At 39.9% G+C, this 143,475-nt stretch overlaps 3 protein-coding genes and 1 long non-coding RNA gene across 6 annotated transcripts; 2 read left to right on the plus strand and 2 right to left on the minus strand.

The window, feature by feature from the left end:
* The first annotated feature begins 28,033 nt into the window (after positions 1–28,033).
* Positions 28,034–66,338, plus strand: eif2b3 (eukaryotic translation initiation factor 2B, subunit 3 gamma). The gene is made up of 12 exons (XM_027133255.2): positions 28,034–28,305; positions 28,486–28,642; positions 37,095–37,252; positions 44,038–44,197; positions 48,207–48,318; positions 57,403–57,492; positions 58,440–58,573; positions 59,463–59,653; positions 60,545–60,607; positions 60,717–60,865; positions 63,829–63,932; positions 66,160–66,338. Exons 2-12 carry the CDS (start codon positions 28,495–28,497, stop codon positions 66,210–66,212), a joined length of 1,362 nt encoding a protein of 453 aa, XP_026989056.1. The 5' UTR covers positions 28,034–28,305; positions 28,486–28,494; the 3' UTR covers positions 66,213–66,338.
* Positions 66,339–73,870: 7,532 nt separating this feature from the next.
* On the plus strand, positions 73,871–100,297 carry ptch2 (patched 2). Its single transcript, XM_027133743.2, has 22 exons — positions 73,871–74,477; positions 76,012–76,204; positions 83,677–83,866; positions 83,984–84,053; positions 84,210–84,301; positions 86,392–86,587; positions 86,677–86,798; positions 87,165–87,312; positions 88,033–88,164; positions 88,282–88,437; positions 88,529–88,621; positions 88,765–88,890; positions 89,592–89,710; positions 89,884–90,635; positions 91,484–91,626; positions 91,734–91,914; positions 92,030–92,310; positions 92,977–93,114; positions 93,228–93,370; positions 97,140–97,530; positions 97,619–98,141; positions 98,264–100,297. The coding sequence occupies exons 1-22, from the start codon at positions 74,340–74,342 to the stop codon at positions 98,296–98,298; spliced, it is 4,362 nt and encodes a 1,453-aa protein (XP_026989544.1). The 5' UTR covers positions 73,871–74,339; the 3' UTR covers positions 98,299–100,297.
* An 8,986-nt stretch (positions 100,298–109,283) lies between these two features.
* kif2c (kinesin family member 2C) lies at positions 109,284–118,709 on the minus strand. 3 transcript variants are annotated; one of them, XM_027133389.2, is made up of 22 exons: positions 118,507–118,709; positions 117,671–117,765; positions 117,437–117,559; positions 116,135–116,180; positions 115,994–116,023; positions 114,348–114,476; positions 114,002–114,115; positions 113,682–113,776; positions 113,511–113,606; positions 113,343–113,397; positions 113,056–113,218; positions 112,542–112,632; positions 112,404–112,467; positions 112,224–112,309; positions 111,517–111,659; positions 111,044–111,248; positions 110,665–110,775; positions 110,234–110,301; positions 110,039–110,120; positions 109,808–109,882; positions 109,574–109,667; positions 109,284–109,476 (listed from the first exon to the last, which is right to left on the minus strand). In XM_027133389.2, exons 1-22 carry the CDS (start codon positions 118,565–118,567, stop codon positions 109,412–109,414), a joined length of 2,091 nt encoding a protein of 696 aa, XP_026989190.1. In that variant the 5' UTR covers positions 118,568–118,709; the 3' UTR covers positions 109,284–109,411. The 3 variants fall into 3 exon arrangements, with proteins under 3 accessions (XP_026989190.1, XP_026989182.1, XP_026989198.1); XM_027133381.2 differs by having other exon boundaries at positions 115,994–116,026; XM_027133397.2 differs by lacking the exon at positions 115,994–116,023.
* Positions 118,710–135,272: 16,563 nt separating this feature from the next.
* On the minus strand, positions 135,273–141,541 carry LOC113663621. Its single transcript, XR_007144431.1, has 2 exons — positions 141,311–141,541; positions 135,273–135,662 (listed from the first exon to the last, which is right to left on the minus strand). It is a non-coding gene; the product is annotated as an uncharacterized LOC113663621 (long non-coding RNA).
* Between the last annotated feature and the right edge of the window lie 1,934 nt (positions 141,542–143,475).

The raw sequence follows: 143,475 nt of genomic DNA on the forward strand, positions 1-143,475 counted from the left end.
GGACTTTGTAACAAGCACATCACTTAGTCAGAATCAGCAACCACACCTCCAGCATTGTACCCCAACCCAAACCCCCACCCCTCAAGGCAGTTCATTAAGTCTTATGCTCTGATGAGCAAGCTTTTATAACACCTCCATGGTTGTTGACTGGGCAATCCACTTTTCAGTGGGTTTGTTTTCATCAGACTCTTGCAAACGTTCAACAATGAGATTATTTACTTATTAGCTCACAGTGCATTACTGTGTAAAATTGTTCAATCTTCCACATTCGAGGTTGTGGAACTGACTGGAACTGGATGTCTGAGATGTGTATTTGGTCATTTGTTTACACGTTCCTGTTTTATAGTGTAAAGACTTTCTCACCCGTTTTCAATAACCTCTTTATGATGGTCATGAAAAAGCCACAGATTCTCTTCGAGATCACTGGAAAACGCAGTGTCGATACGATTAAATTCCCCATTCATGTTTCCTTCAATGATACGTGACACTTTTTCTAGGGAGGCTGTCAAATATGAACTAGATTTGTAAAGTTTGTCATGAAAAACTTTGATGTTGGCTTCGACGATGCAAGTATTCGCAAAGGACGGTGGACATAAGGGTCAGTGTTACTTTTGGAGGCAAGTGGACAGAAAGCTAGGGTGCCAAAACATTTTGAGGTAAGTGGAGACAAGCATGTGACATCATCAGAATACACATGAGGAAGTTCCCCTCATTGTTCTGAGTGTTTTTATATGTCACATGTTCATGTTGTAAAAAGTTTTTTTGATTTTGCATATTTTGGGGGCGGGGCTGCAGGACAACTGAAAGGCCAGTCAGTACACCAATTTAAAACTTTGTTCAGAGTATCACTCTAAAGGAGCTGGCCGAGTTTGGTGTATATAGTTCAAAAGCACTGAGAAGCCAGCAGTCAGAAGCAACCAGCACTGCTCGACTGGTTCCACCATCTCTCAGGGTAAGAGGCAAGTATACTACAAGACTCTTCTCTGTACTGGCACCAAGGTGGTGGAATGAACTTCCCCTAGAGGTCCGGACAGCTGAGTCACTGGCTATTTTCAAGCGGCGGTTGAAGACCTACTTATTCAGGAAGCACTTCAACTAGCACTTCTTTCCTTATCCTTTGCATTTAAAAAAAAAAACAAAAAAAAACCTTTGACACTTTTTCATTGTAACTTTGAACAAATGTTTTAAACTCATGGTATCTTAAGTATGTAACCTAGGGAACCAGCATTAATGTATTCAGTGTTAGAGATTTAAGCACTTATGTACGTCGCTCTGGATAAGGGCGTCTGCCAAATGCTGTAAATGTAAATGTAAATGTAAAAGCTTGCCGAGTTATAAACCTCCAAATTTATAATGGGAGTCTATGGGAAAAAAGGCCAATTTGAGACCCAGTACCGGAAGTACCAGTACTCGCATCACTTAGAAAAATAACAGCAACAAACTTCAGACCAGGGTCTACAACATATCTGAATTTGGTGCATGTGGCTCGAAAGCCCTAGGAGGAGTTACAAAGCCAACATAATAAACGTTGATGATGGGATCATATCAGCAGCCCTTCTTTCCCCAAACATGACATGAATTATTGCTAAATAGTTTTTGACTTTTGTTCCAAAAGCATTTTGATTTGCAATTCCTATAGTAGGAATGGAAATGATTGTGGTGTGGTTTTGATTATTGTTCTTTGCTGCTTTCAGGTTGTCCTGCAACTTTTTTTCTTCTGACTGCTGGCTTCTCTCTTACCTTCCTTATAAAGCAGGCATAAGGCAGGGATATCCAATCTTATCCGCAGTCTTATCATTCCAATCAAGCATGAGCCACGCCTTATAAAGTAAGGACAAGCACAAGACAATGTTAAAATACAAAAATCGATATATGTAATGGTATTTATCTCTGTATATATCTAAGGATGTACATATGTTTATATACTAAGTGTCCAGTGCATGGACTCTTGCTTAGTTTCTTCTCACTTCTGTTGCGAAGACCCTTGGTTGGCTGCAATCTTTTACCTTCACCGTGAATGCTATTTGTCGTTGTGAAGATTTCCCAACAAATGACATCATCGTCCAGTTACTCGAGTTACAGTAACGTAGTTTTCCAATCAGCTCTTACCACTCTGGCCTCTGACAGCTCTCAACCTTAAGGCTTTTCTGCCAGCTAAACAACTCATTGGATTGAGTGTCTTTGAGCATTGTGTCAGTGTCACATGATTGACTAATTGTGTAATTGATTAAGTGAGTGTGTGTACATGTGTTCCATTTGAAGTGTCTGCTGAGTGCACGTATTTTTTAAAAAATGAATACGATAATCAAATTGTAAATGCTGCCCAGAAGCACAACACTTTCCCCCATAAAGAGAGGAACAGTGTTGTGACATTAATGATTAAGTGAATATGTAGGAGCAGCATTCAGATGTCTCTGCTATAACCTGGAAAAACAACAGGCACTAGAGGCAGAGACGGTTAATCACCGTCAGTGACTATTAATCAATGCATTTTATATCATCAGTATGTTAATGAAGTCAAATAGATGTTTCACCATATTCAGAGACAATTATTTATCTGCATAGATCAGTTTGTAGATCAATTTCACTTCACATAATTAAATTGAATTCAGTTTTGAATTGAATTTTTTTTTTCTGTCACAAAGCAGACAATTATATATAGAAACCCTTGAAGCACAGGAAGACTCCGTGCACACGTGAGGGCAGGAATCGACCCCCAAAGGTGCAAGGCAAATGTTTCAGCCACTGAGGCATATATTGTAACCCCGTCGCTCTGTCACTAGTTACCCCTTCTTGGAGCACCTTTGTTAGTCTCTAATCACTACATAACAGAAACACCCCACATGACCTGCGGTATTAGAGATGCTATGACCTAGTTGTCTAGCAAGAGTTTTGGCTCTAGTCAGAGTAGAAAAGATCCTCATGCTTACCCATGTTTCCTGCCTGGCCACTGTAATAAGATACATAACACTGTCATGGCTGACACAGAGACAATAACCTGAGCTCAGGATTAAACCACGGACTCTTGACCTGCCAGTGACTTTACTGCTGGTAGAATTCATATACACATTATGTGTTTATTAGGACAGCATTCAAAGTAACATTATATTATTCTTTTCAAAAATGGCCTAATTCTATTTTTTACGTAATAATTCTTCATTTGGTTTCATTTTTCTTATTTACAAATAAATAAATGAATAAATCACTCACTCATTTTCTACCGTTTATCCGAACTTCTCGGGTCACGGGAAGCCTGTGCCTATCAATAAATCAATGAATAAATAAATCAAAAAATCATTATTCTTTTCATTAATTGTTATTTCATTTCATAATCAGTTTGTTATATGAAAGCTAGGCCTCACCCAGTCTTCAGTCATTCTGTAGTTCGCTGGTCTAACTTCAGTGAAGTCATTTTTATTTAACCCTTTTAATTATATCGTACTGTTTATCCTACTGATATACTGTATGTCATTTGGATTATAAATCTATTTCTAAATATACATAAGGATTGTTAAAGGCTCCTGAGCTCCAATCTGAATGAGAAACCTTTTACTGGGTTAAACATCGCACCTTTACGGGTTCTCACAGAGAGACAAACCGAAGAACGCCAGAGTGACAGATGGAGCCTTTTTTTGTTCCTTTAAAAATTCTACAAATTTTCAGGAATATGATCAGCTATTTTTATAGAAAGCTTTGGAAAAGGGGGGATAAAGAGCTTGGCAGTGAGTATTTTAATACTTGGTTGTTTGCTCTGCATGAAACACATTACTGCTGACACGTATTTCGCCCGGCTTTTCTGTTTTCGTTGTAGTCTGTATCATTTCTTTGTGGTTCTGTCTGTGTGTGAATAACACTCTTATAGGCCTGTATTCTTCTATCCTTCAATGGAATGTTTACAGAGCGGTTTACGAGCTCAGCCATGCCTGTTCTCTCTCTCTCTCTCTCTCTCTCTCTCTCTCTCTCTCTCTCTCTCTCTCTCTCTCTCTCTCTCTCTCTCTCTCTCTCTCTCAGCTCCCGGGCCTCTTGTAAAGATATCTTATTCAGCCCTTTTGTGGAATGTTGGAGTGTGTGAGTGTGTTTGCGGTTGGTGGCCCCCGTGCTGCACTATAGGAGCCATTTCAGACACAGTCATAAGGGAAACAGCAGCACACCGTTAAGGGAAACAAACCCGCCATGCCTGCGGCTCGTATCGCCCTTGAGCCCTCCGTAGCTATCAGTATTTCATTTCCACCAAGGAATACACATTTTCCACCACATTTTGACTTGTTGGTCTTATTATCTTTATCTATGACTTGATTCAATAACTTTAACTAATATTTTAAGAGCAGTTTAGTTTATATTTAATAGTGGATCAGATAAACGCTAAACGATAATCGGAATAGAAATAGTAATAAATCCACACACAAACTATTTAAAAGATGATGACCTGTTTAGAAACAAACTTTATTTCCATTTATTGTGTGTACATATAAAAACTGAGAATGATTCACTGTGCAGTTTCAAAAAGAAGAAAATGGTTTTTGCTCCACAAAACGAGCACAAGCGCACAGGGAGCATGGAAAGCCTTCTACTCAATGCCCACTCTGGCTTTGTAGTGCTGCCAGCGCACCAGTCTTGTGTTGTTTTGGAAAGGGGGCACATGGTGGGGGTCAGACTGTAAACTCCAGGCTGAAATATTCCCTCACGGCCACATGCATGCCTCCAAACACAGAGGCGTGTGTGTACACGTTTGAAAGCAGCTGAGTCGAAACATGTCAACACGGCCGCGTAGCCCCTGCTTTCATCTCATGCTGACCCACGACGACGTGCCCACATAAACACCACCCACACAAACCCACGTCACTACACACACCACACTTGTTAGAAGGTCTGCTCAGGTTCATATCTCAGGCTCTGTTTGTGTGTGTGTGTGTGTGTGTTTTGTTGTAAACTTTATCTTCCCTCCCAAACACACACACACCAAACCCCTTCCCCTGCCCAAATCTTCCTCCCTCCCCCCCCTCCTGGGAAAACAGCGACAACAAATTAGCCTTCTTTTATGTCACGGACCAAGGACGACACTTGGACAGGCCCGAGATTGTCCTCGCGGGTTCCCATGAACCTCTCTAACCTTCTCCTTTCAGCGCTGAAGGAAGCGGCCATTGTGCCAGCACCTGTTTCTGTGGAAATTGGTAAAATGATGGCTTTGTTAGGCATCACCCAGGCAACCAGGAGAAAGGGGAAAGGGGGGTGGTGGAGGAGGTGGAGGTGGAGGAGACAGAGGAGGGGTTTGGGGCCATGTGCTGAACCTTAAGAGTCCTTGCCAAGGGTGGGGAGATATAGGATTGTGTCTTGCTGCTCCAGCAGGGAATTATGGGATTGCAGCTTGATTTTCCAGGAGTTTAGTCAATTATCAGATGTGTGCTTGCTTACCGTTGTTATTTCTTTTGCTAGTCAAGCTTGAGTCATGCATTCACAACAGACAGGAATAACTCACTCAGACTGGACCAGCGCTCTCTTCAGTTGCACATTTTTACCATTCAAATCAAAAAAAGTTTGCTTTGACTAGAAATCCAGACATTAAAATATACAGGTCAAAATATTTTGGTATCATTTCTTATGATATTGAACACCTGTATGTACAGAATGCTCCTGCATGTGGGTCAGTGTTACTGCTCCTAAGCCTCCAGCTGTTATATATATATATATATATATATATATATATATATATTCTGGATTCACTGTGAAGTTCTGAATCTCCCAGCAGATGGCAATCATTTCTCAGTAGTGGCAGAGCCAGGACAAATCATCCATCTTAGAACTTCCCTCCACACTGGACATGTAGTACTGATGAGGACGAGTGTCAGAGGTTGAAGATTTTGGTTTTGAAAATTTGTATTTCAATAACAGCCACCTTGTGGTTCAGGTATTATCATCTAGAGCAAAAAAAAAAAAATTACACCATAAACATCTCTCATGATGCAAAAGGTAAACCTAAATATCCAAAATAGTAATCTATGAAAATTAATAACAGAGAGGAAACTAAAGGTAGTCATAAAAGTGTGTGCTGAAACGACCAATATTTATATATTTATTTATATTATAACAATACAAATATATCAGAGTGTGATTTCTGATGAAGTTCATATTTAGATTGAAATTTCTTACAAGTTTTATTTACAGCATTTTGCAGAAAGCCTTAACAAGAGCAACTTGCATTTATCTCATTTGTATAGCTGAGCAATTGAGGGTTAAGGGTCTTGCTCAGGGGCCGAGGAGTGGCTGCTTGGTGGATCTGGGATTTGAACTCACAACCTTCCGATCTGTAGTCCAAACTTTTTAGTCATTTCTGATTAATCCATTTATCATCTGATTAAATCTGATGTACATTTGGACAATAAAGCTTTTCCAGTATACAAAATCTCTATCTATTTGGGCCGCAAGGTGACGGCAGAACTGATGGATCCGACGCTTGGGTCACATGTCTGCATGGGTTTCCAACAGGTTCTCCGATTTCCTGTCACCGTGACATTAGGTATATCGATAAATTATCCTAGGTTTGATTGAATGTATCTGTGCATGGTGCTCAGTCATGGACAGGTGATCCTATGAATGAATAAAAATAATAATTCAATGCTATTTTATTTCTAACTATCTTACTTCCCAAATGAAACATTAAAACTGACTGAAGATGAATAAGTATGTCGCATTATGATATATTCATCGTTCCCAATATTATGAAGAGAGCTACAATGTTCAACAGAATAACACAGTAGAATTCTATATAAGGTCACTTTAATCAGCCACAGGCATAAAAACATACACAAAAGTACAGTGATGGAAAGTCCCTAGCGCTTCTCTGGCTATATGTAGGTTCATCTTTGTGTGCTGACCATAAGGACAGAGGCATCGCTTGTATCATTTCAAGCAGAGATGTCTGTAAAATCACAGCACAGTCAGCTGAAATCAGACTGCTTAAAAGCATGAACCTCCGTCGCTCACCGGATTTGGGGCGAGCACTCAGTTGCCTACGGTATATTTAAATCGTACGAAAAAATAGCAGTAAAAACATAGCTCACTAAAAAAAAAAACTTAATAACCAAGCGTGGACCTTGAAAAAAAAATCTTGGTTCTGTCCCAAAAGTCTAGAAGTCAGGTTTTCTTAGTGTTATTACAGTGTTATATATGTCAGCCATTTTAAACAACATCCCAAATAGTAGAATTTCTACACTAAACATTATTCTATATACTGGTTATAGAGTCAGACCATATGTATTCCTTTACAGTCATATTCAGGGTTGAATTAAACACAATTACTGTAGTGTTAAAAGCAAAATCCGTGATATTCCGCACTCAGGTGTAACTATGGACCGGGGCCGGAGTCATATGTGTCATAAAGTAGCCTTCATCCTGGGCATATATTATATTATTTTTAACTTTATTACGTTGCATGCAATAAATCTTTGGTACATGAGCTAAAATAAAGTGTAAAATAATATGGATTCAGCGCTATTTTAAAAGTGGGTTAAACAAAATTCATGTAGAAAACTTCTATTGTCTATGTCACTAGTCAAGAAATATATGGAAACGTTGTACATAGAGGCATGAAGGTCACACGTGATTTTGTTAATCTGAGAAAGAAGCCCAGAAAATTAATTGTAGCCATAGCAATAAAACCTAACATAGCAATCAAACTACTCGCAAACCGAGAAATAGCTCGTGTAAGCAGTGCATAGTAGACAGAAGGTGTTTAGCTAGCTAATAATGTGTGACGATTATGCAAATCTGTTCCTCTTTGTGGTGCAATATCTGTACACATTCAATCAAAACATATGTATGTTTGGTAATGGCTACAATAGACACTACAAAACATATATATGTTTTGATTGAATGTGTTCATTTTCTACCGCTTATCCGAACTTCTCGGGTCACGGGAGCCTGTGCCTATCTCAGGCGTCATTGGGCATCGAGGCAGGATACACCCTGGACGGAGTGCCAACCCATCACAGGGCACACACACACACACTCTCATTCACTCACACACTACGGACAATTTACAAGAGATGCCAATCAACCTACCATGCATGTCTTTGGACCGGGGAGGAAACCGGAGTACCTGGAGGAAGAACATGCAAACTCCACACACACAAGACGGAGGCGGGAATCGAACCCCCAACCCTGGAGGTGTGAGGCGAACATGCTAACAACTAAGCCACCATGCCCCCCTCAAAACCTAGCATTTCAATTCAATTCAATTTTATTTGTTTAGCTTTATTAAAAATGGACATTGTGTTGAAGCAGCTTTACCGATAGGTCAAAATTCCACATAGAAATGACAAAGTTTAGAATTGAATTTCTATTTATCGTAAAAATGTATAGTATCATTACCTGAAGAACAAACCTGAAGCAGTGGTGGTGAGGAAATAATGAGGAAGAAACCTTGAGAGGAACCAGACTCAAAAGGAAAGCCATCCTCATCTGGGAGACAGCAGAGAGTGTGATTAGAAATAATGTTCAAATTCATCATGGAATTCATGTCAAAAAGACAGGAAGATGTTTCATTATTCCAGAATGAATACATTTGAAAGAACCCGTCAAAAGGTGACCGAATATTCATTAAGAAGGTGTACAATTTGCTAAAAGATTCATCATAATCTAAAATATGAAAATAAATAAAATAAATAACACCCCTCATATGAATGAGTAGATATATTGATAGGATATACAGGCTTTATCTATTCAGGTTAATCCTGAAAAATTCAAATTCAAATTCCTTTTGTTTTTCTATCAGAAAGTAGGGACAATGGTATCTCAGTGGTAATGCTGGAAATTTGTGAATCCCAGGGCCACTTCTGAGAAACATCATTACCTCGTAAAGTGCACGGCTGGATCGTATTGTAACATGGTTTGGATAAAAGAATCTGCTGTAGAAATTTCATGTCATCAATTTAAATTCATAATTCCTTTTGCAATAAAAAAAAAAGTGCTGTTTTATGTGGGAGTTGCCCTCGCTTGAGACTTGAGTGTGCAATGTGGTCTTTTGGGCTTAATGAAAGAAGAACACACTGGGCATCTCAGAGAGCAGCTACAGGGTGGTCTTTCAGCGTGGCATGGGCACGGGAACAAGGCCAGGGAGAAACCAGGAGTTAGTTAGCATGCAGGAGACAGAGAGAGAGAGAGAGAGAGAGAGAGAGAGAGAGAGAGAGAGAGAGAGAGAGAGAGAGAGAGAGAGAGAGAGAGAGAGAGAGACTGGCACTGGTTGGAATATTATGTCAATCTGAGAGATACCAACTTGGAACATAATTATATAAATACACAACCCACTATCATGGCTTTCACTAGAGCACAATTTTAAAGCTAATTACTTCAACTAACGTTAACCACAGCAGCGACAGCCCAAGCTTTAAACGATTCACTTATTAAAATATATCCTCTTAAACTCTCAGCTACACATATTCTTTAATACGAATCAGAGCTAGAAGATACTTGTGTTATTGTACTTTTTTACTATATATCGGGCATATTATTTTGGCATATTTATAATTTACTTGAACTAAAAATCTCATATTTAGACTTGATTTAATGCCTTTAGTTACAAAGCACAAATGTTGCTTCTTTTCTCACCGACCCAAATGACTGTACGTCACTGTACTCAGGCTCCGTTTAGTCTCCAAGCATTTCATGGATTTTAGCAAACAAACAAACAAAAACCCTCAAGTACTGTGCCAATTTGTCATCTGCTGCGATCTTCTCATGCTACATAATGTAGTTATTGTAAAGCTATTGGACTGCAGGGTGGAACTTGAGATGGAGTGCCCCTGGCCTTGCTGTGTTTCAGTATGCTGGAGGAAGCAAAGACTCCTATGAACTGAGTCATACTGTTTGCCTTCCTAGAAAGTTTCTTTATTAATAAAAATGTTTCTGTCATTTACTAACATTAACCTGGTATACATAACTATTAATAATTTAGCCTGTTTTCTTTGCTAAGGCTTAGTTAAACTAGCAGAAATTTCAGTCCCATGCACAAATTAGCTCAGAAGTAAGATCATTCTAGCTCATTGTTCATCCGTAGCGTTTGTCCTACACAGGGTTCGGGGAGCCTGGAGAATATCCCAGTGGACTCTGGGCACAAGGCAGGGGACACCGTGTACAGGCTCAGCAGGGAATAATTACAATCTAGTGCCACTAATTAACCTACAACACATGTCTTTGGACTGTGAGAGGACACTGGAGTACCCAAAGGAAGCACCTGAAGCACAGGGAGAACATGCACACAGATGCAGGAATCAAACCCCTAATCCCAGAGGTACGAGACAATCATGCTAACCACATGCTAAGTCACCTGCATCTAGCTCTACTTTTAGAGATGATGTTTTCAGACACCGGTTTAATTACTTTAACACAAAAAGTTCTAATGAGCAAGCCGGAGGTGACGGTGACAAGGAAAAACTCCCTGAGACGATATGAGGAAGAAACCTTGAGAGGAACCAGACACAGAATGAACCTCATCTTCATGTCAGTGACACTGGAAAGGAAATAATGTAAAGGAAAATAATGTCCTTTCTACAACAGTTTGTAGTCGAGTGGAATTAAACAACAAAGAGCTCCCAGGGAACCTACAGTAACAGGTCTGTGTAATTTCAGAAAAACACTTTTTTTCTACGTCCGTTCCCTAGAAAATCCCACAGTGCACCACAATAACCAGGGAACATCTTACTGGAAGTGATGTAATGTTTTCTGACTCTCAGCCAACTTCATCTATAAATATAAGTATTCTATATATAATACAATATAAGCTTTTTATTGTTGTTGTAGCTCTCACATGCAAATACTGATGTTATTAGAAGTTCTGTATACAAGTGTTTAATGAAAGAACCAAAAATCCACCAGTGAGCCTACACTCCAGCTTGAAGAATCAGGACAGAAACTTTCCAGTGACCAGAAATCGGAAACTGTCTTCCAGTGTGTACTGATTTAGGGTCTTTACCTATTCGTGCACATAAACTACTGATTGAGGACCCAGGGAGCTAGTGAGCTGATTGGAACACAGCCCATGTCTTACCTAGTGTTTATACATTGTGTATAGCAGTAAACGTAGTACAATACAGTAGGATCGAGGCTTTAAAACAAGAGCCTTAAAGCAGCCACATGTTCTGTTATTCGGTCTGTACTCAGCAATTAATTTACCTGTGTGATGGTAGAGCAGTAGGTGTGTGTATGTGTGTGTATTTAGGTACGTTCTTGTATCTTTATAGGGGTCATATTTCTGCAGAGTGATAGGAATATATGACATAGTGTTGATACTGTTTTATAGTTTGTTTGTTTTTGTTTTGTTTTGTTTTTTTATACAGTATAAGTTAAATATATATATATATATCTCCTATATGAGCATAAAGCTTAAGTTAGTGGTTAGACTTGGGTGTAGGAGTACATTTATTTGCTGAATTAATAATAAACTGAATTAAGCCAAGGGAAGGTTCTAATAAGTATAGTAAGACGAAAGTGTGTGTGTGTGTGTGTGTGTGTGTGTGTGTGTGTGTGTGTGTGTGTGTGTGTGTGTGTGTGTGTGTGTGTGTGTGTGTGTGTGTGTGTGTGTCTGTGTGTGTGTGTGTTTGTGTGTGCTTTTTGTATATTGCAAAAACACCTCAGTAGGAATTGTACGGATGATTGCAGGCTTTTGAAAGCTACTAAAAATGTCGTCACCAATGTAACGCATGTGTTATTTATCCCTTATGTGTGAGACTGTACTTTTCTCAGTATGACTGAGAGAGAGAGAGAAAGAGAGAGAGAGAGAGAGAGAGAGAGAGAGAGAGAGAGAGAGAGAGAGAGAGAGAGAGAGAGAGAGAGAGAGCATCTGGAGTAGTCTTTTTGCTCCCTGTTTCTGTGAATTACTTCTGCACAGGAGGGGAATATTGTCCCAGGGAGTGGAGTTAAAGATGGATCCAGCTGTGCACACAATCTCTAACACATACGCACTGATACATACACACACACACACACACTTATAAGGCATGCCATACATGGGTACTCAGACTGCACACCAAAGCACATACACAAAGACGCTCAGAGTGGTTAAGGCCCCTGGACACACAGAGCTATGCACACAAACATGTAGACACACACACACACGCACACACATACACCACATGTGGTGTGCAAAGGGGCTAGTTAAGCATGATTTATCTCCGCTTGGGGATTCACAGGATGGCTCCGGTTGAACCGATTTCCCCGACCAAGCGGAAGCGGCTACCAGCCGTATCAGGCAGGAATTCTCATCCCTAAGCCCTCCTGGGTGAGAAGCCACATGAACTAGGGAAGAACCTAAAGAAATCCACTAATCCCCTACTTCCATGCCTGTTACTCATCATCCAGGTATTTTAAATACTCTCAATTTATAACCTGGCCACCAGGAGGCGCAGCACAAACAGGAAATCACCAAAGACACAACAGAAGCCTTTGAGACCAGGAAACATCTGCAAAGCAAGAATTCATGTCTAATTAGTGCTGTGGAAAGAGAGCTTTTTTATGAAATACATAGTACACAGAATCCATTCTAATGTGGTTTCATGGTAGCGATGTTATTTTTCCGGCTAAGCAAACGTGCATTATTATAATCCGATACAGATTTACATCACAGTGTGTCTACCAAGTAAAAATAAAAATAATAATAATAATAATAATAATAATAATAATAATAATAATAATAATAATAATAATAATTAATTATAACCACTCTTTTTTTTTTACTACTTACAGCTTGTAATAAACCTTGAGTAGTCTTACATTTTGAATTAGAAATATTTAGACCACAGCGATATCAGATTCTGACTTTGCCCAGCGCTCTTCAATCTAAAACGAATAACAGATGGAACAGATGGAAAAATCAGTCAGTCTGATATGGTGCAGTTTTCTGTAAGATGTTTATTTTTGCTATTATGGAAGGAGTCTCTAGTGTCAGAGTCTCATAACAGTCAAAATAGAAAGGTTTACACCATTATGTTTAATTCCTTACAAAGTACAAAGATGCTGAGATTAACATCAGTTACCCATCACATTATACACGATATTTTATAGCACAATAATATTTTACAGCATATTATATTTCGAATAGTTGTATCATTTTTGCAACTTTGATTAAATCCACTTAAATCCATTTAAAGCTTAATTAATGGCTGTCTGTCTCTCAGTCGCAAAATCCTCCCAGTGCACTGGAACTTCCGCTCTGTAAAAAAAAAAAAATCCCACAATGCACCACAATAACAAGGGAACATCTGGCTGGAAGTGACGTAATGTTTTCTCACCCTCAGCAAATTTAATTTACAAATATAAGTAGCTTCTTATTGTTGTTGTAGCTCTCACATGCAAATACCGATGTTACTTTTTGTTTGTTTGAGTCGAACGACTTTTAAGTGTTTAATCGATGAACCAAAAATCCACCACCAGTGACACTAGGACAGAAACCAGCCTTGACCAGCCTTGAAAAGAAGAAAAACTTGAAGACAGATATGTAGATTGTGTAAAAGTTGTAGAAACAGTTTCCCGCTCAGCTAGAGGTGTATTTTTTTGGATTTGTCTATACACCGTAACTCTTGCTGTCTTGCTCAAAGCACTAACTAAGAGAAAAGAGAGAACTGTGGCCTTTTCTACCATATGGAAGTAACTAAGAGCTAATGTTTGATCAAAGATTTCTCTTTCTAATTCAGGCTAGCAAATAGTTAGTTCTTCTCTCTCTCTCTCTCTCTCTCTCTCTCTCTCTCTCTCTCTCTCTCTCTCTCTCTCTCTCTCTCTTAACTTTTAATATAGTCTTCTTCTCATCCATCCAGTTATTTCCACACATCTTTATAATGTTTGCAGTTCCAGTCTCTGAGGAAACACTCACTTTCCTGTGTGGCTACCTGGCCAACTGACCATGCGGGATAAATCTCTATTACTGAGATATCTCCTGCTGAGTGCGTAGCGTCGATATATATACAAGGAGAGCACAAATCAACTTGCACTGAAAACCTTGGACACTCCATGTTTTCATTTTCTCTTCTATACCCAGCTGACCGTTTGAAATATTTCGAAGACACATTGAGAAAGGGAAAAAAAACAACAACCCGGTGTTGAGCTTTTTAGCAGATGGATCCTTATTATAAGAAAAGTTTGAAACGGAACCTCATTTTGTAATATTGTCTTCAAATAGGAAAGGCTGCCAGATTTGCTGAGGCCCAGGACATTTTTTTTTCCTTAAACACCGTACATAGAAATATATTATCAGGATTTATGGCATTGTGGATTAATGTGACTATTGGGACAGAAGGAAACTTCAGAATACACACAGCTGCGAGCACAGACACTGACACGCCACAGCACACGCAGGTAAACGGAGCATGGACAAAGACACACACCTTTACAAGATGTCGGGCCTTACTGGGTGCTGACAGGACCACACATATGGTCTCGTACAAAACGGCTGGAATGCTATAAACATTTATTTCAGCAGCGACCTACATGGTTCCATTTCAAACAGTCCTGGGGAAACATGCTAGTCTACCTGAACACAATAATAAACAGAGAAAGCCTGGATTCCCACTAGAAAAAACAGACAAATATTTCTGGGGGGCCTTCATTATGGCGTGCAGATGAATAGTTTTGAGGTGGACAGGGGATTTAACATGGCATGAATTCGCAGGACTGAATCAGGAAGTAACACCAACCAGGTGTCTGATATACGAGTCAAATGAAAACAGTTCAATTCAAATCCGAATAAAAATTTTATTGCACACGTAGGCAGTCATGCAAAGTACAGTAGAATGTTGTGCGATAGGATTTTTGACTGGGATAAAATAGTAAATAAGTACAAAAAAAATGTTTAAATAAAAAAGTAAATAAAATCAAATAGAAAAAAAAACAAAGAAAATGATTTACAATAAAAATAAAATTAAGCTCTACCGGCAAGAAAGGAAGAAAATGTATAAAAATATTAAATATTAAAAATATTTGTTAAAAAAGTAAAAAAAGAATATGAAAATGTACTTTTGTAGGATTTTCTATTCATTATAGTCATTTATTTATATTGTTGTGTATGACTCGCTTTCTCTTCATACATTAAAATGTATTTTAATTAATTGTTTTTTGTTTTTTGTAAATAATAATTTAAAAAAATATTTTATAGAATTATATTTAATAAATGTAATTTTTTTTACTTTTCATATCAGTTCACGATAAATTTCTGAAGAAAGATCTCATTATTATTTACTTGAACATCACAAAGTCGTTATTTTTCTTTCTTAAATAAATACATTTACTTGTGGACTCTTTTTAACTATCACTTAAATATAATTCGGGAGGCTACGTTTACTTTAACTATACATACGTATGTCTTTATTTTCTATTTGTCTTTTTTTTGTCTGTGTGCAACATAAGAAGGAATTGGGAAATAAGTGCACTGTTCCTCTTCTGGTGTCCTGGTTTAGACGGGAATCAAACACCAGCCATCTTTAAACCCAGATTTAAAACATTTTCATTCTCTCTGTGTTTTTGATTAAATCCGTATGGTAAAACACAGTGCATATGAAATGTGCTATACTTATAAGCCATTTCTAACCATTTCTAAGCATTTCATTTCTTTTTTTTTCAAAAGAGCAATAAAAAAAATCATCACATGTATTAAACAACATTCAAAAAGTCATTTAAAAAGAGAAAATCCTGACACACTGAAAATCTAAATACTGAGTTGAAGCTTATCATAATGAAAACTGAACAAAACGCACAACTTAATCTTCATTTTTTGGGATTTTGTAGTTTTGGATTCTTCTCTATTCAGTATTCACAGAGCATAAAATCATGGGAGAGCTGATCAACGATAACAGATGCCTCAAGCACTGACATGAAACAGACTCCAGACTATATAACGTGAAGAAAAAAAGACATCTACGCCACAAAAGGAGTTTTCTGCTCCCGCTCCTAATTAAATGAGAAATTGGGAGATAAGTGTTAGGTTGAGAGATAAAGTGTAAAATGAAGCATTGACTCAAGACATGAGTCAGTCTGAGCCCTGCCTTCATTAGTCTTCTAAGCACAAGTGTGGTTTTGTGTGTGTGTGTGTGTGTGTGTGTGTGTGTGTGTGTGTGTGTGTGTGTGTGTGTGTGTGTGTGTGTGTGTGCTGGAAGTGTGTGTCTGTGTGTGGCGAGCGGTCCCACCCATGTTTGTTCTGCCAGCAGTCTACTCTTGCTGTGAAGTCAGACCTCACACAGCGCTCAGCTCCTCTGAGCCTCCACACTCACACTGAGATCAGCATCCGCTTCAACACAGCCTTTGCATGTTAACCCTCATGTTATGTTCACTAGTTAACACTAGCTATCCCGTTGTACCCTTGCACCTCCTGGGTCACGTTCGAAAAAGCCAAGTTCTAGTCAGAGGTCTGGAGATCGTCTCGTCTCTGTAACTGAAGTCTGTAACTTCACAATTTTTTCTGGATGATTCATATAGGAATTTTGGATTGTACTTTTAAAAAAATCTTTGAAATGAGTAAGAACATTCTGGGATTAGCTTGTGTTGTAGACACTGTTGATGATGAGTCTGTTACATCATTACATCCGTTTCTGTATATTAGATGTACATACAATGCACATTAATGCATACATCTGCACTATATATATATATATATATATATATATATATATATATATATATATATATATATATATATATAGACATTTTATAAAAAAAAAATAACAGAAATTTGTTACACATGTTTCTCTAAACAAATTCTGTCCTAAACGTTGAGGCACTTATACAATCTTCATTCAATTTTTGTTAAAAGTTTTAAAAAAAAAGTGTAAAAAAAAAAGAGTGTAAATTCTTAAATTTACTCTAAACTATAAATGTTAATTAGCATGCTAATACCTGTTTTTAAATAATACTATATTTAATGCTAATATCTAGCTGCCACAATGCAAAAATTAATTAATTAATTAGATTATCTATCTATCTATCTATCTATCTATCTATCTATCTATCTATCTATCTATCTATCTATCTATCTATCTATCTATCGATTTATTTATTTGTTTGTTTGTCTGTCTATTTATTTGTTTGTTTGTTTATAATTTTTTTGCTGTTAGATTCGCTTATATTTAGATTGGTTTAGTTTGGTTTGAAACTGTCACTGTACTGTGTGCCTTGTGATTGTTGTAGCTAAAAACGTGCAATTTTGAAATTTGCAACTTGAGGAGTATTTTGTGCTTGTTTTGTTTAAATTGGCAAAAAATTGCAAGCACAGGATTCATCTTTTAATCTTGTACAAGTGAAGACACATACAGTATGTAATGACTCTGCTGGTATCTACATGCTTAAACCGAAGAGGACTTTGGCTGGATGTGTATTGTGATGACATCACATGACATGTCTTGGGCCAAATCCGTGGAAAAATTTTTAGTAATTCGAAAAATTTCCTCTGAATTTTGCAGTTTTTGCTTCGAAATTTGTGAACCTAAAATCAGGTATTGTTTAAATACAGTTGCTGTGGTGCCGTTATTTTTTGTAGAACAAGGCATGATTATGGACGCCCTCGATGCCTTATTCCTTGTTTATTCTCTGAGGGCAGTGAGAAACAAATAAAGCACAACATCATGTTTCTTCCTCTTAGATCGTCTACCTTCACTCGTGATGTACAAATGAAATCAAACTCGATTTCTACTGTTAGGATTCCAGCCACTGGTGGAGTTTTACAGGCATTAGCGTAGGAAAAAACTTTTCCTTAACAGGCAATATAGCGACGGTGTACCAGCAACAGTTCGTTTTATTCGCTCCCCAAATATTTTACACTCATGAAATTTGATTCAAATCCAGACTGACGCTAGGGCAGGTTGCTCTACCAATACAATTAGATTTGAATCACATGTACCGTGCACAGATCCTGAAGCCACACAAGTATACCGTGAGTGAGGTTTGGCACAGACTCGGCAAGCTATTCCTTGCCTTGTCGACTGGGAATAAATCAAATCTTTATAAATCTGTTTAAGGATTTTTATATTTCCTCTTTTGGCTCAAGGCCTGGGTTTTGCTCACTGTACTAGGCAGACCAGGACCAGCTGGACAGCACTAAAACCTCAGGGACAGACATCCGGCGCAGGTTCTATCATTCCGTATAAAGTTATACACAATCCTTATTCCAAGATAGAAAAAAAAGAGTATATATTCCTTTAAATTAAAATTTGTTCCCAAAATTCGAGTTAGCAGGTAGACGGGTAGAACAAATCCAGAAATTCTCAGATAATTAATACGAGTGTGGTAGTGATGGGTTCTGTAAGGACAGACTCCCCACTGAGAGAGACAGAGTGAGAGTGAGACAGACAGAAAGACAACACAAGGGTTTTTTTTTTTAACAACGAGGGGTCTGTGTGTGGTTAGAAGACCTCACAGTCAGATGGGTTTGGGGCAAACAGTCAGTGCAGACACACACAAAGATCACAAGAACCAACCAGTGTGTGTGTGTGTGTGTGTGTGTGTGTGTGTGTGTGTGTGTGTGTGTGTGTGTGTGTGTGTGTGTGTGTGTGTGTGTGTGTGTGTGTGTGTGTGTGGCATGCATGTAACCATTTTTGTGCACTCCTGTGGCTTATCCTCCAGAATTCTCCAAAACACACTTTAGTCTTGGCAGTAAAACATACAAACTTTCACACCTGTATGCCGTGCTGTGCGGATGTTCTTACCGAATTAAATAGAGTCCAGTATTTATGCTTAAATGCAAATGTGTGCCGGGAATTAGCACACAGCAAGCACTCAGAGAAGGGTATTTCAGCTGGAATGAGTGCAACTTTCTTGTTTAGGTGCTATAATAATAAAATTTAAAAAAAGAAAAGAAAAGAAAAAAAAAAAACGCTACATATTCAATTTTCCACTCTCACGGCCATGTTTATACAGATTTGTACTCAAACACCAGATATTACCTCTGGGCCTCTCTCTCTCTCTCTCTCTCTCTCTCTCTCTCTCTCTCTCTCTCTCTCTCTCTCTCTCTCTCTCTCTATACCATCTCTATTTCATTATCCAATTTCTGGCCCACTGTGCCCACTTGAATCTCTGCCACCCTGCAAGTTATGGCAATCATTAACCAGAGGAGAGATGAGGGAAGCCAAACCGAGCGTGTGAAGCAGCCAGAGGCTCAGATTTTCAGAAACACAGAGTCTATCTAATGTCCGAGCAACGAAAGGTCCGGTTAGTTCGCCTTTACAAGGCCAGGAGTGAATTTTATGAAGTGTCACTCTGCAAAGCCTGTGTTTAAAGCTACAGGGGAGTAAATGGGAACTCTCAGAGCAGTTATCACACATTACCAAGCCTGAGGGGATGCGTACGTTCTCTGCAATGCAAAGTCGACGTCAGCGCAGTGGCAGCTGTAACTCAGTACCGTTAGTAAAAATTACGAGGGGAAAAAGAAATAGTTGTGAGAAAATGATTGCTAGAAGTTTTTTTTTCTGGGAAATTAGATTTCTCCTTCGTGAGAGACATGGGCAAGGATGAAGGTTTGTATTTTGGAAGTGTTGAACGCACTTCTAGGCCTCACAAGTCGTCTGCTCTTACGTGCATTGTAAATCCAATACAAGAAAAATTGGCATGCATTATGATAGAATAAAGGAGGCCAATCTGTCTTTGTTTTGCATCTTAAATGGAGCAGAGAAAGGCAGGAAAATGAAAAATGTTATGCATGTTACGCACTATTTAACTTTTCGTCTGATCTAACTCGATGGAGCAACAAAATACTACAACATATTCACTTACTGGGAACTGAAGGGATGGGAACTGGAGAACATTACTCTAGAATGAATGGAAATAAGCTAAAATGTTCCTCTAACAAAAATCAGTCTCAATTTAGTTTGAGATCAGTGATCTTTAGGGGCCCAAGCACCACTTCAGTTATATTACCAATTACTCGCACATGGTGCTGGATATGACAATTACTGTAAAGAATCATTCATGGATCTCATCTGGATATCATACTGTATAACTGCATGATGATAATGTCTGACTGAAAGCCTTAAAAGAAGTATTGAAAGACCAGCTTTTAAGTGTGCAGCGTTTGGGTACAACGTAAACATGCACAGGGAATACACTACATGTATATAAAACCTTTCGTCCGTTTCATTCATCTTCACTATCTGCTCCATCCTCTGAGCATTTGGCGAGAATGGATGAGAATTCAGTCCATTTGGCTACCAGACTGTTTCCTTCATACAATAACTAAAATGTTTTCATTTCTGCTCGTCCAGCTCGTAGCAGAACATTTTTACATTTAAAAACTCTCTTCATCATACACTGTAACAGCACACAGACAGTTAAAGTCTTCTCGTAACAAAGGATCATCCTGACTAACTATTCTATTCAATTTCAATTTTATTTGTAGAGCACTTATTACAATGGATGTTGTCTCAAAGTAGCTTTACAGAACATAAAAAATATAATACAACAGGTTCAAGATTAATATTAAACCTATATTTAAATGTGTTTGTATTTATCCCCAATGAACAAGCTGGAGGTAACTAAGATTAGATTAGATTAGATTAGATTAGATTAGATTAGATTAGATTAGATTAGATTAGATTAGATTAGATTAGATTCGATTCGATTCGATTAGATTAGATTAGATTCAGACTTTATTGTCATTATACATGTACAAGTACAATGGAAATGCAGTTTAGGTCTAACCAGAGTGCAATAGCAGTAAGTGCAGGATATACAGTTTGCACAGGGTTTATAAGTTAAATAAAATGGTAATATAGGAGTAATTTACAGATGTGTGTGTACTATGAGCATAATATACAGATGGCTATAATTATAACTGAAATTTACAGAAGGATGTAACAAAATATGGCTATTGCTATGAACAGTAATTTACAGATGTGTATGTACTATGAACATAATTTACAGATGAATATATGTACTATGAACATAATATACAGATGTGTATGTACTATGAACATAATATACAGATGAATATATGTACTATGAACATAATATACAGATGTGTATGTACTATGAACATAATATACAGATGTGTATGTACTATGAACATAATATACAGATGAATATATATGTACTATGAACATAATATACAGATGAGTACGTACTATGAACATAATATACAGATGAATATATGCACTATGAACATAATATACAGATGAATATATATGTACTAAAAATATAATATGCAGATGGTTATTATTATAAACTGAAATTTACAGAACTAAGGCGAATGTGGTGAGGAAAAACTCCTTTAGATGGAAGAGGAAGAAACCTTGAGAGGAACCAGACTCAAAAGGAAACCTCATCCTCATTTGGGTGACTCTGGACGGTGTGATTATAAATGTACAGTCTGACAATTGTGTATTGATGAGGAGGTTGTTGTCCTGAAAGACAACATGTATTTTGCATCTCCTCTTTAAAAGTCTGAATACTTCATGAAGCGGAACACAACTGGAGCTGATACATCTCTAGATGACTCGGGATGGATAGAATAAAGAGAAGCAAGTGGAGAGGAAATGGATGTGGATCCTGTATATCATTTAAATATTATAATGCTATTTCTGTCAACTGGATTATGGCAGATGGACGTCAGAGCCAGAGCGAAAATCACCTACAGTAAAGTATGTATAATACATAAGCAGAGTATTAAAGCAAGCCTTTTGTAAAGGAATCATAAATGATAGACATAGACAAATTACAAAATAAATTATAGACAACATTGAGATTTATTTGTGCGTGTATTTTGTGTGTGTTTTGTGGGAAAAGAACTGGAAACTGAAAACAGTGACATTGTGTAGTGCGACTCAGTGAACAATTAGATCGCTCCTCTTTAAAAATAAAAACTGTTTTGTATTCCACTTTGCAGCTGGCAGATCATAAAACCTGCTGTATGAGACACACACAGTGCTCTCTCTTAAACATCCACATCTTCACAACTTTTGTGAGTGAATGGCGACGGGCTATAAAAACAAATTCGTAATTGCTTGATTCATAAAACAAGGTCATAAATACTTTCCCATCCATAGACGACGGTTATTTTGCACCCCGAAGCTCTTCTCGATCCTAACCTGATGACACACTGAATACCTTCTCCATTACCTGCTTTTGCTATTTAGGACATTTACAAAAACGGTACGGTTGTGTGGTCGTGATTTACGTCGCTTTATCGGTTGCTAATGGCACTGCGAATGTGTATTCTTGCAGCACAGCCTTCATGTCAATGAGAACTCGCTGGGGGAGAACCTGCCTTAATGGAAACCATGTGCTTAAACCTAGCCTAATTCCTTTTCCTTTCTCCTCCGTGTAGGGCGGAAACGTATCATCTATTCCTTTATCGATGTTTTGCTCTTGTTTCTTTATGTTCAGACATTTTTCACGGATTTATAACGCAGGACATATTGTGTCTAAACAAAACAACACAGAGCTAAAGACTCCCAGTGTATCATGGGACATTATGGGAGCCGGCAGTCACCGACAATACACTTCGGCAGGCGTGCGTTATTGAAGGAGTTATTATCAGAAAGTCTTTACATGTTAGATTCGATCAGCTCTGTTTGGTTATGTGGCTGATTCTGTACTGTAGTAAAACTGCTTCTAGCATTTAGTACATAGCTGGTGTCTGTAAGCCATGCAAATGCCGGATATTGTTTTCCATTTTCAGATAAAGTAAAAGGAGTGTTTTGAGACGTAGGAGGGCGTGTAGTCCTGCAGAGCTCAGTGTGTTTATCTATGTCACAGTCTATCAGCGGCTGACCGTGAATAAGGAAGGGGAGAAGGGGGGGGTGTTTTTGTTTCCAAGGCCCCCACTTTTCTGTCTCTTTTCTATTTCCCTCACACACACACACACACACACACACACACACACACACACACACACACACACACACACACACACACACACACACACAAACAAACCACACGAAGCATGTTGTGCTCTCGGCGGTCAGAGGCCTCCCTGTGGGTGGTCTGGCCCCGGCGCATGTTTATGATCTAAACCGACCTAATCCGGGTGGCTTGTTTAAGGGAATTGAGAATGATTTATAAGAGCTGCTTGGGCCAAGGCACAGGAAATCAGAAGGAAATCGAGCCCGAGCTTCGAGTCTGTGGTAGCTGTGCGAATTCTGTGGCTCGATCCATCCAGCTCACTTTTCTGTACTCCTTCGTGACAGTTGCGTTGGCTTCCTTTCAAACCCATGGCTTTAGTGAATTTGTAATGGCTGCGCTGGTCCGCATTTGCATAGTTATAATCGTATTTCAGACTAGATTGGAGCAGTGGGAGATTTTGCCATGTCGAGCAAAAAATGATTAGTCACTTGGAGGTTCAGGTTCTTTGCTAGAGACGGAGAAAAATCAGAGTTGAAATGCTAACGCTGTCAAAAAGAGCCACTGTTTGGCTCCTGAGCAAGTCCCCTTGTCCAAATGGTTCCTTGAATAAAAGCACTTGCCACTTCATGAATCTAAAATATATTTATGATAATCTTCCACACACCACACCACTTACATCCGACTCTATATGGTGAACTATGTCTATAGACGTGCGCGTGTGTGTGTGTGTGTGTGTGTGTGTGTGTGTGTGTGTGTGTGTGTGTGTGTGTGTGTGTGTGTGTGTGTGTGTGTGTGTGTGAAGCGAGACCCACCGCGCAGGCAGTTTTTCAGAAACACTCATTTAAATTAGGGACTGCTACAAAAGACTTGCAGGTCCTCCATGTTAGTGAATCTCTTTGGACACTTTAGAGACTGTGGTTCATTTCCCAGCACCTGGACCACATTTCCCCACTACACCCCCACCGCTGCATGTCGTCATTAAGAGAATCGACAAGAAGTTGTGTCTATTCTTTTCTCCTTTGCCCTGCAGATCATGTCGTGGCCACAGGGTTAGTGTTTTAAAAGAGCAGCTAATCAGTGCAGAAGTGTCTGTGTCATGTGCTGACATTTATGATGGTCCTGCTTTGAATCACAATCCACCTTCTAATGGCCAAAAAAAATTATGCCACCAGGAGGCAGATGACAACTTGGTAATAAAGAAGAACTGAAGGATATTAGAACATAACGTTTTTCTTATTGCATGGCTGCAAAAATGACGGTTGCCAGACCCTCATGGCCTCACACGAGTCTTATAAAACATAGAGGTCGATTTTTTATTGGACGCTGCTTCTTATTCTACATTTACATTTCCTTCTTATTTTTCTCATTGAAGTTTACTTCTGTTTTTTCCCCCATTTTGTATTTTATTACCACATAGCTTGTTATTATATTTACATAGCTTTATTATTATTATTATTATTATTATTATTATTATTATTATTATTATTATTGTTGTTGTTGTTGTTGTTGTTGTTGTTGTTATTATTATTATTATTATTATTATTATTATTATTATTATTATTATTATTATTATTATTATGTGATGTTATGTAATGCAATTTACTTGAACAGATGCATTTTATACGAACAGAAGTAGCTTGTAGGTAGTTAATCGACTTTATACCAAAGTACAGACGAGTTATAGAGTCCGCCTCACATCAGAAGCGATGGGTTTGTTTTCTATAACAGAAGCTCTGGTGGAGTGAATGACTGCAAATATACCATAATAACATGAAGTTAGCACCAAACTGACGAAATTTAAAGGTTTTCTGTAAGGAGTCTGTAGTTGCCATTTGTGGAAGGAGTCTCCAGTACTGCCACTTCGTTACTGTTAAATAAATACAGATTGTGGTTAATCATTGATGTTTTTTTCTGACTCCAGAAAACCGACATAAAAGAGGGTCCTGTGGTTTCTTATTAATGTGACACTCTTCCTTTTGTCTTATTAACTTTGAGAGAGCGAGAGAGACGGAGAGAATGAGATGTAACATTCTAAGGTAAATGATGATGATGATGATGATGATGATAATAATAATAATAATAATAATAATAATAATAATAATAATAATAATAATAATAATAATAATAATAATAATTGGGGTTGTAGCTCTTTGAGTACATTCTAAAAAAGATATTATATATTAATTATGACACTTACTGAGTTTCACTTCACTACCTTTGTAAAATAAGGTACACAAAACACAAAACATCTGATACCCAAGATATCTGACATAGTAACAGTATCATCTGACTCAGCATGTTTAAATATACTAGTTCCATGAATTTAGGACAAATTAAACAGGAGTTTTAAAGAAAAATAGCTTGTGACCAGTAAGTTGTGAAACCGCTCATGTATCCTCAGGTCATCAGTTGATCATCATCTAGTTTGTAGTCAATACACCATAATATATAATGTATATATAATATATATACCTCAATCCTTTTGCTGTGATCACCATCATATTCGTTGATGTACTATACACGAACGGTTCGATCTCTCATAACTCTTTAAATAACCTTTGGTCTTGATTATGTGAAGAAGATCTGAGCAAGACTTGAAGAGTCTAGAAGGAAGAATTCCTGAAAGAATTCTTAAAAAGAAAATGATTCATGACAGAAATGGAGATAGAACAGGAGATATTTTTATTCGTCTTAAGCCAAAGATTCTACCGATATAGGACACTAGAGTCTGTGACAAATGGTCAAAACTACAGCTAATTTTTCATACATTTATTTAGCATTGTAGCACCATCTTGTAGCCGGTCAGGGTGAAAATGTGCTGTTGTGGGCTGGTGGAGTACACAATCCCTCAAAGATTCATGTCTCTATGCCTGATGGTTTGATGTGCACTAAAGTTTAAGTGCAGAAAAGAAAGAAAGAAAGAAAGAAAGAAGAAGAAGAAGAAGAAGAAGAAGAAGATGAAGAAGAAGAAGAAGAAGAAGAAGAAGAAGAAGAAGAAGAAGAAGAAGAAGAAGAAGAAGAAGAAGAAGAAGAAGATATAGAGAGCCATAGAGTGTATTTAGCAGCACCTCGAACTGAACTCATATGCAAACAAAGCAGTGATGTTTCTTATGGAGGAACGCCACAGCGGCGACTCCGAGTCAAACAAATTCAACTCACTTTAATTTGTCCAAATGCCAGAGGTGATGGCAGTGAGGTAAAACTCCCTGCGACAATATGAGGAAAATCTTGAGAGGAACCAGATTCAAAAGGGAAGCCATCTTCATCTGGGTGACACCAGAGAGTGATTATAATTATTATCATTTCTTTTTAATTGTACACTATGTGTAACCAGGAGCTTTGGAGTAACTTTTAGAGTAAATTCTTAATTTTAACATACAAAAAATTTTAACATACATTCCTTTCTGCCGAAGCCATCAAATGTTTCATGATGGAGACCCGAGTGCAAAGCCGACCATGAAAACAACAGTTCAAAGCCGGCGCCATCGTCTTCAAGTGGTTCTCTCCACACTATTTATAGAAGAGTTGTAAATCATAGACCATGTGGCATCAAGGTCATTAAGTCCTTATTTTTGTATATGTTACTATAGGACATTTATATAGTTTGCTTAACACAGAGCATAAATTTTAGAAAAGATCAAATGCAATTTCTGATATATAAAAAGCTATAACCTATATATGTTGGGCTTTATCAGAAGTCTAGATAGCATCATGTATATTTTAGTATATTATAGTGTTTATTGTTTTTGGCTTGTAGACGTGCGTACTGTTTGTTAAAGACATACACAAAGCAGGCCGCCACACACGTCTCCGTAAACCCCTGGTGTGAGGTTTAATCTGATGCACGTCCTCAACATCATTTACCATCATTACCTTTACATGGTCAGATGAAAAGAAAGTTTGGGTGTTAAGCTGGGTACAACATTTAAATGGTAGCTGTGCTTGTTTTTTCCTCTCGGCTTGCTTATGATTACGAAGGCGATGTCTTTTGGATGCTCGTGGCGAGTGCGTAACGGGCAGAGTGTGTTCAGTAAACTGTGGTTGCGACATCGTGCAGAATTTTCCGGGTGGTCTAAAGCGACTCTTGCTGTTTCGTCGGTTCAAAGGAAGGAATGTCAAGGTGACCAAATAAACCTTTTCGAAAGGCTGCTTTTCAGAGCGCGTGTTCCGCGTGTTATGGAAACACACACAAAGATACATGTTTGCACAACATACTGGGTGGTGAAATGAAATGCTTTTCAGACGCTTCATAATCTCTATTCACTATCTTTTGACTTAATCTTTCAGTGTGGCTTAAGGTCTTTTACAAAAGGGGGTGCTGCAGCCTGCCCTGTTATTCCAGGGTTCCCTCTGCAGGCAGCAACCAACGAAGCTCATCTCCCCGTCCAGAGAAAACAAAGCCGAGCCACATTCCCAAAGTTCAATTTGCTGTTACATTGCAGGGCTGTGGATTGGGGTTTGAGCCATGTCTGTTGACTGAAGGAGAGCTGTGTGAAGGCTGATGTGCAGCAGTGTGGAGAAGTTTCTCCTGCAGCACCTACCATTTGCGATAAAGTGGAGATTGTTTTCAATTTATCGCACACAAAATTAAACTGGAACGTGATATTAAATGATAAAAAGGCTACGTAGACACACTTCTCTGTCATGACTACTGCTTAGTTAACAGTTTATGTTTTCAAAGGAATGAAATATTAGCTAAAAGTTACCCTTTTTTCCTGCTTCTTAACAAGACTAACAATCGCAGCAAAACACCAAGCACCACGATCAACAATTAAAACGAATTTAAGGATTAAATTCTATATTTGTCTTTATATTCTCTTCTTTTCTTCTTAATACATATAATAGTAATAACAACTGATACATAAATATCAATTACATGAATATAAATTCATATAGGATCATATATTAATTAATTATAATTGGTTTGATTAAATACTAGTAATGATAATAAGAATTAATAAATAATAATATAAATTATATTATATATATTATGATGCTTACTATGAATGGCATTAACAACAGCAATAATTGTTAATATCTCTCCAGATTTTAAGTCTAAAAAAAATTCAATAGTATATACAGAATGGTAGGTATATAATCAGTTAATAGTGAGAACAATCAATAAATATTAGGCATATAAATATATAAAGTATAATAACAATAAAAAAATGTACCTATTTTTTTTAGTGGTATAACGATCTAAGCACTAGGAACGAAAGTTTCTGGTTGATGTTTCCTTCCGGGATTTTTGAAAATAACGGCACCGGTGTCATCATGTTAGCTACATTGCTAACTAGTGAGATTTTCTCAAGCTGAAAAAAATCCTTAACGTTATTGCAGAGTCGTGAACATTTGCTGCATATTTCCTTAATATTTCGTCATTACTGCTCCACGGTTTATTCCTAAAACTTACTCTGGAATTATTCCACAGCAGCCGGTGAGCTAAGTGCTAACAGCTAAGTGCTAACAGCGCAGCGGTTTGCATGCGTTACTGCTAAACAGGTAAGTTAGCCGGCTAGCACATTGTTATTGTATACTTTAAATCATCTATAGCATAAAGTGGCTAACGTTTGTGTTTGTCTTAACATTTGTTTACTTGTGTGTGTGTGAACGGAACTGGTTCTGCTTAATGACACATGACTAAATGAAGGACGTGTGTGTTGATGTTCTTCTACATGGCAGTGGATTAAGATGGAGCTGCAGGCGGTGCTGATGGCCGCTGGTGGTGGGTCGCGTATGATGGACCTGACCTACAACACGCCTAAACCTTTACTGCCTGTGGGCAACAAGCCGCTCATCTGGTACCCACTCAGCCTGCTGGAGAGAGCTGGCTTTGAAGGTAAACTAACACAGTCACAGTCTGTGGTGTGTGCGGTAGCCTAGTACAGTATATCTAATTTATGATAAATTCATTATTTTATAAAAAGTCATAAAGCTGGGGCCCCCTGGTACCATCTCAGGGCCACTGGCCTAGACTACTTGTTCTGAGCAGGTGTTGTCAGTGAACCGGGGCCCCCTGGCACCATCTCAGGGCCCCCAGTTTGAGAACCACTGGCTTAGACTACTTGTTCTGAGCAGGTGATGTCAAGAGTCGAGTCAAGAAGCTTTTATTGTCATTTCAACCATATATAGCTGTTGCAGTACACAGTGAAATGAGACAACGTTTCTCCAGGATCAAGGTGAACAGGCTCCAGTGAACAGGCTGTAAAACTGTTGGCTAAGTTACAGACACTCGTGAAAAACATGCTGATTATCTGGGAAACTTTCTCTAACAGAAGTCAAAATGTCATTGTTTGTGTCAAACAAGTTGTGAATTTGTTGTAGCATTAAAACAGGAGATCATAGCTCACAGCTCCAGTGGTTTGCTCTGTGGGTGAACTAGGATGATGATGAACGATTCCAGGATATTCTTTTTTTTCATTGGTTGTTGCGTTAAATCTTACCCAGATACAATAGTGCTATTTTCTGATTGGCTATTGTGTAGCCTCTTTTTTTTTTGATTGGCTGAAAAGTGTCAGGCTCGACTAAGAACTGAGACGTGCTTGATTCCTGCCCAGTTCCATAGAGACAGCGGTGTGGACTGATATAAATACATATATGCTAAATAGTCAAAAAGTTTTTCTGCGTGAGAAACACAATGTGTGGCAGGAGAGCGTGACAAAAGACCGAAATGAGTGACTGTCACTCTCAATGTGTAGCACTTGACAGCCATGCTAGTGGTTAAGGAGTTGGGCTGCCAATCAGAAGGTCATGAGTTTGAATCCCAGCTCCACCAAGCTGCCACTGTTTTGGCCCCTGAGCAAGGCCCTTAAATATTTGTGAAACTCTTTATATTTATTTGTGGATCATAGTATATTTTTTCAGAATAACGAAACAATTCTGACCCCATATATGTAGGGTCAACTAACATAACACACGTTCATGGTGTCGTCTTATTAATATCCAGTGCTTCAGCAACATCATCCAAACACTGATACTTGGTACTGGATTAAAAGATTCTTAGTAATCGTCACGTTTTAGAAATTAAATATATACCGTGATATATTTGTCATATTATATATATACCTTAATACCATGAATCCCAGATGCTCTCTCAGCTCTTTCAATCTGAGTTATGACTATTTATGCGTGCTGCTTCTTTGCCGTGCTTTTACCTTGCCGTGATTGATGACTTGTTTAGTTGCAGCTCACTCGGTTTATCCTACGCATGTTTCTGCATGGTAACAGCAGCTATATACATACGGACATGTATATACAGTGTCGTCACATGGCCACTGTACACACGCTGACAGTCACCCTGGAGTTGGCTTTTAAGAACTGATGGCTCAATGGAAACACCTGAAGCTTTAAGTAAATAGCATCTCAGCAACATTCAGCCTTAACATTAAACCCACCGAGAGGAGACGTGAATAACATGAGTTACAGCGGAACCTCAGTATTTGAACGGCTTGCCTTACGAATTTTCCAATTATTAATTGAAATTTTGCAAGAAATTTGCATCGGCATAGAAAGTATTTTTGGCATAAGTTCGAACCGAACGCCAGCTAAGTTGCAGAATCTGGGAGAAATTGCACGGTGTAGCTGAGAGATATCATTCCGGTAAGGGCTTAGCCAGTAATGTTTAATGACATTGTCGTGGGCCATTATAGGAAAGTGTTAAGACGCAATAAAAAAAAGTAAACATTAGATAGTTTCATTGTGTCTCAACCTGGTCAGTGTGCCAGAAGGGAGAAAACCCCTGAATATCTGCCAGACGTTCCTCTTCCAAACAGTAACCCCTCTCCTACTCCCCCACCTCCTCATCATCATCATCTTCCATATACCAAGAGGAATCATAATTTAAGGTAAAGAGAAGCTTAATTTCTGTTTATTTAATATTTTACTTTATTTACATTTCTTTTCTTTAAATGTTTTGTTTTGCCGTAAGGACTCGCCTCCAGAACAGAGAAAATCCGTATGCCGAGGTTCCACTGTGTCTCATTACACCTGCACCTGTCGATACCAGAATCAGAACCAGAATCAGAAAGAGCTTTGTCAGGCATGTTTTACACATGAGAGGAATTTGTTCTAGTGACAGAAGCTCCACAGTGTAGCAGAATGACATGTACAGTATAGACAAATTGTATGTACACATGTACAAGTGTGAAATGAGCAATTGAAATATACATAGTACAGTGATACCTCGAGATATGAGTGCTTTGACATCCAAATTTTTTTGAGATACGAGCTGTGATTCGACCAAATTTCTGCCGTGAGATACGAGCAAATTTTTGAGATACGATCATCAGAGCCACAGCCGAAACAAAGATCCCCAACAACCACGTGTGCTCTGTTTCCCCCACCTCAGCTTCCCGCGTCTCACTCGGTTAAAGCCGCCTTCACACTGCACACGACAAACGACGGCCGATACAACGGAAGTCATTCATTTCCCATGTAGAGTCGCAAAGGCGCTGCGTGAGGTGCCGACCATCTGCGAATCCGTCATTTTCGGATCCGTTTTGAGCGTTGGATCTGTTAAAATATTTGAGCTTGTGCAACTTCACTGCATCTGAAATGCCGGCCAGACGGGTTTTTATTAAAACGACCGGCAGATGTTAGTGAGGAAAGAGTGACAAAAAAGACATAAAACAAGTGAAGAGAAAAGCGATGAAGAAAATTAAGCAAAATTAATGTAAAGAAAACAGAAATTGTAGCAATTAATTTTAGTTAAGAGAATTTCAGTTAAGTTTGTTAATTTTAGTGAAGTTTAGTTAAGTTCCATTTAAGTGTAAAGTAACATTAAGCGTGTACAGTAGCGAGTAAGTGAACATGTAAAAAAAAATGTGAAAGTGTAATTCCTCCTAACTCCTCCGCCTGTTTACTCCTCCCTCAACCTCCATGCGCATCTTCTGTAAAGTAAAACCAGTTTATTTTTTTATCATTCTCTTTTATTACTGTATGTTTTTATACAACATTTGTCATTTATAAATACAGGTACTGAACATTTTTCATATTCAAAACACATAAACAAAACAACTGGAGTGGAATTTTGCGAGCTGGAACAGATTAATGGGATTTCAATTCATTTAAATGGGGAAAATTGTTTTGAGATACGAGCAAGGTCACGGAATAAATTAAACTCATATATCGAGGCATCACTGTATTTGTTTTACATTAAATAGTGTGTGAGAATACTTCTCTTTACCTTAAATTATGATTTTAAATTATTTAAATTTTATTTAAATTAAATTTAAATTATTTAAATTATTTAAATTTATTAAATTTTAAATTATTTAAATTATTACCTTAAATTATGATTCCTGGGATGTGGTAGCTCAGTGGATAAGGTGTTGGGCTACTGATCGGAAGGTCATGGGTTCGAACCCCAGGTCCACTAAGCTGCCACTGCTGGGCCCCTGAGCAAGGCCCTTAACCCTCAGTTGCTCAGTTGTAAGTCACTCTGGATAAGGGTGTCTGCTAAATGCCGTAAATGTAAATGTAAATGTAGAATAGTGTGTGTTCCGTGTATGTTAAGTGTTTATTACATGGGATATATTTGGCAGAAAGTAAACGAAAAAGGTGAACAATATCTTTATAGCAAGTGGCAAAACATTCTTTCTGTTCATTTAGACATCGTGACCAACATCCGGACGAAAGTAGACCCAAATCACCGCAATCAACCGCAATCAACTTTCAGTCCTCATGTCGTCTGCGATGTTATTCTGGTTAAGACGGAAAGATAAACCTCCTTCTCCATATCTCGCTAGTTTGCTAAGCTACTGCAACAAGGAAGGAAAATGTTTCAACATACAGAATCACCACGGCGTTTACGGCGTTTAAGGTGTGACAATTCTGGGATACGGCATCTGTACTGTATTACAGCTACTTATGAAGCTAATGTTAAACACCAAGAAATAACAGACATGAAAGATTCCAGGGATCTTTTGGGTTCTAGGGAATAACTGAGCCTGATACTGAGGAAAGGGGGGAAAAAACATGAAGTAAAAGATCTTTCACAATGCCTTAGCCAATCATCAACGCAGTTTGTTAAACGGAGGCGGTGCTGACAGAATAGACAAGTACGGTACATAAAGAATGTTTAGAGAACACCCACCATGTGAAGTCAAATGTTTGGTCTGTAATTTTAAAAGTCATCGCCTTAGGATGTATAGTGTGGTGCATGATGTATAGTATTAGACAATTTAAGCAGCCCACACACCGTTATCATTTCATATTTTAGACTGACATCCAGAAGCGAGCGGCAGACAAGTTTATACTCGCATATATTTTTCTGAGAGAGCGTACTGTGCCGTCTGTGTGCTGCGCAAAAATCCAGCCTCTGATTTTAACACTTACTCTAATCACTAACAGCCGTTTGCAGAGCCGAGTTACGCACGCATAATGAGGGATTAATACCGCAACTCGGACATAGCTACAGGCTTAAACACCGCTGAACCGGCGTCGCGGGATTTACGTGTGTGCGCGACGTTTGTTAAAATCACAAACACTATTTTTGGTCGTGTAGACAGGAGAACATATCAGTTTAAACAAAGCATCCGAGCTTTGAATAGTAGTTTTTATATTCGTTTTGAATTCTAGTAATTCAACAAAGCTGTCATGTTGATTCGATTGGGTTAAATGTTTTACCTCCTATACTGCGTCCACATATAAGACCAGATGTCGGTTAAATATCCTACACTTAGAGCCAGAGTGAATACTTTTTACAATCGTCCAAATAAAATTTAGAGCTTGTGGCAACTCGTTTAGGATGTGTTCACATCCTCGCGCTAATAATGTATTCAACATGGCTTCTTTTACTTCCCTCATTACTCTGCTGTGCGATTCACCTACACTTGAAATGGCCACCTGCAGCATGAGGGTACAATTATATACTGTAACACTGTCTCTGTTCAATACAAGAGGTGAACAACAAAAGAAAAAATACATCGGGTTAATCGCAAAATTGTTTTCTCTTTCAGTATGTTTTCAAAGTCCAAATGCTGCTTGTCTAATTATTTCACCCTCCCTGGACTTTCTTAACAAGGACACGATCAACATATAGTCGGTCTTCATCTATATAATATTAAAACAGCTCCTGTTTTCCAGAAAAAAAAACATCTCTATCAGTGACAAGAACGTCAGTCTGAAGGAAGGAACTGAAAATGAAAAGTAAAGACTATTCTATACAAGAAAGGTTAAATGATTTAGGTGTAAAGTGGTAGGCAGTGGTGGCTCATCTGGTTAAGGCTTTGGGTTGTTGATCGGAGGATCAGGGTTCAAGGCCCAGCACAGCCAAGCTGCCACTGCTGGGCCCTTGAACAAGGCCCTTAACCCTCCCTGCTCCAGGGGCGCTGCATCATAGCTGCCTCTGCACTCTGACCCCAACCTCCATGAAAAAGACGCTGTCAGAACTGAGCAGTAAATCCAGATGGAGACGGTTTAGGGAAGCCACATGCTGGTCATTTTGAAGCAGTAAGAGACGAGTATAGTGATGAGAGAGAGCTTTGCATAATATGAGAGGGTCTGTAGGAACGAACTGTTGCACAAGAAGTGCCGTAAGTAAGCAGGTGTGCGGCCCAGTGAAGATCAGACCAAGATAGAGATACTGCATTTTGGCAAGTTTCAACATGCTGTGTGGGGTGCAAACCAACTCAATTATCTCATTATGGTTTTGGCTGCATCGAGCTCTGGGATGTTTTTCATTTTTAATCTTAACTGTCAGCAATATACAGGGGAATATTTCAATAGAACTAAAAACAAAACCAAAGCTTCCACCTTTCAGCAGGACAATGGTCCAAGACACAATTTGTTAAAACCCACAATTTGTTAAAAGCATAAAGGTGGAAGTCCCACAAAGATTTGACTCTTTTAAGAGATTGAGAATCTGTGATGCAGACAACAAGTACACCATCAAACCATCCTGAATAACGAGGAGCAAGTCTGATAGGAAGTATAGGTGTAAATCACTCTCTCTGTGTGCATGGCTGGCAGGATCATACCCCAATGGACATTTGCTGCTTAGGGGGTCTAGAGCGATGAACATTGATGCCTCCATCTAATGCACGTCTAAAGGCCAAAAAACCTCGGTTACGTTACAGAGTGTCTACTAGTTCTGTTGACAATGTCTCAAAACAGAAGTATAGAAGCAGAAAGGTGACAAGGAAAAACTCCCTGAGACGACATGAGGAAGAAACCTTGAGACTTAAGCCCTATTCGGACGGGATCAGTTTAACGTGGGGACGTGGGGGTAAAGTAATTATTACCAGAGCTTCTCGGTGATTTTAGTCCCGTCCGAATGCGCCATCTCGGTAATCATTACGGACAATGGCAGTAAAGATTACGGCGACTTTTAGCTTCTGTAAAAAGGTCCGGAAAAATTACCTCAGGTAATACTAATCCCGTCTGAATCGACCCGCTGTAAATATGTACGGTAAAATTCCATCATTTCCTGTTTAAAAGTAGTTTTTGGCATGTTTTTCAAGCATGGAGTCGCCATGTTGTCTGTTTGCGCATGTGATAACAGGAAGCGACGTCATACGCACATGACGACAAGGAGGTTACTGTGGTGCATAAAGCGAGTTACCCCTCCCACTTCTGCTAGTTTTACTGAGATGTCTTGTCCCGTGCGAATTGGCCAATTAATATTACAGACGTCCTGAGGTAAAATTGCATTACTCCACATCCCCATGTCAAACTAGTCCCGTCCGAATAGTGCTTTAGAAGGGAACCTCATCCTCGTATTGGTGACACTGGACAGGAAATAATGTCAATGTAAATAACGTCCTTTCTACAACAGTTTGTAGTCGAGTGGAATTAAGCAACCAAGAGCTAATGAGGAAACTAACAGGTCTGTCTGAACCTCTTAATGATACTCAATTTAATATGACATCCTTCATTGTGAAAAACTGACCCTAAATAACGAGGCTTCGGCTTCACATCTGAGCGTTCTTGTTCTAGGGTCAGTTTTTCACAATGAAGTAGCCTATGTATTTATTTATTTAATTTAATTTAAGCAAAGAGAACGAATGCGAAACCTCCCACAAACCGGCAGGGTTAAAGATCCATCGGCTAAAGTCGGATTAGAAAACGCTTCAGCATCAGTTCCTAAAGGTTTACGTTGGAAATAAACTGCGATGTTGACTCAGTCACTCAAACCTTCAAGAATTTCCTGATTTAATGTAGTCTTGGTGACAGCCTGCACCAGGGGGAGTTATGAAGAAAGTAATCAGAAGACGAGGAGAAAGAGGAGAGGAGAGGAGCACCTGGTTATTCTCTGACTGACACCGACTCGCTCGATACCATCGTGTGATGATCCAGATCCTCGGCGTGACCCGGTTTACATGAACTATCCCTGAAAGCTCTGCTGTTATTTCAGTTTAATTCTCCACATAGCATGATTTCTCGCTGGGAAACTGTTCACTAATTACACAGCAGAAAGAAATTGCAGTTTAGGATGGAAAAAAAAAAACGAAACCTGTTTTTAAAGCCAAGTAGGGATAAGGAGGCATACATGCTTACGGACCGAGTTTTATGGTATTAATGATAATTAAATGTTTATTCTTTACACCTAGCTGATATTGACTAATCCTGCTGGTATGAAGTTTGCGGCCATGGCCTCGTGCCTGGGAGGCTGCACAGTGTGTACCTTTATTTGTAGCACAGTACGCCCTGTGAGCAGCCGAAAGCGCGGCCAGCAACAGCCTGCATTAGCGTTTACGCAGTACTAACTACAGTATGTAAGCAACTTTGCAAGAAAACGTTTGTGCACTTAAGCAGGACTCTAGGAAAGGCTTTACCGCTTGGCCCAAACACAGGGACTTCTGGCAAGTAATTAACAATGAACGTATTTGAAATGGGTCTGAACATTTTTCTAATTAGCACCAACTCTACCTCTGTCTATCTGTATTTGTCTCTCTTAAAGCTTGTTCTCTACACCATTAAACACAGTGATACTTGTGTTTCAGGGCTAAAGCAACAGCTGTAGGTGTGACTTAGTACTCCTCTGTTTAATTAATGACTTGAGAAAGAATATCCAGAATTAATGAAGACATATTTCACCAGTTTGGATCTTGATAAATATTATATGTAAGCTCACACATCGGTTTGAAATTTCTTTCTGACTGGGAGCTTGAATCTGTTGCATTTCTCAGATCCGGGATTAAATTTGCCCTGATTTATTTGCTTCAATCATAGTACACTTTTTTTTTTTTTTTTTTTTTTTTTTAAACTCAAAGAACGACTTGGTATCTGTGCTTTGAATTAAGCTTTAAATTTGCCAAGGGTGTAATCATTAATGTTTCTCCCTGTACCAGAGGTCATAGTGATCACCACGAAAGAGGTGCAGAAAGCACTGAGCGCCGAGCAGCGAGTGAAGCTGGACGTGAAGATGAAGCTGGACGTGGTCTGCATCCAGGAGGAAGCGGACATGGGGACCGCCGACGCCCTGCGACACATTCAGCAGAAAATCAAGGCAAGAGTTGCACAGACCATAATAATGACATTGTAAACAGTCCTTCCCGTAATAGAAACTCTATCCCAGTAAGACACCTACAAGACACTTGGGCTTGTGCTGTGGTAGGAAAATAATCCGAACTGGTGTGCAGTATGACGACGTGACCACTATGAAGTGGATTATGCTCCAATAGCAGCGTTTTATTCCCCTCAGGACGCAGCAGTTTGTTGCTTAGGAAGCGCTTATTAGATTTTTATCTGTTTCGAGTCGCATTTCATTTCTGAAGCTAATAGTTTCTAATCTTCTCAAGTTTCTAGTTTCTTTTCTCTACCTTGAAGTTAGAAACCAGAAAGCAGAAAAAAACCCTAAACTTTCCATCTAACTGTTCGTCTGTTGCCATAGACGTTAGATAAACATCAGGATTATTTCGATCGGTTTGTGTGGAGTATGTGATAGAACTTTACTCTGTGCTGTTGTCTTTAAGGATTTATAAAACATTTGCAAGAAGAATATTGTTCTGAAAGATCTCTGGTTTGTTTTTAACTGCACATCAGAGTAGGGCTGAAACAATTCCTCGAGTAACTTGATTACAAAAATTTATCGAGGCAAATTCCTCTGCCTCGAAGCCTCTTTTAATTCATTTTAAAGCTCATGTCACGTTCTTGTGCGATTATTGTGTGTGTGTGTGACAACACGCTTATGTCAAAGTGGAAGGAGACGTGAGGAGTTAGCAGTCTTTTGATTTGAGGGTGTGGGCGCGTGCAGGCTGCAAAATGTAAGGCCGCGATAACAATGGCAATGAGCAAAGAGAACAAACAAACGACAGAAAATGCCCAAGGTTTGGGATCATTTCAAATTGAAAAGTAAAGAAAACTCTCGGACTTGAGTTACGTGACTCAGATGGGGGACTTGACTTACGTGACTCAGAGATGGGGGACTTGACTTGACTCAGACTTAAGTTGCAAACTTGAGACCTGCTTGACAAATATTAAAAAAAGACTCGACTTGACTTTGACTTGACATTCATGACTTGAGGCTTACTTGTGACTTGCACATGTGTGACTTACCCCCTCCTCTTATTTATTTATTTGTTTGTTTGTTTGTTTGTTTGTTTGTTTGTTTGTATGCCATAGTTTTGATAATTTGAAAGTAATTAATTTTTTTGTTTTTACATCTCAGAAAAGGGTTCATTTAAAGCCCAGAATGTTTGGCACTTAAATCTACTCAACTTTGTCAACAGTACAAGTACAGACAGAGAAACAACGGGTATCTAAATGTTTATTTTTGATAGAAACTATTGTTGTATGCATTGCATATTATGCTTTTAAAAAATAAAAGTTACATTTTTCTAAAAAAAAAGTAAACCATTTAGTCGTTCATTTTAAAAGACCCGTTTTATTTTCTCCTGTATATTTAATATCGCTCTTTAATTATCTGATTAATCCATGAATTGTTCGGTAGAATACTCGATTACTAAAATATTTGATAGCTACAGCCCTACATCAGAGTAGCGCATGTGAACAGAGATGATTGCGATGCAGTTCGTTGCCTTGTTTTCCCTGTATTTCTGTTGTTCCTGCTGCTTTCAGGTCGTCCTGCAACTCATTTCGAGTCGCCTCTTTCTTCCGTCTTCCTTTCCTTATCGTTAGTTTGAGAGAAAGCGAAATCTCCCGTGGCACAGCTGTCCAGGTGTGGCTCCATGAACTTTCCACGGGGCTGTTTAAGCTCTGTGCTATGGCTCTTTAGCTCTCTTCAGGCAGCCGTTGGTTAACAATGTAGTTTCCTATACGTTTATGAATATATAATTTACAAAGTCAGAAGCCATTAAATAGACATAAGCACTGGGAGTATATCAATTACCCCTCACTGCATTTGGAAAGTATGTTCAGCCCACATTGAACTCTGAGGAACTGTGTACATGCCTGAAGCTCACACCAAGTAGAAACCTCAGTCAGAAAGCCAGATCCTGGCTTTGCTTCCTGTTTCTGCCATTTGTTCTCAAAAATGGTTTAAATCCAATCTTCTATGTTGTTATGTTTGATTCTGCATAAATCAGGCAAGACATTGCAGCGCTTGTATTTAAAAAGTGCTTATTTTGGAAGGTATACCTTTAACAGAAACTAGGTCCATTGTTCATTTTAAGTGTGGTGTTGAAGGAGTAGCCAGATGTGAAGCGGAACAATCTCGATCATTATCATTATGCTTGTACTCATGCTTAAATGTATACACTTGAGGAAACGCAGGCTTGGGAGGTGTGAATATTACCCAGAATATATTTGTGTGTGTGTGTGTGTGTGTGTGTGTGTGTGTGTGTGTGTGTGTGTGTGTGTGTGTGTGTGTGTGTGTGTGTGTGTGTGTGTGTGTGTGTTTGTGTGTGTGTGGCCTCTCCTGGCTTTCACATGACCGGCATGTGACATGCGGACCTCTGTTACCCCACGATCCGTGACTTGACAAGCCGCCTCATTTCACCTGCTGAAAACCTTCACTGCCTCATGGTTTCAGCAGTGGCGAGCCTGCCTCCTGAATCCTCAGACCTGGCGTCCACACGTGTGACAGTTTCCACGTGAACAGGCAGGACAGGTGGTGCTGGCTCGTGTGGGTTGCAATCATGCGCTGTGAGTTATTAGGGAGTTAGGAGGTGTCATCACATCTGGGCTGGCCAGATTTTCCTCTCTCTCTCTTTTTTTTTTTCCCTTTTCAAATTTCTCTGCTTTTGTCATTCCAGGATCAGGATAACATATCATTTACAGCCCATCTTTTGTGTATGTGTGTGTCCTAAGGTCCATTTCATTCCTCGCCGTGCATGGCTTCCATGAAAATGTGGGAGTTTGAGGGAGGGATGGTAAAAACATGTGCTCCTCACAAGAGATTAACTCCGCCATAATAAACCCTGATGCGCTGGAAAGGGAACGTTCCAGAGGAGGGCCTGCTCTAGCACGCTAGGCCGCACAGATGCGTTTATTGCTAATCCCAGGGAGAAAAACGAGAGATTAAATGCATTGAGCGGCAGAGGAGTCCACTGCACGAACAGTCCGCTAAGTGTTGAGAGATGACAGCTGGCAGCAGGGGCTTCAAAATCCCTGTTTATTGTACGGACAATACACACTGCATTCTCGTCCGCCCTTAGCAAATAACACCCGCATAATGGTGGAATCTTAGTGTCCTTGTTAAAGCGCTCTTTCATTATCCAGTGTTTGGGCCTTAAGTCAATGTTTAGGCAGAAATGGAATAATCGTGTCTTATGGAGATTTCTGCCAGGTCTTGTCAGGAATGGGGTTAGAGGTTTCTCTCATATACACGAAAGCGTGTAGAGAAAAAAAACGTCTCCGCTTAACGTCCTTTCTAAATCCGAGAACCGACAGCTGCTAATATCACACGGAGTTATTATTAATGGTTCTAGTTGTACTTCATTCCCGTCCTTTAATTTGAGCAAGACCAAATGATTGTCTACATGAGGACGTCTCTATCATATTTAAAGAAAAAGGACCTGCGAGCCGTGCGATCGCAACGTCACGCAAGCAGCAGTCGAGCGATCACGTGGCTTATCGAACTAATTCTATTAGCCGTAAATGTTGATATTGGTAGAATTTATTTGTTTGTTTGTTTATTTATTTATATTATGAGCACCTGGCGTTTCTTACAGTGTAATCATTACTTTTCCCACAGACCAAACAAAACAGGATAGCAATTAAATTAGGAAGCCAAAATCTTCCTGGAACCGATTAACCGCTTAAATCTTTAGTATGACTCAAAGTGTGGTGTTAAAGCCTGTAGATAAACGGTAGTGTTAAGTGTCAAACGTAGGTATCCGTGTGAATAAATGTAAGATTTCCCAGTTACTAAACATTCACCTTGACCTGTCTTGAAATAGTGTAATCTCCGATCTGCTTAACGATGGCCGGGGGGGGTAACGTTAGGATATGGCGGGATAAATAAATCTGAAAAGGTTATCGTGGTAACATTTTTTTTCTCCTCCGGTATTATTATGTAGCAGTTCAAACAGTTACAGTTTCATTAAATCACATTCTCCGATTTATAACACCGATATTTATTTATTTATTTATTTATTTAGTTAGTGATTTCTTCTCCTTCTGTTCCCTCCTGTTCATTTTTTCACTCACTTTACAGCATTCAAGTCAACACATAATACAGCCTCTTTCTTCCCAGCTTTAGTTTTGTCTGTGTTTTCCTTGTCGCCTCCTTCACTTGTGCTGCACTCCTCTTTCTCCACCCTCTTCCTCTCTCCTCTCCTTCTGGGTGGTCTCACCTGGCAGCGCCCCGGGCATGGGGGGTTTAGTCAGGCAGAACTACAGCAGCGTGTGGGTGGCCTGACCTCCTACCCCCTCTTTCCTCTCTTCTCCTCTCCTCTTCTCTCCTCTACCCATCCCCCTCTCCTCGCTCTCGGAGACGTGTTTTCCGAGCCTCACAGCGGTGTTCTGGGTTTGAATGCTTCTTTTCTCTGGTTCCTGCTGCCTTGTGTCCCCATGACCAGGGCACAGCGGGGTAAAGGAGGATGCACGCCTGCACTTCCACCAGTTCGTCCACCCTGCAGCGTGTGAGACTCGGGCTCTCTCGGCCAGTTGTCATGTCCCGGGGGAAAAAAAATATATAGTGTAGCTATGCCGTGTTAAGTGGTCAGTTCTGCTGTGACACTGATTGAGTGGATTTGCATTTGTTGCATATTTGGGGGCATTTAAACACACGTGTGCTGCTCCTGTGGGCAGATGTGATCGTATGTCATTTTGCCCCCTGTCATTCAGCATTTTTAAATAGTTTTGGGGGGGAAAATATAATTGTTTTATGGAACTTGTTTGAGTGGATTTTTAGATTCAGTCGTTTTGATTAGTTTCTTCCTTTAGCTCATACTCCCACTCCTCCATCTCTCTCTCACACACACACACACACACACACACACACACACACACACACACACACATAAAACATGCTTGCACATGTGTTCCAAAATGAAATTCAAAGCCAAAAATGAACACTATGACCGATTATGTAAACATTAAAACACGACGGCTGCAGTAATAAGAAAATAATGACAGGGTGAGTGATTATTTTCCTAGAGAAGCACGGCCTATAGAGTTTTTTCTCCTCTACCGCAATTTAGCTCAAAAATGAGTTCATAATAAAACCTATGGGTGTTTTTTAATATTATTACCTGTGTACATTAATATACAGTACATCTACGATTCCCATAACGAAGTGATCTGTCCTTAAGATCGCCACTCTTATCACTTACGTTATATAACAGTCGTTCCCTCACCAGCCTCTCATTTTTACACCTCTTTCAAGTGCTGATCACACGATACCATTATATATAGAATCATTTCAACATCCTGGGTCTAACCCAGTGTTTATTTCAGTAGGCCACTGTCCAGGAAGGCTTTTAAAACGAAGGCGTTTCCCATCAGATTTTCTTTTATTTATTTCGGATTTGTTTCCATATTGAAGGAAGTCCTTATTCCTCAAGAACGTCGTCCATTCATCGTCGTATATTACTCAAGAACTCTAAAAGAAGACTTAAAAATGAGCCTCTTTTCACCACCGTCATTATTTTCATGTTCTGTACGGCCATGTGGAAGACTCGCACCGCAACATGTTGAGCTTCTGCGTAAACCCTGCTGACTAAACCTCCAGACTTGAGCTCACGGCGAATAGTCAGGCTTCTGTCCATCTTTATCTTTATCTGTTGAGCATGTGTCCTCGGGTCGGCCGTTTGCCCAGAGGGAGAGGGAAAGAAAGGAGGGAGAGAACCGGAGCTGGAGTGTCACGCCAGGGCCTCCCCAATGAGGCATGCAGCTCTCACAGAGCCAGGCGCTCTCTTACAGGCTCTTTTTTCGCCACTCGTTCTCCCCCGTTTATTTATCCACAGGCTCGAGATGGGCAGACCAGATGGGAACCAGACAACTTAAACAGAAACAATGGCAAAGGCGAGCAGGATTTATCGTCAGGTTCTCCTCCGCGCCTGCGCTCGCTCACACACATATACAAATATGCACTCACAGATGAAGGCAAGGCCAGAGCAGAGTGTTTATGGAGGCAGCTCGACCCCCTGCTCTTTCGCCGCAGCTCCCACGTCATCCGCCGCCGTAATGTTAGAAACCTGACTTTTGTTGTGACTGTCGTCAAGAGAAATACAGGGGGGCTTTTCATACAGCGACGAGTCTTTATGAAGCGTCAAAACTGGCGCAGAAGGATGCGTACGTGTACACGGTTCTTTGTTCTTAATGTACTTCGTACTTGCATCAGTAGAACCCGAGTCTCGAGCTACAGACACGGCTCTTGTGATGGGACAGTTATTCTCAACCCTTACACCAAATCTACAAATTTTTCCAGTTCAGAACCCCGAATGTTACGGAGCGCTCAGTCACGCGTACCTCGTGTAGTAGTAGTAGTAGTCATCTCCTACATCTGGACAGTACAAGTCGACCTATGAAGTTTTTCCATCCAACAAGCCAATATATTTTATAATCTTTGGGTTCTCTACTTCAGTCCACTCCAGTTTTTCCTATTGCTGACACACGAAGGACTTGAGACTTAGACACTCAGCTGGTTCTAATGTGTTGGCTGGAAGGAAAAGCTACAAATGTGCAAGCAGAGACTCAGCAGCGAAGATCAGTCTAGTAATATTCAATCCTTTAGAGAATTTAATCAGACTCGCAGTTGAGATATCTTGATATTTAGCGCCTTCAGCCTTAGAAATATTCTTCACAGCTATTTATTATACGGAAATACATTCATTTTTGGAAAGGACAGTCCAGTCTCACACACACGTTTCTGTTGTTTGCTTTCAGACAGACATCCTGGTGGTGAGCTGCGACCTGATTACAGACGTGGCGCTGAACGAGGTGGTGGATCTTTTCCGAGCCCACAATGCCACGCTTTCCATGCTCATGAGCAAAGTGCATGAGTTCACCGAGACCGTCCCCGGGCAGAAAGGAAAGAAGAAAGCAGGTACTTTTACTCGTGCCATGATGCGTCATCTAAACGCTCCCTAGTTTATTCTTTTATAAAAAATTCTTTTTTAAATCCATCGTGTCTTCTTTCCTCCTTAAAGCTTTATTCAGATTAGATGTTAGTTAATGTTGTCCCGAATATTTTGGAGGGTTTGTTGGAGAATTAGTTTTTTTTTCCAGTCATTCAGATTTTTGGATTTTCACTTTGCCAAGTAATAACTGATCTCAGTAAACCTTAAAAAAAAAGAAAAAAATCCAGCTTCCAAACATACTCTGTTGGTCCACAGTTGGATGCAAGTTTCTCAATCCAGACGTTTCCAATTATTTTGTCAATAAACGCAGCCAAGAACCACCAACTTTCACAGAAAGAAGTCATTAAGAAGCAGATGCCTTTTCCTCTGGTCTGTCAGCAAACATGCGTGATCACTCAGTGTTTAAGAAAAAAAAACAAAACAAAAAAAACGCTGTTTAATACGTTCACCAACTGGAGTCTTTAAACTTTTTTTTTTTTTTTAAACTCCAGTGACTATATTTTCTGTAAAACACTTAGGGCTTTTTTTTCGTTGTTCTATACCCTAAATTAAACCCTGGGTAGAGCAATGTTTCACACTCTTATACCATAGGTTATGAAACTCTGCTCCGAAGCACCACTGCTACGTTTTGTCACTGATGTGAAAGAGGGAGATTTAGGCATTGTTTATTCCAGTCGCACTCCGTATTTATCCGATCGCGGTTTCGGAGCCACAATTAAGAACCCAGGGTTTAGTAACGTACGGCATGAAAGGTCAGATTATAAAGAGCTAGAATCAGTCAAGTGTGAGCCGTGTGAAACAACATAACCCAGGATTCCGTTTCGCCAGCGTTTACAATCACCCAAGGAAAATGATTTAATCATGAAATGCCCTATTGTTGAAATTTTCTGAAGTGCAGTTAGCCAGTCAGATCACAGCATTTCTGTCGATGTCGTTCCTCAAATGGAATTAAATTCAAGAACCTTCTAAGAACCGGTTTGCCTTTCCATGGGTTAGAGAGTCGTCACAGAACCGAGTGTGACGTCACTGTATACATCTCATCTTTCACAGCAACGTTAGCGCAGCAGGAAACACAACATCAACAATGGCGGATGTTGCTTTACCGTTGATGCTCATGGTTTTGTGAACCTACATTAGCATCCAAATGCGGCGAATCCAACGTGTACGTGCAGCTCCATGTAATTTGTATAAACGGAGGTTGTAATTGAGAAAGTAAATAACATTATTTTATCATTAAGACAGAAAAAAGTTAGCATGTAGCTACCTACTATCATGTGTGCTGATAAGTGATTATATTGCAGTAAAGTAAAAGTGTATTAAACTTTGGTATACTTAAGGTACATTATCAAATGCGCTAACAGTAGCCCCGCCCACAGCTCCTGACACAAGCAGTTCTTAAGTCTAGACCAGCAACTTTTTGGTGCTACTAAAGGACCAACATTCCTGGTTCAGAGTGCGTGGGCTTTGGGTGTCGAAAAAGAAAGAACTGGTTGAGAACTGCCCTTGAGCAAGGCACCGAACCCCCCAACTACTCCCCGGGCGCCGCAGCATAAATGGCTGCCCACTGCTCCGGGTGTGTGTACACTTTGGGTAGGTTAAATGCAGAGAACGAATTCTGAGTATGGGTCACCGTACTTAGCCGTATGTCACTTCATGTCATGTCACGTCACTTCTTTTTTTCTTTTTTTTTTTTTTCTTTTTTTCTTTTTTTTTAAAATATGATTGGTAAAGATTATATTGTTTCATTACAGTAAAACTGTGACATTACCAGAGATGTAGTCTGCATCGTTTATTGAATATGAAGAGAGTTGTTCATTTGCTCAGGACTCACAATACCCTGAGAATGTACAGTAACACATTAAAATTCCAAAAAAATTTTTGCACCACTCACTGATTAAAGTTATTACTATGGCAACCAGTAAGAGGATGACTTACTGACAGGAGAGCAACAGTGATGAAATTACTGTATGTGTGAACACAGCAACAGAAAACCAACAGTCAGTGGTGGCTCAAGTGGTTACGGTTCTGGGTTTTTGATCGGGATTCAAGCCCCAGCATTGCCAAGCTGCCACTGTTGGGCAACTGAGCAAGGCCTTTAACCCTCCCTGCCCCAGGAGCACTGTATCACAGCTGCATCATAGCATTCCCAGTGCTCCGACACCAACTCCATGTGAAGAAAAGTATTCCATTGTGCTGTAATGTATATGTGGTGATAATAAAAGCTCATTTATTCATTAACCTGCTGTTTTGCAACAAAACCACCTGGGATGATTTGGGTTAAGGCACAGGCATGACTCGGGTTACTTATTTTTGGTCCTTTCCTCTGCCGAATGACCTGTACTGTAAGTGGTTAAGCTGTTATAATTGAACAATTTATTGCCAGTACCTCTACACTTCTTATCATGGTTATAAAATGTCGACACACCTATAAGAAATTGCAGGTTTATCAAATATAAAGACAGAAATAACTAACATAAATGTCAGACTTGTTGCGTCTTTAACGTGAGCTTCCATCAAACTAAAATCCAGAGGAAATGAACAATTGGGTATAATATTGCACAGTATTGTTGTTTGCACTCCCACACTTTATGTACATAACTGATCGTTCATATTCTATATTCATATTTAATACTCCCTCTGTCTATATTGTATCTCATCATCTGCATTGTCTTGTATAGTCTGTATAGTATAGTGTTGTTTATGTCTGATTCTGATTCTGATTTTAAATTAAAAAACCTTACAACCCCCAGATTGCATACGTCTGCACACACTTTCATAACGGGGCCTTAAAAGTTAACCAGTCACATTCAGAATTAGTCCTAGAGTTAAATGCCGTACACTTGTCAGGACGACCCTCCAACGTTGACGAGAGGACCAGGAGAAAGGAGGCTGCCAAGAGGACTACAGTCTTGGCTGTGGGTTAGGGTGACAAGACAGAAGCCGTTCCTTACAAAAATGAATACGTAAGCCCGTCTGAATTATGCTATAAGATTCGTTCAGTCACTCCAAACCGTGTGGAAAAATGTGTCATTTATGAATCATCGAATGAATCATTTACTGACGGTGAAGCATGGTGGAGGTAGCATGATGCTTTAGGGCTGCTTCTCTTTAGCTGGGCCGAGGGTACTTGTCTAGCAGATGGGAAAATGAATAGCTCCAAATATCAAGATATTTTGGCACGAAACGTTCTATCCTCTGTCAAAAAGTTGAAAATGAAGGCGAGTTTCACATTCCAACATGACAATGAGCCAAAGCACACGTTAAAATCAACCAAGACATGGCTCCAGAAAAGGAAAATCGGGAAGTCCTGGAATGGCCCAGTCAGAGCTCAGTCCTCAATTCCAAAAACCTATGGAATAAGCTAAAACTGAGCCGAACACAAGAGATCACCTTGCAATTTAAAGGAACTCAAAATTTTATCCCAATCTGCTTTGAAAAAAAAATTCAATCTCTAGATGTGTCAAGTTAATAGAGACTTGTTCACAACGAGGGATATTCAGACTTATGCAATCAAGCTGTGGTAGGTTTAATTTGTATTAAATAAATAAATAAATATTCCCTATACTTTTTTTTAAAAATTATTTTCCTCTGGATTTCCGTTTGTTGGAATATCGCATCAGTCTGACATTCAAGTCTTTGTATTAAAAACCTGCAATTTCATAATAGTGTGCAGTCTTCTTATATCCACTGCGTATTAAAAGAATAAAAATCCAATGCCAAAACAATAATGAATAGTGCAAACAGTAAAAACATCCGCCTGTTGTTTCGCACAATGGTTTATTTGTCTCTGATGAGCTGAACCTTCGCTGCCGCATGCGCTGTGTGTACCGAAGTGCTGAAAGCTTGGCAGTGTTCACATGTGATTATATATATACTACTCTCCAAGCAGCTCTGGCACTGTGTTTGGAAAAAAAGCATAACGTTGCGTAGTGTACACAGAGTGTGAGCGTGTGTGGTTGTGTTGTGTTGCTTCAGGAGAGCAGCGGGACTTCGTGGGAGTGGACGGCACAGGGAAGCGGCTCCTCTTCATGGCTAACGAAGCAGACCTGGAGGAAGGGCTTGTCATCAGGAAGGCCATCATGCACAAGTTAGTACCAGTGGTTTGTTTTTCCTCGTGTTTCTTATCTCACATCATATCTCACATTTTGTTAGGAACACCTCATTCATAGTGACTTCAACGTAATCTAAGCCTAATAATAGACTGAATAAAGAAAGAAAACGAAGAGAGAAGGCATGTAGTAAATATTGATTTATTAAAATTTAGAGAACGGAGTCTCCAGTGTCTGTAATATCATGTATGGTTGTCCGCATCATACCTCCGTGTTGGTGTGTACTTTCATGTTACCGTATCTAGCGGTCATCCTACGCTATACGAAACACCGGGATTGTTTTATTTTCCGGTTTTTGCGTAGATACTGAAAACTGCCTATATAGTGTGATGATTAATAATCACACTCTCTGGTGTCCCCGAGACGAGGATGGCTTCCATTTTGAGTCTGCTTCCTTTCACGGTTTCTTCATCATATCGTCTCATGGAGTTTGTTCCTCACCAATATCACCTCTGACTCGCTCACTAGGTATAAACGTACTTTCCGAGTTCGGATAGTTCGACTTATGAACTTGCGATGGACAATAGCACTCCCGACCAAATTCCAAAATATTTTACATTTCAGGCAGCAGGCAATCGTAGCAGCGTATGTGGTACAATACTTTGGGCTCTCGACTTGCCTATGCCTCATAATGATCAAAATTAGAGAACAGAATGTCTGTAGCATGGAGAAAGATTACTATGTCTGAAGGTTACAACAGTTAGTAGGACGTGTACAGGCCACAGGACGTCACTACTCCAGTGTGATTTTGGTCCACTCTTCTTCCAGTCTCTCCCACAGTTTGGTGATTGTAGTGGGTTTCTTGGCCATAACTTTGTCACCAATATTTTCCAGAGGTTTTCTATTGGGTTTAGAGGAAGACTCTTATTTCAGGAACTGTTTTACCTGTTTTGTTAGTACCAGATTAACACCAATAACTGGAAGGTATCTGAAAGTTTTCTCCTATATTGATCAGTGTTGTTTTTCAAATTTCATTGACAGTGTTGTTTTTCAAATTTCATTATTTATTCTGCGCTCCAAAATATATGTAATTCCTGAAATATCCTTTAGTTCATTTAAAATCGGACTAAGCAGTGACCCTGAAATGTAGGAAATTGTAGGTTGTTCTCTGATTTTGATCCACACTGTATATCTAAAGTTGTTTTGTGACACTAACCCCAACCCTAACCCTCTGTTAAAAGCACTACAGAAATAAAATTGAATTGAACTAGAACCGTTGCTCCATCTTGCATGTCCTCTCTCAGGTAAACAAGCACAGAAATAAAAATGTCTGAAAGTTTAGACCTGGGTACTATTCTTAAACGTTTTAGACAACACTCTGGGCTCTATATTATTTATCTTGTTCCTATTTTTCCTCAAATAATGTCCCAGTCCACTTCCTGTAGCATGACAGATGTTGTGTTTGAAGTTCTTCAGCTGAGTGCAGGTTGAGTAAAGGAGGATTTCATGTCGCTTTCACCAGCAGGGGAGAGTGTAGACTGTTGCTTTTCAACCACAATCTTTAGACCCACTGATGAGAGTGGTGAGAAATTATACCACCTACAGTACCAGTAAAACCGATCAGCAGTCAGAGCAGGCGCTCTGGTTTGAGGTGGAGGAGCAGAACAAAACATTGGGCATCGCAGGACTCTGACCCTGTGTTTGTGTGGGACGGCTAATAAAAACAAGAGGCCTCCTCGGCTGCTGGCCCTTCACAAGAGCTGCCTGTTAAGCGGGGCCTCATAGGGGCCCACTTTTCCATCATCCCTCCCTCTCTGAGCCACTCTAAAGTCTTTCTCTCCTTTTCTTTTCTCTTCTCTTTGTTTTCTCTTTTCTTTGAGTCTGTGGGTTTGAAGGAGAGATGACGATTTGGACCTTTTTTTAAACAAAGGAAGGCCTACTCATCTAATGAACATGCGAATATTTGATTTACAAAAGCTCGCTCTCATGTTTTGGGGAACGCTATTCCGTTTAGAGGTTTTAGAAAGGAAACCCGCAGAACGGACGCTATTTTTTTGCCTGGAGATTTGCTTCCTAATAAAGTCAATGTCATTCACACTTAGTAAATGAATGTATTCATGAATTAAGTTCACCTGATAATCACTCACTCTCTCACTCATTTTCTACCGCTTATCCGAACTTCTCGGGTCACTGGGAGCCAGGCGTCATCGGGCATCAAGGCAGGATACACCCTGGATGGAGTGCCAACCCATCGCAGGGCACACACACACACACACATTCACTCACACACTAAGGACAATTTTCCAGAGATGCCAATCAACCTACCATGCATGTCTTTGGACCGGGGGAGGAAACCGGAGTACCCAGAGGAAACCCCCGAGGTACGGGGAAAACATGCAAACTCCACACACACAAGGCGGAGGTGGGAATCGAACCCCCAACCCTGGGGGTGTGAGGCGAACGTGCTAACCACTAAGCCACCGTGCCCCCCCCCCCCCCACCTGATAAACAGATCTCTTGTGTTATTCCTCAGTACACTACATGATAAACCCATGTGCTATTTAATGAGCTTGACTACATGCCAAGAGAACAAGACAGTTTTTTCCCCCATCGTCATCAGTTAGTAATGAGTCAAATAGGTTTCTGTACTACTGTCTGGACTGGACAAGATTTCCCAGTACTTACCTGTTAATTATGTGTGTTATATGTTATCTCTGAATAACACAATGGCTGACATGTGATTATACTAAAGAAAAAGTGCTGAGCCTCTTTCCTCACTGGATTCATCTTTTCCAACATGTCAGTTTGGACACGATAGTCTCGTGTGTATTACCTCGGGCTATTTCGGCTAGTCGTTTAATAGAAGGTTTGGAAGGGGGGGGAAAAGGTGCCATCTATTTCCAGATGTTGGAAAAGGCCAGGCTGTAAAACATGACTGACGTGATTAGATTTGGATTTGAGTAAAACCCTAAAGCTGCACGGTAGGTCATGAATACACTACTCCACCTACAGCTCTCTGTGTAAAACCACTCCATTCAAAATAGGACTTTTTGTTGCAGTATCAAAAACAGTTTCACTCGGAACTCGACTGAAATGGATTACATGTGAATGAGTTTGTAAGAAAAGCTACCGTGACTAACTCTGTCTATCGCACTAAATTTTAACCAAGCATAACTAGATTCTGGTGGTGATTACTGCAGAGACTAGTAGTGCTATCAAGATATGCACATTTTCTGTAGTAAAGCATCTTTTTCTGGACTCCTGCTTACAAATAATTCAGTCTTAACCACTGTAATGAATCCTCTGGATGTAACTGCATGTGAGTGTTGTGTATTGTCTGTCTGTCTCAGTCTGTGTTTGTGTCTGTCTGTGTTTGTGTCTGTCAGTGTCTGTGTCTGTCTCAGTCTGTGTCTGTCTCAGTCTGTGTCTGTCTCAGTCTGTGTCTGTCTCAGTCTGTGTCTGTCTCAGTCTGTGTCTGTCTCAGTCTGTGTCTGTCTCAGTCTGTGTCTGTCTCAGTCTGTGTCTGTCTCAGTTTGTGTTTGTGTCTGTCTGTGTTTGTGTCTGTCTGTGTTTGTGTCTGTCTGTGTTTGTGTCTGTCTGTGTTTGTGTCTGTCTGTGTTTGTGTCTGTCAGTGTTTGTGTCTGTCTGTGTTTGTGTCTGTCTGTGTTTGTGTCTGTCTGTGTTTGTGTTTGTGTCTGTCTGTCTCAGTCTCTGTGTATGTCAGTGTGCGTGTCTTCCTGTCAGTGTGTGTGTGTCTTCCTGTCAGTGTGTGTGTGTCTTCCTGTCAGTGTGTGTGTCTTCCTGTCAGTGTGTGTGTCTTCCTGTCAGTGTGTGTGACTTCCTGTCAGTGTGTGTGTTTGTGTGCCTGTCTGTCTGTCTATGCATGTCTGTCTGTGTATGTTTGTCTGTCTGTATATGTTTGTCTGTGTGTGTCTGTCAGTGTGCGTGTGTCTATCAGTGTGCCTGTCTGTCTGTCTGTCTGTCTGTCTGTCTGTGTCTGTCTGTGTGTCTGTCTGTCTGTCTGTCTGTCTCCTTCTGTGTGTCTGTGTCTGTCCATTACTCCAAAAACCTGTCCATGTGGTTTTGCTCTGCACCAACACCCTCACTATGATTGACTGACTTAACAAACCATTCAGTAATTTTCTTTGGCTGACATTTAGACTATTTGCCACATTGCCATGGAAAACTTACTTACTTCATTCAATAATCAGGGCAGGAAAAGCCAACTACAGTCGCAGTGATAAATGTATTCAGTTTCCTGTTGTTAGCAGTAATGATACCGTTGATGATAATCTTGCACTAATTTGTACATTTAGCGAGGGAATCGCCTCTCATCATACTTTCTTTGTGAGTGTAATTGCTGTAACTTTAACACATTTGGCACTGATTAATACTGACTTGTGAAAATCAGTCCCTGTGTTGAAACTCACTGTCGGGTTTTTTTTTTTTAGAAGCTGGGAAGACTTGTCAAACTCTGGCTTACTCAGTGTTTGTGCAGGCCAGCTCTGATGCCTGTATACATGTTCTTCTGTCCCTATATTTACCCAGACGTGTGTGTGTCTGTATATATAAATATATATAATGTCTTATGCCAACTTTAAAATATCACCATCGTGCTATCAGCAAAATCTGACACAGGGACCAATGTATCTACACCTACGTAGTCCATGATGTCAGTCAGTTACGCAGTTATATCCTCTTATACACAAGCCTTGTGGAGTCCTGCACGTGTTGAGCCCCCGGAGACCAAGAACACGTTGCACATGTGCTGTTAATTGACCCCTGAATTGATTTTACAGTTTGAGAATGTCTGACAGATTCCTGTCGTCTACACCCTTACTTTGCTTTCCGCCACAAATTGATGACAGGTGAGAAGTAAGTCTCTCTCTCTGACACACACACACACACGCATGCACACACCTACTGTGTAAATGCATGTGCCCCACAAATCTGAGTGCAAACTTTTTTAATGATTTTCAGCCCAGTTCCTCATTCCCGGAGTTCTCTGGTTCTTCTTTACAAGCACGTTGCCATGTGGCTCCTTACGGCGCATTCGTCTCACGTTAACACAGACAGCGACTGCTCTCGGTGATGCTCATGAGCTCATCACGCTGCCATGTTACTCATCCAGACTTCAGAAAGCCGTTAAAGCCATTAGCACGAGTCAGCTGCCAGCCAGAGGGCTTTTCCTGCCACTTCTGTCGCATCTGGACAGAGCAGAGAGGAAACACAGGGGCTGGAGAGGAATGAGTCACAGGCCTGAACCATTACAAACACCTCCAGAGCGGAGTTACGCCAAAATCACTATCAGAAACGCTTACTATTAAACTATTATAAGAACAGAGCTCTGTAAATTAGATTTCCACTGTGCTGTTCGCAGGCTCGACCTCACCAGGGCTCCTTCAGTCTGTTTTTCCTAAAATGGTTTCAATTCCCACCAAACCCTGTAAAGTTTTTAATAAAAGTTAAATTAAAAAAAAGGTTTACTCCAAATGGTTACTTTCTATGTGCCAATATAGAGGTCTATAGTTCCTCTGATGTCATTCTGGTGCAGAGCTTCCTCCTGTTCCAGGGTTCATTTGGACTTGGTTCGGTTATTCAGCATGCAGTCGAGTACAGGTGCAGTGTTTATACATTTAATCCGTCTGCACCAGACAAGACAAGTGTGAAAGTGTCCTTAAAGGTTTCAGCACTCAGCATCCATACCTGCTGTTTCATAACCATGTAAATAATCAGTTTAAATTCCAGACTTTTTTTTCCCCTTGATTCTGTCAACACTGAAACGCGTCTAAAATAGGAAGTTAGGATACTGTACTTATCTGTTTGGGATACTGTACTTATCTGTTATTTTTTTGTAAATATACCCAGTGTATGTACATGTGCATGCGCTCGTGTATTCACTATCGTACGAGCGATCTCTGCATGCTCAGGCTGCTCATCATTGAAAAGGTCTATCTACACCTGCTCTGTGCTTAAAGCTCTTCCCGTGTCTGTGTTACAATGTTGGCAGGAAGGTTTATGATGTGAACTTTGTGAAGATTTGCACACGGTGATTGTTGACCAACTTGTAGAGTTCTTATCTGTTGAAATCGGCTTGAAACAGCAAGCACAGGATTCTTGAAATTGCAAGCACAGGTTTCTTCTCTTACTATTACAGTGAAGACATATGTGATTGTTTTCTATATCTGTATACGTTTTGATTAATCGCGGTGTCGCGCGTCGTGTCTTAGACCAAATCTGGGGGAAATCTTTTGAAAAATTGTCCCATTACTGTATGTTAACATTGACGAGGTACAACTGTGTCAATTTTTTCACGATCTTTTCTACATAGATTAAACCCGGTCAGTTCTGACTTCACTCCTAATGTCCCTCTGGAAACTTCATATAAATCAGTGTTGTGCTTTTTAATACCTTTCTCTGGCTCTGCATAATCTCCAGCTAGCATGAAGGAGTCCATGCTAGCATGCATGAGTGCCTCACACGCTGGGACCAGATGTGGCCATGGACACACACATACACACACACACACACACACACACACACACACACACACACACACACACACACACACACACACACACACACACCCTTTACCAGTGTCACACACTGGCATCCACACTACCTACACATAACCTCAGCTTCTTGTACTCACACAACTGCTCTCTGAGTCTGAGGAATTTTTCTACCTTCATCTTGTACCAGCCTGCAGAAACTATTCCAATATTTTTCCTCTTAACGATCAAAAACACCATTTTCTCTGATTAATGCTGGGGTTTTTTTTTTATTTTTTTTATCTTTGTCACATATTTTACTGTAGATATTTACCACTACACTATCAAAAGGAATTCCCAGGAACTCCCAAGAAGAACTCCCAAGTAAATGGTGCTAGAAACAAAACTTTTAATAAAACTCTCCACTACTTCTACTTTACTCGGTTTCAGCATCTGTCCTTATCTGTCCATCGTTCCTGACAGAGGTTCAGGTCACCTCAGTATACGTTCACACATGCCTCTGGCTCTGAATTTCTGGATACCTGTCATCTTGGCTGATATCCTGCTCCTACTTGGATATACTCAGAAAGCTCCCACACGGCCTGTCGGATGAGGTTTTGGCATTCAGATTCTTGAGTAAGACATTAACGTGCGATTCTGAACATAAACCCGAGTCCAGTATTCTTGCACAATGTTAATTCCAGTGCCACTGTCTGAAATGTCTGTTCCTGCTAAGTGACGTCTGCTCTGGGCCGTAAAGAACGTCCGCAAAGCCATTTGAGTCCAATATTAAATACATCCGTCTGACTGGACTAATTAATTAAGATAAATCATTCATCTTAATTAGAGACATCGATCATCTCAATGAGTGACATTTTTATAGATGAACTTTACAAATCATCTTAAAGTGAGCTGTAAGCATGGAAAAGCATTCGTTATACACAATCAACAACTCAAAACAGTCAATTAAACGCATCCTGCATTTTTATTTTGGGTATTATGGACCCTGAGGCTCATAAAATACATTTTAAAGGGAAGCTTTTACATTATTTTACAGTATCATTGACCATTAATCCATTATAAATGTGAGAATAATTAAAGCATTAGTTGTTAAAGTGACACATTGACCATGTGGATTAGTTACTTAAATATTAATATAGTATACATTTCAGAGCTTCACTATTGAACTGTGCAACAGCCATCGTCTTAAAATTGTTGGTTCATGCAGGCCCTGACCTCAAGCCCAGTGAAAACCTTTGGGATGAACTGGAACGCATGCCTCCTCACCCGACACCAGTGCCTGACCTCACTAATACTCTTGTGGCTGAATAGAAATAAATCCCCACAGCCATGCTCCAGAATCTAAATAGCTTTCTCTGAGGCACGTAGGCTGTTAGAGCAGAAAAACAAGAACCAAATCCATGTTAATGCCCAAGATTTTGGACTGGGATGGTCAAGTGTCCACATACCTTTGGCCTTATAGTGTGTATTAGAAAATCTCCACAGGGTATAAACTGTGGTGTGTTTTAAACGTTTAATAATGAAGTGTTTGTGTTAATTTGAGCGCAAGCTTTGTGTAGCTCAGTAATTGTCATCGATTTACATAGTAAGAGATTTTGGAAATACGTTATACATCGATACAACAACAACAACAACAAAAAGACTTTTTAGAAAGGTAAGATAGAACTTTATTAATCCCAAAGGAAATCCGTTTGTTAGCGATCGCTTTAGATTATAAGAGAAATAAATTTCAATGAAATATTCTATATATACAAAAAATATAAAAAGTAAGCACATCTTGTGCATATTCAGATGCAGTAGAGTCTTTAGCAGTTCTATCTCAGTCCTGCTGCTTTATATGAATTCTTATTCACATTCTAATTATAATTGTCTTTCCATATATAAAGGGAAAAAAAAAGGTTTTAAAATTTGGCCTGCAATCTCTTGAGCTGACTTTCTCTCGATGTAATTTGCGTTCTTCCTCCGAGTCAGCCGTCATTACGAGTCACCATATTCTTCAGACTGCCATATTGTGAGGCCTTGTTCCGGGCTTCTAAACTCTCCAGGAAAGTCGTCATCTCGGTGGCAGGCGGTAAAAAGTCTAGGGGGTCTGCGTGAGCAAGCGGCAGCACGAAGTCAGCCTGGACTGCTTCTCTATACCAGTTTGACTGAATTTTAAGCAACGAGGGACGTCGTGTAGTGTAACGAGCTTGTGTAGTGTACAGGGACAATACACAGATGCGACAGAGCTCCTTTCAAGTCACCTCCTAGGATTTTTTTTTTTTTTTCCCTCCGCTGCCTTTATTTTTGGGGCCTGTTAAGCCTGTACCCTCATAAGCTACCTCAAAGAGACCAATTAAAAGTGGAAGCGAAAGGAAAATGAAAGGCCATGTGCAGAGTAAAGACAAGTTCTGCAGTCTAATTATACTGTATCCGACCCAAGCTGGGAGAAAGACGGTGCCAGCCAAATGTTTGTGTTACAGTCTACCACACGAGACCCAGTGCGTCGTTTTAACACCGACATGGCCTCCCAGATTTGGATATGTTCTATTTTATTTGCACACTTTGCGTTTCCTGGATTGTTTTCGCTCCAGTCTCACACTCTTCTCTCCCACGCTGTCTCTTTCTCAGACATCCCAGGATGCACATCAAGACAGGCCTCCTGGACGCTCACCTGTACTGCTTTAAGAGATCCGTGGTTGACTTTTTAGTCGACAACAAGTAAGTATGGGGAATTTCCCACCCTGAATTATGTCTTTTTCACGCCTCTTTTGGCATGTTTGCTCTTCTCCTCCCTCACTCTTAATGGTTATTACAAAGTGAGAAGGGCAGAAGGAATGCAGTGTGGAAACTCAACTATATGGTTAAAACTACAGGAGGTAGTAGTTACTTAATTCCGCAACATTATCAAGCAAACGCCGATTTGCTTTATTCATTTATTAAGCCGTGTGTGTTAGCTGTCTCTGCTTACATCATCCATCCTGGTTTCTCCTGCTCCCCTTTTCTCTCATCAAACCGGCCTGACTTTCTGTAGCCTGCCTTTTTCCCCTCTTTTGCTTTGTTTGGTACCATTTTCCTCCCTCCCTCTCTCTCTCTCTCTCTCGCTCTCTCCTTCCATTTCTCCCACTCCCTTTCACTCTTGAGGCTGCTGAGGCACAGAGTAGTGAGGGAGAGAAATGGACAGAGTAACTGTTGTTTCTCTCACGCCATTCAGATGGAAATGCTAATCTTGGCCGAAAAAAGGAACTAAAGAGTGAGGGTGAGAGTGGGGAGCCTGAGGAGGAGCGATGGTTAGAGACCCACTGGAAGTCGGCCCCAGGCTTACAGAGTGCTTTTTACAGACCGTGCTCCATCCTGATCCCTTTAAACCTGCGAGATGCCCATGAACTAGAATCCACACTGCGGTGACATAGTCGTCCTTTTCTGTCCCCCCCTTTGTGCCTTTGTTTGAACCTTTAGAAGAATGAAGAAAAGATTCCTTAAATAGTCGTCCTCTATTCAGACCCGAAGCAGTGCATTGATATGATGAATGCACATGCAGGTTATAGATCTAAGTCCTTTTTTTGCTGCAACCATGAAATAACTATTAGATTTGTTATATATGTAGGGTGAAGGGCAAATGCTGTCTCTTCCTTTCTGAATTCTAAGCTGAATTTGTTCGACCCCAGGTCTATCTCTTCACTGCGGGGGGAGCTGGTGCCGTATCTGGTGCGTAAGCAGTTCAGGAAGGTCTTAAACGTTCAGACGGATGAGAACGAGACAGAACAGAATCAGAAGAAAAAAGATGCAAGCTCTTCTCTAGGTAAATATTTGTCACTTAATGACACGTCCCTGTTATAATGGAAGCTAAGATAAATCACGTTTCCTTTGATGTTATAAAGCAACCATTTGAGTATGAATCTTTCTCATGTCCGAATGTAATCATCATGTACCCGTCATCAAGGAAGTGTTTCTGATTAACCCATGCCAAGGTATCGATCAGAAGAGGAGTAAAACAAAAATTTATAGTTTCCAAAACATTTGATGTACCACAGGACATTGTGAAGGCCGTTAGAAACAGAAAAGGTCGTTAGGACAGAAATTTGATTGATACATTAGAATAATAAGATACATTAGATACATTAGAATAAGATACATAGAATAGAATAGAATAGAATAAGAATAAGATACATAATAAGATACATTAGAATAATGAAATACTTTAAAAATAAATAAAGTGAAACATGGTGGTGGCAGCATTAAACTATGGCGCTGCTTCTCTCCAACTAGGACTGGATATTGGGGATCATGAATAGCTCCAAATATGAATCTATTTCTCTGTCCACTGTCTCCTTCCAACACGATAATTACCAAAAGCACAAATCCAAGTCAACAAAGGCACGGCTTCAGAAGAAGATCAAGGCTTTGGAACAGCCTAGTCGGAGGCCAGATCTAAATCCTATCAAAAACCAGTGGGATGACTTGCAGACACATGGCATCTTTTTGCAGTTTGATAGCGCTAAAGAATTTTTGTCAGGAGGAGCAGAAAAAAAAAGAACTTAACTAACATCTATTTGTTTGGTAGTAGTGAAATAAGCCTCTTTTGACTTCTTTCCCCCATTAGGTTTATTCATATACAAGATCAATGCATTTTCCCACACACTGGTATTCAGTATCACGTTATTCCTGACCCACACAACACTGTTTCTCAGAGATCTTGAGCTCTGCTAAAGATGAGGGGCTTCTGGAGCTTGCACGAGATCGCTCCTGCTGGAACGATCATCGTGGCGATATGAGCGAGGCGTACCATGGTGGAAACCTTCGCTGCTACGTGCACATCATGGAGGACGGCGTGTGTTACCGCGTCAACACGTTGGCCGCGTACGTGGAGGCCAATCGCGTGGTGAGTGTCGAAGCAAAGATGGCGTACACGTGCCTCCTTTTTTTTTTTAGTCCGGCCTGATTAGCTGCAGGTTTCTTTATTAAATTTACATATCGCCGTGTAGTCTCTTAATATTACAGTAGTATTGTTTATAGTTTACCTGGCATCTAGCTTCGGCGATTAGATTAGATTAGATTGGATTAGATTAGATTAGATTCTTTATTGTCATTGTGCAAGGTACATGTACAGAGCCAATGAAAAGCATATAACCAGAGGTGCATAGATGGCTTATTTACAAGTGGCAGTGTAATAAATAAGGGTATGAGGTTATACAGAAGGTGTAGTAATATGTACGTATAACTGAATAAGGGTATATATAGTGTGGTTATTATATAAATGATGCAGTATGAAGTGGTTAACAGATAGCTGTACAAAAGGAATGTCATTATGCATATATATATATATACACACACAAACACACACACACAGACTAGACAGAATAAATATGGGTGGACATACAGGAGTGTAATGATAGTTTTTGCCTGATGGGAGAAGTGTAAACAGTCCGTGGTTGGGGTGAGAGGGATCTTTTGATGATGCCCCTCGCCCTTTGCAAACAGCGTTCATCATAACTTTACATGTCACAGTAGTTTACTTACTATTACCACTCATAAGCTCAGAATTAAACACAACTCATTATAGGAAAATATCGCTCACTAGGAATTTCCATATGCTGCTTTGTCCACTTGTGTTACATTGCATAGCTGCATATAATCATGAGGACTCGTGGTGCTTTAATCATAAATATAACAGCTGATCAAATGAAAAGGAAGACATAAATAGGGTAGGGAATGCAGCAGAATATGTCCTAATAAATGCCTAATGGGATTTTGGTCTGATTTTTTTGGTCAGGCTCCCAAACTGTTTGAAGAGCCTTCGGTTCACCCGTCTGCTGTAGTGTCCGAGAGAAGTCTCGTGAGTAGTCCAGTCTCTCTCTCTAACTTTATTACAGCGAAGGTCATTTTTCTGGATCGTTGGTTTGTAGTACATTGAAGACGGTTATTTGTAACGTTATCTTTCTAAGGTCGGAGGTGACAGCATCATCGGCGCGTTAAGCCAGATAGCAGACAAAACATCCATCAAACGCTCAACCATCGGCACGTCCACCACAATCAAGGAGAAAGTCAAGATAACGAACTCAATCATCATGAATGGTGTCACTATTGAAGAAGGGTAAGTGCTTTAGCTTAAGCTCATTACTGTTTGTTTTCTTCTAGACATCTTTCTTATTTTGATATAGTGCTGTTGAGCTCTGATTGGTCAGAAGGTGACTCATTGTCTGTAACACCACTCGTAATGTATTCTTCACTTGATGGCATTCCTATGGCAAGAATTTTCATCATATCCGTGTATAAGCATTCACTAAACTCCAATAAGTGTGCTAAATAAGGACAGAACCGTATTATATTCCTACCCGCTAAAGGCATTGCTTCATTCTTCTCTCTGAGTACCGTGTAAAAGAAAAGCTGGTGCCATGTGCCATTTCTAATACAGCTAGGATTAAGCGATCACCTACAGAGACAAACCATTTCTGTTTTTCTCTTTCGAAACAAGTCTGGGGCTGGAAAGTTGAGACAGAGGACAGGACATGTAGCATGATCAGACTGTCCTGCTCTGAGTAGAGAGCAGGGGGTTGGAGGCTTCGTCTGCTGCATTTTATTGTCTGAGAAAAAACAGAAACTTCTGTTGTCAAACCGTTGAAGGTGCTCGCTGACCCTGAACAGGCCACCGATGCTACGAGCACACAGAAAAGTGATGAATGTGGATGTAATGATTGCCAGAGAGACAAGTGCATCAGCGTGCAGGTTACTTCACAAAACAGACATAAAACATCCTAGAGAATCGCTCATGACTGCATGAACCTCAGCTTTTCCTTTTGATTCAGTGAAAGTTTAGATTTCAGTACATGCTGAGCTTCAGGACAGTGAAACACGTAGCAGACAACATGGAGCTCTGCAAGCAAGCGAGACTGAAACAAGTGTGTTTTTGTCCAAATCCAAGGCAGGAGACTTTGGGGGGTTTTTCCAGTGCGGTTTTCCCCCTTAAAGCAGGCGAGGCTGGTGCCAGCACGGGAACCCTCACATCCGAATTAGAGCTCGCATGAAAGCGATGGGTGAAAGAAATGAGAGATGAGAGAGAGAGAGAGAGAGAGAGAGAGAGAGAGAGAGAGAGAGAGAGAGAGGAACAGCAATTCTTTCAGATTGATAAAAAAAAATGTAAGAGGGGATTAGCAATGTCAAAGAAGGCACTTGCATTTTTGGTCTCTTTGTTTGCATGGAGGAGTGGTTGTTTACAAAGCTCTGGGGGCTTTAGGCTAGGAGGGGGTATGGAGTAGGGGATGAGTGGGGTGGAGGGCAAAGGAGCGAGGGAGGGGGTCACCATGAGGAGGAACACAGTGTCAGTAATTAGTGGTATTTCAGCACTGCTTCTTTGGTGGTCTTTCTGTTTAGTTCTCCAATCCTTGTAATCTCCCATCGCTACCAAGCCTCCCCCTTCCCCTTTCTCTCTCTCTCTCTCTCTCTCTCTCTCTCTCTCTCTCTCTCTCTCTCTCCCTTGTTCCCTCTTTTATATATTTATTCATCTTTTATTTGACGATTTCGCTATCATACGCTGATAGAGAAATCTGTGTGTGTGTGTGATGCATACACGAGTAACTGAATGGTACACGTGTCGACATCATACCCGCTCGCATGTCAGTATCTCTGATGTACTGAGAATGTACACCATCCAAATGATACCCAGTCCTGCAGTGGTCCAATACAGTTAATTAGCAGGGAAGAAGGGTCCTAACACCGGGTCGGGTTCCTGACCAAGTTGAGAACAGCAGAACAATCAGAAAACCAGCTAATCCTCAGGAGTGTGTAGTGTCCTATAGAAGAGTTCACTTTCTAACATGCCTGGCACGGCCGACAGGATGTGCGGGCACTTTCTCACGTCCGCACTACGGCACCTCAGACATGCCGCAGTGATCGTATGCATATACTGTATATTTAGTCTCTGAGCTGCACAGTGGGCCGCCTCACACATCAGACGCCGCTGTTGTTTTTAATACACGTGCTAATGTGGTCATATGGGGAATAAAAGAAACTGGCAGAAAACAGGGCAGGATCGGGTTTCCCTTGCAGACGGAGGGAGGCAGCGTTCGGGTGCACAAAGGACAAGACCCTCAGCTGTGCAATTAGTGCAAAGACATAAAAGTGTGTTTCTTGAACTATATTCCCGCACCCGAGAGCGCGAGAGAAGAAAGCCAGGCTTGGCTCAATCAAACATCAAACTGTGCAAATACAATTTTATGGTGCCAAAGCGAGCCTAGGAAAATATTATTCTTCGTGCGGTGTAAACAAGGAGCTGCTTAGAGCTCTCTCTCTCTGTATGTATGTGTGTGTGCGTGTGCGTGCGTGCGTGCGGAGCCATATAGTACATCCTTACATAAAGATATGTGCAAAAGTTTTTCCCCTGTCATCATTTGACATCATCATTATTACGGCCAAATAACGAAATTGTTGCATATGATGACGTGGGTCTATTCTGCATCAAGAGATCAACTGACAGAACTCGAAAGTGAGGGTTTGGCCAGAAGCGTGTTGATCTCAGAAGGCAGTGTTTGACATCTGGCAAAGTTGGAACAGATGTGAAAAAGAACTGGTAAAGACAGGGCGGCTCACACGGTGCCGAACTGAGGAGATCCAAAAATCTGAATGATCCCAAAGATGCTGCAGGAAGTTGTAAGGACAAACTATTTAGAGGAATGAGAGATTTTTTTTTTTTTTTTTTTTTAATATTTTAGCATGAATTATTTGAAAGGCTTTTTTTGCCTTTCTCCTCCTTGTCGGTTGTGTATTTTATATATAATATGTAACCTGTTAGTAAATAATATCGACTTTTCTTACGTTACTTTGGCAATACAGCTCTGTCGGTGAACAGGCTGTCCAGGCTAATAGAGTTGTAATAAGGTTGTAATGACACAAGTACTGAGCTCATTTACATATGCATGGCTAGACACTTAATCATGTACAAACAAATTACAGCTGCAGTGAATGAGTGTGACTCATGGAGTGACTTTTTGTGTGTGTGTGTGTTAGTGAGAATTCACAAAAGGAAACTGATATGAAGCTGTATTAATATCCGGTCCTCAGGTGTAACATCCAAGGCAGTGTGATCTGTAACAGTGCCACGATCGGACGAGGTGCTGACATTAAATACTGTCTGGTGGGAAGCGGCCAGTGCATCGAGGCAGAGGGTGAGCGCATGCACTGTTTTACACCACACACACACAATCAAGTCAGGCCTTTGTGTTTGTTTGTTTGTGCTCTTGCACAGTCGTGCCTGCCTTTTTCAGCTTCAGTGTATGTCTCTTTATATGTGTTTGTATGTGTGTGGCTTGTCTGTTAATCTGTTTCAATAGTGCATTAAAACTTAAGCTTGTGTGAACAATTGCGCTTTATTTTTTAATATTGTTAATCCCCTCAGTGTTGGATCATACTGTGAGGTTTGTGTGTGTGTGTGTGTGTGTGTGTGTGTGTGGCTTCAGGCTGTTGTATTGCGGGTGGTCTGCTCTCGCTCTCCAACCTCTCCATCAATGACTGTGCCTAAGGCGGCCTTAAGATGTCCAGAGGCTTCCTGGCCTAATTGACTGAACAACAGGGTGTTGCTGCCTCAGCAACTACCCCCCCCCCTCACACACACACACACACACTTTTTTCCCTCCCCCGTTGCACACACCCAAACTGCAACATTTCTCCACCCCCCATCACGCTTTCCTTTTCCCTAGTCACTTGTGAGCTGGACCCGATTAGTCAGCCATAACCTCCTAAAAGACAGGGGCTTATTGAAGTGCTCCCAGAAATCCCAAATTACAAGCTAGACCCCTGTACTTCCCAAAGCACGGGCATACACACACACACACACACACACACACACACACACACACACTCCGCTTAAAGCACAGTGAGTGACCACAATCCAGAGAAACCAAGAACAGAGTTCATATTGCCTTTCATATTGTCATATTCTTTCTTTCTTTCTTTATTTATTTATTTATTTATTTATTTATTTATTTCGATTTGACTTATGCACATTGCGTGACACCCACCCTCCAACGTTTAATTTATATTAAAGCCAAAATATAAATGCTCAACGTTTATAAAAGACGACCCTATAAACATTAACATCGTACCTGTACATCTCTGCCGGTATGTACAAACAAAGGAAGTAGCACAGGACGCTTCTGTATTTTATTTCTGTCGACTCCATACATGTAGATCCGTCTCCACTCACCACCTGTGCCCTTAATATTAACATGACCACCAGGCTTATCACACCACTAAGCCTATCTAACTAGCTGCTGAGTGATTAGAGCACTCTAGATACCAGGCGACTGCTCTGGAGCTCTACGTTGGTGGTCCCATGCAGTCAGTGTCCATTAGCTTCATGCTTCAACCTGACAACTTCCACACACAAGCTTGTTCTACGCTGTTTATCCCTGCTGCCTGTTAGCATGTGTTAGCTGAAGTGCAGCCATAGGCATCTCATAAAGTGTCTCAGCAGTTGCTCTACAAGGCCCTTTATAAGGTTTGGGGCTTCACATCACCAGACAAGCAGAGCATGCTGGGGTATGCCTGGGAAATTCATTACAGATTATTTGTCTGCTCACACACCAGGGCCCAGCGTGAGGGTGTGTGTGTGTGTGTGTGTGTGTGTGTGTGTGTAAGACCACCTGGGCACTCGGCAGGTGTTGGAGCCAGTCAAAGGTGGCACCCAGGCTGATGACACATGCTGTTCTTCTTCAGATGCAACCACCCCCCCACCCCCCCACTCTATTTCTGTCTCTCTCAGCCTTGGATGTCCATCATAGTATGCTCTATTTGTCTGTGCCCAAGATTTGAATGCCAAAAAAAAAACATATTTGTACAGAATGCTTCTCAGTAATTTCACCGGTTTAGCATGGACATGCTAATGATGTGTTCAGTCAAAGGATATCGAACTTCCTCCTATTTATCTGCCTGGATGACACATATTTATAAATAGGGGCCTCGTCTGTCAAGTCAGGTCCATATCCTTAGCCAATACAAAAAGGAACTGAGATAAACTTTGGAGGCGTACACATAGACTTTCAAAGACATGTTTTTCTCATTTTTGATTGAAAACATGGGGAAAAGCTAGCTAGAGTCAACATCTCAGCCTGCCTAATTGACTGACCCTCAAAAACTGACTTTTTTATCCCAATATTTGCACGACTTTCCTCGTCAGCAATATAAATATACTCTCGTTCGAGTTAGCGCTCTGCGCCTCATTTTGAGAGATCGACACAGATGGAAGACGCTAATATTTGTCAACCATATAGCGGCATGAGTCTTGTGATAAGATCTCCAGCGCCAAAACACCCTATCCCAGAATGCACAGCTAACTCCCGAAGATACAGATAATCAGGCACCAGTTCTAAACATTACGTTTGTTTTTCGTTTCAGCCGAAAGGACCAACGATGTCATCGTCGGATCAGATCAGCTGATGGAGATCTAGATCCAGGGAGAAGATTGCTCATGGGCTTGACAAGATGGTCACCAAAGAAGCTTCATCTTGGACACCTCAACTTTTCTTTTGTTTTTTTAACTGAATGTGTCCAAATAAACGGAGTTATTTATCTCAGCTAACTGTGTCATTATTTTTTAAGATTTTGTGCTTCTTATATTCTTCATGTAAAGAGCAGCCAGACAATACTATACAACTTCCCACGTATAAATGTGAAGAAGTTTGGAATTCACGATGTTTGCTTGTACGTATTCTAGCTAAACTGTAATGTAGGTATGTTTCTGCTGACACAGTTCTGGTGAGTGCTGGTGGGAGGTGCTGTACTGGTGTCTGTCCATGTACTAATGAGTGCTGAAGGTTCTAAAGCTGTCTGTATGACCACCATGACTGAGCGACTACATGCCCTGCTGTCAGAAGAAACGGATAAGCACAATAGGGTTAACTTTATTTGTACACAAAAAGGCAGAGCAATGGACCACCCAGAGAGAACATAACAGCTAATCGTCTCCCTCCCCCCGACTCGGAAGATGCTATAAAGGACTAGTCTTAAAGGTTTTTCTCTCTTTGCTGTCAAAAGATTTATGACATTCCACTGCAGCTTCTAAATTACAGGCTTGAAGTTAGTTCCTCAGTCACGAAGGGCGATGAGCCTCCGGAAGATTCTCCATGATGATTTATCGTGGCTTTGCTCCAACTCTGTGGCCAAACAGAGTCATTTAATGTCACTAATGAAATGATCATGAGTGCTTTGTCTTTCGCAGTCTTCGCCTCCCTATACTTTGTAGTTATTCTTTTTGGACATGCTGGAATAATTTCCTCTGACTTTCTAATGGCTCTCTTTAAATCCATAAACTAATATGTGTATTTATGAGGATATTGCTGTACGTTTTGTCCTCCCTCTTTTCTCTCCGGCTGAGTTCTGTCCAATTCAAGACCTTCAGCAGTTCATCACGTCGCCAAGCCGCGGTAGTCGGAATTGGTTTCTGCTGAATGTATAATTTATTTGCCCTGCTGAGCTAGATTATTGGCCTTAAAGCCTTTTCACAAACCAGCCAAAAATGAAGAAAAGACAGAAATCAAGATGTCAAAATCGGTTCAAATCCGTGGTCTCTTCTATATGTCTGTCTCGTTTGTGTACCTAATATGTACCATGTGTATACTCGTGATAGCTAATAAGAAGCTGTGCCCTCTGCCCTTTCTCTGCATCATCCATGGCCAGACCTCCAGGATGTGCTTACGAGTCACTGCATGGGTCATTTGGGGAAAAGGTTTGTGTATTTAGGCAGAACCTCCTGGAACCCCAAGAGTCACAACAGCTAAACTGGGATATGAGCCCACCGGAGCTGTGTTCAGTGTCAGTCCCCACCCTCCAGGCTGAACGTGACAGATGCTTGTGTTTTCCAGTACCCAGGTTCAGATGTCAGCCGACAGATCGTACATCAGGCCCGGCTTACTGTCTCTGGGTAGCTTCCAAGCCCATGCTCATTCACTTGTTTGTTGGGAAGGCAAGAGATGAAGGGACAGAAGTGACTAGAATCAGAACAAGACAAAAATCTTGTGCTGTGCTAAAAAACCCACACAGGCTTTCTGGGGGAAAAAGTATAATTTGTTCAATTCATTGTGAGAAAACTGATGCTTTTGCTGGTTTGTCTAAGAGGGTACCAGATACCAGTTGGGAACTGCAGGTGATGTGGTTTTAATACTAACATTAACACATTAGTAGCTAAATGGGTGGGAAATGCTGTTACAGTAAGTGGTGTAAGTGCATTGGCACTCATGAATGCCCGAATGGTTATAAATCATTGCGAGTGACATAATTTGACCGTGGAATAGGTCCAGATACCCCTGTAAGACAAGTAATGGTGAAGCCCTGGCTAATAGAGAGGAGGAATGACTGACCAAATGAAAGGGCTGAGTGGTCAGTGCTTCTGCTCTGAGGGACTCTGTGTGTGTGTGTGTGTGTGTGTGTGTGTGTGTGTGTGTGTGTGGTTGTGTGGTTAGAGGGCATGGGGGATGCAAGGCTCCAGGGCTGAGCATGGTGCAGGGTGTGAGACTGCCTCGGCCACCCAAGTGGCAGAAAACCTGCATGTTTGCTGCTGACCCCTACACATTAACAGAACACTTCCTCAATTTGTCTTCTGTGTTCTTGAGGCCCAAACGAATTTCCTCTCTTTCGCGACCACCTTTTGAAACGCCGCGTCCCCCGCAAGCCTCCCTCGAAATCACGCCCACCTCCAGCACACACGCACTTAACAATTAGTACTTTCTTACTGCCGAACAAAGACAGTATGCAGGCTGTGTGGCCTGTAAAGGCTTATAACCTCAAAGAAACACAAGGCAGTGCGCAGCTTTGAAATGAACACACAGGCCACAGCACAATGATCCTAAAGACATTTACACTGTTTTAAGCTATTGTTGAACTCGGTCAGCTGCTGTGGTGCAATGAGATGTACGCCCTCTCTTTAGCGAAAGCACAGATGTTAAAACTTTTATATTCTCTTTTTTAAAATGCACTGAAGTCTGGCCTTTCATTCCCCATTCCACTGGATGGTATTTAGTTACACTGTTTGGGATACTAAGAATTCATTTTACTTGATTGGTGACTCCTAGTCCTGTTCCGTTTTGAAATAGAAGAAATATCATCATGGTAAGGAACTGAGATCATGAGAAGACTTTCCCGGGGCAGCCAGATCATTTCTAAGCCCTATATGATGCTTAATACAGATCATATAACCTGTATGACTGATATGAATTAGCACTTTTATTCACGTGACGCTTAATTATATTGAATAGTAATCATTTTCAATCAGTAATCAGTCTCTTGACACTTCTGTCAGATCACCTGAAACTCTGTATCTCTATCGTGGTCATAGTGTGTAGATATAAAACTAAGAAAACAGAGGGCTCTGATTTCTTGCCACCTGCTAACTCTGCCCTCAACAATGCCACTGTTAAAGGACCACAAACAAAGACGCCTCAAAGTTTGAGGGGTGGAGGGGGGGCATTCATTACTGTGACAAAAGAGACAGAAATATATTATCATAATTAATCTTATCTGTGACTGTGGGTGGCAAGTCTGTCCCGTTTGCGACTGATGGGTCTTTACAATGCCAACATGTACACATCAGCGTATCACAATGCACGTTGGGGTTTAAGAATATTTTAAGCTTTGTAAACACTCACTAAACAAATCCTGCAAGTTATCAGGAGAGCAGGTTTATCTCGTGCATTTTACCAGGCAAAATAGCCTGTTTCTGATTTTTGGGATACAAATGTGGCTTCTTATTTTTATGGTTTGGTAATCTATATATAAAAGTGATGTATACTGCATTACTCCATGATCTGGAGGATTTGTTGACAAGGTGCATTTATATATCTCACTGAAATTACATTTACAAATGTGTATATAAAGTTAAAAGAGATTTTAAACACAGGTAAAGTGTCCTTAATAATAATCTGGCTTAAAAACATTTACAGAAAAATTCATTTTCATTTTTGCCTGTTTGTTTCAGACCATTATTACTACACTTTTCTTTAAAATAGAACCTTTAAAATGATTTTTTAATTATTATTATTATTATTATTATTATTATTATTATTATTATTATTATTATTATTATTATTATTATTGTGTTCATGTGTTCATCATTTTCTAGCAGTGATTCTTTACAGGTCATGATTGATTCTTTACAGGTCATGTGTGGTTTAGTTCTTGTTGCAGTCACCTGACGAAGTTCAACACGACGTTACATCAGAGATTCACGGTGAGAAGAAAAGCATATTTTCTCTTTTGCATTTTCAATAATAAAATAGGCACTCTATTTCTATCAATGGTCACTTCACGCAATGGCCAATTTATCCAGACTATTTATTGTGAATCACACTTGAGGTATTTAATTGTAAAAGTGTATTGTTATTGTCTGTAGTTATATGTCTTTTTATTGTGTGATTATATGTCGGTTTTTCTCACACCAATCGGGAGTAGTGCTCCTAATTTCGTTGTATACAGAATACAATGACAATAAAGGCATTCAATTCAATATATTTGACTAATGAGGGCACATTAAAAGTACAAACCTGTAAGCAAAATTATAGATTGGAAGTAAATAAATCATTTGTTTTAAAGTAAATAAATACATTGTCCTTAAAGCTGTTACCATTGACAGCTCCATAAATCCAGAACTGTGGAATCACAGCCTATCACGACTGAGGTGCATCATCTGTTTTTTTCTCTTCTACTTCCTTCTTTGTAACCTTTAACCCTATAATAATACCTTTTAAAACAGGGCATTCCTGTCATCTTACCAGCTACATCTTTTATTACTAATCTCCCAGAATTCTTTTTGTGTCCGTCTAGTAAACCAAATAACCAGTAAGTAAGCCAAAAGAGGTGAGTGATAGGATAGGTGTTGTGTCAGGTGGCTAATATATACAATAAATAGAATTTATTTTTATAGGAAAGGAATCAAAAACATTGTTCAAATGCTATTAAAGAAAAACAATCCATGACCCCGGGTATTTAGATGAGGCCTGACATGTGGGGAATTAATGTTATCAGCCAGAAGTGGATTATTATAATAATAGCACATTTTCAAATGTTTTATTCCATTCTATTATTTTATTTGAGTTTACCGTTTATACTCACTATTAATACTGCGGAACCACTCAGAGACGACTAAGTTCCTCTTATTACATTAGCAGCAATAGTCCCTCACAAGACTTTCTGAAGTATGGAGCTTGTCGTGTTAGCATGGAAAAAGTCCTCTGTCTTGTAGGTTGCCATGACGAATACATGTAACTGACTGTTACGAAGCACTGACACCTGAGACTCCTTCCATACATGTTACATAGATGTTTTATATTGTTCAGTGTCTGAATATTCTAGCCAATAAAGAGAATAGAGAGTTGCTCAGTACTGATAATCGAACCCTTTAGCTAATGGTATTACAGAAACAAGGCACATGGCTGTGGTTGTTTACATTTTGGGGGTGGGAGGTGTATGATGGTAGCTTTCTGGGGAGCGCATGGTCATCTCCTGAGTTTATTTATCCGATGCCTGCAGACGTCAGGCCGGACCTCCCTCAGTTTGTTAGCCTTGAAGGGGCCCTGGCCGCACGGAGCAATTCCTCGCATTCCACATAAGCCTTCATTGAATTAAAAAAAAAATGGAGTTGTCTTTCTAAGCGTTGCTGGAGCAAACACACATGCTTCATAACCCTGTATAGTGTGTGTTATATTTCATGCGTGTGATTGACACTCACCTCCCCTCCTGCTGCCTACAGTTCCAGCACCATCTGGTGTGGTAAGAAACGGGCATGATAGATTTGAGTGAAATGTACGAGACAGACTGATTAGTAAATTAAGCTACACAAGCTTGTCATTTAACTCTAATTGTAAATTATGTTTCTTAAATTGTGACAGAATAACCTGTCCCTAGAATATTATTGTGTGTTTTCAAATCTAACAAAATGATATAAAGATTCCTAGCTGAAATCACTGCAAGGCGCATTGATGTGGGTGATGCAATCCCACACCATACCTGCCTTTAATCTGAGCATACATGCTCACCTCACCTCAACCCATCACCCCTCTATCTCTAGGCTAGGGCTGGATACTAACACGTTATAAAGGAATAAGGAAGTCAGTTATCTGTGCTATCACATACTGTAGCTCAATAGAGGAATTCATGGTTAAATTCATTATCATTTCTCTTCAGTGCAAATGAATAGTGAGATTACTCCTGTCCTTGGACTGAACAAGAGGCCTGATTGGACTGTACACATGACTAAGTTTTTCTATAGACATTTCAAAATCAGTGAAACCTTATAATTTATCATTTCATCACAAATGACAAGTGCAGAAAGGGAAAGGGATTTTACAATTCCACAAGTACCAGGTCTAGCAAAATAAGATTATTAATCAACACTATATTGTTTATAGCATCGTATTGGCTCTGTTTAAATATACTACTTTAATTGATCAAGTAATGAACACTGTCAGGGGGACAGAAAGACCGTATACTACCCACAAAGGTAAAACAACTGCCCTTATGTTTTAATTATGATTTAAATGTAAACTAATTTAGCTTTTCTGGGTAAGTAAAATTACACAAGATTGAAAACACATTGCTAATGATAAGTTGTTGTTGTTGTTGTTGATTAACTCTAAAAGGGACATTTTTAATCCCTGGATAATGTATAAGAGCGAAAAAGGCTTTTGGTTTAGATGCGTAGTAGGAGAAGGAAGTGGTGTGTGTTGTTTTTAGTTATGATTTTCCTTTTTACATCTTCTTAATTTAAACAAAGTTCGGTATATACAAAAATGATATACTTGAGAAATACTCTACACTGAGTATACTGCTCAGGAGCTATTCAGGTGGTTAAACATTCTGAATGTTTTCAGGAATTATTTGATGCTTGATAGTAGAAAGAGTAATTACAGCAATAAAGCCGGGTGCTTTTTGCTCATTAAATACTTCATATTTCTTAAAGCAATGGTTCTAAGTTGCATTGCTTTGACCAGAGATGAGACAAAATCAAGGTAAAAATTGCAACAGAAATCCAACAGAGGTCCTTTCATTTGACTTATATTTTAAAATGTATGTTTGGTGTGTATGACTTTATTGGTCGTATTTAAATATTGATTGAATTATTTAATATTAGACGTAATGAAGGTGGTGCTGTTTAATTCTTTATAAATAACTAAAGTCTTCTAAGCATTTACTCTGTGACATTGTTTAGACTATCAGCCCGGAGATATAAGAGACAAAAAAACTCAGTGCTTCTTATCAATAGACGGCATGTGTGATTACGCCTCAACTCCCAGTGCTGCTGCTGGAGTACTGAAAGAGCTCTCTCTCTCTCTTATCTCTCTCTGTATATCTCACGGGGCGCGCGCAGCGCGCGAGAGCGAGCAGAGAGAGCGAGAGCAAGGGGAGAGAGAGAGAGAGAGAGAGAGAGAGCGAGAGAGAGAGAGAACGGAGGAGAGAGAGAGAAAACGAGGGGAGAGCGAGAAAGCGAGAAAGAGGGGAGAGAGAGAGGAGAGAGAAGAGAGAGCGCGAGAGAGAGAGAGAGAGAGGCGAAAGGGGAGCGAGAGAGAGAAAAAGAGTGGAGAGCGATAAAGAGAGACAGAGGATGAGAGAGAGAGAGAGAGAGAAATAGAGGAAGAGAGAAACGCGGGAGAGCTAAAAAGGGGGAGAGAGAGAGATAAGAGTAGATAGAGAGATAAAGAGGTATAGAGAAACACGGTGATCTAGAGATATAGAGCAAAGAGTGGAGAAGAGAAAGAGAGAAAAAGGGAGAGCGAGAGAGAGATTATAATGAGATAGATAATATAAATCTTTAGAGATAAAAATTTTATTAATATATAGAGCTCGAAACTATTGTATATCTCTCAATTATGCGCAAAATGTGCTATACAATCTCTCTCTCCTCTCTCTTCGCTCTCTACTTTCTCTCTCTCACTCGCTCTCTCACTTCTTCGTCTCTCTCTATCCCCCCCCCCCCTCTCTCTCTCTCTCTCTCTCTCTCTCTCTCTCTCTCTCTCTCTCTCTCTCCCGCGCCCCTCCCGCCTCTGGGGCTTTTGGAGAGCTCTGCCTGGGTGGTCTCTCCCTCTCTCCCTCTCTCTCCCTCTCTCTCCGCTCCGGCGAGCTGTTGCTTAGCAGCTAATAATAGGCGATGTTTGCAAAGTAATTTGCCTCTTCCTTCGGCCAATGAGAACCAGAGCGCTGCTCCATCAAAACCAAAGCGCTTTTTTTCACCCTCGACCGAGAGCTTTGCCTTCCTCCAAATGTTCAAGTGCTGCGAGAGCGCGGTCACACTCGATGGAAAGAGCCGCTCGCACCGCACCGCTCTCTCTCTCTCTCTATTTCTCTCGCTCTTCTGATTGGGAAGGAAAGGAAAAGACAGCAAGGCATAAAGAAAGCCGAATGAAGACCGAAGGATCTACACGGATTCGAGCCCATAATGTTGGCATGGTGCAGGAGGAGCTCGGCTCAGCGGAACACTAGAACACACCGATCTCCGGAACCGTGCGCTGCGGATGCGCTCGCTCTTGCTCACGGATTATTGAAGCGCTTTACTTTAATTTTGTTCGACTCTTCGTCGACTCGTTTGGACTATGGCCTCGGCTCCCAGAGTGACGGGGGCCGACAAGTTTGGAGTTTTCCCCCCGAGCTCCACGCGCTCCGGTAACCCGGAGCTCCCCCGCAGACCCAGTTACTGCAATGCCGCGTTTGCGCTCAAACAGATCGCTAAGGTGACCGCAAACTTTCTTCACTTACCGGTTTCTCACGCGTGGGGAATTTCAAACGCTTACAGTCCTTTTGCGCTTGTTTTCACTGTCGATTTGCTTAGAAGTGAGAAGAAACTAGTGTGTAAATAAATGCACTCACGCAGGACGCACAGTGACATAACGGGACCGGCTTCGGCTATGTCCGTCTTGTGTTGTGTGATTTCTTGATTGCGATTGTATGAATGAAAAGTAAGCTTTCATTCATTTGCAGGTAGATGTGGGTGCCTCAGCTCTGAGCAAGCAGTAGTGATGGAACAGAACCTCAAGAGAAGGTCACTAATGAAGCTGTGGAACTGACACAGTAAAGCTTTAATGTCCTCCAACACATCAGCAGCCAGGCTTTAGTATAGTAAGGAATTCTACCTAGAAGAAAATTCTTCCTTTGACTTAGTACCAGATCTACACTTTATTACATTAATCTAGACTTTAGTAATAAACTTATTATTATAAAGGGGCAATAAATGAATATATTCTATAACAGTATAGTAGTATATTTAGTCTTAGACACACACTGTAATGTGTTTACGCAGAGAACAGAGATCGCTGTGTTTTATATAAATGTGAAAAAGGTCTTAGACTTAAACAAATTTTTCACATAAGTAATAATTTATAATACACCTAAAAAAAGAGACACTGGTTCTAATCGTTGAAACGAACACCTTTCTTTAGGTTGTATTCAGTCAGTTTTTAGAAACCAGAAATGCAATACTTAATGAAAGTTGCTCCCACATAGCGTATGCAGTGCATGTGTGTGGTCCACATCAAGCTGTGACATTTGAATTGCTTGGCACATGAAACTGGATAGTTCAAAATAGCCATTTCCGTTTCCTCGAAGCCAAATAGTCATACAGGCGCTGATTACTTGCTGGTTAAAAAGTGCCTGTCCTGCAAGGTGGTCAGATAGGAGCTTTGGGTTTGTGGAGCGGTTCCATAGCACGATGTTTTATTCATTGGGCAGTTTAGTCAGCGTTCCAGTTATCAAGATATGCAATAACTTTTAGCTCAGAGAGGGCTTTCAGCATTTAACCCAGGTCAGTTCGGATTCATGAGAGCATAAGCCTGCACTTATTATTGAGTGTGAACTACATACAAACAAAGCAGGAAAACCCAGTTTGTAATGTGTATAATATGACAGTACAGTAGAAGTACAAATATAGAAATCTGTTTTGTGTCAAATTTTTGCTTGTCACAAAACAGTCTTTTATGGTTTAATACAAACAGAAATGCATGTTTTGCTTGTTATTTATAAGTTTTAATAGCGATGATCACACTTTCAGATGAATATATAGCCTATATCTTTCAACTTAGTCAGAGATTCAATTTCCTCTCAATAAATAATTCTCTTCTTCAATATAAAGACCATAAATGTATGTATATAAGTACAGACAGTGTGAATGCCTGCTTTTGTTTACAGATCCAGGCTTTGTGTGGCATTGCTGTGAATCTGAAATAATTATCTATGGACCAAGTGACTAAGTGTTCCTCTCTTGTGTCACAGGGGAAGGCTGCGGGTCAGAAAGCTCCGCTGTGGCTCCGGGCAAGATTCCAGGCTCTCCTATTTACTCTGGGTTGTCATATTCAGCGACACTGTGGAAAAGTGCTTTTTATTGGACTCCTCGTATTTGGAGCCTTCTCGGTTGGCCTGCGCGTGGCCGCCATTGAGACAGACATTGAACAGCTATGGGTGGAAGGTGAGTCCATTCTTTTTGCCTTTTGTTTTTTTTTTTGGCTGGGATGTTTGGGGATTGTATCCATGAGCCAAATGAACTTGTTTGTGAGTGTTGCATTCTGGTGTCAAGTCGTGGGGGGTCCAGGAAAAGAGAGAGACAGCACCATCTGACCATGCACACCATTCCTCATGCTTCACTGCCTATTTTTGGAGAAGCTTCCCTGTTTTACTGCTCTACAAACAAGCTGACAGACAGCAGGGTCCTGAATGGAAATTAGATTTTGCTTCTAGCTGTACAGTTCTTGGGAGGTTTTTTTTCCACCAGCCACTCTGTGGGCTTGCAGTGTGCAGTAGCTAGGTCTTTGAACATGGGCTGTGGGCTCAGGAATTCCATATCTTCTGTCACGCACAAGTAGTGTTCTTTTTTTTTTCCTAGCACATGCAAGCCTTCTCTTGTTCTCTCCCCATCAGGCAGTATTGTTTGCCTTTGCACTGTTTTTTTTTTTCCCTTCCTCATTTGACGTCTTTTCTGCACGCCTCACTTATCTCTGCGTTTTAGGGCATCTTTATTTGGTTTTCACACTGCCAAATTCCTTCTAAGCCCCCTAGGCTTTCGCAGTGGTGCTGATCCCCTGCACAGATGGGCTGTGTGAATTGTTAGCCATCTTGGAGGCACTGACCCCTCCCCCCTCGGGCTCTCTGTGTGGTCCTTAACTATTCTTGGATTCCATTCAACAATAAAGGCACCCTTTTCCTCAAGTGACAGGAAAAAAGAATACTGCTGAAGTTTACCCACCTGTTACACACATAAGGACATAAACACATACACTGACACAGGGAGTCACCATAAACATATTATATACAGATTCTGTGATAGATTCTGTGAGGTGGAAATGTGAATTTCACACACACACACACACACACACACACACACACACACACACACACACACACACACACACACACACACACACACACACACACACACACACACACATATATATATAGTGGGTGTGTATATGTTGCATACTGAGTATTTGGACCATGCAGAGGAAGTTGTCAAGGTTTATCACAAAATTAGAGTACCTATGGAAAGCAGACATAAATAATGCACAGGACTCACAGACAATCGCAGATGCTGTAGCAGGGCGCTGTGCCTTTAAGAGGAAGGGCCCATGTTACTAAAGTTTCTGCTTGCGTTGTTTCCCCCAATAGCCCATTGAGAAAGCTGCTCACCACTGAATGGAGAGTAAGTGGTTTGGTAACATGGAGAGGTTAGTTCTCACACACACACACACACACACACACACACACACACACACACACACACACACACACACACACACACACACACACACACACACACACACACACACACACATACACACACACATTCACTCAAGTCATACAGACAAAAGAAAAGAAATTTTTAATGGATCATTTGTGATAGCACTGTTTTCGCAGCATGAGAATGCTGTCTGTAAAAGAACATAAAAGGCTCGTGTTTGTCCGTCTTTGCATTTGGAATCATCTGCCACATCATCATATACCCTAAGGCTGTCACAGCTACACCCTCACCCCAACCTTTGCCCCCCACCCAAATGTCACTCTGGCCACCAGGACCACCCGGGCATCTGTGACTGCTTCCACCATCCCTCAAATGATGTGTGAAGACTGACCACAGAATGTGAGGGACTTTGAGAAACCCAAGAAAGCCTGTGTGCCCTGTTTTGTTTTTCGACTCACTGAGTGTATACTCCCTTCCTGTCCCTTCCTGATTCTGTAAAACTCAGTGTCAGTCACTACAGCGTGTTTACATACACTTTGTATTCGGCTGGGGGTTTGATATGTCAGCAATGTTTTTAATTGGTAAACTGAAATTTGTGCTTATGTCATTAACATGCACTGTGCAATTATCCTTTTTTTAAAGGAATGTTTACTATATTTATGACATTTAAAAAAATGGTCTGCCTTGGTTGAATGGGGCTGAGGTCATTGCTGATGGCTTGGGAAAGTGTGAGCTGGTCCCCATTGTCAGTCAGAAGAAAAGGGGGGGCAATAAAGTAGAATGTGGGGTGAAGGGTTGGAGGCAGGGGACAGCAGTGTTTTATCGAAGCTATCTTTAAACTTCCTTCACATTGGAACTTTAGCACCATGTGTGTACTTCTTCCAGAAGATAATTTGTTAGGAGAATGAAGTAGGAGTCATTTCACTCTCTGAGGTGGGCCACCATCTTGTTTTAATCATATAGCAAGCCATGAGAGAATGTAAGTCTGTTTCTCTTTCAGAAGGAAGGATAAACAACAGCTTGTTATTGACAAGCCATACCATTGCTGTGGCTTGGGAAGACCGACGTGTATTCATGCACAGTCACATGACTAACAGAAACATCTTTGAAAGGGTTGTTAAGAATTAAATGTTCAATAGTTAGAACCTACAAAAAATGTCCAGTGGATTAAAAGGACAGCACCATTTGTTAAACAGAAAAAGATGTTTGTGTACTCGAGCACAAGCCGAGGTTAATTCATCTCATCTGTCTTGACACAGTTTTGGTGTGCTTGACAGACATAGGCAACACAAGCAAGCTGTGCAAACATTATGGAAAAAAAGAGCAAGGCTTTCTGGGTAGCAAGATTGACTGAGATTTTTAAAGTCACCACAAACTGAGGAAGAACACGGCTGGTAGGAGAACCACTTTAGCTTGAATGACCTTCCTGTGCAAGTTTTCTACGTGTCATATATAGAGACCTTGCAAAATGCCAGAGGGATAAAAGTAAGATGTTTAGCATTCTGAAACAGTCATCTAAACAAAAAAGCCTAAGTAAGTGTAACAATTAGAAATGATAGTTATTTAGAAGCTGCTTTGAGAGATGGAACACACTGTGTAGCTTTATTGGATGTGAATGGTAGGTTGCAGCATCCCAGCTACACAAATAAACTCATACTGCAGAAACCCGGACCTCACCAGTCGAAAGAACAAACAAGGCCAGAGTCAACGTGGGTCAGTTGAAAATGTTTATTTCAGCGCACCCCCTTCCATTTCCCAACCCCCTACATGCATCCACCACAGTCCAGACTCCCAGCCCTCGTTCTTCTAGAACAGCCTATGAGTTGAATACTCAATTCAGCAAGCCTCCCTTTTCCCTAGTACTGCTCTGCTAGTTATTTTGAAACTAAAGGACCGTCCCTTCATGTCAGAGACATGGTTTTCATAATTGAACTGTATTTAAAAAACGATGAGGACCTATAAGGGCTGCATTATTTGCTTGGATGGTTTATTTTATCTTGCTGTACCTCTGTAGGACTGTAAGTTATCCATCCATGTGCTCTTTCTATCTCCCATTATATGAAGCTGCTCAGAGGCTGTCTATTTTTTATGTGTAGACAATATCTAGAATTTTGATTCCTTTTTAAAAAAAAGTATTTATATCCTATAATTTTTATATGTTCCCTTCTTGAGCTAGAGTAAAACAACAACAACAAAAAAAATCTCCGAACTTGAGATGAGAAAAAAATGTCTCATGGGCTCAGTAAATTCATTTCCAGTCTGAATAAGACCAGCAATGTGGAAAAATTTTGCTTTTCAGAATGGGATGAATGTATGTTTCAACTACACATTAAGCTGCATTAGCAGCCACTGGAGTGCCTAATGTGGGCATTTTTCCACAGCAGCCAACACTAGGGATGATTAGCATAATTAGTACAGGCCTGGCTATACATATGGAAATGGCCAGGACCTAAATGCCAGCACTAGTGGAAATTTATATCAATGCTGACAGAAGCCTCAGGTTTGAATAGATAGTAACAGGGTCTTAGATTTCGTAATCTGTCTTGATTTCTTTTCGGTTCTATTTTATTCGGTAAAAAAATTAGATCAAAGTGTTAGTTAGTAACAAAATTGTAGTGAACAAAACACTTGACGGAAACACCGTTAACAACGTTTCTTTAGGTAAAGTGGATCCATCCCTCCCTTTTCTTACACATTGTTTCTGCTGCCTGGGAAATGTCTCGATCCATTTGTTTTTGTTGAGTGGGTTTCTCTCTTTAGTTTTCACTGTTTGTTGGGAAACATATAAAAAGGGCTGAAAACGAGAGTGACAAAGACGTGCACTGAATCTCCCCATGCCCTTGCCTCAGTTCTGGGTGAGCCAGAGGTGGCGCCATCTCCATCTCACATAGGGGCGGTAGTGAAGGGCACAAATGCTCCTTCATTGATGTCCCATTCATGGAGTCTGTGATTGAGAGTTGTAGAGCTGCAGAGACTAAAAACAATTGTACTTTGGCCAAAATCTACCCTTTTGCCACCACAGTGTGCCTTCAGAAAGAGATACAAAGAGCTTGGAATGGATAAGATGAGTCAATGGCAAGGAGTGTAGATGACAAATAGACTAGGTCTCTGCTTGGTGCTTTTATATGCTGGTGTATGTGTTTGTGCTTGCTGGCACTCACTTGCATATTAGTATTCTAGTTTTTTTCTTGGGTGGCAGAACCAGGTAAAAATGTCTCTTTCAGCACTCTTCCTTGTGGGACTTCCTCCAAATCAGCATGGGTCTTTTCAGTGGCCTCCTAATCCCACTAATCTGGTCCACAACACTTTGAAGGTGGCCTGGTATAATGGAGTGAGGACTCAGTGCCAGCAATTCCACACTACAGCACCACTTGCAACTGTTTTACACACACACACACACACACACACACACACACACACACACACACACACACACACACACACACACACACACACACACACACACACACACACGCACACACAAGTGAGCTTGTCCTGGACAAATGACCAGTTTATTTCTTCAGCATGATTTACAAACATTACTTCAAGTATAAATATATTGAGGCATTATTATAGTTTATCAGGATCTTCTAATTTGTGGTAGTTGACTGTTTTTTGCCATGCTTGGTGTCCCGCCCTATAACACCGAATTGCTTGCTGAGTGGATGGATGGAAGGGCTGACCCATGGAGAAATAGTGCTTCTTCTCCATGCTTAATTACATGTTAATTTCCAGACTGCCTGCTGGGAATATAGGCCCTCACACCAGTCCTGTTCGTAGTTCAAGCCGTAACAAAGGCCGTCCTAGAGATTAGAGTGGATTTAGCTTTTAGCACTGGTGTTTCATCTACAGTGGAGAAAATGTGGGGCAGTAGATAAGCAAATGATTAGTTTACAAGATATTGAGGTTAGTTTGTTTTTCTGGTGGAGAGCAGTGGTTGGACCCTCCTGGTGGATAATTGGACTGTGGTGGTGATGTCACTCCCAGGGCTGTGAAAAATGATGGGGCACACAAAAGAGGTACTGAGCCTGAGAAAGAGAGAGAGCAAAAGAGAGGCTACTGATGGATCGATACACATTGGTACAGTCTCATTTTCACTGCTTTGAATGAACTTTCTGTCTACTAAAATTCTTTATAGTTCCCTCATTAGGGCTGAACTGATTTGTAATGGGAAGTTAGGTAAAACTCTTTACAGCAAAGCCCAGTTTCCTGAAAGCCTATCCCTGAAAACAGTATAGCAGCAGAGCACTTAAAACTTCTCCATTCTCAAATACGTATTCCAGCTTCTTTGCCCATTTCCTCCCATTCCCTGTGGCTGCATTTCTGGCTGTGAAAGTATTTGTGCTCCTGTCTCTTTAAGTGCATAGCAGTGGTGGGTGGAAAGAGAGAGAGAGCGAGAAAGAAAGAGCGCAGGAGAGCAGAGCAGAGCTCCCATCTGGAGACTGGCTGAGCAACAGCTCTCACTCGGCCCTCTATCTGGGTGGTCCAGATGGGAGGAACCAGACACAAATAGCTATAATTTACTTCAGGAGCCCCTGTAATTACAGGCCCAAGGACTGAAGCTCGATTCCTGCAGATGTCTGAATGTATTAAATGTGAACATGGCATCTTGAACAGCAAGACAAAAAAAAATAATAATAATAAAATCAAGCACACATTTCTCTTTTGCAAAAGCATCGGTACTATGGAATATGTTTGAAGTAATGTAAACCAATTGCATGAGAATTTCCAGTGACAATCAATGAGCAGTATATCGAATGTTTTGTGCGTGTAATCAATTTGTTTGCAGTCATGCAGTTAAAGCCACTGCTGTGTGTTCAATAGCTTGGATTTTGTATTATTGCATTGCATTTTTACTGACATTATACATTCTCCCTAAAGACTAGTCATAGAAGCATTCTTATAGTCATTTACAGTACAACTGCAGGATCAGCAAGACGTTTACTCAGTTAACCAAACCTGTGTGATGTACGGGAGGCAAAGCATAGCTTGTTAACCAGTCACTGCAGGCTTGTCATCATGTACTGGGATGTGGAAAGGCATACAGACAGGCTCTGATCTGGGCCACTGTGTTTCATGAGGAGTTGGCACAACCATCTCTACCCCATGCACTCTTTTCACCACCGCCTTCGTTAATAAGGGGGTTGGACTCTAGATCTCTCTCAGCTCCCTTTGATGTCTTTCATTTCAGGTCTGCGTACCAAATGAACAGTGTTTTTGCCTGTATTTTCTTTCTTCTATTCCCCCAGTTAGGTCCAGCTATCAGCTTTTGTTCTCTATGCCCACACACTCACACACATATGAATACAGACTGCTTCTACAAAACTTCTGTAAGGGTATGCTGGCTTTCAAACCAGGACGCTATCAAGTCCATCCATATTGAGAGCATTTTGTGTTCATATAACAGCTTGGGAATAAAGTCACGGAGCTCTCACATGACCAGGATCGAAGCAGTGTATGGTAGACATAAAGACCTCCAGGCCTGAGAATTAGGCCCACGGTACCAGAAACTAGATCCTGGGTTTGACAGGATTAAAATTGTGTAGAACTCTCTGTATTTAGATACATCCAGATCCCTTTATGGCCACTTTGTGTCTCCCATGATGTGGGTGATTTTTTTAAGCCTCTGAAATGTGGGCTGACTTACTGATTGCTGGGGATTACTGATTACTGTTCTATCTTTGGTCAGGCTACGCAGGCTTAGTGTGTCCTTTGAATAGTGAGGTGGCAAGGTTGGCTGAGAACTGGGCACAGGCTAGCCCGTATGTTCCAGCCACTCACAGTTTTTACAATGGATCTTTTGCAAAGTCCTGCCTTTCTAGCTTGGTGGAACAGCATTAGTTGTGTCATATACTTTACACAACTCTGGCTCTCTTTTCCAGCCAGAGTGTCTCACTGACCCTCACATCTGTTTCTGGGATCAGGTGGATATAAGATACATATGAAAATCACAATTGCACAGCGTAAATAAACCTGGTGCATATTGAGATTTCACATATCTATCTAGCATCATTAAACCTAAAATAGCTTGTCTGTTTTGGCATGTACCTGAAGAGTTGGAATTGGGGGAAGAAAAACAAGCAAACCCAGCATGAATGCCCGTCTGTCTTTATATTTATATGTCTGAATATCTATTGATTGATAACTCACCTAATTGAGTCACCTACTAATTGACCTTTTTTTCATTCTCTCTTTTACTCTTGTAGCTGGCAGTAGGGTGAGCAGGGAATTGCGCTACACAAAGGAAAAGCAAGGAGAAGAGGCAGTGTTCACTTCACAGATGCTTATACAGACACCCAAACAGGAAGGAACCAATATTCTTACGCAGGAAGATTTGTTGCTCCACCTGGAGGCAGCTGTGTCTGCCAGCAAAGTCCAGGTGTCTCTTTATGGAAAGTGAGTGCCACCAGATTGTGGGATAATTATTTAATAAACAATTACAGACTTTATTTTATGTTTTTACAGTAGTTACATCATTAAATGTATGACTATTCAAACAATTTCTTTCCACAGATCCTGGGATCTTAACAAAATATGCTTCAAATCTGGTGTCCCGATTATAGAAAATGTCATGATTGAGAGGGTATGTTACCATTATGACATTTACACATTGATTCCTTGATTATTTACATTCGCATATATCAACAATATTATGGCTCACTCTTAAACAGACCTTTGTTATAGACTTGGTGTAATGGTGAATATCTACCTTACAAAAATTGCTTTATTTTCATTTTAGATGATTGACAAGCTTTTCCCCTGCATGATTGTGACCCCACTGGACTGCTTCTGGGAGGGCTCCAAACTGCAGGGTGGCTCAGCCTACTTACCGTAAGTATGACCCTCTTATCTGACTCACACAAACAGATGTACTTAAACATACTGACACATACTAGTCATACATAGCATATCTCAGTTCATGGAGCAAAAGTTAACCTCGACTGGCCGGACTAGGCATATCTGACCTCAATGTTACATACGCTCTGTTAACAAGAGCCCCCCTCCCAAGCAACACTATCTGTGACATACTCCAACATCAAGCTCCAAGCAAAAGCCCCATTTAGGTTGTTGATAAGCTAGGGCTTGCTTCGATCATCACCTGAACTTGTGCTGTCATCGGAGCTGTGATGGGACTCCTTCCATTTTTTTTTACACATTCTGCTATCAAAGCAATGCAAAAGAAGCCCTCATGGATAGTGGACAGAGGGAGGAACAGAAACAGTGGCTGCTGCTGGGTTGATAGGAGGCGGGGGTTGGGTGTCCAGGCGGGTGGAGGGGGTATGCTTTTGGTCAAACAATGGTAAGCATTCTCTGGGTTTACGACTGAGTGTCCATCAGTGAGGGGCCCCCAGCTTTGTCAGCACTGGGTAACACTGTGCATTCTCATGGTAATCACTTGGGTTCTGAGCTGTAAGTTGTCCAACAAATAAAATGGGCATTATTCAAGTCTTGGTCACAGAGAGAGAAAGAGAGAAGCATGCAAGAAATTTACTGCAAACTTTGATCTATGCACCTATTTCTTCAAGTCAACATGTTTGGTATAATGGTTGGACAGGAAGAATATGAACTGCACTTGCTTTTGTCAGTTTTTATTGATATCTCTAGGTTTAAAAATTGTAATCACATTATACATTGATGTACATGCAATAGATGGACATGTGTTTTTGCTATTTGCAGTTCCCTTAAGGGGCCTTTGCAAATTTCAGAGCTCCAGCCACTGCCTCTAAATTTTAGGGCTTAGTGTATTCTTTTTTCTTTACCAAACAAATGATTTTCTTTCCTTCGTCTTTCTCCAAGTGTACATGGAGCTAGGGGTGAAACTAATGTTTTTACATGCTTGCAGTTCAGTAAATTTGAAGGATTTAAACACAGAGAAAGAGAGAGAGAGAGAGAGAGAGAGAGAGAGAGAGAGAGAGAGAGAGGAAAAACTTGACAGAACAAAGAGCAGCAATCTATGGAAAAACAAAAGGACCTAGGCCAGTTCACTCAAGCAAAAAATAGGAGATAAAGGAGGCTCTCTTTGCAGGCAGGAGCAAAGGCGCTTGGTATGTGGGAATGGGAGAGGCAAAGCTTTATTTGAAGCTACTCTTCATGAGTTATTGGAGATTGGGCCCAGTGTTAGGACACGATTCCCTCTCGCTCTTCTCCAGTCAGCACTGGCCATTCTGAAAGACCTGGCCGACACACACGCTCTCTTAGGTTCATATATTAATCTACGTTTGCATCATTTCAATAGAAAAGACCACGATACCACTTTTTGAGAGTAATTCTCACTTGCTTTATCTTGACCACTTATAAAGAGTTCAAACTGTGTTCAAAGGTGCCAGTATGGTAAGATTAATTGTGAATCCAAAGAACATTTTATTACAGCGGCAATGATGAGATGCCTCCTCATTCACTTAATATGGATCTTGAAATATAGCCTTTAGACATCTCAATACAGCATAGTCCTTTCCCATTATTTCAAATGTAGATTCAAATGGGGCTCTTTGGTATTGAGTAGGAGGCTGTGGATTAGAGTCTTTAGCCAGAGGCCGGGCAAGCATCAGCTATAGAATGGGTTAGTGGAGAGCTCGACCCACCACGAATGCTCTTGGCATCTTATCAAGATGTTTGGGAGGCAGAGGTAATTGTTATGACTCTGTGTACAGGGTTTAAGATACTGGAGTCCATGGCCTGCCAGCGCTTTATGCCCTAGCCATGTAATAGGATAATAAACGCTACTTTATACTGTGGCTGTGGCCCAAATGAAACCAGCAAGAATCTAGTGCTGTCCATCCTAGAGACCAGGCAGTATTAAATGGCGATGGTGTTAAGGCAGCTGTAGGGTAACACTGGAGCTGTGTTTTCAGACATCCAGAAATTAATACTGTCATTTATATGATATAGGAAATTTCATGTATGTTGTCTGTCTTCTCCAGTGGGATGCCTGACATACAATGGATGAATCTGGACCCTCTGAAGCTCATGGAGGAATTGAGCCAGTTCACCTCACTAGAAGGTTTTAAGGAGATGCTGGACAAGGCTCAAGTAGGCCATGCCTACATGAACCGGCCCTGTCTTAATCCCAGTGACCGCGACTGCCCAGTCAGTGCACCCAACAAGGACCTGCGGCAGGTAAGCATAGACCTTTTATGTTGAATATCACATTGCAATGACTTCTGTGTAAATTTTAGGTGATTTAAATTTGTCACTGTCCTGTTTAGAGTCCAGATATTACTATGGAACTACAGGGTGGCTGCCATGGTTTCTCAAAGAAATTCATGCACTGGCAGGAGGAACTGATCCTGGGGGAACGTATGAAGAACTCACAGGGTTTTTTGCAGAGGTGAGGGTGGAAGATGATGATGCAGGCTAATCACACAGAGAGAGGCATTTCCTCTGATTTTTGAGAACCCCTTGTTAGAGAGGGCCATACTATCAGCGGCCATACATATAAATTCTAAATAAAGAGAATATCACAGTATTGCAGACAAAAATTAACATCTCATTAATAATGGATATACAAGGTAGTTGTGAACATATAGGTGTTAATTACACCATGTCTAAATTACTATTTACAATCTTTTGTTGTTATGGTCATACAAGTAATCATCCTCATTGGCTAGGATAAGTGACAAACTTGAGACTCCTCCCTATCCAATGTGATGAAGGTTATGTGTGGCTCACCTACTACTTCCTGTTCCTTTTGCAGTGCAGAGGCTTTGCAGACCATGTTTCTCCTCATGAGCCCCAAACAGCTATACGAACACTTTAAGGATGACTATGAGATCCATGACATCAACTGGAATGAGGATAAGGCCACGGCCATTCTGGAGTCCTGGCAGAGAAAGTTTGTTGAGGTATTTTTCTGTCCCAGTGCCATTAAATTATAAAACCTCTCTGGATGTTTGGCTTTACCTGCCATAGAGGTTATGGTGGGGGGTGTTTCTCTTTTTATTCAGGGGTAAAATGGAGGGGGGACTTTCTGTGTATATTTTCAAAAATACACGGCCTGAATTCCATCAGATCTCAGCCTCGTAGTAAATGGAGTCCACCTAGAAGGCCTCTGTCAGACTTCTAATTATAGAAACAAGCTGTTTTTGAAGTAACTGACACCTAGCATTCTGAGAGAATGAGGGAAAAGTGTTACAGGGAGAGAAAGAGAAATAGTGAGCAAAAAGAGGGAAGTTGAAAGGAAGAAAGTTTGGAAGAAAGGGGGCAGGGCACTGTAAAAACAAAGTGCCGACGTATTTAGTTCCCTTCAGGTTGGCTCTTCATAGAACTGGTTGAGTAGCCTGAAGGGTAATCACATCTGATCCATCTGACCCCTGACCCGGGCATCTGTGCTCATTATTCCATGCTTATAAAACTTCCTGTGGGCTCATGTAATGTTCTTGGTGTGTTGTTAGCATTTAAATCATGAGGTAAAAAGCTGGGAAAGTCATCACTCTATGAAATGCACTATATGAAATAAAGTTTATTATATTACAGTAATATTCTATTTACTGTAATATTACCATTTTGGTACCTGCTTCTAATAGTAGTGTCTGATGTTTTGTAATCATGGGTTCTCTTTCTAGGTGGTCCATGGGAGCATTCCCCAGAACTCTTCCTCTAATGTGCACGCATTTTCTACCACTACACTGAATGACATCATGAAGTCCTTCTCAGATGTCAGTGTCATCAGGGTAGCAGGAGGTTACCTGCTCATGGTAAATTAGTAGTTACAAACACTATGTTACTATAAAGGTGCTAAATAAATAGTATGTATATACACCTAAAATGCTTTTGCATAACACAGTACTTTTGTGTTCTTTATTTGGGTATAGCTGGCCTATGCATGTGTGACCATGCTCCGCTGGGACTGTGCTAAGAGTCAGGGGGCAGTGGGACTGGCTGGAGTGCTGCTGGTGGCCCTGTCTGTAGCTGCAGGCTTAGGGTTATGCTCTCTGCTGGGTTTGTCTTTCAACGCTGCAACTACACAGGTACACAAACAGACACTCCTGAACATGTCTAACACAGATTCACTTAAATGTTTGGACATATTCTAAGAGAGAATGGTGTAATCCTTCACAGGTACTGCCATTTTTGGCGCTGGGCATAGGGGTGGATGATATGTTCCTTCTGGCTCATTCTTTTACTGAGGCTGGCTCCAACATCCCCTTCAAGGCATGTGGCTCTCTTATAACCGCAACACTGCTATGTTACTGATTTTAAAATATATGAAAAATTGTGTTTTATTTCTGCTGCTTCATGTAGACTGTGTGTTTATTCTATGTTTTTGCTCCCTTTTTATGTGTCTGTGTGTATAGGAAATGACTGGAGACTGTCTCAGAAGGACTGGCACTAGTGTGGCTCTCACCTCTATTAACAACATGATCGCCTTCTTCATGGCAGCCCTAGTGCCCATTCCTGCTCTTCGGGCTTTCTCGTTACAGGTATAGATAGAACTGTGAGTGTGCATGTGTGTATGAATGAGTGAGTGAGAGACCTAGAAATGTCTGCACATTAAGATGGCAATGCATTAGGCTGGCATGAACACTAGTACTCTTTAAAAAAAAAAAAGTCAATGAACTGTAGGCATAATAAATAAGGGACTGCTTTTGTTAATGTTTTTGCCATTTCTTTTTCTCTCTCCATATATTTAAGGCTGCTCCCATTTGTCTAAACACGAAGCCTGTCTCTCAGATTCTTATACAGAGTCAGTGAGAGAGATAGAGAAGGGAAAGTAATAGGATGAGTGAATACTCAGTATATCACCAAGCTGTCAACCCACATTTCTCTGATCTCACCAAGTGAGCACTGGGTGGTCCAGCTCTTTAGTGATATGGAGTATAATGTCTGCCCCAGGCCGGCAGGTTGTGTGTGTGTTTGGGGGGTAATACTGCTGAGGCTAGTTGCATCCTTGGGAGTCCCCTTTCACTAGCTTGTTGACTATGTTTGGAGTCGAAGGAGGAAGGAGGGGTAGAGCTGTTTGATTTAGGATGCATATTTTACTTTCCAGAATTCAGTCCCAAGGCACTAAAACAGTAAGGGAGCTTGAATGTGAAGGGTGTTTTTTATCAAGTTGACAGCGGCTGTGGATTTAGAAGTTCTGGGCCTTTCTTCTAATCGCACTTTTACTTTTCACTGTTTCTAGGCTGCTGTTGTGGTGGTATTTAATTTTGCTATGGTCCTGCTCATCTTCCCTGCAATTTTGAGTCTGGATTTGCATAGACGTAAGGACAAACGACTGGACATCCTCTGTTGCTTCTACAGGTAGACATCACAGATTGCATTATACCTCAGAAAACGATGGTTAATAATATATCAGTTCAATTCAGTCAGTTAGCTACAGTAATACATTTAAAGATTAAAGTTTAATTATTTAATGTTATACACTAACAGGTCACACATCAATGTTGTTGTTGTTTTTTTTTATCTTTGTACAGCCCATGTTCTTCACGAGTAATCCAAATCCAGAGTCAGGAGTTCTCTGATGCCAGTGATAACCACACTCACCGTCGTGACCCAGCCACTCCCACATTTGCTGGTTCTACAATCACTACCAGCACTCACATCACCACCACTGTTCAAGCTTTCACCCAGTGTGATGCTGCTGGTCAGCACATTGTCACCATTCTGCCCCCAACATCTCAGATCTCCACCAGCCCTCCCTCTGTGGTGCTGTCACCGCCAGACCCCAGACCAACTACTGACCTTTATGGCTCCCAGATATTCATGCCCTCCAGCTCCACTCGGGACCTGCTAGCCCAAGCGGAGGAACCTCAACTGGGTCGTGAGTGCGCGCCTCTGCCCTTTTTGCAGTGGAACTTGCCCCGCTTTGCCCGAGAGAAGTATGCACCACTGCTGCTAAAGCCTGAGACGAAGATAGTGGTAGTTGTGGTATTTGTGGCACTGCTCAGTCTTAGCCTCTATGGTACCACCATGGTCCATGATGGCCTCTACTTGACGGATATTGTGCCCAGAGACACAAAGGAGTATGATTTCATTTCAGCACAGTTCAAGTACTTCTCTTTCTACAACATGTACTTGGTTACAATGGATGATTTTGACTATGCCCACTCTCAACGCGAGCTCCTGCAGCTTCACAATGCTTTCAACTCCGTCAAGTACATCGTGAGAGACAGTAATCAAAAACTACCCCGCATGTGGCTCCACTACTTCCATGACTGGCTTAGAGGTAAGAACTCATCTTAATGCTTGTATCATTTGGGCACATACAGAAAAGACTTTGTGAGGTGAAGTTATTGAGCATTTTATACCCTTAGCGTGTATTTTTCCCTGGACAAGATAAAAATCAATTAATGCCATGATTTAGGCACAGATGTACTTGCCTGGAGACTAGTTTATTGAGACTTTTGATACCATTTAAATGAATGATCTATACAGTTTTGGACTAGATATTTCAACTCTGCATGAAAGTGAAATTCTGCTAGACCACAGGTAAGGGAAAGAGTTCAGAGAGAGTTCAAGCCTATCTGTCATTCCCCCCCCCTCCCACTCTGGCCTTAGGGAGGAAGATCAGGATAGATCAGAGGTTATCTTTGCCTGTTTTTGACCTCTCCACCTGGCCTTAGACTAGAAAAAGCAGAATAATCTAGAAGAAGAACTTAGAGCTTGTTCGGATCGTTAAAAGTGTAAATTTATTTTGAAAGGCAGTGGAAACTGGAGGCAGTTCAAAGGGGTCTTTCTGTTTCCAATGCCTGTCCCCTGTGTGATTTCCTTTTTTTGTGTGGAGATCTCTGTAATTAAAGAATGGTAGGAAAATGGTTTTTCAGCTGTTGCCAGGCTTTTTAATATGATGGGCATGAAAAGATTCTCGCTGGTTGATTTATTCAAGTTACCACACACACACTCCCCAATTTGGGGAGTGGGGGAATTTTGTTTTAACTCATTTAATTTCCTTAAGAAATCCATTTCTTCAATGCTTGTACAGTGATTTCATGTTTCTATTTAATAGTAAAAGCAGATGTTGGACAAACATTAATTGTTTAAATTTAGGCTAACATAACACTTTATTTGTAAAAGGACTACAAGTGGCATTTGATGCTGACTGGACAGCAGGCAGAATCACCCATGACAGTTACCGCAATGGTACTGAGGATGGAGCATTAGCTTATAAACTCCTCATTCAGACTGGCTCTAAGAAAGAACCATTCAATTACAGCCAGGTATGTGTCAAATGATCTTTCTTCAATGTTTGATTGTTTAAACGTTTGTCTAAAAGCTCAGTTAAGCTGCAGAGAGCAATATTCATTCAGACCTGTTTCTTGTTTAGCTGACATCTCGTCGCCTGATAGATAATGAGGGTCTGATCCCCCAAGAGGTTTTCTACATTTACCTGACTGTGTGGGTCAGTAACGATCCACTAGGCTATGCTGCATCACAAGCAAATTTTTATCCCCACCCTCATGAGTGGATCCATGACAAATATGATACCACCGGAGAGAACCTACGTAGTAAGTGTACTCCTTACATTCTTGCTCATTTAGCTTTATCTGGTAGAACCATTCTGTGTATACATTATACCTTTTAATGCACATTAAGATATAATGCAATGTCTTTTTCTATTAGTACCAGCTGCTGAGCCTCTGGAGTTTGCCCAGTTTCCCTTCTACTTAAATGGTCTTCGGCAGGCTTCAGACTTCATTGAGGCCATTGAGTGTGTGCGCTCAATTTGTGAAGAATTTATTCGCAAGGGCATCCCAAACTATCCCAATGGATACCCATTCCTTTTCTGGGAGCAGTACATCGGCCTGCGCCACTGGCTCCTGCTGTCTGTCAGTGTGGTGCTGGCCTGCACCTTCCTGGTGTGTGCTATCCTGCTGCTCAATCTCTGGACTGCAGGCATTATTGTAAGTCCACATTTCCCCCTTCCCCTGCTTATGTGTACGTTCACAGGAAGAATTTTGTTAGTTTAGAAAGTGAGCATATGGTGAGTTAAAATCCCAACAATGCCACAGTTATCCATGGCCATAAGTCCAAGAGAGTAAAATGTCCTTTTTGTCTGGAAAAGAAGTATAGAATTTTTTTTTTCCTGTCATTCAGAGTGACACTAACCTATAGGCATCAGTAAACTCACATATTCAGATATCACTGTCACACAGGAGTATTCACAGGGCAGGTTGTTCAGGGGATCTAACTAGACTGACGATTTTTATATTTTAATTAGAGATGTAAAAGCTTTTATTTAAACTAATATAAAGCTTTCCTAAAACCTTGTACTTTAAACTGCCTTTGTATAGATATTTGGAGACTGGATAGATCTGTCCATTTGTGACCTTGGTCTGCTAAAACCATCAATCAGTGATGGGTTTGTAATGGAAGCAGTTTGAGGTTGGAGGGGGGTTTTGGTAGGGATGTTTGGCGTTGGTGAAGAGTAGGGGTGGGGGTTTGGGTAAAGTTTGAATGACTGGGAAACATTCCACACAAGGTGGTGGGGCCATTTAACCCAACAGAGGATGGCTCAAGATTGGTGGCATGCTACAAATTTAATACGCCTGTCTTTATTTCTTTCTCAGGTTTTTATCTTGGCTATGATGACAGTAGAGCTGTTTGGCATTATGGGCCTGATTGGTATCAAGTTGAGTGCCATTCCTGTGGTTATCCTTATTGCCTCTGTTGGCATTGGAGTGGAGTTCACTGTGCATGTTGCACTGGTAAGGGAGAAAACATTTTTGCAAAAAACATACATAGACAAGAGTTTAACTTCTAAATAAGTAAGCAGGATGTACATAGTGAGTCTTATCTGTTTTACTCCATGTTTTTGCAGGGCTTCTTGACTGCCATTGGGGACAGAAACACACGTGCATGTGTTGCTTTAGAGCACATGTTTGCACCTGTGATGGATGGTGCCATCTCCACTCTGCTTGGAGTGCTCATGCTGGCTGGCTCTGAGTTTGACTTCATCATGAGGTGAGTGACTGGCAGTGTTACAGATGCTACTGAATATACAATCAATGCATTTTGTTCGTTAAGCTTTGATATTTACTTTTACACTTACGCATACTGAAAACTGTACAGAGTTATGAAGATAAATTCAGGTTTTTATACAAGTCGAATTTTAGGTCATTTTGTCAAAAAACAAAAAACAAAAAAACAGATGTGTTGTTTAGGGTTAGAACATGAGGGGCAAGTGTGACCATCTCTCACTCCTCATCTGGCCTTGTCACTCTTGCTCCAGAGGTTCAAGCCATCCTTACCAGTCCCTTAGTGTTGTTTCATCACAAGAACAAATGTAGAAAACATCAAGGGTGTGTAACAGCTGCTCGTAAACATGTAAATACCCACTGGGTGGTGACACAGTGAACCCGTCTCTTGGGGAGTATGTCAAATGTGCAATCATCCGGTTGAGAGCTTCTGTGCTTAAAGAGGCCACCACATAAGAGGGATGTTTGCCCAGTCCATCATTGGGTTCAACTGGTCAAGAATGCCTTGACCAAATTTCAGAAAGCCTCAGAGCACTGCCTTTGGCCTGCTATTTTCCCTCTCTCACTCAATGTCTGACTCAAAAAAAGAGCAAATAGCAGTGTTTTTCTGCTGAATCTGGACTCTGCCGGATTTTGACCACAACCTTGAGAGCAGCCTCAAACAGACCCACAACATAAAAATGGCTTAGTTAAAGAAGAGAGTAGAAAAGAGAAGAAGTACATTGAAAAAAATCTAAATACCCCCAGGGTGGCTTCTTGGCACCACAACTATTCAGACATTCTCCAAGAGTTTGAATGAAGTCAGATGGTGAAAGGAATTTTTTTTTGCTTTTTCCTCTTTACCCTAAAGATTGAGACAAAGCTGTATAAAGAGGAGGTGGAGAGGAGGAAGAACAGTGTAGCCTGGTTGTTTGGGAAAGGGGGTTCCTTTTAGGACATTGGTAAAGTAGAATGAGTTGGGGGAGGGTGGTGGGGGGAGGGTAGTTGGAGCAAACCATTTGGAGGGTGCAGTGTGCCAGCATTGTGGCATTCACACTGGGAGGTCCTGTTTAGATGTAGAGAGAGAGAAAGGGTGGAGGAAAGACAGCACGGGTAAGCAGGCCCTCTAGCTGGGGACTAGCATAAATACGGTCCTGTAAACATCTCCTGGCGGTGGGACACTGAATAAACACCAGAACAAGCTCAGCAGCCCCTCTCAGAAGGAGCCACCCCTTCCATCCCCTGACTCTGAATGGAAAAGATTACAGTTTATATAAACAACAGAATTCCTAACACTAGGTCTACTCTGGAGGTCTAACCCAAGTGGGGCCCATGTACGGTTTCTCACTTTTTTCGCTTTTTCTTCCTCTGTATTTTTTTCAGCCTTAATAAATGATACCCAACTATCAGAATGTTGACTTAGTAAAATATACAATTATCCCGTTTCGAATCTTTTCATGTATACAGGAAATAGGGAGTCAGAATGCCTCTCACAAACAAAGGAAATATTTCCCCCAAATGCTTATCCTCAGCAGAATCCATTTATCTGAGAGGTTAAGGGCATTGCAACATGAATCCATGTTTCCTAGATCCATTTAAAACACCTAGTCAGTATGTATTCTGGGTGATCAGATCACAAGTGGTCTGCATAAAGTACAGATGTAAATGGGGTTAAATAAAGATGCATTGTGATCCAAAAACGCATATCATGTTTGGGGTAGTTTGGGATTTGGGGTAGTCTGATATTACTGTTTATATATAACACTTGACAAATATTACATTTGTAGTGTGCTTAATAATGCATAATAAATGTGCGTGACAGACTTTCTCCAGAGGAAATTATGTATGTGTGTGTTTGTAATGCTAGGTATGAGGTTGTAAACTTATTAGGGGACCCGAACATCCAGGATGCATGTTAATGCTAGGTGTGATTGGGACTGCAAACAAATATGGTTCACACTTGAGCAGAATGCTCTAGGTTTTTTTTTAATTAGCCCGACATGAGCGTGGGAGGTTGAAGGAGGATAGGTGGAAACAATAAGAGCCCATTTCCTCCTCCTTGTTTTTTTTTTTTTTTTTTTGAAAGATCACATGCTTCAGACAGTTTGTCATGGTTTTGCTTAGAATTATTGCCTGACTGAGTTGCATGTCTTGTGCAGTTGTCAGAAGAATAATAGTAATACTCTTCCCTTTGAAGAAATAACGGTAAACTCCAATTTAGTGTATATTTCTATTAAAATGAAGTGAAAGAAAGTCATTGCAGTTTTGTTAAGCTAAAGGTATGATATACTGTTATAAATACAAACACAAAAAAAAAGAATACAAGCCAAAATAAAGATTTAGTGGTGCAATGGCTGTCTGACCATTTTAAATCTTTTTGAGTATTTTTTAAAGAGTGTCTTATTTATTAGCTTGGGAGTCCTTAGCTAGCCAAGACAAACCTATGGGCTCATAGGAAGAGACAGGTCAATGGACAGCGACCTCCACTCTACAACATGAATGCTCCCAACAGATGTTCTAGAACATAGCTGGTTTAGTCCACTTCTATTAGGTGTGACATAAGGGAAGGTGCGTGTGCGTGTGTGGCAGAGATTGTTAAAAGGAACACTTTAAAGTCCCAGAATCCACATCCTTGTTTTTCCAGACTCTGTTTTTCTTTTACTTACCTCCAGATATCTGAACCACAGCTAGAAGAGTTACATTGTCTATGTATGTTTGAGCTTTTAAGTGAAGCACTCTCTAATTTTCTCATGCTCTCTTTCTTGTGGTGAGGGGCGAGCCTTTCCTTTGGTGCCATGAGCTGAAACCCAGAGACGTAAATTCTTGTAGCTCTGCAGCCCATTATGACTGCCTCTCTACTAGCATGCCAGTCAGGGCACACAGCACAGTGGTAGTAGCTCTGCTTAGCACTTTACTCAACCTGCTTTTAGCTGCACCCTTGTTGGGCTTCATACCTCACTTTGACACTTTATACCTCACCACCTCCAGACAGCCATGGCTTGGTGGGACAGGGGTGGTATTTCTGCCAGCTTTAATTGTCTTTAGAGAAACTACTTTTACCCACTTACATATATGGATAATTTGGTCTAGATTTAATCCAAATAAGCAACAGTCAGTGCTAAATTTCTTGGGCCGTACTGGATTAGGCTGACATTGTAAAGAGGGTTGTGCTGATGTGGTGTGATTAATTCTAAAGTGATCATAGGAGGAGGAAGGATTAGAGGTAGGGAGATATAATAGTAGCTGGCCTGCATAGCATAAATACAGAGGTGATGTATCTTGCTCAAGGTGAAATGGGATCTCAGTGAGATGGGGTATGATGTTGTTCAGAGGAAAATTACATTAGCAGCAGCAGCTTGGTGGTCATGAAACCGAGGGGGTTAATAAGAGTATGCTACAAGAGAGAACAAGGTTTTTGGAAAGAGGTAAGTGTTTCTGACGTGTAGAATCCGCTCACTAATGTAAACACACTTATTCAGGAAGTGCCAGTGCACTGGTGATAGATGAGGGTTCCCAGAGGAAGCAAAACAGAGTGCTTGCACCAAAAATGGAGCATAGGAATGTCTCTCCAGCTTTGTCAGTTTGCCAGGAGAGAAGAAGACATGGCAAGAGGAAATGGTAGGAGGAAAAGATAGAGGGCAGAAACATAGAAGTCACTGATTTTTTATTTTTTTTTTGGAAAATAGCCAATTCTTGTCACCTTTAGGTTACATGTGTTAATTGTGTGTGTGCTTATCTTAAGTAAAATGTGCATTCTGCTTTTGTTTTCTCCGAAGGTACTTCTTTGCTGTGCTGGCCGTTTTGACATTGCTGGGAATTCTAAATGGCTTAGTATTGCTGCCTGTTCTGCTGTCCATCATGGGCCCTCCAGCTGAAGTCATTGTCGCCAATAACGCCAACAGCCTCTCCAGTCCTTCACCAGAGCCTGTACCTAGGATTATGAACAACCATGGCTACTATGCTGGGCACATTCCCAGAGCACCACGACAGGCCTTTACTGAAGTCTCAGACTCTGAGTACTACTCCGAAACAACCAACACATCTGGGATTGGTGATGAGGACTACAAGCACTGTGACAGAAATGTGTACATAACAACACCCACGCAGCCGCCACCTTCCCACATACTGCTGGAGGCCAGCAAGAACCCATCATTTCCAAAGCTCACAGTAAGTTTCTTATAATGGATAAAGTTAATTAAGTGATAAGACTGTCTAGTTTGTTGTGATCACTAAGCTGATGATTTGTATTTCCTAGGTTGTAAAACCTTATAGTGAAATTCCATCTGCAACATGTCCAAAAGATCCAAACAGTGAGACGGCCCAGAATGCAGTGAATTCTATCAGTTCACAGATCACACATTGGGATGGCAAGCCGGAGTACCAAGGATCTAGGCAACACCCTTTACCTAATGACAGTGCATATTCTAATGCGAGGACTACTTACTGTGGTACCAGGCTACAGCAAGGCAGAGGGCCACAGCAGAACAGGACTAAAGCTCTGCCCCATGGTGGCAATACACTGCAGCAGCCAAGCAACACTTTCACCATGGTTACGGCCTCTGCCTCAGTAACCGTGTCAGTGCACCCCAATCTGCCGGGGTCATATCAGGGTACGATGCAGGAGGGCTTTGAGGATAGCGTGTTGGACTCTTTTGAGAACTCTAAGAGGACTTCACAAACTTATGGGAGAGCTAATCAGCCTTCTAAGAGAGACTCTTTGCAACTACAAGATCTGGAATCCATAAATAACAACCAGCATCAAGCTAAACAGGGTCTAGGTAAGGTTATTAACTATTTGCATAACCTTTTCATATTAGTTCATTCTGTATATTTAAATAAATGTGCTAATGTAGAGCCATAGGAAAAATGTGTCTCTAATTTTGGTTTGTGTGTCCTGTAGGTGGTACATGGACCCAAACAGCCAAAGACTGCTAGACAGCACACAATGTCGCCCCCACAACCCCTCGAACCCTTTGTCTGGAATCTATCTCTGGCTGTTTAGGGAGGTCCCTATGCTCTGTCTTTCTGAACTGTACATAAACCTCACAGATAAGAGGATTTATTTTAAAAGATTAAAATTATACATTTATAAATATATATTTTAATACTAAAAGAGGGGAAAACTATTTAAAAGAGTACTGTATCACTTGTGTATTCTCTTATGAAAGAGTCAGATATATAAGAGGATTCATAGGCTTTGTTTCCTCTTTTGTAAAGATTAAGAAATGTGTTATGTAAAAATTCAGAGACGTTAAATGTTAGGTTATTGCAAATGAAAGGTCAGTGTTCTTTTTTTGCTGCTATACATCATATTTGATGAGACGATTTGCCTTGAAAATGCGTAGAACCCCCTCCTCAATGTAAGTTGTAACATTACCTTAACATGTTCTTACACTGCAGACATCTTTAGCTTGTTCCCAGCTTACATTACATATATATATGCATTCATTTGGCAAACGCTTCTATTCAAGACGACTTAGAAGGAGTGTCAGAATCCTTAAACCGCCGAGCTACCACTGCACCGTGTCTTCGATTGCACTGTAACATGGAGAATCTATTTTTTTGTCACAATTAATTAATTAATTTAACAAACATTTTCCCCCACCTTTATTTTATTTACAGCAACCACTGTGCCTTTGTTATTTTACATACAATTAGAAACTCTTTTCTTTCCACATCGGTGAAGCTAATTCGACAGTGACTATGGTCTTGAACTTCTCCATCTCTTCAGTCTGTTGAAAGTCAGTCAGTCAGTCAGTCAGGCATGAGGAACAAATGACAATTTCTTTCTAGGTATTTTGAATTCATTTGATTTTTTTTCTTTCTTTTTGCACTTGATGCACTTGTATACAGTGAGATTGAGAAAAAAAAAAAAGCTAGCTAAGTTAACTAGCTAGTTAGCTATGTTAGCTCATTAGCTATACAGCGAGTCTCACATTTGTTACAGTGAACCTATGAGAGATAAAGCAGGTCTATTAATATGCTCAATATTGAATTATAATTGTCCCAAATGTCACTCAGAAAGCGAATTTTATTAAAGTACCATGTTTTTTTTTTTTTTTTTTGCTGCTTTTAGAGGTAATACATAGCTGAAGTCCTGTGCAATGGTGGATTAGGTTGTTCTCCTGCAGGCTTCTCCAGCTAGGCCAGTGCATCACTCAAAGAGCTCATTTAAGCCAGTATTTCTTCTTTTCTGTCTCTTGGATTTTGAGATTTTTTCAATACTTGTCACAACACTGCCAGGTTAAACCCAGGGAAACATTAGATTTAAGTGGCAGCTTTTTGTGACAGAACTAGAAACACAACAATATGTAGCTACTGAATCTTAAAAAAAAAAAAATTCAACATAACACAAAATCAAGCAAGCGATCAATGGTATACGTGTACATGAAGTACATGCATGGCGAGATAGCAGAAAGGAAAGACTAGGGGATGGGGGTCCTGTACTTCTATTTTGAAATGTATGTCATGCCATATGAATTATTTATATAAAAAAAGTTTTATTTTTGTAGTTTGTACAGATGTTAGTCACTAGACTGATGCTATATTTTTAAAGAGTAAATATATTACAAATGCAAATATATATATATAATATCTATTTGTTGCTTTTGTTTTTGTTTTTTTTTGGGGGGGGGGTGTAAAATTGGTTGAAGTGGAGGTTTTCACTTTTTTATTTGCGGTTAGATGAAAAGACATTTTGTATGGAAAATGAAGGAGGGGTGTGTGGTTGTCGCCATCCACTTTGTGTAGATGTCCTTGCCTTTCTTCTTCGTTTTAAAGATTTGAACAATATCTATTTGTTGTCTAAAACACTGACTTCAGAAATCCATGTGCAAGAAAAAAAAAAAACACACACAACCTTTGTGTGACCATCATTTCCTGTCACCCTTAATAAGAATACAACTAACAAAATAAATGTTTAAAAAAAATCTAATTAATTGTGGTTCTGAATTCTTTCTTTTTGTTTTATCTTTTTTTTTTCTAAATAAAACCTGGTCAAATGTTATATGATACAGATCACTGAAAGAGATGCACTTTTTAAATCTTACCCACGTGATATTTAATACAATCCTATTATTCGGTCCTCCGTTTTGGGGCTCAACAGGATATGTTTGTGATTTGAGGGAGCAGGCTGCTCAGGTGCAGTGGGGTAGGGTAAAGTGTAACAACCAGGCTTCACATTTCCTGTTTGATTGTTATGAGTCCCGAGGCGAGAGTCCCGTGTGCAGCGAGCCCACCTATGCAGATGAAAGGCGTGCACTGTAAATTCCTCCACCTCCCACAACACCGCCTCACATGTCTGAATCTGATACATCTCAGGCTTTCCCAGCATAGTTCTGCAGTTTGTATGCTCTAAATTACCTCATATGCTTCGGAATACATTGTAGGTGGATTGTAAAGCTGTGTTCTCTTGTGATACATTGAAAAAATGACCATTCTTGAAGTCGATTTCTTTAAGCAACCAAAAGCTTTACTAGCGGTCCAAAGTACATGGACTGCACAGATATCTGTTATAAAGAGATTTACCATACTGCTGTTCACTGGTCAGAATTTCCTAACATCACATTTCTGACTGTATTTCCAGCTGCAAAGTAACAGTTAGTTAATAAACTCAGATTAACCAGATAACAGCACTGGTATAGATGTGCATTTATGTTTATTTCACATGTTTGACAGGACACCGATGTCTGCTTTGTAACTTGTAAAAGGGAAAGCCTTAAGGACAGAGGACTTCATGTGGTTTCATAGTAACACAACAGGCTGAATATTTGCCTTATTAAGTTCAAGAGAGAGTGAAAAGGGAGGGAAGATTGTATAAGTATTATAAGTAATCAAACTAATTTATTTCACATATGTTCCACAGCATTAAACAGAACTACAACTACATCATTCTTTAAGTGATTATTTAGTTGTTTACTACAACATTCACTTCAATAGGAATAGTTTAAGGAGAAACTGATATTATTTCAAAATAATATTTAAAATTTCAATTCATCCTTAAGATGCATAAGAAAGATACAGAAATATATTTGTTTGTTTTTCCCTATGCCTTTGTACCATAAAGATTTGAATTTGACGCAAAATATGGCTTCGTCAAATTCCCTATAGGATCAAACTTATGAGGCAAGATGAGGTGAAAGATTGAAGAAGACAGGAAGTGAGCCTAAAGAAGTGTGGTTGTCAGTGTGAGGGAGATGAGTGAGTTTGTCTGTGTGTATAAAGTGGACTGGTGGAAATGTTTAGCAAAAAGACTGCTGGCAATTAGAGCATGGCATGTGGCACCCACTGAAAGATGCTCTAAATAGCCTAAACGCACAGGCAGATGGAATTTTTAACAAAAGATCAGGTAGTAGACAAGAATCAGGGGGTAAAACTGGTGCTGAAAAGAAGAAAGAGGTGTGTTTGGCAGGGGGAGGAAGACAAAAACTGGTGCAAGATCAAAAAAAGTCAACACATGAGCTGTTGGGCTTCTTGGGTGGTCAACGAGATGAGTGGCCACAGTTGCTTAAATTCAGTTGGGCGGATTAGTAAAGAGGGCATGTGTGTATCTTTTATAGACTGGCAATGATTTTTATATCTTCTGTAGACTGAGGAAAAAAAGAGACTGCAGTTTTATGCATTGTTTTCCTCGCTGACCCAGTGGTTTGGTTTGAGAAGCTTTTATAGTTAGTGGAGCATTTCTTTTCCTCATCTTATAGTTTTATTGTATTTCTGCAGTACTAAACAAAACATCCCCCCCAAAAAAACAAAGAAATAAAACAAAATCTGGATATGTGCAAATGAACACAGAGATGATGGAATAGTCCTCTCTGAGTTGCATATTTCAGCTCTGAGCTATACATTTTAGACTAATCACAATCAATCCCACAATCAATATTTATACAAGTCGGTTCAACCTAACAAATGTGTTTGCAATCTCATCTCTCCTCCTCTAGAGCGGGAACAATATGAATTCGCAGACAGGCCCCTTGCCACGTAAACATGTTTAAATAAACAGGAACCCAAGGAATGCCTGTTTAATTGATTCATTCTGGCCCTGTGTTGTTTGCAGAAGGGCCCAAATGTGCGCTTGTAATACAAACCCAGTGTTTAGAAGTGGTATTCTTGGTTAAAACAATAATGGCTTGAATGCCAGTCATGTCGGGGTTCTTCTTTGGACCTTTCCATGGGCTGCTGCCTACAAATTGTGCGCCACAGCAGCTCACTGCACACAGCAGAGTCTCAGTTCTAAAACGAAACGGGTAATAATCATAAGGTGGTGTACACTGTATGGCACTTTGGTTTAAAAGTCTTTTTTTTCCAGGTTATAATTAAACACATGCAAGCAGTAATAAAATGTAATGAAGGGAGAGAGGAGACTGGCAAAGCTGTTTAATGTGGCCAGGCGCAACATGGTGAGGGGCGTTGAGAACGGGGCCACATGTGTCCTCGGGTGCTCTGCTTTTCAGTTTCTGCCCATATATGGGTGCTGGAAGCCCTGTACAAATGCAGAATTGGGACCGTGATGTTAGCCCAGGTTATATGCTACAGTATGGATGTGCCATGGCAATGAAAGTGGGATGAACTATGTCTCATGACCAGTAGTGGGATAAAATAGTATTGCAGACTGAAACTGATTTGAGATCCTCATTGCCTCAGTTATTTAGCAGTCCTGCAAAACAAACCATGCTGGAATAAAATGGTGTATAATGGCAATTAACCACCAGGTGGTGCTATTCAGACTAAAATGAATTAACTCAGTTACCATGGTAAGCAGTACACAGTCAGCACAAGAATTATTGGTAAAGACTGGAAATGGGAAAAAGAAAGTCTTTGTTGTTTATATACTGAAAGCATGAGTAAATAAAAGCCCTTATTAAACAAAACCTTCCTGAATTGACACCTAGTCAATCATCAAAGAGGAACACACAAAAACAAGCACTGGCTACAAACAATAACAGAGACCTAAAAATGCCCATATATACTGATGGAGCAATAAGTGAACCTACCTGAAAAGGAGGCAAGTATATTTTCTTCCTTGAACAACATGGTTAATGTGGCAAATATTTCCCCAAGGATCACAGCTGGACATTTGCAGAAGGTAGCAGCATTTTAAGGTCACCAAGGCTCCAAATCTATAATTAAACACAAACTCCATGCCAATAAACTATTTGGAAGGCATGCCAAAAAAACGCGTTTTCTTTCATCTAACCACAAACGCAAGTGGCTGGAGGTCGCTAGACACTACTGGATCTGATTAGAACCAGGTTCAGAAAGAAAAACATAGTTGTTTGGCAAACACACTCAAGATGGGTTTGGCATAAAAAGAAGAAATGATGTGAAACCTTGTCAGGATACATGGCATAATGCACTCCATAATGCACTCCTGAGGATGCAGGACCATTGAGGCTCTGAAGAGACTGAGTGTATTACATTGCTTGCTTTCTCTAATCGTATAAAGCATTATAGGAGATTTATCAGTGGTACTATATTGGTGCTAATTCTGGCAGCTTTGTTCATTTCAATCTAGTTTAAGAACTAATAATTATGCAAACATCAATGATCAGTGACTTTTTTAAACATATTTATCTTGCAAATTTAGAGCATTTAGAATCTGCCTTAAATGGGACTTACATGAAAACAGGAAGTCACCCAATATTCAAAAAAAGAATGGATTTCATTAGCAAATCCATCATCACTGCAGATTAAGTCAAACACTTCTTTTCCAGACATGGGAAGATATATATATATATATATATATCCACATGTTGTAATCAACCGTCAGCTGACACACTAAGGTTCCCATGGGCCTCTTGTCTGAACACTGGGGGTGGGGTTCAGGTCCTGTCCAAGAAGACACAGATGGATTTCCTATTAACCTCTTAAGATAAATTGAGGGAATGCCCTTTGAAATGGAGCAAGACATTTTTTCTTGCTTTAGAGCAGGACAAGAAGTGTGAGCAAAATTAACAGATATACTGTGTAAATAAAGATTGGACATTCCATGTACTGACATGGTGAATAATAAAAAATAAAAAAAATCCCAAGACTCGACATACGTGGCCCATGCCAGGCTAAATAAAGGCTATCTGCGTCAGAAAACCTACAAGTAGCAATGAAAACTAGCCATTCATTTGTGTGTTTAATAAACCGCCGCCTCAGTGAGTAGCTGTGGTTGCACACCTGTGTTGACAAGTGTGCTGTCCATTCGGCATTTTAGACATGGTCATAAACAGTGCTGCCCGACAGGCAGGAGTGCTGCCAATGCCTGCTACATATCAACCGCCTGTAACACCCAACACTGCCAAAATGTAGAGCACACCCCATTCCTTCACACAAAACAGCTCGAAAGAGAATACAGTAGATGAATTCATTCACATTTTACACATATAAATGAATGTGGTAGGCTCCCAGTGGAAAAGAAGCAAACTAAATATTTGCTAAATATTTCTGCCCGTGGTAACTTTTCAGTCTGCAGTTTCACTCTGTTTCACTACCTTTCATGTTAAGGCCAAATAATCAAGGGCTGTTAGATGTGGTTACATTTTGTCAGATGCATATTCAGGAGTTAAATATATAAAACAATGAGTGAATATGACTCCTTGATTAAAACAGTTTTGGATTTAAACAGTCTGACTGCCCCCTAATGGCTAGAGAATCATATTACACTCAAGTTCATTATTGAAATCTCAGTTATAGACATGATGTCATTTTGTCTCTTTAGTTAAGTCACTTTCTGCTCCAGGAACTCCTTTTCGATACAGAATAGATGGAACAGTTGGATTATTGGATCATTAACCCAAACACTAGCATGTGAGTAACTCTTGTATCACAAGTTCTACATAAGATGACCTAAAGAGATGAGAATTAAGCAAGATTTAGTAGATTTAAGGCATTCGGATTATCTGAGGTAGTCCCTATGACGACTACTTCAATATACCTAGATTTTACCTGATCATTTAGTAAAAGTGCAGTCTGTTATTTTACATCAAGTCAAATGGCAACAAATTGATCCAAGCACAATAAAAAAAAATACCCCGTACACCATGTTAGTTTCTCATGGTGGTGTGTATAATAAATCTTCCCTGTGATAATCAAATCAACATGTAAATATCAAAATAAATAATACTAAGCTTCTAGTAGGTTTTAATATAATCACATTATTAGATTAAGAGTTTATTCACAGAAAGGGAGTACAGGATCTCACAGGTTTCAGACCATTCAGCATAAATACTTAAGATTAATGATGTGTGGGAATATTAACACATGTTGAGCTGATTGGATAATGAAGACACAGGACATTTTGAAGAATCCTTCATCGGCTGTTTAAACAAAGTGCTTCTGAAAAGGTGAAAGCTGTTTAATGTAAATAGGTTATGGTACCACAGCTTATCTGCCCTCTTTCTTTCTTTTTTTTTTTTTTTTTTTGAGGTTTGGGGATTCACTGGGTTAAAAGTACACATAGATGTGTGTAAGCAAATTCACTACCTAGTGTATGTTCTTTCCCCTTTATGTGAACTGTGGTGAGTTTTATTCGTCCTGTCTGCTTCTGTAAAAACACACAGGAGTGCTTCATGGTTGTGAATCGATTCGCTGAAAAAGAGTCAAGAAAGATTCATTCGGGAATTGCCCATTACTACTGAACAGAGGCAGAGTCAAATAGGGCAAGTAAATAAGAAGGCGATGTAGGGGGAAAGGGAACATGCACAATGAAGAAAAGAAAACAGAGGTCGCTGTGCTCGGTGGGACTCTCTGGGTGGTTCTGTCTGTTTATTTAGTCTGTGAAGGTGATGGAAACTGAGCAGCGGCTGCTGCCAATTCTCCCCAAGCCGAGAAAAATATTCTTGTGGACAGACTGAATCCAGTGAGAGAGTAGAATCAAACAGAGCTCGAGGCCAACAGACACATAAATGGTCAGGGCTCACAGGAAACACAGGGCAGAAATGCTAGTGAACCTCCCTATGCCTTAGTTTAAAAAAGAGCAGAACTGGGCATCTGATGAACAGAACCATGATCCAGTTATAGAGGTCAGGGAAAAATATGACTTTATATATCTCATATCACTCTGAACCCACCATATCTCCTACATCAACCCTATACTGGACAAATCTTTTGGGTTTCATACGATTATTTAAAGAGAAAAGAAAAAAAGCTGAACATGACATTGTTTTATACAGTAGTTTAATAGCAGTTTGTAAACATTTATAGCATTTGGCAGACGCCCTTATCCAGAGCGACGTACAGAAGTGATTAAATCTCTAACATTGAATCATTAATGTTGGCTCACTAGGTTACATACTTAATATACCATGAGTTTAAAACATTTTTCAATTTTACAATGAAAAAGTGTCAAAGGTTGTGTGTTTTTTTTTTTTTAATGCAAAAGATAAAGGACTAGTTGAAGTGTTTCCTGAATAAGTAGGTCTTCAACCTCTGCTTGAAAATAGCCAGTGACCCAGCTGTCCGGACCTCTAGGGGAAGTTCATTCCACCACCTTGGTGCCAGAACAGAGAAGAGTCTTGTAGTATAGTTGCCTCTTACCCTGAGAGATGGTGGAACCAGTCGAACAGTGCTGGTAGATCGGAGGTTGCGGGGTGCAGTGCGAGGAATGATGAGGGCTTTGAGGTAAGAGGGAGCTGGTCCATTTTTGGCTTTGTAGGCCAGCATCAGTGTTTTGAATCTGATGCGTGCAGCTACCGGAAGCCAGTGGAGGGATCGCAGCAGCGGGGTGGTATGCGACAACTTTGGCAGGTTGAAAACAAGCCGTGCAGATCGCGTCTAAACGTAGACGGAAACCTTGACCGAGGCATTAGAGACAGCTGTGTTGCAAATTTAAGGTTTTTGCTAACCTTGTACTCTATCTGGTATGGTATTGTTTCTTTAGTACACGAGTAATTTACAGAGAATCTTACGGAAGACAGACTTCAAACAGAAAGAAAGCTTTAGAACACTTGTTTTAACAATTTAACTTTTGACCTTGATGTGACTATACCCCCATTTGAATGGGTTTTCATACCACTGCTGTGCAGAGGACCCTCAACTACCCTCTTATATTATATCCTCCCTCAGACACTCATCTCAGCATGTCTGGCAGACATATCATGGATGGCAGATCAAGCTGAAACCCAATATGAGCAAAACTGAAGGGCAAATCATCCCTAATTCAGGATCTTGTGTGACTCCCTGACATTTAAATCTCTGCCCATGGTTACAGCACAGTTGCATATAGGAAACCAACTGTACTGCCATCAAAAGCCAAAAAGAAATATAAATGAATTGGAAATAAACAAAAATAGCATTCAAAAGCACAGAGCTTCAATATGCACTTTATTAACTTTAGTTGGACAGCATTACATTGTGCACCTGTAGACATCCACAAAGCATCCATCTTTCTAGTTAGCAGATACAACAGTTTATTATGTGACAGAGTCTTAAATCACAAGAGGGACATCTGGGGAAGTTGCCTTAAGCCCGGGCAGATGCTCAGGGAAAGCAGAAACATGGAGTAGTCGTACTTCCTGCGTCAAAATTGCTCATATACTTGAAGCTCAGCAAACATGCCAAGAATGTTAAGATGAGGTAGACTCGAGGCTACATTTACTTTCAGAACGCATTACTGATAAAAAGCCGTTTCTCACCTAGATGTTATCTGGTTTGAAGGAAAAATACTCATTTGGTGCATTAACTTATTCGTTAATAAAACTATTTAAAACTGATTTAATCTCGTTCATTTCATATTTTAGTAATAACAGTTTCCTCTGAATTTTAAATTGTAATACTTTTTCACTTGTGATACTTCTTGCCAACACAACTGTTGGAAAGCAATAAAACTTACATATTGCCAATAGTTAGCTAGTAGCCTGCACTTTCTTGTCTGATGCCTTAAGACACTGAAAGTAGGAATAAAAGGCTTTTATCACAAAATCACAAGATAACCGAATGACCTAACAGGAAATAGCACAGTTAACTGTTCATCAGGCCGTTCACTCTGGCACAAAATAAATAGTGCAGAGAGATTTGCAGAAAGAAAAACATGTTGAAAAGACAGTACAGATTCACCCATCTTCCGATGACCGGATATAGACTAAACACAGTAACCATGCAAGACTGAGATCTGCTTACATCATATAACCACCAAGGAACCATTACTGATTTGTGCAGTCTGAAGGTAAAGGAACTACTGCATCCATTTTTAGCTTTGCAATAACATGGGAAAAATCAGCAGTGTGGTCTTCGAATATGGTTTGGATTGCGTCTGTATTTTAGGGGAATGGGTTTGTGGAATGCCACCCAGAGAGTAGGATAGTATGTGTTCAGGGGGGGATGGGGTTGTCCTAGCAAAAGAAGTGGTTGGTCTGATGGGCCTCACACAGAGACATGGGGCCACCCAGTTTCAGGCTGGTTTGTTTATTTTTATCCTTTGGGGAAAACTGTTGAGCGAGGGCTGTTTAGTAGGTCTTTGATTTGTTGTGTCGTCTTTTGCTCCCAGCGCATGTGTAAACTTTGCTTGGAACTTGTAAATTGGAATTGTATGTGTTAAGGGTCAAAGAAGAAGGTCCTAGGTGCCCCAGAGGAATTGAAGAGATGGCTGGGGTCTCAAGTCACTTTAACGTCATACGGTCATGACTGAGGAGGGTAATGCTTCTACTGTCAAGCAAAGAGATTCAGAAGTGAGGGATAACTTCCAGGGTATGTTATAGCTTGATGTCAGATGTCTTGGAATCAGAATGCAACTTGTACAAATAAAATACTTAAATAGTTCAAACCAAACTAAAGCATAAAACAGGTTTTACTGCTCCTTCATTAGAGATTCTGAGTTAATGCAGTTGCTGCAGCTGTTGTTTTTCCATTTTTACGTGTTATACAATCAGTTACTCACCCTGTGAAGAAGCAGTGTTTATAAGAGCTTTGTGAAAACTATGCTCTGGACTGAACACAACTGTCATAAGTAAACATTTATTCAGTGAACAAAAAGGTTCCTAATATGACAACATTTAAACAAATTGTAAAAGAGAATTAAGAATTACAATGGAACATCAGCAGTCAGCATGTCATGCCAGATTGCATGTCATGCCAGATTGGGTGACCTGGCTTTTAGTGCCTCAATAGCTGATCGCAGGGCATGGTAAGATCCTATATCAAAGAGACAACAAAAATATTTAATATCTTCTGATTGACATGACTGGGTGTGTTATTTCTTTTAGAAATTGATTCAGTATGAAGAACAGACCTTGAAGTCTCTCCATGTATGCATCAATTTCCGGTAGACCGCTTATAACATCGTATGATGTGTGCTCCATTGCTCTGGCAATTTCACTGCTGCCCTGAAAGGCAGCAAATGGCATACGACAGACACATGAACCAAAAAGTGCCAAGTTGTTACACACCTCTAAGGCGCATGTGGTGTACAACAAAACAGCTGGTGAATGTATGTGCATGGAGTAAGCAGTGTGAAACTACACACCTGCAGATCTTCATAAAACCTCTCCTCCACCTCAGAGAACTGGGCCATGACTTCAAGTTCTGTAGGAATACCCTCCTGAAAATAAAGTGGTCAGAAACTAACTTGAATAAAGTTACGTCACAAAATGCACATGGTTTCCTCCATTTGCTATAGGAGCTTTCTAGAAGATTTCATCTGAAAGATGTGAAAGCCTTTGCTATGTACTTGTGAATTATCTAAAGCTTCACATACCTCCTCTAAGGAACTGCTGCCCTCCTCTGTTAACTCAGTGTTCTCCACAATTCCCTTAGACATTCCGTTCAGCTCCTTCACCCTACCAGCCAGACAGAAACAAGTGTGAAAGCAAGTCTAGCCACTAGAGGGACCCATAAGAAAACAGGGACTTTATTTGCAAAGTAAGCTGATGCACATTTGAACTGAGCCTACCTGTCTGCGTAACGTAGTGTGTTCAAGGTGTAATCACAAGAGCTCATACCGGGTGAGATCATGGCAATCTAAAGGGACACCAAAAAAAAAAAAACTTATTGTACTGTCTTTACATCCTACTTTAATATTTCTACAGCTGCTGCAATGATTTTTTTTGTTACTCAGTGACGAGATGAAAAAACTAAACTTTAAAAAAATAAATAAATAAATAACGGTTTGACATTATTTAAAATATCAGAAATTAAGTTCCTAAACGAACAGCCGAGGTCCATTTGGTTAGCATTTAAACGAATGAACCTTATGCATTATATGGTTCATTTGTTACATTAACATAAGCCACAACGTATTAGTGCTTAATTAGATTATTTACTCATGTCGGATAATCAGTAGACCTTAAATGTAAACTTTACATATGAGCCAGGTATAATTACCATGCAGGTTCTGGAGTTCTCTCCTATGAAGGAGTCTCGGAGCACCTGAGTGAGCTTACTCATCCGGAAAGGGATGTGTTCACTGTTCTGCCCAAGGGATCGAATGCACTCCTGGGAATCGGATACATTCACGTGGCATCAGCAATAAGACACAGCAGGACCCTAACATTGTATAATACTACAAACAAAGCAAAGCTTAATCGGAATTGAATGAACTTTATTTTTATTTTTTTATGGGGAGAAGAGATATTCTGATTAAAATCAAAATTCACACGCAATTATATACATTAATATATTATCCATAGTACTTTGCCTTATAGCGCAGCAGGAACGGACACATTTGGTGCGTAGATGAGCTTACTGGAAAACCATACAGTACCTTCAATGCTAGAAGACTGCGATTGATCTCTGCTGTCTCTACCATAGTCTGCCGGTCATTGCTGCTGACATCTGTGCCCCGCTCGTTCCCTGCCAGGTCCACCAGCGAGAACTTCCCATGAAGCAGCTTATGCCGCCTTAAGATAACCTGCAGGACGGCGTGGGAACGGGAAGAGTTGGCATTTGCAAACGTCTGGCCAGATGTTCTAGAACAAAGGGGAAAACAAGTCATCCAATCAATTAAAGCACATCTTTCCAGTTACAGTATACACAACTTGATTCATAAAGACTGTTCATAAGAATCGGCTCCATCCTCAGACAACAGTGCGCATCATTAACTGGTCAATAGTTGCAACAGTTACTCGTTCCACAGATACAGGATCAAGCTGTGCAGCTGGAAACATTGAGTATTTAATTAGATGCTTTTAGACAATTGATAGCATTTTGCACTACTATGTCTGAAAAAAAGAATACCTGCATGCACTCCCCATCTCAATCATCCTGATCACATCCTCAACAGAAGATACAGGCATTTCCTGCAGGCCGACAACCTGCACCTGCTGGTTTTCATCCTCTAGAACACGCAGCTTTGCCTTCTTGTTCAGTAAGTCAAAGACCTGAAAACATAAGTTTAATAATTAATAAATAAAATAAAATCAGCTAAAGGACACTTGCAGTTTAGGAATTAAAACCTTAAGAAATTATAATAAAATTTGCGAGGGGAAAAAAAATATTTTTTTCCACAGATCCACCCAGCAGACATTTTCAGGTGCTCATGTCCAGGACCCCTAACTTATAACACCACTCAAACAGAGCTAAAGACAATCGTGCATAGGGAGCGACCAGATATCCTCACAGTCAGCAGGAATGCACAGCGTGACATGACAATTTAATGATCAAGCTGACAAAGATGGCCCATCTCGTATCCAAAAGGACAGAAATTCCAGTCAAGTAACCAATAATTCCTACATCTTGCTGAGGCTAGAAATCGAAAGATTTGAAGGTTCGAATCACAGCACTTGCATCAGATGTTTACAATGGAAACTGCTTATGTTAATTCCTTTAATTAGCAAGACAGCAAATCCTTGGTAAGACTAGGGGATAAAATTGAGCTGTATTCAGTTACATTATTCACAGCTTAATGTTTAGATCATTCCAAGTATGGAATCTTGTTGACACACCTTGCCGTTGTAGATCTCAAAAAAGGTCACGTATGGGCACAGGTCAGAATGCCGTTTATGTTGCAGAAGTGTGAACACGTCCTGTGCTGTAAAGTATACAGACAAATCAATTAGAAACAACCAACAAAAAACGCGATTATTTAACAAATTTGTAAAGAGAGTTAAACATTTACAAATCACCTGCCAGGGCATAGATTCCTTTAGAGCTGTTCTGAGTCTTGCCTGAAAAGTCTCCACCCATTGTCTGTAAAGCAAAATACGTAATGAGGATTTCTTCATTCGTTGAAACATATTTTAAAAAACTGACAGTATACGTACATGTGTCTTCCCACTACCAGTTTGCCCATATGCAAAACATGTTGCCCTTCCACCTTCGAATATAGTCTTAACCAGAGGTTTGGCAGTGAACCTGAAAACAGAACAGAAAATACTCCATCAGAAATGCATAAATATCTAAAATGACCACAACTGGATGGTGGGATCTATAATGCATCGTTCTACATAGTGAGTGTTATGATAACACATGTAGCCGTTTTTGGCCTGCAATAAGTGGATGGAGGAAATCTATGGTTTGTATAAAATAATCCATGGCTTTAAATTAATTAAGTTATACGCATTTCACAGACAGACTAGCTTATTCAACCAGATAAGCAAATGGACAAATGTAAAATGACCACAAAAAAAAAAATCCAGCATGATTACTATTTACATTTTTTAAATTATTACTTTAATGTGTGTGTAAACCTCACCTGCATCCAATCTATCAGCCATTACAGGTGGCATCTTTTTAATTACAGATAACTGCAGGGGGAAAAAAAAAAAAAAAAGTTACCTGTAAACCAAATCATTGCTGGCATCTTCGTCAAAGGAGTAGTCAAAGTGGAAGTGCTGGTTGTCAAGGTACTTGGTGAGATCGACCTTCTGCTTGGGTTCATGGAACAGGAGGACACCATTACCAGGGATCGTCACCACATCTATCTCTTTCTTTGCCGTTTCTGAGGAAATGCAGTCAGAAAAAAACCTCACATACAATTGATGCCAAAATAAAAAAAACATTATGTAAATGATTTTCACAGGTCCTTTATAGCTATTCTTAGAGAAAACAGTTTGACAATCTACCTTTTTTATTAAGTGGTCGCTTGCGAACACACACACAGATTCTGTAGAGCTCAACCTTAAACAAACAAATGTATTTAAAATTTCACTAATTCTTATGAAAAATATGAATGCATTGGTGGTCCTTATAGTGGACGGTATTTTGGCATGATGCACTGCTAAATTACTTACAGGATCACTTAAAGATAATGGAATCTTCTCCACAGTCTCCCGATACTCTTCAATCATCTGGTAAAACTGCTTGTTGGGGCGGTTCATATCGCCGTACTAAGGTTCAATAGAAACATGAGGAGGTGCACTGCTTTCCGTGAATTATTTAAAATGTTCAGTTACACTACATACCTTTCCTTTCTTGGTTTGAGTTTCTGGGTTTTTAGCTGAAATGGACAGCCTTTTGTTTGTTTTATTTACTTCAGGAGCTCGAGAAAGGCGCTGGTCTGAAATACAAGTTAGGGGTATTACTAATGCAAATGATTTTGGGCGACTTGTTTATATCTTTGTATGACTTTCTATGTAAGCAGGCTATAACAACATTAGCACAGAAGCAGCTTGGAATAAAATTCATTGGATTTAATTTGTGCAGAAGAAATTTGCTCTTGACTAGTTCAAACATAAAACATGAAATTCAAGTCAATCCAACCAGTATGCAACTTTTGACTTACTTGCAGTGGGCGCAGGAGCACATTTTGAGGCCTCACTTTTCGACACAGCTTCAATGGCAGGAAGCAGAGGAGATGGAGGTTTAGCAAGTTGTCTTCTTGGATAACTTGGTAATCCTGTCATGGCAGAGGACGAGTCATGGAATCCATATAAATATTTAATTTCTGAATTTTTTCACAGGATATTTTTATCTAACATTTCATGTCCTATTACTTAATGGATCTAATGTTTCAATGACGTTAAATATATAAAGATTAGAAAAGGAGCAGTGTTACTGAACAGCCTTTGTCACAGGACTAAATGTTGAGTTTCCTAACTGTGGGATTAAAACCGATTATGCTTACTGACCTGAGGGTCTAGAAATAGTAGAGGAGGGCTGCTCCTGACTGGGAGCACCATCAGTCGTATTCAAGCAAGTGGATGGAATGATTGGTGGTCGAAATAGACAAGTCTGGCGAGTTGTCATCCTTCTGGGGCCTGGAAGGCAAGTTAAACTTGGCACAGGGTAAATGATATAAAGATAAATAAATAAATCATGCTTACTTAACTGGCTGCATATCCATAAAGCCTATGAATTGATATGATTAAGTAATCACTGTATTTGCTGTGGCAACCAATGCTGAAACATTACTGGGGATAAACCAGAGCAGAGAATTTCACCAGTGATCTGAAAAGGGATCTGTAGCACCGAAAAGTATGGAGTAGTCATGTGCTGATATTACATTTGCCAAAATAAGATGCAAATAATGACCACTGTATCTGTAACTGAAGGACGGGCAAATCAAGATAAATTACTATTCAAAACTTTTCAAAGCATTATTTGAATAATGTGTCACACACTGGTGGCTTGCATAAAGCAGTAGTTACTACAAAGGACATTTAGTAACACTAAGCTATCTAACAGAGATGGGGAGTTTACCTGTGCTATGACTTACCACCACATATCTGGCTGCAAACAGATGAATGAGAAAAGAGGGAAGAAAAAAAAAAACCACCTTACACTGGCTAAGCCATTGTTATTCTATAGATGAAGCGCATGATCTCACTTTGGAGTTGATGCCTTGCTGTACTTGTAAGAATCACATTCAAATCTCACCGGTTTTCCTGACAAGCTATTTAAAGACAATTAAAAAAAATAATATGGCACCTAATCCTGTAGATAATATAAAAAGGAGCTGAAAATGACTAATTTTAATAGCAAAAGAAAGGGATTCTCTCGGGCGTACAAATCTAGAGACATATTACAAAAATATTGAATTAATTAAGTGAGATTAAAAGCTTGAAACATACAAAAAAAAGCACTATTTCTAAATATTTACATTTGAATAATAATAATAATAAAAAAGCAGACTTACTGATGTTTATGTATTGAATAAATAACAGATCAATGATCACTGAATATTGAAAAAGTAATCCGGGTCACTTTAAGCCGTGATCATAGAATCGCTCCTATTTTTGTTACCATGTGAACCATTCAGCTTTGTTTTAATTAAATTTCAATTTCTGTTTTACTAAACACCTTACCCTCATCCAATCATCTTTTGTATCTACACAAAAATTACACCATGCCATAGAGGTTGCTAAGTTTCATCAGATAATACAAGTGTTGAATCTCGCAGTATCAGACTATCAGCACATGACTTTTGGGAAAAGGGAAAGCTTAGTGTAAACAGAGGTTCTCAACCTTTTTTTGGCCAGCGACTCCCTTGTATATGATGGCATCATGCCAGAATTCACACTAGCACACAGACTATCACCTGAATAAAAGTACTGCATGAACTGCATAATATAGCAAAGAAAATACTACATTTTGTGGCTAGAAGTAATAGGGCTCAAATTCTCAAAATGAGTAAAAATCAGAAATCATTAAAAAAAAAAAAAAAAGTTGGCCATAATCATAACCCATAATCATTTAGATCAGATTAAAATTATTCAAGCCCCTTCAGTGAGAGTGCATAAGTGAGAAAGTGCTGACACATGCACATTATGCAAACCTGGCTCCTCAGATGGACCAGCTGGAGAGGCTACTTCAAACAGGAAACACACATTAAGATAATACAGCTCCATACAAAGCAAGCACTGCAGTGTTTATTAAAAAAGAAACCCTCTGGGAAATTAAATCCGAGGTCACTTACGCTCTGAAGGTGCAGGTAACTTTGATTTTGTAGGATGCTCTGACTTCTAAAAGGAAAAAAAAGTCACAATTATTATTGTTTTTGGTATTTTTAGAAAAGAATACAGTATTTTTGATAGACAATAAAATGCAACAAACAATACAATATAACGTACAACATGACCAATAATATAACCAAATAATGATCTTCAACTATATGAAACCGATGAAAATATTTACTGCGAGCCTAAACAAATTTGGATCTGGAACAGGCACCGAACTACACTTTATATTAAAAGTCTATACACCCCATATTAAAACTGCAGAGTTTATGCGAAGAAAAAAAAAGTAAGTAAATAAATAAATAAATCATGTTAGATCATTTTTCATTGTTAACCAACAATCTTCAAGTGAAAATGTTTTATCAAACGAAAAAACCCTGTACAATTCCCGGGTTGCAAACATGCACACTCCCCTTAACTGATGCTTTGTAAAAGTACCTTTTCCTTCCAGTACAGCACTTTTGTGTCATTTTATGCCTCTCATCCTGGCAAAAATACTCCAGATCTATCAAACTGAAAGTGGTTCTCATGTACACAGCCCTCTTCAAGTCATTAACTCAGGGCTTGGTAACTGGAGGTCTCCTCCTTGACTAGATCTCCAGTCCCAGTTGAAAAACAGCCCCAGGATACTGCCACGTATCATGCTACCATGCTTAATCATAAACACCATTATTTGAATGATTAGACATTTTCTTTTTCTTTAATAGCCCAATTATGCCCACAAGGGTCTACCTTGGTCTCATCAGTACAGAAAACATTTTGCGACATCTGACCAGTACTTGAAAGATCTTCCTGCAGCTCCTTTAAAGATGTCCTGTGCTCGGTGAGGTCACAGTGTTACCGCATTTTCTCACTTCACGTGCTAGAGCAAATCTAATGTTCTGGAAGTTCTTTTGTACCCATTTCCTGATATCATTCAAGAGCGAAGTTTCATACGTTTTGCAAACTTCAGCTTGTTGGAGAAAACTCATGACTGATCCTTATGTAGGGGCAATTAGAATCACTTCACTGATGACAGGTGCATGATAATTCCTTTTGAAAAGAAGACCAGATGTGATTGTACTCAATGAACCAGTCACATAATTCATTAAATATTGCATTTTTGCCTCATTTCTTTGGTTAGAACACTAGAACACTAAGAGTCGAAAATAATAGGACATGGCAATAATATGCTATTTTAACAAGGGGGTATAGACATTTTGCATCCACTGCAGTGAAAATAGGGTCTCATCAACGGTATGAAATCAAGCAAGAAAACCCACTCGTTCTGCTTTAGGTGCCCGTGCAGGGTTGGGTGTTGGAGTAGTGGAAGGTCCTGCTTGTTTTGATGTTTGCAGGTATTCGAGGAGGTCAGCATTGAGACGCCAGAGGTCACTGAAGTCAACCTAGTGTGCACACAACCACCAAATGAAGACCACAAGCACAACTCTTTCCAAAGCATGCACATACAACAAACAGCAGTGAATGTGTGATGTAGATGATGTCGTTTGACCAACCTCTTTTCCTTTAGTCACTTCGTCCTCATTCCACTCCACATGTACTGTCGACTTGGTAGCATTGACAGTTTTCACTGTTGCATTGTGATTTCTTCCTGCGCGCGCACACACACGCACACACACACAACCCCCATCACCGATGATTCAGCTAACAAAAACTCATGAAACATGAATATCAAGTAGCATTTAAATCACACCATAACTATGATTAATGTAATTATATAATAAATAAACACCTTTAATTTGAAAAAGTTTCAGTAATAGTTAGAAATACTACAATAATCTGGGTGAGTTACACTGTTAACTAGGTATAATGGTAAGGTAAAAAAAACTAGCTAGTTAAACTGTTAACTAGGTGTAATGCTAAGGTAAAAAAACTAGCTGGTTACACTGTTAACTAGGTGTAATGCTAAGGTAAAAAAAACTAGCTAGTTAAACTGTTAACTAGGTGTAATGCTAAGGTAAAAAAACTAGCTGGTTACACTGTTAACTAGGTGTAATGCTAAGGGAAAAAATAAACTAGCTAGTTACAATGTTAACTAGGTGTAATGGTAAGGTAAACAAGTAGCTAGTTACACTGTTAACTAGGTGTAATGCTAAGGTAAAAAAAACTAGCTAGTAACACTGTTAACTAGGTGTAATGCTAAGGTAAAAAAAACTAGCTAGTAACACTGTTAACTAGGTGTAATGCTAAGGTAAAAAAAACTAGCTAGTTACACTGTTAACTAGGTGTAATGCTAAGGTAAAAAAACTAGCTAGTTACACTGTTAACTAAGTGCAATGGTAGTTTAGCAATGGTAGCTAGTTTAACTGCTTCATATTATAGCTTTTTTTACCGTCACTCCGGCTAATTTTGATAGCGATTCCAACGAGAAGCGTCGCAGTTGTTGGGTCCATGTTAACCTACGGAGTATAAACTGAAGCTTTCAATATAAATAATAAAATACAGCGCTACACACCCAGCCTGTCGCATATACTAAAAAAAATCTCAACCGCCAAGCTTTCAAAATACGTCAGCGGAAGTTGTTCACCAAACCGGAAATATGCAGTCGTGTGATTAAAGCTGCTGTATAAGTCAAAGCTGTATGTCATTTCAATTTAGTGCAGCCAATAAAGACAATGAAGGATTCCTGGTGTATGGAGTCATGTTGTAAATGTTAATAAATATCAGTGTTTCAGTTTGGATAATTCATCATGTGGCTTTGTGCTTTTTAAAACCATTTATAACTCCTTCACTCCTAGTAAAGACTGTATTTGAGGTTGTGAACTGAATTCAATTCGAGTTTATTTGTTTAACGCTTTTTACAATTGACATTGCCTCAAAACAGCTTTACAGAACATAAACATAGAACAAAAGGTTGTTATAAAGAATAATATAAAGATTAATATCATACAAAATTCAAGATTAATATTAGATATATTTAATGTGTTTGTATTTATCCCCAATGAGCAAGTCTGAGGTGACTCAGGTGACTGTGGAGAGGAAAAACTCCCTTAGATGGCAAAGGAAGAAACCTTGAGAGGAACCAGACACAAAGGGGAACCTCATCCTCATGTGGGTGACACCGGAGGGTGTGATTATAAATATACAATTTGACAAATGTTATATTGATGCAAAAGACATGGAGTTCACATCTCCTCCTTAGTATAGCAGAGTTTAACTGGAGCTGGTAAATCTCTAGATGCCTCAAAATCCTCACAGAGTCGCCTCACCTCAGTGGAGGTCCAAAATCTTCTTGGCACGGAAGACCGTCGGAGCTGGTATGATTTCTGGATGGCACGGGATGGGTAGAATGAGAGAAGCAGTGGAGAGGGATTAACGTAGCTGCTGTTCATAATATTAGCAATCACTAGATGATAATGTGCATTTGGTCTGATGTAATAGAGCACAATATTATGGGATGTATTATGTGTACTCCCGACTAAAGAGATGAGTATTTAATCTACATTTAAACTGGGAAAGTGTGTCTGAGCCCCGAACACTATCAGGAAGACTATTCCAAAGTTTGGGAGCTAAATACGAAAACGCTCTACCACCTTTAGTAGACTTAGATATTCTGGGAACTACCAGAAGTCCTGAGTTTTGTGATCTCAGAGAGCATTAAACTATTGTAATGTGTTAGAAGACTAGTTAGATACATGGGAGCTAAACCATTAAGAGCCTTGTATGCAAGTAGCAGCAGTTTGTAATCAATTCTAAACTTAACAGGTAGCCAGTGTAGAGATGATAAAATTGGGGTTATATGATCATATTTCCTGTTAAGAACTCCGGCAGCTGCATTTTGGACTAACTGTAGCCTATTTATTAAAGATGCAGGACAACCACCTAGTAATGCATTACAATTGCCCAGTCTAGAGGTCATGAAAGCATGAACTAGCTTCTCAGCATCAGATACAGATAGGGTGTTTCTTAGCTTGGCAATATTTCTAAGGTGAAAGAAGGCTGTTTGTGTAATACGGGCGATATGATTTTTAAAAGACAAGTTGCTGTCTAATATAACACCCAGGTCTTTCACTGTTGAGCTACTAGTAACAGTACATCCCTGAATGAAATGTATGGTTTTGCTTTGTAAACAAAGCACACATAGTGTTTAGCACGTTTGCTTCACACCTCTAGGGTTGGGGGTTCGATTCCCACCTCCGCCTTGTGTGTGGAGTTTGCATGTTCTCCCAGTGCCTTGGGGGTTTCCTCCGAGTACTCCGGTTTCCTCCCCCGGTCCAAAGACATGCATGGTAGGTTGATTGGCATCTCTAAAAAAAATTGTCCGTAGTGTGTGATTGCATGAGTGAATGAGAGTGTGTGTGCCCTGTGATGGGTTGGCACTCCGTCCAGTGTGTATCCTGCCTTGATGCCTAATGACACCTGAGATAGGTGAGAGTAAAAAAACATTTTAGTAATTTTATTGCTTTTACTTTTTTTAATGCTTTTGTTACATTTTATTGTAGCTCACAGCAAACAAATCTGCTTCTTTATTTTGCATTTTGTATGCATCATTCTTTATTAAAGCAATATTTACATTTACATACAGCATTTGGCAGACGCTCTTATACAGAGCGATGTACAGAACCTCTTCACTAGGTTACAGACTTAAGATACAATGAGCCTAAAACACCGTTCATAGATTTTTTAAAAAATATATACATACATACATACAACGAACAGGGAGGAAGTGCTAGCTGAAGTGTTTTCATGAATAAGTAGGTCTTCATGTGCCGATATCAAGTGTATCTTGAAGCGCCAATATCAAGAAGAGTACCATTTACAAATTCTGGATAAGCATCAAGTGTGCCAAAGTAGATAATGACAGCTGTATATAAAAAAATAATGGGTTTATCCATTCTTAATGACCTTATCACCTTGTTCACAAATTTGTTCTGGTGCTAGTAGCCCAGAAGAGGGCAGCCCAGCAGTAGCAGTAGTAGACTCCGGCCTGGTATCTTCAACAAATGGGGGAAAAGTAATCACTGCTTTGAAATGTGTCAAGTCAAGTCAAGAAGCTTGTATTGTCATTTTAACCATATATAGCTGTTGCAGTACACAGTGTGTCTTAATTATATAACTAAACTTTATATTATATTACATTAAGTTCAGTTGTCAATGTCACTTCTGGCTTGCTCATCATTATAAATCAAGTATATAAATGGAAGTAAACTGACTGTTATAGAGAGAATAACAGCACTCTTAGCACTTTCTTCCTGTAGGGTGGATGGAAACACTTGACCTTACTTCACTCCTCCATGCAGAACCGGTTAACACTTAAGATTAAAATTGTTGCAAAATGATGAGTGTTGATTTTGTTTTTTTAGTATATTTGGCATCATGTATGAAACTCTTTCTATATAGCTACATTTAACCTAACTGGCAGAGATTTGGGGATTAAATCCTGGCAATAGAGCCCCCAGAATACACTGGCTCATGGTTTACTAATTTGATATAGTAAAATTTATTTTAATTGAGTCTTTAAATACACGTGGGAAGAATGAAGGGGATGAATGGATGTATGAATGGATGTATGAAATGTGCATGTCACTTGATTTATGCAACATTAGGCTTACTAGATAGTGTTCAGAGATTTATTTAATGTACTGTGTTCAGTATTAGAGATTGATGTTTAAACTCTAAACTCCTATGTTATGCCATACTTTTCGAAATAATGATAAAATGTTACTTAGAGCAGTAATGTTTTTACTGTAATTAAAAAAGGAAAACCTTAAGCTATTCCAGGTTCTTAAAAAAGATTGGTTATATGTTTAGATTTTTAAAAACATTTTTATTTTCACAATATTATACCACAAGAATGTAAATTTCTAAACTATCCCAATCTGTTTTGCCATAAGTAGTGTTGCACTGGGTACCAAAACCATGCCAGTAGGTTTACTTTAAATTGCCTCTAGGTGTGAATGTGCATGTACAGTGCCCATCATGTACTAATGTCCCATCTAGTCTGTATTCCAACATCACTTGCATTGTTCCTGGGATTGACTCCAGATTTACAATCCTGGTTCGGGAACAGCACCATGCAGGACAGGCGAGCCCTCCAGAGGGTGGTGCGTTCAGCACACCGAGCTCCCTGACCTGCAGGGCATGTACAGCATGCGGTGTCGAACCAGAGCCAGGAAGATTGTAACGGATCTCGGCCATACCAACAATGGACTCATTTCTTTGTTGCGTTCAGGGAAATGCTTCTGCTCATTGAAAGCAAACACAGAGAGAATGAGGAGAAGCTTCTTCCTGCAGGCCATTCGGTTTTTAAACCAGGAAAAACCCAGGGTCTAGTACTGGACCTCTCCCTCCATCTTCGTTTTTCTGCACACCTTTTTTTGCACTGACACTTTAACTCTGGACTGTCACTGTAACTCTGGACTTGCACAGCACAATGCCACTTTATACACCTTATACACACCATACTGCACACAGACACTTTAAGGACAATCATTAAAAACCATACACATTTATGTATATGTATATACATAATTTTTTCACATATATCTTCATATTTTATATAGTTTTTATACATAGTATACTTTTTATTTATCTATCTCCTTTTCGTTTTGGTTTTTATTTATTTATTTTTTTAACCCCTAATTGCATTCCTTTTAAGCTTAAATACCGGAAAGATACAAAAAGCATTTCATTGCATGTCGTACCCTGTATGTATGTGTATGTGACAAATAAAATTTTATTTGATTTGATGACCATGACTAAGATAAAGCACCTATACAATACTATACACTCACCAATACAACATTTATCTGACTGTATATTACAATCACTCCCCCAGTGTCACCCATATGAGGATGGGTCCCCCTTGAGTCCGGTTCCTCTCAAGGTTTCTTCCTTTACCAATTCAAGGGAGTTTTTCCTTGCCACTGCTGCCTGAGTCACCTCGGACTTGCTCATAGGGGGATAAATACATACAGATTGTGGACTATACAGTATATGTAATAATAATCTTGAATTTTTTATTCTGTTAATTCTTTTTCTTTTATTATTCCTTATTTCTTTTATCATTCCTTATGTTTACCTTCTGCTCTATGTTTATGTTCTGTAAAGCTGCTTTGAGACAATGTCTATTGTAAAAAGCACTATACAAATAAACTTGAATTGAATTGAACCTACTAATGATGAATTAATGAATTAAATATCTTTTAAACCAAAAACAATGGTTTTTCTTATAGGTTGTAAGACTACTGAAGCTGTAAACTCTAATTCCCAATATGCCTTACAGCCTACGCACATGGCTGTAGCGGACTCCATTTCCCACAGTATGCAATCAGGTCTGTGTGTGTGTGTGTGTGTGTGTGTGTGTGTGTGTGTGTGTGTGTGTGTGTGTGTGTGTGTGTGTGTGTGTGTGCCTGTGTGTATGAATGTATAAATGAACCTTATGGAAAAAAAGAATAAAAAGAAAACATAAGTTTTGATACATCTTGGATATTGGGGTCAATTTAAATTATTCTATATGCACAGTATAAATGGTTAAATATGTAAATAATATTTTAAGAGGCAGGGGATGGAATAGTACCATACAGTGTTATATATGACAATATCACATTTAAACATTGTCTCCAATATATTTTTGTATTCCCCTCACACAGTGGTGTATAGATTTTTGTAGTGAGTATACTGTGACCCCCCCCCTCCTCCCAGCCTCATACACACCCATCCTAGAGCGACACCCCATAGGCACCACCACACTCACTAATGCATATAATATGCATCTACATGTAATTGAGAGCATTATTAAAGACTGCTTATGTGTTATCAACATTCACATTTATTGTAAGCAACAAAAGACAGACAGCTGATAAAACCTGTGCTCCAGGTCCCATATTCATATAACATTTAAGGCTAAATGTAGCTCTTAAAGGTATAGTTCACCCAAAAATGAAAATTGTGTAGTTTCTTTCTTCTGTTTAACACAAAAGATGATATTTTTAAAAATGGCACAATTTTCATTTTTGGGTGAACTATACCTCTATACCTATACTTTTATACTCTGCTTTTAAATCCGGGAATCCTGATGATCGCAAACAAGCCAGCTACGATCTCAGGAAAACCATCAAAGCTGCAAAAAGACAATATAAAAACAAAGTTGAAAAACAATTCAACACCAATGATGCAAGAAGCATGTGGCAGGGCATTAACAACATCACAGACGTTAAAGGGAACAAACCAGCGACTGTCAACATTGCCGCCTCTCTACCGGATGAGCTAAATAACTTTTATGCTCGTTTCGAGGCTCACAGCCCCGCCCACACAGAGAGCGCTCCCGCGGCTGCTGCAGAAGATGTGAGTGCGCTCTCCGTCTCTGTCGCGGATGTAACCCGATCCTCCCGACGGGTAAACATCCGCAAGTCTGCGGGTCCTGATGGCATCCAGGCCGTGTGCTCCGAACATGCGCATCCCAACTGGCCGGTGTGTTCACAGACATTTTCAACCTCTCCCTTTGTCTGTCTGTGTTCCCATCGTGCTTCAAAAAATCCACCATTGTGCCCGTACCAAAGAAGAATAAAATCACATGCCTAAATGACTGGAGACCAGTTGCTCTCACACCCATCTTCAGCAAGTGCTTTGAGAGACTCATCAGAGAATACATCAGCTCTGTGCTGCCTGCCTCACTTGATCCGCTACAATTTGCATATCGTAGCAACCGTTCCACAGATGATGCTATTGCTTTTACCCTTCATGCTGCTCTCTCCCACCTGGAAAATAAGAACACCTATGTGAGAATGCTGTTTGTTGACTACAGCTCATCATTTAACACCATAGTGCCTGCCACACTTGTTGCGAAGCTCCAGACTCTGGGACTAAACAGATATCTGTGCAGCTGGATTCTGGACTTCCTGACAGGCAGGATTCAGGTGGTAAGAATGGGCAGCAATACTTCATCCCCGCTGATCAACACTGGTGCTCCTCAGGGCTGTGTCCTCAGCCCACTCTTGTACTCCCTGTACACACACGACTGTGCAGCCACACACAGCTCCAACGTCATCGTCAAATTCTCTGATGACACAACGGTGATAGGCCTGATCACTGACAAGGAAGAGATGGCCTACAGAGAAGAGGTGAGCACCCTGACTACATGGTGTCAGGAGAACCATCTCTCACTCAACATTGACAAGACCAAGGAGCTGGTGGTGGATTTCAGGAGACATAGGAGTGAATACAAACCCATTACCATCAACAAGACTTTAAGTTTAAGCTTTAAGTTTCTCGGCGTCAACATCAGCGAGGATCTCACCTGGGCCATACACACTGACTCAGTACTGAAGAAGGCACATCAACGCCTCTTCTTCCTGAGATGGCTGAGTAAGTTTGGAATGAGCCCCAGCACCCTCAGAACATTCTACACCTGCACTATAGAGAGCATCCTGATGGGCTGCATCACTGCCTGGTTTGGAAACAGCACCGCTGGCAACCGTCAAGCTCTGAAAAGGGTCGTGCGAACTGCCAGCCACATTGTTGGAGGTGAGCTTCCCTCCCTCCAGGATATCTACACAAAGCGGTGTATAAGAAAGGCCATCAGTGACTCCAGCCACCCGTCCCACAGACTGCTCTCTCTGCTCCCCTCAGGAAGACGTCTCCGCAGCATCCGATCCCGCACCAGTCGACTGAGGGATAGCTTTTTCCCTCAGGCTATCAGACTAATTAACAGTCACAACGAATACACCCTACAGCATACTTCCTCATATGCCACACACTTAACCTTAACTTCGGACTATCCACTGGACTATACACTCACACTGCATTATACACACTGGAATATACATACACACTGCATTTAATGCCATAATCCATCTGTTACCACTAGATACCATCTGATGCACATCCATGTCACTTCTTTATCTGTACAATCTGTTTTGCACCTTATAGTATTTTATATATAATATATTTACATATATTTACACATATATAAATACATACTGAATATAATGTGTAGTGTTACTGTAAGAATGCCCAATAGTACACTGTGTGTACTGACACATATGAGCATATTAAACATGTTCATTTGCTGATTCCATTATCTGTTTGTTAACTGTACATATTGTACACACATTGCACCGGCTATATATGAGCATACTGCACATTTCATCTGTTGATTTCATTATGGTTGTTAATTGTACATATTGTACACACATATTGCACTAACTATATGTATGAGCAAATTGCACATTTTCACGTCAACTCATTATCTATATCTTTATCTGTATATCTGTACAACTGTTCTGCAATTTCTGTAGTTTGCTCATAAGAATTTCATTCACCAAGGCACATGTGCTGTGGTGATGTGACAATAAAAGTGACTTGACTTGACTTGACTTGCACTGGCAGTTGTGTGTGTGTGTGTGTGTGTGTGTGTGTGTGTGTGTGTGTGTGTGTGTGTGTGTGTGTGAGAGAGAGAGAGAGAGAGAGAGAGAGAGAGAGAGAGAGAGACTGTGAAAGTTTCTACTGTAATAACAAATCTGCTGATACATGGCACAGATGGACTTTTTTTAATTCTTTACATGTGTGCTTTTTTTTTCAACCCCCCTTTTTTGTGGTGAAGTGGTGAAAGGTACATCATGTTAAGAGGATGTAGATCTCTTGTTTACTCTTCAGTCATCACCTCAGTGTTTTGTATGTGGTTCAAACTGAAAATGTATGTACAGTGGGATTACTGTTTTAAATTGTGTTAGCTGATCATATTTGAGATAAACCCAACATAATGTATAAAAAGAGCACATAAACAAATACATCCTAAAATGAACTGTATGGCTTCTACTACACAAGGACAAAAAGTGCCACAAGTGACCTACCTGTAATCACAGCTTTAGAAATGCAACATTAAATAGAAGAAGGGATGTTTTCTAAAGATGTAGTACCTCAAATGGCCACTATGTGGTAGTCTAATACTACGCACACACAAGCAAATCAAGGCTGTCCATTTTGTAGGATATATACTGGGTTGCCAGGAAATTACTGATAAACAAGAAGATTAAAAACACTTACAGGTAAAGTGAATGACATTGCTGTTTAGCAGGAAAAACAGTGAAGCATAAGGATCTGAGTGACTTGACATGAGTTTGAGGGATGGTTTTGGCCTGGTCATCACATGTGTCTGGCCAGCAGTGTTCATGACTTGCCTGATGGCACCAGTATGTACTGTATGAAGAAGGCAAGGCAGCAGAGGCAGTTTGATGCTCTGAGTAATGCTCTGTTCTGAAACTTTGGGTCTTGGCATTCATGGGAATCTTACTTTGACACTTACCACCCACCTAAACATTGTTACCGACCAAGTACATCCCTTCATGGCAATGGCATATCTAATGGCAGTGGCCACTTTCAGCTGTATAATAGTCAATGCAACACTGTAAAAATAGCTCAGGAATGGTTTAAAGATCATGACAAAGGCATTGACTTGGCCTCCAAATTCCCCAAATCGCATTCTTGTGAGATGTTCTGGATAAAGAAGTCTGATCCATGGAGGCCCTGCCTCACAACTGACAGGTCACAAAGGATTTCCACAGCACACCTTCAGCGGTCTTGTGAAGTCAACGCCTCATTGGGTTCGAGCTGTTTTGGCAGCACAATGGGGGCCTACACAATAGTGGGGAGTTGGTTTTAATGTTACTTCTGATCGGTATATATTTTCTACACACTTTTAGTCTGTTAACTGTAATAAACTTCGATGCAGTTGACTCTGTCTCAGCACATGTTGTGTGTTCAGCCTGCTTTATATCTCAAATCAGAAAATCAGCTCGGGGAACCTCCAAGGATTAAACGGCTACAGACTGAGAAGAGTCAGATTCGATTTTTTATTTGATTAGATGTGTGTGGGTGGTGAGGGGGGGGCATTTCTTAGTCTACGTGTATACCATATTGTAATTGACATCAAAGTAAAAATCTGATAGAGAACCATGACTATCAAAAATGTACTGTGCTGAGAAATTGAAGGAGGTTGCAGAAATGACATCTGGTTGTCGAGATGAGGAAACAGATGAATAGATTTTCTTATTTGCCAGAAGGAGCTCTTTCTGAGAAAATACATCCCCTGATCAGATGTTTTTTCTTGAGCAAATCCTGAATTTGAGAAAGTAAAGAGTTCATCTTGAACGATTAATATAACAGTATCTTCCTGTTTGGGGTCTCAGCTCTGTGACTCTTTGTCCTCAATTCCTCTTGTATTTTTTGCAGGAGGAAAGTAGAATTACATGCCTGATCCCTGGTTACAGTGTTCTTTCCCTAAAGGGATATATACTTTATTATATACAATATATTATTGGCGGAATGGCTGCAGTGCTCTTGTGTAAATGTATCGCATGAACATTTCTTATATTTACTCTGCACTCTCTCCTTATGTCTCCTGCAGATTTTTAGTAACTAACTGAGATCTTAGCCCGTCTATAAATAAATCTAAGGGCATTCAAGTAGAAAAGGTTCACCCCGAGGCTTTCATTGTAAAAGGGTTTTGTCATCTGGGGTCGCTCCTCTTTTCGGATTTTAATGGAATTACATTCAAATGCAAGTGTGTTGTCTGATTAGTATACCTCATCAACCCTTCTCCTCCCTTCTGACCAGAATGTGCGTGCAATGTAGTATAATTACCCACCTCCTCTCTCTCTCTCTCTCTCTCTCTCTCTCTCCTACACACACATGCACACATGGATACACAATGTCTCCTGGATTTGATTAGAGCTCCTCTCATGGTAGTAATGCTGTTGCTGTCACGGAAAGTATCGTTTATAGACACTGTGCTGTTATGTGTCTCTTCGAACAACTTTCTTGCTGTACTGACTGGTATACAAACGTTCATACGATCAATACATTGACAAATTTCTTTAATTAATATTAATACTATACATATGTGTGTCTGTATGTATAGAAAATATAGATCCACTATGCTGAATTTTTCATTTATTTATCATTAGGTGTTGACTGAAATATTACTGTGTTAACTGTTTTTTATTATTCCACTGTGCAAAAAAGTCTCATGCACTGATTTCTGTCAAATCAAAGTTTCATCAGAATTTGAAAAGTTATGATGATCGAGTGATAATAGCTGCTAATGAACAAAACATGTTGTTAAACAGTAAAGCAGCATCTACTTTAGTGTCTGTTGGGCCGGAATGTCAGCACAGAGCAGCCAAGCCTTTGAGAGATCGGTACTTAAGCAAAAGCCACCACAGTTTGTATTTGCTGAAAAAGAAAATGTCGCTTGAACAGACTCTGATCATGAACGGAAGACATACGAATACAAACTCGGCTTGACTGCCTGCATGAATCCAATGAGGTAATGCATCTTAATCTTGTGTTAGCTCCCTTTTGTGACTATGAAAGACCACATTTTTTTTCTTTTTTTCCCCCAGATCCTATTTATTGACAAAGGTTGAAAAAGAGGGCTTGTGCCTTTTAAGTGGCCATGAAGCCCACAGAAGTGCTGGAAGAAAGGCAGGAAAGAAACACAGAGACAGCCTGAATGTACTCCTGCTTTTAGAGCTTATAGGGATAAACTTGCTGCTGTCACTGCACATGCTATAAAGGAAAAGGTCTCTTGTTGAATTGCGGCACATTAGCTGGAAGATACCCAGTTATAATGAATTCAGAAACCTAAAGGCATGCTAGGATGAAAGGGATAGCAGCCTTTATATACAGCCATTTAAAGTATATTATTATATATGTATATAATATATTATTATATATGTATATTTATATTCTTGCTTTTGAACTGTGCTGAAGAGTAGAAAAGAATCTTCTCTGTCTTCTTTACATGATTTGAATAGAACGTCATTAGTTGTACTTTGCAACTTTTGAATGGTCAGATATTACTAGATTAGAATAGAATAGAATAGAATAGAATAGAATAGAAATTTATTAGATGAAGGATTTTCTCTTCCTTTACACTACTCTTCCTCTTGGTACAAGAGTGTTATGCAAATCTGTATGTAAAGACTGGGAACACATTAAAGGAAAAATCAAAGTAAAGTGTCCATGTGCCTTGGGACATATTCCAAAAGTCTCTGGAACTGTACCAGAGAGAGATGAACACCATTCTTCTGGAAGGTATTGCTTCAATCAGGCATTTGATGACGATGGGGAAGTGCACTATGCAACACCTCAATTCAAAATCTCCCACTGAGCTCTTGGAGAGCGTGGAGTCTGTAGTGTACGATCTAAATCTTTTTTATACTCATCCAACCATGCGGTAAGCCTTACGGATGGGGGGTGCGGATCTCGGAAGAGCTCACTCTCATCGGGATTTGGAAAGGTTTGAATGTGTGTGATATATAACTCTGTATTGATTTGTAGTGAACCTCACTTGATTTGCAGTGGTTTTTAAGTGATTCAAGCAAATAAAATAACAACCATTCATGTATAGATTTTCCTCATGCCTAATCTCTTAATCACTTGTTCAGACGACACTGAGATGGATCTGATCTAAAATGGATCAAAAGGATTTGTGGATGATCATCACGTCAGCTGTCATTAAAGCAAAATAAATAAATAAATAAATAAATAAATAAATAAATAAATAAATAAATAAACAAACAAACAACAAGAAGAAGAAAATATTTTGAATATTTTACTTTGTACTCAAGTTGATGTCAGTAATATAAATTGTAATGAAAACTATTGCAAAGTAGTAGCTTAGAAACGTGTTCTCAGGCTATTAGCACACATAGATATATTCTATATGTATGTATGTGTGGGTGGGTGAGTGGGAGAGAGGGAGAGAGAGAGAGAGAGAGAGAGAGAGAGAGAGAGAGAGAGAGAGAGAGAGAGAGAGATCAGGTTATTATTATTTGTAAAATATTGATGTTCTGGATATTGATTTTTGCTGCAAGAGACATTGTTGAGACTAACTCAATGTCCTGCCTTCCTGCACCTTTTAGATAAACTTTGCAGGTCTGCTGGTGCATATAGTGTATATTTATGCAGTTATTTGGCTCTTATGGAAGATGACCTTCTCTGGTTTTGAACTCCATGTAGAGAAATAATCAGCAGACAAAACAAACAGCCAAGTCCTGTATGTTAACTCCTGAATGTCATAGCTTCTTAAACAATTATTTAGGTTAAAGCATGTTATTCAATAGCTGAATTGAATACTTACTAGGGTGAAGAATGGAAGCTTGGAATAACACATAGGGCCTGTAATTTCTATTTATTCAATCTGATCAAATTCATGCACTTGTTATATTCTTTGTTCCGATTGTCCACCTACTCTAAGCTCCTGAGGCACTGAAAGCATGTGGATCTCTCTGGAACAAAAGCAGTGTGGGCTGCAACACGTCATTTGTCTTCTATTTCTTACCAGACGCCAACCGACACCAAAAGTAAAGCTTTAGGTCGGCAGATAATTTAGTTCAGTATAAAATGTATAATGTGCTTCAAGCAGTTGACTTTATTCTACAGTACTCTTTAAAGATTATGCTCCTTTAAGTAGTTCTGCTTTGGTGTGCCTGCTGGCCCAATTTAATGTGTGATCTCTTTGACATCCAAAACATTGTAAAGCAATTTCCTTTCTTTCTAAAGGGAAATTATTTCACAGGAACGCAATTAAATGCTGTGCATCAGACAAAATTAATTAATCCCTTCCAGGCGTTTTTTGGACAGGTATTGGGAAAACAGTCTCTACTGTGTTCATTAATCATTACTGGCAACTAAGCTACGTGTCAAATAACAAATTATCAGACAAATAAATAAATAAACGCTGGTGCAAACAATGTGGTCTGATACCACCTTGAAAATATGGGATACGGACCTTAAAGTACCAACTGACGAGACGAGTGTAGCAGAAAATTCAGGCTTATTTCCTTTATTACCTTATTTACTCTGCTATGCAACTGTAATCAGCATCTTTCTCCTCAGTTTGTACTAGTAGTTATTACAACTACAATACCTTTCATCATCTCCTTGAGAAAATGAGTCCCTCACCCATATCGGAGTCGTATTCACATGAGAAAAAGAGGCCTTAAATCATCCATAATGTGACAGTAAGGATTACCATAAAGCCTGGAGGAGCCTTGCAGTCGCACAAAACACTACCTGCTAGGAGACAAAACAGTCCTTGTCAGCCTATTAATAACATATTGCTGAGGAGAAGCGCTTCAGAGTAGGAAAGAGGATAGGATTTCAACGTGCCTATAAATATCCATAAACCAAAAAAAGAAAACAAAGATTTTTTTTTTTCATTGTAACATTTTTATTATTTTTTTATTTTTTATACACACAATAAGAAAAACATTCTCGTTTATTAGCTGTACATAAAGGCCACGACTGTGTGTCTGGGATGAACTAATTTGACAGTTTATTTGTTGAATGAAAACATATGTTGAAAATGACTTGGTCAGAAAGCCGCCTTGAAAAGGTCTGCATCACGGAATCTGCTTAAAGCTGAAACAACAGCCTTCCTGCATTGCTCTTAAAGCCTCGGATAGCTGATTAAAGTTTGCAGATGAGGATGCTGGGATATTTGGCATCAGCTTGGTGCAGTAAGGGGCCTAACTCCGGTTCCTGCTGAACTGAGCCAGTGCATGCTTTACCAACTGTTATCAGCTCAGTAGGCACAGGAGGTTGAGCCCAGTCCTTTATCCTGCCACAGTGTTATCAGAGTCGAACAACATCTGACAGCTTGTCCATATGGATAGGAATCCAAATCACATGATACACCACGTCACATTGTACTGTATTTGTCGCTGCCTTGGATTTCCGTGTCAAGGTGAAAATATATCCTGGGTGTATCATATATTTGACGTGGTCCACGTTTCTCATCATGTATGCTGCTCAAATGCTTGAAAACATCACATACATTTCAAACATGATGCTTGACGTACACATCTGTGTTATAGTCCCTTATATTTTATCGTGGTAACGCTGTTTGAACAATCCATTCAAGGAAAATCGTTGGCCTTCTTTCATGATTTTGTAAAGACTTGCCTACTCAATGTGTTATGATATGTCTATACTTTTCATATGAATGGGTAACATACAGATGCTCCTGTCAAAACATGTGTTGTGGGTGTGGGACTTCTTTGAAATGGGGCTTGATGTGGCTTTTTGTGTACCTCAGTTCTTTTTTCTTCTGTAAACAGAGATCTGGTCTTACACATGAAAGTGTTCAAGCTATATAATGTTTGATTAATCATTTATTTGCCTGTGAGGACTCGAGAAACATGTCTGAGCCTATATAGTCTCTCTATATTATTCATCATGTGCATATTCCTATGGATAAGAACCTACTTAATCAGATTACTCTGGCGAGAGATGAAAGCTGGCACCCAAAACCTGTGTTTACAAACTGCCACAATGACAGAATACTGATTCAGGATCAGTTCCTCTCCCATTTGTATAAGAATGATTACTCAAATATGACAGGAAAAGCTTACCTTAGGTCAGTGATCTTTACGCTTGGTGTCTGTTACAAATAATGCCTGGATTACTGCCTTCCAGCCATTCTGAGAGTTAGCCTCAGAGGAGCGGAACTTAGCCACTGTGAACACGGCCTTTTCCCTGATCTGTTCACAAAGCAAGCTAAGTCCTGCACCTCACGAAACATAACAGGGTGACGCTTAGCCTTTAGATGCCACCTTATCAGAGCCATTTTTTCTTCTTGTGTGTTCATGTGCCTGTGCAAAGTCTGCTTTTTCAAGTTGTTCTTGTTTTTCTGCCTTCTACCGCATCATAACCCAAAGATCGCAGATGTCGGTCACTGGCACTCTCTGAATGGGGAGAGTGGCCATTTCAGCTTATTACCACTTGTATACACATTATTACATTTTAATGATGATTGGAAGTGGTTCTTGGGATAATTTTTCCACGGTGGAGGTCACAGGGGAAAATATCAGCCAATCAATCTAGGATGAAATGAGATGGTAAAAATTGCATCAAAGTATCACAGTAATTTTCTTTTTTCTTTTCTTTTTTCTTTTTTTACAAGACTAATAAAATATCCCATTCAACACCAGCACTGCAAAGTCTCTGTTTTTCTTTGCTTTATTTCTTCCCCAGATTTGCCCTAAATCTTTGTCTTAAAAATTCTAGATCGAATCAGAACCATATCCAAATGCCTAATGAACTAATTAACACTATTTTTTCGACATATACTTATGCATCAAAGTATGATGGTGATAATTCCAATTCTTTCCACATGTAGGTTTCAAAGACCACCTCAAGTACAGAAGCCACAGTCTTTTTTATACTGTGATCCCACATACGGCTGCATGGCACCAACGTCTCGTATTCCGTTCCAAATTCATAAAACCACAGCCATCAGTGGGAGACTGAGTGTTTATGCTCTGAAATAAATGAAAGACATTTAGTGCTCTGGTTGGAACCTACATTTACTGTATGTTCAGAAGTTTGGATTGATTTCACTGCTTTAGCCTTCCTTTGTTATTGTTTATTCTTGCTCATGCTTCATGGCAGACAGGTTCTGAGATTTGCCTTTGGGCGATTATTGAGGTAAAGGCCAGTCAGAAGGACATGTCAGAAAACATTTGGAGCCTTGAAGCGAGTGGCCTGCAGCTGGTTGGAAATCCCTGGCAATGTGATTTTCTGATTTAGACCCAAATCACTCTGCCAGGAATCCCTCCAGCTGCCCCAGTGAGGAGAGAGCAAGAGAAAAAAGCTTGGCTGCAGTTGTTCACACTCTAGACATGGTCAGTCATCACCCATTAATTACACTCTCAAACACACACACACACACACACATACACAGAGAGAGACACACCAAACCATACTAATGCATATCATACAGTCTCATCTTTCACATTTTACTCATAGGACTCATTTGCCTACGCTCACCTGAGAAAACACATGCTCAATAGAGCCTCAGTGTCCTGTGTTTGCGTGACCTTCTGACAACTTGGGTAGATGTATGCATGTGTGTCAGCATACTGAGTGTTCACTTCACCACCAAGCATTCTTAGTGTTGACAAGAGAAGTCATTTCACATCAGATTATTAGAAGCTTTGGAATTGTTTGTCAATCATGTCAAAATAATTGACCGAACCTTACTTTTAGCTAAAACACATAATCGACAATGGACACAGCAATGGCTGAATAATGGCTTCATAATTCCGTCAGATCTGTTGTAATATTTTGGAAATTTCGTTTAATTATTTCAACATGGACAAGCTTAATAAACTAACGTGCATCAATGTCTAAAGGTAGCCATTGCCTTGTGCATGTGGAGATGTTTATATGTAGTTGTCTCTCATTAGCGTGGGCATAGCCAGTGTGTAATTGTGTTATGGGTCATAGAGCCCGGAGGACGCTCCATTCTGCAGCAAATGCTAATGGCTGTTTTTTTCCCCTTTGAAATACACTAAAGTAAAGCACAGACATGTTCCTCTGTCTGGACCAAAGGGTTTCAATATTGCACTGTACACAAAACATTACAACAGCCTTACTTTCCAAAAATGATACACAACGTCTCTTTTCTTCAAAGTCCACTCCCAATAAGTAGCTCTCCAGATATTTCCCCCAGATGTTCTTTAACAAGATGGAACAGATCTGAAAAGGTGAGAAGAAACCTTTCATTCCATTTGAACTGAAGTAAAACATACTTTGCTTAGCATACGTCGGAACACTTGGTGGCATTGCATGCAAATAATTGGATGGCGTCTCGACGTTGCCGGCAAATCGTTTGAAGGCGTATGGGTCATTAAAAGCTGTATTAGATTGCAGAGTCAGAAAGCATAGTGTTCGTCAACCTTTGCTTTTCTGCAGTCAGAAAAATGACTTTTATGTCTTCACTAACTGCCGTGAAACTAATATACAGTGTATCCTAAAAGCTATTGAGAAAGCTAAAAGTTCTGTTTATGACATTATGAATTAGCAATAGATATCAAGTGTATATTAGAAGAACATTACATTGAATTTGGCATGTATGATAACCATACATACATGCGTAATAGAATCCCTAATTGGCCAAAGCAAGATGAATGCTGACTATTACCTTTTCCCCTCTAGGCTAGGCAAAAGAGCAAATATGGCCTCTCAAAATATTTATCCCACCTCCGTGAAATAGTGTGAGCAGGAAATAAGGAGATAGAGTCCAGAATAAACAAGGCTCTGCATTTCAGTACTTGTGCCATCGCATCAAAAAGAAAGAGACAGACCTTAATATTTTTAATTCTATGCATGCTGCTTAAAGCACTAAAACTTTAAAACCCATCACCAAAGTGTTCATAACATTAATGGTAATTATGTCATTCGTGACATCTACAAGATGCTGATTGTCCTAGCTGCTGTTTTCTCGTGAGTCACTAACCACAAAGATGTTAACATTATCGTTAAGAAGTGAAATTTAGTCTTAGTCATACATTAGCAAAAAAAGTCAGAGCATAAGTCAGATCTATCACACTTAATATGCCGAGAGGCTATGTGAAAAAAAAAAACACTGCCTATAGACATCACCATGACTCATATTTGAGTGGCTTCTTTTTTCATTTCTTTTCGTTTTGCTCTACCTTAAATCTTGCTTTGAACGAGATGAACAGCATGGTGATGGAAGTACGATTTTTAATAAAGACTTTCCTTGAAATCAAAAAATGAATTGAAATGACAAAACACTACACAGAGCAATTTATCTTTAACATTATACAATATGCACCATTCATTGTAAAAAAATATGTATTTATTTATTTGGATTGTCTTTGGTGATTTGCAGAAATAATTATCTTTAGGATCTTTTTTTTAAATTCTTTTTATTGATTTCTTTCCAAGTCAGTACAAGTGCAAGAAGAATAAATCTTTGTGAAATCGTAAGCAACTTGAAACTTGACCTCGAAACTCAGTTGCTACATTTTCCATTTACACAGACGTATGAAATTAGACGTAATGTAACATCGAGTGTCGAGGAGAAGTGGTGGATCTTCCACTGCACTTAGATGGCACAAAACTACCAGCAATTGAGAATAACAATACCTATATATGTATATATATATATATATATATAAAGCCAATGAGGTATTTTGTTTTGAAGGCGGGGGATGGACCAGAACACATGACTGGACAAGTTTCTTTTACATCATGCTCTTGTCCTTGCATGGAGGAAGCACTTAAGTGGACAAAGGCAGGCACTGCATGATTGGAAGCAGGTGTGCATGTTCTCTAGTCTGGTGGTGCAGACAACATTGAGATTGTGCTTGTTAAATAGGTGGAAATGCAGAAATGTGGCTAAAAAACTCATGCTGTAGACACACAATAATAATCAAACTTTGAACATAGCAGTGGGAACAAGAATGTAAAAGAAAAAAACAAAACAAAACAGCAACCTAAAACACACACACACACACACACACACACACACACACACACACACACACACACACACACACACACACACACACACACACACACACACACACACACACGTTCTCACACAGACACAGAGGGCATGCTAGGACAGAAAGTTCACTCTAGACCATACTCCAATCATACGTCTTGAGTTACAGACACAACACTCTTTACTAAGTTTCTCCCCTTGTACATGTGCTTCCAGATCCACTGATAATGAGAGTATTCTGGAAATAATCAGTACACAACATCCGGTTTGTCCAGAGGGCTGGAGGGCTACATGCCAGGATGTTATATTATGGCAGATATTGTGCTTTGCACTTATATCTACAAATCTCCAGACTCTAAGAAAAACATGAATTGAAATTTATTACAGTTTATGACTATATTATGGTAACAGTGTACTTTTTTTAACGCAAACTGCTAAAGAACAAAAGCACACTGGATTTATAAGCTGATTAATCTATTATAGAAACGACAGCTCTTTAGCCTGATTATAATGTCAGTATTCATAAAATACAATTAATACAGTACAGTACATTGTGCTGAACATATTCAGTGTTCAATGTTCAACAAACACACCGGAACAGGTAATGACAGGAAATGCAAAAATTATTTAATGCAAAAAGATTTAACTATCTGTGTTTTTTTTTTCCTTTGAAATGGAAAAAGACAATAATAGCACGAAGGCAAACCACGTTCAGCAAATTGCCTGCACAGAAAAAGCCGTCTTTCAGCAAAGGTCTAACAGGCGTTTTGGCCGGCAGCTTAATCAGGAAGCAGAACAACTCTGAAAATTATTTACTGTTCAGAACAGACATAAGGACCGTACTGCAGATAAGGTACAATAGGAGGAAACAGAAAGAACTGGGCTCTGAATGAATGCACTTTCTTTTCACATGATCAAGAACAGGTTCATGTAAAAATATTCTGAGGGAAAAAAAAGGCAGCAGAATCGTACTATCAACGATCATGTGACCTGGCTCAGTAAGATTCTTTAGATAATACTGATGTATTGATCGACACAACATATTTGACATTGCAATTTTTCTCCCATATCTCAACTGATTAAATGAAAATGATTTTTATGTGCTAGTTTTATGATACGCACACCTTGTAGAAGCCATAAAACATAGCGGCCCAAGCCCTTTTTTCTCCATGTTTTTTTTTAAGCTTGAAAAAATATAGTTAAGTCCATTTACTTCAGACTTTACTCATTTTTTTACATTGGTTGACTTTTTCAGTTTGTTTAACGTAAATGAAATATGTGACCAAAAAATATGTATTTATTTGTTTGTTTGTTTATTTATTTATTTACAAATGTATTTATTATTTATTATTTTTATTGTATTATTTAATTTTTTTATTGCATTTAATTTTTTTTTAAAAGTTAATTTAATTTAAAGCTAGAAATAACAGAGTGAAGTCTGAAACCCAACTATTCAGTGTAGAATATATACAAACTTTCTTTGTTAAGATCTGTTAATTTTTGGATACTATTTTTGTTTTTATTTAGCATTTTCATATTTCTTCTTCTGTATTTGATACACGTCAACATATTCATGATGTCATCTCCCCTTCTTATTTAATTTAATTTGTCTGTTTTGCGCAGTCATTTCCGCTTGTCCTCTCTCTCTCTCTCTCTCTCTCTCTCTCTCTCTCTCTCTCTCTCTCTCTCTCTCTCTGTCTCTCTCTCTCTCACACACACACACACACACACACACACACACACACACACACACACACACACACACACACACACGCACACACACACACATAAAATTCAGCTACCAAATGCTATTTGAGGTAACATTTTTCAGTAACGAAATTGTTCTAATTTCAATCACACATTCAAGTGAACAAGGTGCAGAACAAATTTATTTTACTTCTGTTTTTCACTTTTTATAAAATTTGCAAAACTCAAAGGTCATTTGTAAAATTTCTAAAATATCCCAGCGTCAATGTGACTTAAGTGAAATAAACATGTAATATATCATAGCATCCAAAAATAAAAATAAAAAAGTTGAAAAAGTTGTTTTTGGTTATTAGATGAAATAAAATCATGATAATTGATTTTTTTTTTGCTTAAAAAGATTTTATTTAAAATTTCTATATTTTCAAAAAGACTGTGTTTCCTAAATATTAAATATGTTGTAGATTTCTCCAAGTTTTAATTAATGCTGATATATATAATGTAACTTTTTAAAAAAAAATTAAATAAATTCTTAATTTGTCAAAAAAAAAAAGATTAAATATCTCAGATTTGCCGGAAAACCTCTGAAAATTTCTCTGAAAAAAGCCATGGTTTTATGCAGGCCGTTAAAGAAACACCTCACCACGCCAGCGCTACCTCTTAAACTTGTTAAAACCTCCGTATTACATTGTAAACTAATTATAATTTATTATATTAAATTGAATGTGCTGATTTCCTTACATGAAGAAAACTATTTAGAATTGTGTTGCCATTCTAACTCTTTTTTTTTTACTTTTATATTTACTATATAAAATTGAAATGGGCTACTGGTTGATATATAAGAGAGAATCCAGAACTTCAGCTTTGGTGTTGTTCTAATCATGTCAGTGATGTCAGGTGGAAAAGATGGCTTACTTCCTCTCCCTTTGCCAGGACTTGGTGTGGAGCACAGAGCAACACTGAACAGCCCATTCTCTAAAGCTCACTCTGAATGAAATTAGGCTTGTTTATTTATTCACCTTCTCCAGAGTGGTTGATTTCAGGTGGTTTGTGTCTATGGCAGCAAATAATCCCAACCTCAAAGTTGCTGTTAATGGGAGACAATTTTAGCGATGTTTGTTTCTTTGTTCATGTTCAGTCAGAACACTGCGTTTGGCCTCAGGCTGGCAGTCATACATGCAAATTCGTTCCTCGTCGTTTACCTTTGTTTGGCACTCCAAATCAAATTGTGTTCTTTTGTTTACTGCACTCATGCAAACCTAACAAATCATGAGTGATTGTGCCACGTCCAATAGTGTCTGTGTAACACAGTCACGGCATGGGGGAGTACATCGGGGAAAGAAATATGTTTCTAATAAACGGTTCATCACCTATACAATTCAATTCCTTGTTTCTTCCTATAAAGCCAAGTTCGAGTTGATTTCTCATGTAACTACATTACTTGTCAACGAAGTTTTTCTGTGAAATTTGGTTTACATTTTTAAGATCCCATGATAAATAATTGGCTGATTTTAGTAAACTCTCACCAGGACTGGTGTAGATCTAGTACCTTATGAAACACCAGTGGAAAAATTCATTCTATCGCTAGCCGACCTGCATCAGTTTACAGTGGTGGGAAATTAATGGTTTGGATGTGTGAGTTTTTTTTTTTTTTAACTATACTCAGACTGTTCGATGCTGTTTTTATGCTTATATGATTATTTCCAGTTAAAAAAGAAAAAATTTTCACCTTTTTCTTGAGTAGCTGGTCAAGTGCTGTTTATTTTCTGTTTATTCTTTTCATATATTTCAGCACTGTGTGCAAAACAGAGCCTGTGTAGTACAGTATCTAATACAATATGAAAATCTCAATTGTTTGATGCGTTCATGTTATTATCCACAGCTAGCAAATGTACGCGTATAAAACAGATCTCCCCCTGTGGCAAAGTGGCAAAGCAGTTCAGACCGATCAGCAAATTAAGATGCTTGAGTAATAGTAAAAAGTAAAATTCTGTTACAACAATAATTAGCCAAACACGTTTGCGCTCTGAGCCTTTGAAAGACGGTATTGTAAACGTTACTATAAAAACATTTGCTCATTTTCCCATTCAACAGTTTCTTAGCTTAGATGCTCCAAAAGTGTACTACTAATAATAATTAAAAAAAACAACTTAACTCTTTTACTTACAAAAGCATTCTCTGAGGCTCCGTAGGAGCTACAGTTTGGTCCCATCTGTCCTGAGAAGTTCCATATCCAGCCAGAGGAGCTTCAAGGCACGGAGCCTTGTAATTTTTTACTCCACTGTGAGCACAGGCCGGGCCCTGAGCACTACTCTGCATCACGCTCCTCCTCTAGAAAGACTCAGGAACTGAGACGCATGCACACAAATCATTCAGAAGTTTGTCTTCGAAAAACCACACCCATCCTAGTGCACAGACGGAGAGAGAGTGAGAGAGAGAGAGACAGAGAGAGAGAGAGAGAGAGAGAGAGAGACAGAGAGAGAGAGGAGGGGTTATGGTGCCTTTTTCCTTAAATAACACCAGAGACAGAGGAGGAAGCATGTGTTTTCAGCCAGGCCTCAAAGTGCAGGCAGGAGGCTGAGTTTGGAAAAAAAAAAAGCAAAATGGAGAATCATTCCGTTGGTTATTGCAGGATGTTTATTTAAATTAGAGAATCAACTCTGGGTTAAAAGGCGGTTGTAGGTGTGATGTGACCTTTCTGGAGGATACGCAGGCCTTAATCAAGCGTTTAAATAAGAAAAGCAATGATTTGTTTTGGATTTTGTGTATATATTTTTTGTTTTGCCTGGGTGCGAGCTAAAGATAATTATTAGGTTGGACTCACCACCTCCAGGTCCTCTGTAAACATTTCAGGACTTATGTTTCTACTCAAAACCCCTTTATGTGTATGTCGAAGACCTGAGCTACAGGTCCTGTTAGAAATCAGATGGCTGTGTTGTTCTTCTGGTTATATCGTAATAATGAAGCTTTTGTGGTAACTACATTAGGATATTTTTCCACAGAATCTAGCCATCATTTATCACTGATTGAATATAAGACTGGATCACTGGGTGAATCAGCTTTTTATTACTTTCTCTGGCAAAGTCCATGCATTTGCTTAATGTCTAGGCTTGAACCCATATTATCACCAATCACAATAATTCCATCTTGAATCACAGGTTGTTATCTGCCCGAACGAGGGGATATGAGAGAGTTCATATTTGGAGACTGGTTTCTGTTTACTGCATAACAGTTTGCGTTGCCAGGCAACTAGCCATTACATGATCAAATTAATCCACACAGTCTTAATCACTCTGAAATTTGATACCGGATATCCAGTACAAATTCAACTGGTCTTGGGTACACTGATGGCTTTGCTCAGCTGATGTACTCATTATGTGATATCTGCTCCCTGAAGCTGATCATATCCCAGTGCCATTGTCGAAAGACCTATTAGATACATTTGAATTTTAAATCTACACAAGGTGCCTGTAGTGCAGATCAACTCTATTCATACTACACTCAGACTCCAGGATGTGGCTCTCAGTAATAAGGCTGCCCTTTTTTTTACGGGCTGAGAGGATGTGACACTCTTAACAGCCCCTGTGAGGGCCGTCTAACAAAGGAGGGGTCTACAGGCACTATAAAAGTGTTATTTAGTCTGGCCTGTTGCCCAGACAGCGAGTGAAAACAAAGTTCGCCCTCCCTATCAGACAGCCAGACACGCAGACCCATACAAAACACTTTCACCTGTGACTCCCTGAAAAGGAAATCCACCATCAAGAAAGTGGTGTGTGTGTGTGTGTGTGTGTGTGTGTGTGTGTGTGTGTGTGTGTGTGTGTGTGTGTGTGTGTGTGTGTGTGTGTGTGTGTGTGTGCGTATGCAGTTTGCCCATAGTTTTTGCGTGCAGTGTGTGTTTCCGTTTGTGTTCATATGAGAAGGTCTGCCATGTCACTGAAAGAGTATACGTGTAAATGCTTCGAGTTTGCGTGCCGTATCCAGCCTCACAAACACAGTGAAGAGAAAGAGAGAGGAAGAGAAAAACACAAGACACACACAGATAAAGTGTTTGTGTGTGTTGGTGTTTATGTACTTATGCAACGGCTGTATGTAACATGTGTTTCCATTTGTGTTTAGTTGAAAGCCTGCGTGAACGAAAGAGAGAGAGTGTGAAACTTTGTGTGTGTGTGTGTGTGTGTGTGTGTGTGTGAGTCATGCCGTACGGGAGACCCCACCCTGCGTGGGAGGGCAGTTGAGCCTGTCGCTTGGCCTGTCCTGGGAAGAGCTGCACACACAACTGCACTCTTTGTTCTAATGTCAGTTGATTGGCTATGATATGCTCTTTCCCTATAT

The sequence above is a fragment of the Tachysurus fulvidraco genome, chromosome 1, assembly GCF_022655615.1.
Source record: "Tachysurus fulvidraco isolate hzauxx_2018 chromosome 1, HZAU_PFXX_2.0, whole genome shotgun sequence".
Lineage (NCBI taxonomy): Eukaryota > Metazoa > Chordata > Actinopteri > Siluriformes > Bagridae > Tachysurus > Tachysurus fulvidraco.

Bases quoted from the DNA above. Each gene is read 5' to 3' on its own strand.
- eif2b3 (XM_027133255.2), top strand. From the start codon at position 28,495: ATGGAGCTGCAGGCGGTGCTGATGGCCGCTGGTGGTGGGTCGCGTATG. The intron at 37,253-44,037 runs GCAAGAGTTGCA...GTTTGCTTTCAG, and splicing joins ACATTCAGCAGAAAATCAAG to ACAGACATCCTGGTGGTGAG. The intron at 59,654-60,544 runs GTGAGTGTCGAA...TTTTTTGGTCAG, and splicing joins ACGTGGAGGCCAATCGCGTG to GCTCCCAAACTGTTTGAAGA.
- ptch2 (XM_027133743.2), top strand. From the start codon at position 74,340: ATGGCCTCGGCTCCCAGAGTGACGGGGGCCGACAAGTTTGGAGTTTTC. The intron at 90,636-91,483 runs GTAAGAACTCAT...TATTTGTAAAAG, and splicing joins CTTCCATGACTGGCTTAGAG to GACTACAAGTGGCATTTGAT. The intron at 92,311-92,976 runs GTAAGTCCACAT...TTTCTTTCTCAG, and splicing joins TCTGGACTGCAGGCATTATT to GTTTTTATCTTGGCTATGAT.
- kif2c (XM_027133381.2), bottom strand. From the start codon at position 118,567: ATGGACCCAACAACTGCGACGCTTCTCGTTGGAATCGCTATCAAAATT. The intron at 117,766-118,506 runs GTAAAAAAAGCT...GTGCGCGCGCAG, and splicing joins CAAAATTAGCCGGAGTGACG to GAAGAAATCACAATGCAACA. The intron at 109,668-109,807 runs GTGTGTAGTTTC...GCTGCCTTTCAG, and splicing joins GGTTTTATGAAGATCTGCAG to GGCAGCAGTGAAATTGCCAG.